Raw genomic sequence first — 105391 nt, 5'->3', positions numbered from 1 at the left:
GTGAACTGAGACAATGTCTTTGTGTTTCAAAGGCACCACTTTTGGCCAAAGTTATTGCCAATTTAAGCACATTTGCATATTCCTCTTAAAGCTGAAATATGTTGCATTCCTGGGTCAACAATTTCCCCATTTTCTGCCATATTTTATAAATATTTTAAATTTAACGATATTATTTTTCTTGTTGGGTTGGGTCAGATTTTTTTCCACCCCAAACTCAAACCCAACAGAATTCGTCGGCTTCAGGTCTCGTGCCCATCCCTACCAACGACAGCAGCAGGGTGATTGAGCGTACGATAAATATAATTATTTATTTATTATAAATATAAAATGTGTTAGTGATAATTATTCTTCATTATCATACAAGTGAAGATAATGTAATGTTCACTTGGTGTGTTTGACATCAACGGAGATAAGTTGATTAGTTGAGATCCTTTCATGGTTGTTGATCAAACCACCAATATTTCAATCTTATGTTTAATTTGTAGATATCCTTTTTGAACCTAATTTCCACCTACACCACTTCCACTTTAATAATTAATATATTCGAATAAAGAACGACTGTCTCCGATCATCCCCTTGATCCATCCCTCTTTATGTATATCTAAATATAATGAATATAGCATGCTTAATACCTCAATAAATTCTTGTATTGTTTAACTAAGTACATGGCACAATGATGAAAAAAAGGGTAAAAAAAACAAATGGTCCCCCAACTATGAGACACTACTTTGGTTAGTCTTCCAACTATTAAAAGTTACAAAACGGGCCACTGACAATAGGATGTTGCTTTGTTGAGTCCTTCAACTATCAAAAGTTACAAAATGGTCACTCGATTATTTGTTATGTTCCAAACTCGTCCTTTTCTGTTATGAAATCAACAACGGTTGGAGGTGAAAGTTAATTTGTTATCTCAGACAACATATTGACATCCAGCTCAGAATGTTGTTAATTTTTAATAGAAAATGACGAATTCAGAACATAATGAATAGCTGAGTTACCATTTTGTAATTTTTGATAGTCGGGGGCCTCGATAAAACAACAACCTATAGTCGGGGACCGTTTTTATACTCTACCCTAAAAGTTATTGAAATAAAATTTAAATTGACATTAAGTCTTGAGTTTAATTTTGGACATCCTCTCTCTCTCTCTTTCTAGAGAACTTAATGTAATATTTTAATAAATTTCAAGGTCACTAATGCGCTATGGTTGACTAATTAAATACTGTTATCAAGTCTTTTTAAGCATAAACTTTTTATGATATGATAAAAGTTGGTGCATGTCTCTTGTTAACCCATTAGTGGATACTTTAAGCATATTGTTAATTTGTAAACCCCAAATTTATTTTGATGCCAAAAATGTTCTTATCTTAGCTATTTTTTATTATTTTCAATTCGGTTTTAAATTAATCAACGACATCGTTAACTCGAACTAAATTCAATACGATTTAATCGAATTTGGATCCGACACGATTTGATTCGATCATAAAATCTCGACAATCCAAACATACTAAACCAGAAAACGGCCTCGTTCTAAATGACCGAAATACAGGAGTCAAACCAAACAACAGTCGGAATATTCTGAACCTTGATGACTCTTGGGTAGAATGATAATATGAAATAACATGAAACTAAGATGATCTATCTCGAAAATAGGCTATCAGACTGTTAACCCTAATTTATATCGATTCGACTTGACTTGAAATCGAACAATCTCCCTCTTATTCATAGCATCTTGTTTATTCTTATGGCATATATAAAACAAGCAAGTTAGGGTAAGAAGGGAAAGATTCTTGCAAGGCATCAATGTTAGAAAAAGGCTAAAAACATGTTTCACGTCCACTTCCCCTTCATTGCATCAGATTCCGAGTATGACTTATTACTTAACCAATCAAATACAGAATAATAAATAAATAAAGACTTTTTATTATTTTAATCTCACGACAAAACCAAAAACATAATAAAATAAAACAAATCTTATATTGTTTGTTGCGATCCCATCCCATCACTTTAACAGCAATATCTTCTCATCCCACGTTGTTCTGCTTCATTTATTGGTGGGTTTCTCGTATTTTATAGAAGCCGTTTATTTTATAGAAAAATAGAGGATATTCGAATTACGATAAAGGCTTACGACACAACTGTAAACTAAATACATAAGAAATATGTTTTTTTTTTAAACACGATGAAACTAATTACTGAGGACAGAAGAATCATTAAAATGAGAACAGAAGCAATGCCTCTTATTTCTGATACGTTCAAGGTGAAGGAAATTTGGGATGAGATTAGAACAAAAGGGCAGAAAGTCCCTTGGCATAAACTTATTTGGTTCCCGATGCATATTCCGAAGCATAGTTTAATCGTTTGGATGGCTCTTCACAATAGATTGCCTACCAGAGACCGTCTGCAAAATATGGGAATTAACACAGATTCTTTATGTGTTAACTGCAGAAACTCTCAAGAGACCCGGAACCACTTATTTTATGAGTGTTCACTTGTTGTCTGCTTATGGAATTCAGTTTTGAACCATAGTGGATTAAACTCTTCAAATTTGTCATGAGATGAAATGGTTGACAGAGCAAGCACATCATGGAAAGGAAAATCACTTATCACCTGCATTTTGAAGATAGCGTGGTCTTCTTTCATCTATTTTTTATGGCAGGAAAGAAATCAAAGAATTTTCCAAGCTCGATCTAGAACTGTTGAACAATTGTTTACTGAAATTTCTGATGCTGTTCGATTCTATCTTAGGGGGAAAAGCTTCAATCGGCTAGATAGCACTAATCTTTTCCTTTGTAATGCTTGGGGTTTATAGTTTTACCAATCATTGTTTTTGTATAGGTTGTGCACTGATTTTGTATAGGCTGTGCAGATTTATTTTGTTTGGTTGATTGGTTTGTAGCATAACTTTGCTATTTTGAGTAATAATATCTTAATTATCCAAAAAAATTTAATTACTTGAGATCACAAGGATCATACAAGGAAAATATTAAAAAACCTAACCAAATAAACTCGGAGAAAAGATAGATATGAATATATTTGACCGCATCGAAAAATGAACCATAAAAGGGGATGAAGCTATTAAAAGGTCACACACAAATCACAAATAAGGATTAAGCTACGTGAAAATATTATCCACGGAAACAAATCGCGTATCTAAATTCAATATGAGTTCAAAGCAGAGAAGATCAACATGATAACACATGAATCATTATCTTGATCAGCCGTGGCGATGTCAATTGTCAAATCCAACATTAAAAAAATGATAAACGAAAATAACAACCAAACTACCGTAAACGTGTCATAAAGACAAAGAAAAGTGTGACTAAAGCCAAAAAAAATGTGTCATAAAGTTAAAGTTATTAAAAATAAAAAATTCAATAAAACTATAAAGCAAAGGAAAATAATGAATATCGACGGTTGGCGATCAACAACAAGACTGATGCCACCGTCAATTACAAAGATAAAGAAAAAAAAAGACTAACCTAAAACATCGACACAAAACTAGCAACTAAGATCGCATAAGTATTATACAATGAAAGATTAAAAAACCTTACCAAAACTCAAATAAGGTTAGATACAATATATTTGATTTGATCGGTAAACGAAACACAAAAGGAGATCAAGCTATTGAAAGATCACCGATAAAACCACAAATCAGAGTTGAACGACGTAAAAAACTATCTACGAACGCGAATCAAATATCCAAATTAGGGAAGATCAGCATTATAACAGATAAGTGTCATCTATTTTGATCAGTTGTGGCGATGTCGAATTAATCTTTAAAAAAGATAAATAAAAAACAATGGTCAAACGACCGAAAACGTACTAAAAACAGAGAAAATATGTCATAAAAATATATAAAAATGTGGCATAAAGGCAAATTCACTGAAAATTAAAAATAAGAGAAAAATAAAATATAATATATAAAAATAAAAAGATAATAAAAAATATCGATGATCGACAACTAACATTAGTATTAATACAATCGACAAAGCGGAAAAGAAGAAGTATGAATGGCACACATCACATATAAGAAATGAGGTTTATTAAATGTGTAAAATAATTAGTTGTTGGAATTAAATTAAAGGTAAAGTACATAAATGGTCATTTAATTGTATGATATTTTTTATTAAATCCTATAACTATTAAAAGTTATAAAATGGTCCTTCGACTATAGGGAGTTGTTTTGTTCAGTCCCTTGATTATTAAAAGTAACAAAATGGTCACCCAACTATTCATTATATTCCAAACTTTTCTTTTTTCGTTAAAAATTTGACGATTGTCTGAGTTGTACGTTAACCTATTGTTTGAGATATGATAAAATCTAATCTCATAATCTCACACGGCTATCATATATTATTCAGCATGTTAATATCTAACTCTGATGACTGTTAATTTTTTAATGGAAAAGAATTTAATTTTTTTAATGGAAAATAATTAGTTTGAAACATAATGCATAGGGACTCAACAAAATAATTTCCTATAATCGGAGGATTATTTTATAATTTTTATACTGTACCTTAAATTAATGGATTTAGAAGTAATTAAAATAAGGAGGAGCACATGGACACAACTACACAAGTACGTGTAAAGTATTAAGGAGGGATCAAGCAGACAGCAATCTTAAATTCTGATTGCCTTGTTCTCAGGTAGACACACAAACACAATACAAGCTGATATGTAGTATTATTTTTATAAAATAATTAATTATATTTTTATATTCATATTATTTTTTATAATTTATTATTTATTTATGTTATATTTTTAATAAATAATATAGGTAAGTTTCCTCTGAATTCTCATCCATGATTACCAATAACTGTTTTATAATTGTCATTATTATGACAGGCCAAAATACAAAATCATTATTGTTTTGAAATTTTATAAACTTAAAAGGACCCAAAGCACAAAATAACCATTTATGGAAGTCAAGGTCATTGTCTATAGGATGAGAAATTGATCGAGTCAAGTAAAAAATATTTGAGTTAATCGAATTTATAGTTATTATTTTATTACTTGAATTTTATTAAGTGTTTTTAGAGTCGAGTCAAATTTATAAAATTTAAATTAAATTGAGTATATTTTTTCAAGTGTTTATATTTAAATATAATTATTTATAATATTATAATACTAATTTATTATAATTTAAACGACTCAAAAAATCATATTATATATATATATATTATTTTTCACGCGTATAAGTATAATTTGTAATATTATTTAATAAATTAAGTATCATTTAAAACTTTATGATACATTTATAAAATGAGTAAAGTACATAAAAAGTCCCCAAACTTTTAAGATGTTTGCATTTTGGTCACTAGACTTTTTAAAACTTACAATACAATCATTGAACTTTTAGTTTATTTTAAAAAAGGTTCCTGATGTTACCTCCCATTAATTTTATCTGGCGTGGCACGTTCCCTTCCGTTAACTCTTCTTCTTAAAGGAAGGGGACTAACGTGCTTGTAGGAAGAATGCAGTAAACAGATCATCCCTCGTGACATAAAGCCACAAAATATACTATCGGATGAGTCACCCACCGCGAAAATATTCGATTTTGGGTTGACAAAGCTTCTGATGAACAACAGGACACGAATGCAGACCAACATAAAAGGGACAAAAGGCTTCGAAGTTGGGGAATCCAACTTGAAAATGGTTCGACAAAGGGGTTTTCTTAGTATTTGTTGCTTACGCTCGGCTATCATGAAATAAATGGGAGTGAGGAGGTGAAGGTCCGGAAGAGAAGATGGAGACTAAGTGGCCTCAAATATGCAGGCAATTCTTATGGACTGTGACAAAGGAGAAGTTTCTAACCAACGAAGAGAGATGCAGATGCGATATTACAGATGATTCGGTTAGTGTTTTATGTGGATGTTGTAATGAAATAGTGTTCACACGAATCATGATTACCGAATTACGAGTTCGATATAAAGGAAGATTAGTTGCTAATATTAGAAATGAGTTTAATATAACCTTTAATGATATAATGAAGCAAATGTTAAACTGAGATTTTCTTAATGAAAATTAAAGTTCCATGTAACGTAGCCTATAACATGATTATGAAAACTAACATGACATGATGTTAGAAGTTCAGTAATTATACCGAAAGTTTTAAAAGTTAGATGATCAAAATACAAACGTCCTAAAAGTTTGGAAACTATTTATGTACTTTACCATTATAAAATTATTTTTAAAGGAATTGATTTTGAAGAGTAAGTATCAACGAAAGTATAAAGGAATTATAAAAACGAGGGAAAATAGAATTTGCAAAATTTTCAAAGGATTAAATTGAATAAAATATTCTAAAGTAGAAGGAGCATGTAATTTAAGTTCAATTAGAAATAAGCTTATAGGTAAATAATTAAATTATTCAATTAAAGATCAAAACAACGTTGTTTTAATTTTCGGTTACTCGAACTTTACATGTTCAAACTACGTTTCTTGTCTTGTTATTTCTACTAATATTCATCTTCATCTTCATCTTCATTTCTTGATCCGAAAAATCTCCTTACAACAGCTGCAAAAGCACCCAGAAACAAGAAGAAGACGAGCGTGTCGAATCCGCCTCCGACACCGACGGCAACACTTGGGCCAGGAGCAAAGAAGGAGAACGGCGACCAGCCCCAGCCACCGTAGAACGGAACACCGTAACCATATCCATAGCCTCCGACTAGAGGTGGGGCAACCGGTGGATTAATGTAAATGTTGGTCCTGAAGTGAACAAACATTAGCTTAAGTGTCCAACATTCACAAGCATATTTAAACAACTTAATATCTGTAACTCTTTTTGTCACAACTTAATCACACTCTTTCTAACTAATGCCGATTGGATTCGGGTTTGAGTGTCGTATACGAATATGTATTCGAGTATAGTTAATAATGTAAAGGGTAATTTACGTATTTAGTACCTAGACTATCAATTTTAGTCTGAGCATGGTCAATAATGTAAAAGACAATAAAATCAAGCATGCACAGTGGCATCAAACAGAATCAACATAACTGAATAGCTCAAACCGATGAATTTACCTGGAATTGCTATTGGCTCTCGGTGCTGAGCGAGGAACCGACGAACGGAACGCTTGACCGCCGACTCGACCGCCGGTTTTGGCGGCGGAAGCGTCGCCCACCGAGCCGAGACTCAATGCTCCAGCAGCCAATGTCACTATTGCTAGCGTTGCTAACTGTTTCTCATTTCTGCTGTAAAGAAAAACAATCCTCAGTCTCATAACACAAAAAAAAAATTATTTGAAATTAACATATTAAAAACGACCCCAAACCCTAAATTAACAGCAAGAAACAAAGTAAAAGGAAGAAGAAAGGAGTTAGAGGCCATGGAAACGAAGTGGTACCAGGGGGAATCTTTGTGGTCATCGGAGTGGAATCTGCAGGAGACGAAAGCAGGTGAGCTGGGAAGCTTAGTTCTGGGTTTGTGAGTGAACGTGAAAGCGTTGGTAAGGAAGGTTTGATGCGAATATGGAGACGATGATGCTAAGGACATGTTTGGTTGGTTGCCGAGAAAATTCTGGGGTTCAGTTTCTGGTGAATTCTGGGAAATATAATCACTTGATTTTTGTAACTTCTCGAAGCTTACCTTTTTGGATGAAGCGAGTGTTGCTTAGATTTTTGTTCATTCTTTGATATCGAGATTGCCACGTGTTCGAATTTTTGTGGCTGTACGTGTCAAAATTCTATATTTATCTGAAATCGCCTAATTTTATCTAATTTTAAATTATCAAAACGTGGCTAATTTATACAAATAATATTTTTTTATTATTCAAGTAAATAACATTAAAATAAGTTTATTTAAAAATATAATACTACATAAAGTTAAAGAATACACACTTCATATAAGCACCGTTTCTTAAAATACATGAAATAACTTACCAAAAGTGATTAAAAAAATTATTATTATCTTTAAAAATTACGAGTTTAAATATCAATGATTACAAGAGTGATCGAACATTCGTTATCAAATGGTTGAGAGTATTCAGAACATATATTATTTTTTATATATAAAATAAATGAAATTCAAAGATCTCCAATTTTAAGCTATTAAGAAACTTTAAATTTTAAACAAAAAAATTATATTCTTAAACTTTAAACGCAAATTACAATAATTACTTTATATATTTACGAATAATTACAATAATATAATAATCTTATCCGACCTGACCTAAAAAATATAATTTTACTTTATATATTTACGAATAATTACACCAATACATCTCTATATATTATTTTCTTTCAATTAAATTTCTTTTTTTATTGAATAAAAATAATACTTTTTAATAAATAATTATTTTAATTTGACTCAGGTTCAAATTTTATCTCAAAAAATAGGTCGGGTTCGGATCAAGTGGAAAGGATATATTTTTCGAATCGAGTCCAAATCGGGTAAAATATTTAAAATTTTCATGTCGGATCGAGTGGATCGAAAATCCAACCCGACCCAACCCATGCCCATCCCTAAACTAAACCGTAAAAGGATGGAGTTTGTATTAATTCTTGTAATTTGAACATGCAATTTTAAGAAAAATGAAAATGAAATAAAAGATTTATAAGTAAATTTTAACCGATTTTTAAAAACCAGACATTCGAATTCAAATATTAAAAAGTGCAAATATTCAAATATCCTTGGGGCCTAATATTTAACCACAGACATGCTTAGACTGTTTCGGTAACAACTAAATTACATCCTCCCTTGTCCCTTCACCATCTTCTGTAAATGTCATTGAATCACCGGCCTTCGGTTTTTCCTGTAACTGGTAACGGTTTCCTAAACCGTGTAATGCTGCTGGATTGTATCGATGTCGAGCCCCTTCAGCTTCACCACTGACTCGACATGCCCTTTGAGTGTGTGTAGCTCTCGAAGCCTGTAAAACAGACGTCAGGAATTCGTAATCGTCATTGCTTGTCATGATAGTGTGAATATTAGGCGTGACAATTTAATGACTTATCGTTTACCTAGCAACCTCGGCTCGTCTCTTGGCCTGCTCCGCGATCTCCGATAACTCACGATAGCTGTTCTTCTCATTGAACAGATTCGACGTGTCCGGAGGTTGAAGTCCATGCAGTGTTCTTTGAGCAAGTGCCCATTGAGCCTCCCTTTCTTCTTTGCCGTAATCTTTCTTCGTGGTGAAAGCAGTCTGTAGCAGAGGCCGGATTAGTAAACACGAGAACAAATCATCGATGTGCATAAACCGAGATATGTGTGTGTACCTTGTTTTCGAGCAGGTTGAGCCAAGCTTTTCCACTTAAGATGTATCGGATAGCAAACTTCATTATATCCAATGGAATGTAGAAAACTACACTGTAAAGCCATATGACACCAGCCCATCCCCAACCGATTCCTTTAATCCTTGCGAATTCCCAGTTAGCATATACGGCAATGAATGTTGCAACCTAATCGACACAGAAACTGTTAATTCGATGTTTTACGACTCGAAAACGAGTGTTCGGGGTAAAGGTATATGTACTTACTAGCTGTGCAATAAGGAAGGCAGAGACCAATAGCATCCCGGGTCGCTCGACGAATGACCAGCTACGTGATCGGGTCACAAAGATCAAAGCCTGGCTCACAATGCTTACTTGCAAGTATAAAGCGCCCATCATCTCATGCTCCGAGCCCCTCAGAGACCTAACACCGAATGTGTCCTGCATGCATCGATACAAACTGTTACAAGACAAAATTCAAATCGAATATGAACTTGAAATCCTTTCAGAACTGCGTACCGAGAAGAAATCAGTATCATGCATAACCCAGAAGAATATGACAGTCATCAATGCCAAGTAGCCTCCAAGCACGATTCCGGTAGCGAAAATTTCTCTCAGTTTCCAGCTATCAGGCAAGGGAGATGGCTTGACTCGGTCCTTCGAGATCGTCATGATAGTTCCTGGAGAAATATTCGATTCAATCATTGTCAATACTAGATTCGAGCCGATAAAGCATGGAACAAACAGAAGAATCATGTGCAACTTATGTAATAAATCCACTTACCGTCGTTTAGAATGGCAATGATCAGAACCATGAATGGTGAAAAATCAAACTTCCAGATGAGAGCAATAAACAGAAATCCAAACTACAAAATCAGAAACAAAAGATCGGATAAACAAATCGATAAAAGTAGGCTAATGTAATCTATAATCAATTCGTATAAAATCTTTTGATCATGTACCAACCACAATACGGATTGTGATAGAAACTGCATAGATCTGTAAAAATAAAAAAATAAAAGATACAAAAGCGTCATGCATTGCAAATTATAATGTATAAATCTTCAGAAGTTTTAGAGAGAAGAGATCAATTTACAGTATAGTTCTTCATCCTCTGGAAAATAGCTCTGCTAGTTAACACAGCACTAACAATAACACTCAGCCCGGGTTCTGTGAGAACAATGTCGGAAGCACTTCGTGCAGCATCGGTAGCATCCGCTACAGCAATCCCGATATCTGCCTTCTTTAAAGCAGGAGCATCGTTGACACCATCTCCTGTCATTCCACAAATGTGCTTCCTCTCCTGCAACTTCTTCACAATTTCATATTTGTGCTCTGCAAGGGTAGTATAGTAAGAAAGTGTAACTCTAATCGAGACACCGAAACACAAAAGAGGAGGTCTCGGAACAAGTAGCCAGGATGCCGAGGCCAGTTACCTGGAAAAACACCGGCAAACCCATCGGCCTTCTCGATCAACTCTTCCACAGGAAGAGAAGCTATGTTTGCATCCTTGTCTTGACCTAGCAAAGAAGCAGATGGATACATGTTGGTTCCCATTCCAAGTCTGCGGCCAGTCTCCTTTGCAATTGCGAGTTGATCACCTGGACAGAAGAACGAAAACATAAGTACAAAATTGCCGCAATGAACATTTCATGAACCCCTTTAAAGGATTCAGTTTACCAGTTATCATCTTGACATTCACACCGAGATGAAGAGCTTGCCGAATGGTTTCAGCACTGTCATGCCTTGGAGGATCAAACAGAGACAACAATCCAACAAATTGCCATGGAGTACCTGCACCTTCTTTCATTTTTTCCGGTACTTGCTGGAAAGTTTAGGAAAATTGCCAAGGGGACTTTTCAATATTGAAACAGGATAAATAGTTATTAGAACAACGTGATTTTTGGATAATAAACCTGTCTGGAAACGCCTAATGAACGAAGCCCACGCTCGGCAAACTTGTCAATGATAAAATGAACCTTCCTTTTGAAATCTTCTTTTGCGTTGCAAAGGGCCAAGATCTGTTGGCATATGCAATACGATTAAATGACACGGAAACTAAGTAAAGTATTAATGCAATGTTTATACCGACGGAAAACAAGATTACCTGCTCGGGAGCACCTTTGCTGGCTCGATGCCAGTTGCCATTGGAATCGATGTAAGTTAAAGCAGTTCTCTTATCCACAGGATTGAAAGGCAAGAAATGCACCTCTGTAATACCAGCTCTTGCCTGCACGTACAAAAAATCAAACATAAATAATTCCACACGGTTATAGAATCAAAATAGAGAAGAAACTGTCACGTACCTCTTTAGGGTCAGCAAGCATTCCGACAATGGCAGCATCAATGGCATCTTGATTTTCAGTTCTAGAGGCCCTAGCAGCAAGCAACATGACATGCTCCTTATCAGCATCCTTTACAAACACCTCGATCAAGTTTTTATCGACACTCAGCTTGTTTAGTGTCAATGTTCCAGTCTTATCACTACAAAGGACATCCATACCAGCCATTTCTTCAATGGCAGTCATACGCTTGGTTATGGCACCCTGCTGAGACAGTCTATGGGATCCTATGGCCATGGTCACTGACAAAACAGTCGGCATAGCAATTGGAATACCACCAATCAAGAGAACCAAGAGATTGTCAATTCCATCCCTGTACTTGCGGTGTTGAATTGGATACATGACTATGATCTCGACCAACATACCAACAGCAATTGAACAAATACAGAAGTTTCCAATAGCAGTGAGCACCTTTTGAAAGTGGCCTACTTGGTTTGTGCTGTCCACAAGATGTGCAGCCTTCCCAAAGAAAGTATGCACACCAGTAGCGATAACAACAGCTTCAATTTCACCCTGTTTGCAAGTTGAACCCGAGAAGACTTCATCCCCAGGATTCTTTGTCACAGGAAGTGATTCTCCAGTTAAGGCAGATTGATCAACCTTTAACGGATCACCTTCAAGAAGACGGGCATCGGCCGGGATGATATCTCCCAATTTAATGCTAATGATGTCTCCTGGAACCAGAATTGATGCTTCTTGCTCACTCCATTTGTCATCCCTTAGCACCTTCATTTCAAAGCCATATAAATTCAACTTCAATTTCATCATATTCAAAACAAAAACAAATATTAACTCCTAGAATCCTAATCATTACCAACTAGTGGAACTTATTCCGAAGATCCAAATCCGACACATTTAACCGTATTTATTTCAAAGAAAATGTTCTATAATTACCTTCGTTTTGGGGGCAAGACCAGCCATAAGAGCAGCTGCTGCATTACCAGCATTGTTTTCTTCAATGAAACTGATTGTAGAGTTGATGACCAGCAAACAGACAATACCAACGAAATCTTGCCAATCCGGCGGCTTGCCATCTCCATTAGCCAAAGCAATGGCCATGATTGCAGCAGCTTCCATGACCCATGACAGGGGATTCCACATGAATCCCAAGAACTTGAGGAACTTGCTCTCCTGTTCATTTTAATAGTATAATATAAAGTTATTATGATTGTGGACGTAATAAATGTTACCGAATATCAAACATTAAAATCCATATAAAGCTACCTTTTTCTCTTCTAGTTTGTTGGGGCCGAAAATCTGAAGCCTGTTGGCTCCCTCTTCTGAACTCAGTCCTTCTCTGGAACATTTCAGCTGCCCGAACACTTCCTCGATAGGGATTTTTTCCTATAAACAGAGTAATTTCAATGACATTTAGATATGCAATTGTTCATTGGTACTCCTATTTAATATGTTTTTAGTCTTATATGGTATATATTTCCTATTTCTAACGTTTATTCTGAATAAATAATTTGGAAAAAAATATTCTACATCAAATCATCGTCATAATAAAAAAAATCAGTTTTTTAAGCTTTATACAAAAATCACTTTCCCCATATCATTTTTCCACTTTAATGAAAGAGAAAATATATATTTTTTTTTAAAAATCTAAAGAGAGAAAAGGGCAAGGAAATAAAGTACCTTAAAATTCACAAAATAGCAAAACAAACATATCGCTTTCAAATGAAAACAAAAACAGAAACACTTTGTTCAGCACAAGGAAAAGATCTGTCACTGTCATTTCATCCTTTCGATTCTCACGTTTTAAATCAGTTTTTCAGAGATTACTTGAGGTGGACTTGTTTGGCTAGAGAGAAAATTAGGAAGAAAAGTAGATATCATTTCAATCATTATTTGGTTAGATCTACTCGTACCTTTACTTTCTATAAACTCACCAATCAATTGAAACATAAATTAGACAAATATCTCACTAATTTCAGAATTATTAAAAATAATTGAGAACAAAAAAAAGGATGAAGTTGTATTTTTTAATATATCCAATACTAAATGGTCAAAAAGGACTTCTCCGGATTAAACGTACATAGCACATGCGACGGTTAATTTTATTTGACTTTATTTTCTCTCTTTTTTCGAGGAAATTCGTTTATTATTTGACCTTACCCTTTCAGGTTTCTATATAAAAAAATTATATTTTTATATCTAATAATTTTAAGTAACATGCAATCATAGCGTCTCTATGTCATGTTAAAAACATTAAAATAAATAAAAATAATTTAAATATAACATGAATATATAAATAAATTATATAATATACTTTTATTAGCAAATAATAAGTTGATACCTAATGAATACCGAGTTTGAAGTATAAACTATGGATAATAACATTCAATAATTAAATTGTTGAATTATCAAAAAGAATTTAAGTGAACTGAAAATATAAGTGTTGAAAATTTTTCAAGTACATGATTATACGTTAAATTTGAATTAAATTATTAATAATATATTTATTTATTCACATCATTAAATAACGAACTAAAGCGACCCGTGACTATCACGTATAGTAAGAAAGCTTCACATTTATTTATTTTCCTTATTTATCAGTATATCAAAATCAAAAAAATTTCTCGGGAAAGTGACAATGAAAAATCCGTTAATCTCCGTTTCAGATCTCACTAAGAGAAGGAATGCACGTTGACAAAACAAAGACGACGATTCATTCCAGCAGTCGATGAAAGAATCATACGAAAACATGCAAGATTAAAAGATATAGAAAGCAAAAAGAATTTTACCAGATCAACAGTCTCGTTCCTGATCTCTTCGAGACTGATAGCTTTATCGCTCGCCATGTTCCGATTTCCACCACCGTCGACGGCGGCTCAGGAAAAGAGTACTCGAACTCTAACAATGTAAAAAGGAAAAAGTAGAAACGAGAGAAGAGAGGAATCAAAATCTCCTTCAATTGTGAAATAGACGAAGAGAAAGTGAATGCGATTAAATGAGAGTTTCAGATTCCCGAGAACCAAACAGAAGCAAAAAGAGAGGTTTTGTGTGTGTGCTTCTGCTCTACGTAAGGCTGAACGGCTAAGCTTTTTATATAGAGAAGCTGAGCTGAGACTTTGTGTAATTAGAATTAAAATACTGAGATTTTTTAATAAAAGCCTTCCCTATTTAAACGTGGTGTAATTATATTAAAACTGTTATATACTGATTTATTTACATTTAAAGTAATTTTATGATATTATAATAGATTGGTATATGATTTATCGAATGGTTAATTCGAATTAAATATTACATAGATTCATTTATAAAGGTAATACTCTCAATCCGGTCCATTCCATTTACAATTTCAAAATTCTATGTTCTTGTTAAAGGGATCTAGTATCTCGCCATATTCATTTACATGAGTTAAGTCAGATTGAGTTTTTAGTATATTCAAATCCAACCAGAGTATAACACTCCTCCCCCACATTACCTGACCTGATGCAAGTTTAGGAAAACTCTATTTGAGCTTAAACTTGATCTTAATTTTAAGGATAAAAACTCGTATATGCATCTAATCCGACCCTAAAGATATATATATATATATATAATCATTTTTATTAGATAAAATATAGTCCTAGTTAAAAAAAATCAATAACGATATATAGACTTGATAGACTTAACCCAAATCCAATTACCTGAATTGATTTACCTAACCCAATACATTATATTAATTCAAACATGATGATCAAATTTGACCCGAAACTCGAACCATATCCGACCTCAAATTTAGCTAACCCAATATAGATCCATGTCCAATTTGAGATGAATCGAAACAACCTGAACCGGAATTAACCTGAATCGAAAGCAACTTGAACTGAAAATAACTCGAGCTGAAAGCAATCCGAACTGAATTTAACCTGATCCAAAAGTAACCCAAACCAAAACTAATCCGAACCGAAAATCTATATATACTTTATTAGACTCATAACCAAATTTAGCCTAAATGATAAGATTAACAAACAAGAAGACATGTTTTTACAAGAATATATCAATAATTTTATATATAATAGATTAGACTCATAACCAATTCAATTTGAATTGACCTGGTTCAAAGGTTGACCCAAATAAAAAATCAACAGATCTGATTTGACCCGACCCAAAATCTAATTGATCTGATATTAACCCGATCAAAAAATCAGCCGATATGATATTAATCTGAACCGGAAAACAACCGATCTGATAGTCACCCTTGACCCATCAAAAAATTGACCTGATTCACTATCGACTTTACCCGATTTACTATACACCCGAATTAAATTCGAACCAAACTTGATCTGCCTCGAATAAAATTAAATCGGATATAATCTAGACCCAAAATGATCCGACCAAACTCGATCCGAATGGCGCATTTGTCACCTCTAATGATATATTATAGTAATTTCTTTAAATATAAATTTTAATTATATTATTATTCTTGGATTGAATCGAATAATTTTACTATAAACTCGAATCAGAACATGATTTAATCTAACTGTACCCTTTAAGAAAATATAAATTTTCAAAATATATTTATCATATAAAATCAAATTAGATTAAAATCTATCTATATTTAATTTGGCATAAAATTTATTAATAAAATCCAATATCGTATTTTAATTATTTTTCGTTATTGATATTTTTATTTAAACGGAATAATTACAAGTTTAGATTTATATAACATCTAAACATTAGAGCTTATTATATATATTTAAATATGTATAATATTTATATAATACAATAAGATTCGACCGACTCATATTAATACGGAATTGCTTTTTTTAATAGTATTAATATATAATTTTTTTTATTAATTTGGACTAAATATAAGACAATATTTGTTTAAAGATAACTCTCAACCATTTAATATTGAAGGTCACACCCTTGATCTTCCTGGTACTCGAATTCGAGACCTCAAAGAGTAACATAAATTTATTTACCGTTGAATTCGTTCGGTTCGTGATATTAATACGGAATTAAGTGTAAAATAATGGTATATTCATTATTCCTCCCAAATGTCAATTACAATGAAAAAAAGTTCAAATTATATAATATTATTCTAAGCAATACATTTATTATATAATTATTGAGGAGGTTCAATCATAGAACCAAATGATCTGACTTCATTTTGCTCATACAATTAGATGTGTTTATTTACAGTTCATTAATCTATCTATATTTATTTAATTTACTGCAGCAAAGTATTCTCCAGTGTTGCTTTTATTCATGGGTAAAGTACTCAAATGGTCCTCTGGCTGTATCATATAGTTCTGTCGAGTAATTTGATTATTAAAGTTACAAAACGATTATTCGACTATAAGACGTTGCTTTGTTGAGTCCCTTGACTATTAGAAGTTACAAAATGGTCATCTAACTATTCTTTATGTTCTAAACTCGTCTTTTTTTGTTAAAAATTGACGATAGTTTGAGTTGAATGTTAATTTGTTGTTTTGAGATATGATAGTTGTTTGAGATTATTGGATAAAACTTTATCATATCTCAGACATCATATTAACATCCAACTTAGATTGTTGTTATTTTTTAATGGAGAATGACGAATTTGGAACATAATGAATAGTCGAGTGACCATTTTGTAACTTTTGATAGTCGTGGGACATCTATCTAAATTATAAAATTATATTAAAAATCATAAAATTAGACAAATAACATGGGACATCTATATAAATATTCGTGTAAGTTGTTAAATACATGTGAATTTTTAATTTCAATAACAATAATAGGGTAAATTACATTACTGCTCATCAAATTATTATAGTTTTTTCTACTTTGGTCATTTGACTTTCTTTATAAAATCGTCATTAATTTTATGTTTTTCTATTTTGATCTTCGGTTAAAATATTAAGGTGATGTTGATAAGTATTTTTTATTTTCTTGCACTTTTTTTTCACATCACTATTATGATCTTATTTGAGAGTATTAATTTATTAAATATTGTGATAATATTGACATAGAAATTAAAAATTTTGAAAAATAAAAAAAATTATTATATCAACATCATCATTGATCTTTTAAAGATGATGACCAAAATAGAAAAAAAAAACATATTAGTGATGATTTTATCAGTGGAAAATTTAGTGACCATAACAGAAAAATGGTAATAAACTAGTGACCAATAGTATAATTTTTCATAAACCAACCCATGCTCATGGTCCTTATTAATAATTTATTTGTTGTGATACTAATTTATAAATAACATTTAAAAACATCGCATTAATTAAATTTTTAGCATACCGATGTGAAATACAATCTGGTCGGTTCCGAAGCATTCAGATTTAGTACAAGTTGGAAAGTTGGACCATTTTTAAAAAATATTTTTATTGTATATTTTAAATTATCTTAATGATTAAAAGAATACTCTATATTCTTAAAGGTTACGGATTTAAGTATTAACGATTGTAGTAGTATGATTAAACGTTAATCGTCTAATGATTGAGTGTGTTTAAAACAAATACTACTTTGTGATTAATTTAATTTGATAAAAAATTGATAAAAAGTCAACAGATGTTTGTGTACTATTAAAAACAACCAATGTAGTCAAAGGATCGTATTAAATTTATTTTATAAGTTGAGGGTAACATTAAGAAAAAAAAAATATGAATATTATATTGATTTTTTAGAAAAGTATAAAGATCTTTGATGTCTTTTTTATCAACAAAAATCTTCCTAATAATAAAATTAATAATATGGTAAAAAGTTGTAATATTTAATTTCTGAGGACAAATTTAAAAGATTAGTTTGTAATTGAAATTTAATATAGTTAAAATATTATTATATTTTATGGATGGTATAAAATTTAATATAATATGTAGGGATGGTAAATGGGTGGGGCAGATGCGGGTACTCTTTCCTCATCCTCGTACCCACATAATATTTTTATATTTATCACCTACTCATTATTTGTGACAGGTAAAATTTTTAAATACACACCCGTTCACGTGGGTACATTATCAAATATTCTCTCACACTCACTACTCAACTGGATATTCATCACTCATCTTGTTCTCTCTAGTACTAGTCCATACCCACGTGGAAGCAACCTAACAGATTACATAAACAATAAAATATAAAACAAACACAATATTTAAGAACTATAATAAAATAAACTAAGGATTAATCGAGTTTATATCCTAACATTTGATTAAATTACAATTTACCCTATAAAATCTTAAGATTTTATAGAATGTTGTCTGAAATTATACTTAAATTCATAATAATTCAAAATTTATATGGTAAGTAATAAGTGGACGGGTGGATTCATAGCTTGTAAGGTCTTAAACCCATCACCTACCCAGTACGCACGACGGATATGACTTTTTACATCCACACCCGTCTACTACCCACTAAACTTATATCCATCACCGCCCCAATTACAATAGGTATGGTGCGAAATCCACGAAATTGTACCCATTTGACACATCTAAATATGAGGTTATTAGCTACAGTCTTTAATCTATAGAGGAAAAAGATTAAAAAAAAAGGATAAAATTTAAACTTATATAGTTATATAATTATAATTTATCTCATCAAACACGACATATTTAATGTGCTCACTTACTCGCATTCTCTTACGTATTGCAATAATAATTAAATTAATTAAATTAAAATTTAATCAACAATAAAATTTATGTATAATAAAGTACTTTTAAAATAATATTTTCAATTACAATTGATAAATATTTGAATTACTCCTTTAATTTCCATACTTAACTATAATTTTCGTGTTAAAAAATGTTATGTCAATAAAATTAAATTCATGAAAATAATAATTCTCAAACAGCTTAAACTTTTAATTAGGAATAATAATATTCAATACTGTCTCAAGAAATGAGAATGAAGACTCGATCCCGACCAAAGTTAAATGTATATATCCATTCTCGTCTCACTTGACTCGAACTAAATTTTTTTTTAAATTTTATTTACTAATGTATATATATATTCAAGGCCCACCAAAGAAGTAAGAACCCAACACATTCAAATAAACCCAATCAAACAACAATCGGCCTTGTTTCCTTGGGTTCTATAAAGGCGAAACTACCTGACAAGTCCCTCTATTATAGGATCGATTTTAGTTAGCCCATTTACTTATTAAACAAATCGATTCAATCTTCTGTTATAACGATCGATTCAAATTAATCTCTTTATAATTAAATGGATCAGAGTGTATTTTAATTACAAATAATAAAATATTTGTAATAATAGAGGCATTAATCTGATCAAGGTGATAATATAGGGACTAATTTCAAATGATTGCTTCATTTTAATCGCCCATGCAGGATTGTCGTCATAGGTATGTGCTCCCGACCTGGCTTAGTAGGTTCTGCCTATCTATATAAAACTTCAATTTTCAGATTCATTCTAATTTTGATTTGATTTAAATGTTTGTATTACTACAAAAGAAATTATTTATAGGGTAAACTACGTCAATGGTCACTAATGTTTGGGTTAATATTCTTCAGCACTGATGTTTCAAAAGTCACAAATCGATCACTAACATTATGTTTGTTGCAAAATGGTCACTCGACGTTAACAACCGTTAACAGTCATTACTGTAGTAATGAAATGTTGAGTCAGATGGTTTAATATGTCACATCAACATTTTGTTATAGTAGTAATGATTGTTAATGGTTGTTAAAGTTGAGTGATCATTCTGTAACAAACGACAACGTTAGTGATTGATTTGTGATTTTTGAAACATCAATGGTGAAAAGGAACACTAAGCCAAACATTAGTGACCATTCGTATAGTTTACCCTTACTAATATTTAATTATATCCTTACATAAAAATTTGGACCAATTCTAGTAAACATCCTCAACTACCGCATAAGTTCTGAGTTGGTCCCTACACATCAGCCCCCATTTTAGTTGAATCCTCAATGCACAAGTATCAATCAAATATTTTCATTTTATTGTACAATTTAAAATTGTATCCAATTTAAAATTAAGTGTATACATATTAGGTTATTACATGGATAAGATAGCATGGGGGAATAAAATTGTACAATTTAAAATTGTATCCAATTTTAAAATATGTTTAGGACAAAGATTTATGCTTCAAATATTCAATCAAAAACTTTAAAATTTAAGAGGGGTGAACATATCGATTGATCACAATGGTAAAAAAAAATAATTTTTACTCTAGAGATTTGGATTCGAGGAACTGCATCCGTAGAGTGTGTGTTCGTTGTCAATAAATGTTTTATGTAACAAATAAGTATCTAAAGTATATCATTTTTTATTTAAGTACCTAAAGCATTTTTGGGTCAAAATAGGTACCTAAAGTATTCTTTAATTAATTTCACATACCAACTTTTTTAGAACTTAAATGAAAAAGTTTGAATAGTTTAGGTACCTATTTTGACATGAAATACTTTGGGTACCTATTTTGACCAAAAATATGACTTTAGGTATTTATTTTGACAAAAAAATACTTTAGGTACTTAAATGAAGAAGGGAGTATACTTTAGATACTTATTTGTGATATAAACCTCAATAGATTAGATACTACTTTGTAATAATTCCAGACTATTAAAAAATCAAGGATTAATTCAAAATTCGGGTCATATATTAGGGACTTTTGGGTGAGTAAACCCATCGGGTCAACCCGACCATGAAAGAGAAAAGCATGTGCAGATTTTTTTTGACACAAAGCAATAAAAGAAGGGGGTGGAGAGGAGTGCATAGAACTATCTGTGCAACCCATTTCTCTTTCTCTTTCTCTTTCTCTTTCACTCTGTCTTTCCTTCCCAGGCTTCCCCTTCTACTTTGGCCTTTAGCTTAAAAATTTTCACCAAAAAAACACGGCTCGCCACTCAAAATATATCTGAAACCCCCTCAGAACACCGCCAATTCTCTCTAATATCTTTCTCTTTCAGTTTCCCCTTTTATTCATCAGCTTCCATGGTTTTCCCCCCTGGCTTAAGCCCTTCTTAGAGACGTGTATAGATGGAGTGGGATAGTAATTCCGATCTGAGTGGGGACGAAGACGAGGGCTCCGTATTCAACGTGGGCGACCCACTTCCTTTCCCTGTCGAAAACTTGCTTCAGACGGCTCCTTGCGGCTTTGTCGTCACCGATGCCATCGAACCCGACCACCCCATCGTTTATGTCAACACTGTCTTCGAGATGGTTACTGGGTATCGCGCTGAGGAGGTTATTGGCCGCAATTGGTTAGTTCTTTTTATTGGCTTGGCTAGGTTGGTTTAGAATTGTTACTCGTTTTTGTTCCATTCATTTCTGGCGGTGTATTAATTGAGATTTGGAATGGTGTTTGGTTTATAGTTTTGTTTTCTGGGTTGTATATGAAATGGGAATCGATTAGAATGCGTTTGTGGTTTCTGGGTCATGGGATTTATTGGATGATGAAAACCCTTATATAATTTGTCTTTCTTTTTTGGTTAATTACCATCCTTTAAGGGGGATTTTAGTTATGCTCGAGATAGGAAGTGTTAATTTTCCTTCTGCAAAGAGAAAGCAAAATTTGTTTGCAGTTTAATGAATTTAGGTTTGGGAATCCCCTTTTGAAGCTTCCAAACTAGGGTTTTTTCGGTTAAGAAAAATGTTTCATGCGCTCAAACGTTTATGATGCTCCAATTCTTCATTTTGCTTCTAGTACCCATGTCCGAGATCCGTCTGTTACATATTCGGATATGGGTGTGGGGGATATACCACTCTAAATACGTGGGAAAACTTAAAAGAAAGTTGAACACACCCATGTGATCCTGTGGACTCACATTGGAATCAAGTCATGTACCGAAACATGGACACCATATTAAGTGTTTAGTGACGCCCCCTTATCATCTATCCCAAACTGACTTAAAATTAATGACGGTGGAATTGATTTCCTTAATAACTTATAATGTTTGAAGTGTTGCAAAGTAGATATTAACTAGGAAGTAATCTGCTGTGGGGGATTTCTGGCGTGAACTTTGAGTGTATACTTATCGGCCATAATTAACCGGGATGTTCTGTTGTCTTAGCAAGAAAGGGAATGGTTGAGGATTCACACGGCGTGATATATCACATTGCAAGGATTCCTTGAGGCTGTCTGAGTAAAGGATTGTCAACAGAATGAGATGTTGGTTTAGTTCTAGTAGAGCAAGCTGGCATTCGCTAGAAACAGATCTGCAACTTGATTGAATCAACTTTTTTATGGATGCCTGTGAGTTTTTTTTTTTTTTTTTGATAAGAATTGAAGGCCTCATTAAAAACCTCCTTCTTAATTAATGGAGCTTGAAAGAAAGCTCCTTAATCATTGGAAGGAGGAAAAGAGTGCCTTAAAGTTTCATTCATCAACTTAATTACATAAGATACAACCAGGACAGCACCCCTATCAAAACCAAAAAAACCAAACAGAGCCCTTAAACAACGAAAAACAGCAACACAAACTTAGACTTGACCTCCTAAGCTAGGTCCCCATCAACTGATGGTGAGTCCTGATTGTCAAACCGGCGAAATTAATACAAAATAAGAGCCTATATCAACTGATGCCTGTGAGTTCTTGTTTAGCTCGTTGGTAGGATGAGGGATTGGAATTGGAATGCTGGCAACATCTTGTTGATTTTATCTATATATGGTTTTTGAACTTCATCTCTTGATTGCGTTGGCCTTTCAAGCACCAAATTCATCCTACATGTTGATGATAAAGGTTACTGCTCAAGAGGGCATCTTTAGGTTTTATATTATATTTCCTGTTATTACTTTCTAAAGAAACTACCCTTTGACTTTATGGCATCCTTCTTTAAATAACCATTCCTGAATCATAACAATCAGAAAAGAATTGAAATGTTCAATGTTTCTGATATAAATTGTATTGACTACAGATTTGAGTTTTTACCCTATATACCATCATTTAGTACAATGATGAGATGAAGAAACATTTTTATGCTATTCTGTTTTCTTTGGCATTGTGGATGATATCTTCCTCGATATATTGAAGCTTATATGAAGGGAGATGGTAGAAAAATATGTCAATGGGACCATAGCTAATGGCTACATTGTTCTAACCGACTTATTACTGCTTAACTTATTAAGTTGATGCAGTACATTCTGGAAAATTCGGGATGCATGATGCATCATAATGTAATATGACTGAAGATTAATGGTAGTCATTGATGAGGCTGTTTTGTATGTGCGTTAAAACTATCATGGTAGTATCATATGAGACTCAAATTCATTCTTGCTTGAGGAATCATATTGATGTGGGTGAAACATATTTTTTTAAATTTTGTCAGCCTCTCTTTATGGACATAATGTGGATCTCGTACAAAAGCCTTCTGGTAAACAATAATTTAGCTCTGGTTTTGGGCTGTGAAAAAGAAATTGCTTGGGGCTTGATATTGAAAGCTTAGAATGGATGTAGTTTATATTCACTGCCACCCAGAAAATTTGAAGTAAAAAAATCACCTTTCTACTTATCAGCCTGGGAACAAATGATTTTCTGGAGAATTTTCATAAATATTTTGAAACAGAAAATCCTTAAGTTTAAAGTTATTTTGATATTGGGATGATGAGTTTTATAGATGCTGCACATCTCTTGACAAGGAGAACTTTCCCTTTTCTTGTTGAAGTTGTCAGCGAGTATCTGAGCCTATTATTATTGAATCTTTGTTTTGTTTTTGCATATCTTAGCTACTGTCGAGTTAAATATGCCTTTTAAAATTTGTTGGTTCTATGCTGAAATTGGATGGACTCAATGAACCAATCGACTTCTGATTAATTTCTACTTTCTTTGTTGATGCTGAGGTCTCTAAAGTTGCATATCTGTGTACATAAGTTATGCTCCTTACCGTTTCTTGTAGGAAGAGAAATAATATTTAATGTTCACCTTGTGACAAGTTCTGCGTTGTTCTGACATTTGTGTGTTTTTGTTTCAGCCGTTTCTTACAGTATAGAGGGCCATTTGCTAAAAGACGACATCCTTTGGTAGATTCCTCAGTAGTTTCAGAGATACGGAGATGCCTTGAGGAGGGCATTGAATTCCAAGGCGAGTTGTTGAACTTCAAAAAGGACGGGACTCCTTTGATGAACAAACTGCGCCTTACTCCTATACATGGAGATGATGCAATAATCACTCATGTTATTGGGATCCAGTTCTTCAATGAAGTGGACATTGATCTAGGTCCAGTGCCTGTATCTTCAATAAAGCAAGCTATGAAGTCATCTGACCGTTCTCATTCTGATTTTTCTGCTTTTCGACCTGTAGTGGTTGGGGACCGAAATGTGTATCGTGGGTTTTGCGGGATACTTCAATTGAGTGATGAGGTATTATCTCTCAAGATACTTTCACGACTGACTCCAAGAGATATTGCATCTGTTGGTTCCGTCTGTAGGCGACTAAATGACCTGACAAAGAATGATGACCTTTGGCGGATGGTCTGTCAAAATGCATGGGGTTGCGAAACTACACGTGTTTTAGAGACGGTTCCTGGTGCAGAAAGACTTGGGTGGGGTAGGCTGGCAAGGGAATTGACCACTCTTGAAGCAGCTGCATGGAGGAAGCTTACTGTTGGAGGGGCTGTTGAACCTTCAAGGTGCAACTTTAGTGCGTGTGCTGTCGGGAATCGAGTTGTACTTTTTGGTGGTGAAGGAGTAAATATGCAACCGATGAATGACACCTTTGTATTGGATCTAAATTCAAGTAACCCAGAGTGGCAACATGTCCAAGTGAGATCTCCTCCACCTGGTCGTTGGGGTCATACACTTTCTTGTGTGAATGGGTCTCATCTGGTTGTATTTGGTGGCTGTGGAAGGCAGGGCCTACTCAATGATGTTTTCGTGCTAGATTTGGATGCAAAGTCTCCGACCTGGCGAGAGATCTTGGGATTGGCCCCTCCACTTCCAAGATCATGGCACAGCTCCTGCACTCTTGATGGAACCAAGCTCATAGTTTCCGGTGGTTGTGCAGATTCAGGAGTACTTCTTAGTGACACTTTCCTGCTTGATCTTTCAATGGAGAAACCTGTATGGAGAGAGATACCAGTTGCATGGACCCCACCTTCTCGTCTGGGTCACACACTGTCGGTATATGGTGGTCGGAAAATATTGATGTTTGGAGGTCTAGCTAAGAGTGGCCCTCTCCGGTTTCGTTCTAGTGATGTCTTCACAATGGATTTAAGTGAGGAGGAACCGTGTTGGAGATGTGTAACTGGTAGTGGCATGCCTGGTGCTGGAAATCCAGGGGGAATAGCTCCTCCTCCGAGACTTGATCACGTTGCCGTGAGCCTTCCCGGTGGAAGAATTCTCATCTTTGGTGGGTCTGTCGCCGGTCTTCACTCTGCTTCCCAACTTTATATCCTGGACCCAACAGATGAAAAACCTACATGGAGGATATTGAATGTGCCCGGACTGCCACCTAGGTTTGCTTGGGGGCATAGTACTTGTGTTGTCGGCGGAACAAGGGCCATCGTACTCGGTGGTCAAACAGGCGAGGAGTGGATGCTAACCGAGCTCCATGAACTATCGCTTGCCAGTAATGTCTGATTACTTGCAGTCATGGCCAAAAGATGATTCTGCAGATGCATATAATCCATGTTATAAAAGAGTCGTCGCCTTTCAAAAAACAAGCGACTCCACAAGATGAGATTGAATTCTGAGAACAAACTGGATGGTGAACATCCTTGGAAAATAACAATCCTGACAAACATTCTTCTGGTCGTGTGAAACATGTTCATGTACCGAGGCTGTTCCGGTCCGGCCGGCTTGACAGGGGTAAAACTCGGAAACGAGTGGCTTGAAACATGTTTGGTTTTTTTGTAAGGTTTGGTATGAGCCTTCTAACAATGCTCACAATGGTTTATTATTGCTTCTTAGGAGGCTAGTATTCGATACAGACAAGCTGAAACAAGCTAGGTTCTTTATATATATATATATATATATATATAGGCTCTGTAATTAAGAAGAAAGGATGTTGTATGTTTGCAGTAAACTGTTGTTTTAATCTTTGATTTTGTACAGCCAGCATTGCTGATATATGAAAAAAGTGAACTAGATTCAAATTTCATAAATTCAAAAAAATTCAAATAAAATTAAGATTATAAAATAGTATTCATTAACTCGATTAACTTAATTTTTTTTTGACTCAAATCGATTTAATCGAGTCACGCTAAACTATTTATGTATAATGGGACTCAATTTTAAGTAGCAGAGATGTTAGTCCCTAATTAATAATGGGAAAATTTGATTTTTCAGATATTATAAAATGGAATGACTAAAACTGTAATTAAACTAACTAACTTAAACAGTGAAAGTACAATAATGAAAAGGCAATATTAAAAGCAGCCGCTGTTCTTCTCCACTTGGGTTTCGTGACATTGACACTCCGTTCTTCTCAGCTTTACTTTTCTCTTTATCTTCGAACACTTCCACTCTTCCTTTCTTTTCCTTTATCAAAATGCCGATCAAAAGGGATCCGTCGATTCCGCCGCCGACGATCGGCAAGATCGGTCCTTATACCGTCTTCATTACCCCTCCTTCCACCCCTTCTCCCGCTGAATCCCCTGTTTTTCAATCTCCCACCAAGGCTGCGCCGCCGGCGCCTTCTCCTCTCACTCCTCCTCCCGTACAACCGCCGCCCCAGCAGTTCGAAAAGTCTCTTCTTGCTTCTGAATCATATTCCAATGGCTCCTTTCTGGGTTTCTTCAAAGACGCTGCCTTTAAACTCCAAAACGGTATCTAATTTATTTATCGGAAAGAAGTATCTGGGTTTAAAATCATAAAAGAATAATTCATTTTCTCTCACCTGTTTTCAAGTTTAAAGCAGAATCTCACCTGTTTTCAAGTTTAAATCAGAATCGAGATACGGAAGCTTAAGAAACAGCTCAATTATGTTCACACTTGGTTCATTTTGTTAAACAATGAACAAAAGAAATCACTGGGTTCTTTTTTTGGCAGCTCATTCAAGCTTGGATGATCATTTAGCGCGCTGGTTTGGTTTAAATCAATCGAAGTATCAATGGGCATTGGATGATTATTATGAGAGCAAGGGGCTGGTAAGTGTTTATAGATATTCGTTTGATGATTCGTTTTCTCGGGAAAATTTTAGGTTTAAACTCGTTTGATGATGCTTTTTCTCGGGAAAATTGAAGTTCCCAGATCATAACTTTTAAGCTCCTTTTAGTTTGGTATTAGGCTACGTTTGGTGAAATCAAAGTACTGCTGAAGCTACTTGTGAAGTAGCTTATAAGCAATTACTACTTTTGTTATAAACAATGATATGTCTTACATTATAATATTGTCATGCACATAAAATTCGGCAGTTCGGAGTTCGGACTTATATCCATATCCGACATTACTACTCGAAGTGGCGTGGTTTTGAAGTACTACTACTACTCGAACTTGAATTAGTGTATGATTTTATATGATCAGCTTAATGTCTAAAGGTGATTAAGCATATCGAAATGCATGGCTTCCGGTTATACTTCGGAGATGCACCATGGAAGTAACATCGATGTTGTGACAGTAAAAACCGTTTGTGTTATTGTTTTTACTGTGTTAAGTTTGCTTCTCGTCATATCAGTTGCAGCTACACAATGCTTAGGATATTGACGCGGTTTAACATTTTACCGAAATAAATTCAACATTTTACATCATTTTTATCTCAGGAAAAGGAAGGTAAAGTGAAAGATATATCGAGCAAAATACAGAGTGTGTAGCATACTTGTCCTGGTAACAAAAAAAATTCCGACATCCCTGTTATATTCCTTTTCTAATGTCATCCTTTCTCGAATTTTAGTTAGTTATATATGTAGTGCGGATGTTCGAAGTTCTGATTACCCTGAATTTTTCTGTTTCTGCAGAAATTGCACCAAGGATGGTTGTTGCTTCGGAAAGACATCCGGATTTGTGAAGGGAACTTGGTTGAAGTCTCCAGATAGGATCGTATGCGCTTCTCTTCCTTGTGTTAAAGTAGCTAACTGAGCTTGTTTTTGTGTATTGGGGTCGGAACTAGTCAATCTCTAGCATAGGGATTGTTATATGGTGTGCAGGACATTCTGTCACGTGTTGTTATTTTATTGAAAGCATTGCCTCGCTGCCTAAGTTTCTCATTTGTGTTTACGGGCAATTGAGACGATAATCTTATCTTATGTTATTTGGACTGCCATGACTGGGAACACGAATAAGAACAAAACGGAGAACGGACAAACGTGAGTGGTCTCCGGTCACGTTTGTGGCGTTTCATATCAGAAACACCATTGGAATAACTTAAAGCCTCGGTGAAAGAGCCGATAAGTGCTACATGAAAGGATAAGAAAATTATGGGATTCTTTCATGATCTAACAACCACAAAAGCAGCTAATGGTGAAATGTAAAGTATCATTGACAGTCTACATGAAGAATGTAATGGATCTAAAGAATTATTGCTGACATCGACCTTAATGCAGTTTGTGCTCAGAAACGATCCATTCATGCAAAAGCCTACCGGTACAATGGATGATCCCTTGCTCGAGATACAATCGGAGAGCGTGTCCGCGAGCTGCTCTGCGAGAGATGGTGGATCTGTGATGAAGATATCAACAAAGACCTTCAGGATCCTCGCCTCCTGCGGGGTTGCTCTCAAGCTGTACCAGGTGAGGAATTTCTGCCTGAAGTTCTCGATATGTCCGTCACACTCTAACCATCTGATCACCTTCATGTAATGCTCGAAATCCATATCTGAGAGACCGTCTTCCATACATTCTTCATCTTTTCTCCGATTTTCTTCTTTGAGGTGCTTCGCCTTCCATCTTGAGGATCTTCTCCTTTCCCAGTCCCATTTTCGCGGTCCTTGCTACTGGTTTTTGATATCCCTCTTCTTCCTTTTCTGTTTTTAATTATTTCCATTCTGCGGGGAGTAATCGGCAATGCAGCTTCTGAGCAACCAACAAATGGAAAACATTCGGTACCAGTCTTTACCGGGACATCAGAGTCATTATCAGTGCTTGTCTCCTCAGTAATCCGGTCCTCTGACGTGTGCCTTTTCTCAACATTTAGTGAATCGGTATCAAGCACGGAACCAGCTATCTCCAACGTGTGTTACTCACCCAACGTCGGAACTGCTTCTGCCAGAATTCCATCTTCACCGAGGACAGTGCACTTGGTAGCACCTTTCAATTGATTCGTTGAAACAATGTGATCCGTATCCTTGGAATATATACTGTAATTCTCTGCCCTGTCATCATTTTGATCACTGTATGGAGTAATGTTACTAGTTTCATCCTCAACCGAAGATGGATTCGAAAGGCTGCTATAATTGGTTGCTGGGCTTTGACTTCTTTCCATCATCGGGCAGCCTGGGACTCCATTCCCACTGCAGCATGTCAAAATCGAAACTTCCCATGGACCGAACTCTTTTGTACCATTACATGCCACGACTTTGAAAAGATATTTTGTAGCCGGAGTCAGCCCCGCAACAACAAACCTTGTGTTTGGAACCAACATGGTACAAGTTGATTTAACTGGGTAATCCCGATCACAAGACTTGCGATTCCATAAGGTACAACCGATAATACTACTCTGTAAAGGTTCTTCAGAACCCACAATCACAGTAATGGAAGTTGGACAACATCTTCGAATTGTACTGTTGCTGGAGAAACTGAAAATGAACTCGCTGAAAAAGAATGAGTTGATACATAAATCAATAAAACGAAATCCCATAGAAAAATTGTTTCGACGATTGGAAATTGAAGAAAGATACAGAACTTCGGGTCCCGAAGAGAGCCTGTTGACGATACCCCTACCTATCTTCACGGGCACACCAGTCAATGGACCAACCTCAGCTTCAAGCTTCTTAACAGCTGCATCAACAATCTCAGAAAGGTTACGATATTTTCAGTCTTACTAAGAAGTTTTTGGCCTAAAGAGACGATAACAAAGAATGTCCACCCTCGTATCTTTTGCGGCCATCATTTGTTTTCTCCAGCACCTAAATGAATAAACGAACTCACTCATCAGACTGTATATCATCATTAATAGTAAACACAAGTATATATACACTAGGAGTGGGTAACTCTTGTGTCCGTATATATATAGGAGTATTTACCTGAGCAAATCATTTACTTTCCGACATGCTACACAACAAAAGCTCCCATCAAGAACAGCATGTCGTTTATCTTTTCCAATGCCGGACTTTTCATGTTTTAAAGCACACTCGAGATGACACGACATGCCACATGAATTTCCCGGGAAAGGAGGCTCCGAGCTGCAAAGTAACCATAGACTAGGATCCTCGTTGTCATCGAATTTATAACAGATGCAGCAGGAACACCTCTTGCAAAATATATCGTCTTGTCTCAAGGTAGCTTTGCAAGCCGAGTTTTTGCAATAAACAGCATTGATCGTATCATTGCCACCATTATCGATTCTGGGATCATTCACATTAATGGGCAGTCGGGAAGGATAATCAGCTTTCCTCTGCCTTATGGCTGTTCTCTGGCCGCCTGTGGGGTACGAGTGCAGTTCAGGATCTGTTACACCTTCATGATCACCTGAATTATTTTCAGCTACAATTTTCATTTTCGATAATTTTCAGCTCAGTCAAACCGGTACATTTCCTTTCCATCCCCATCTCCTCACATAGGACCTGTAAAATCTCTTGACGGCATCATGATTGTAGCATTTCAAATGCTCTACTTGCCCTTTCCGATAATTCATATACGAGTTCTCTCTTTTCATCCATGCTCAATTTACTACATTTTGTTGGATCGAGTGCAACTCCTAAAGCCAAAGGAACACAAAATCGCAAGTTAACAAGTAGAAGCATGAGAAAACCCAAGAGGAATGAGAGATCCTAATACTGATATCAACTTGGCAAAATGTAGGGAACGTTAAACAAGAAATCCTTCAATTTATTTATGCAAGCAAAAAGGAAAACGACATTAATACGAGAGGAAACAATTAAAACCGAAATATCAACAATATACTTGAGGCGTATCTTTATCCGAGTCCGACTAGGAAATGACATTCACCATTCATCCCATGCACTTGACATGCAACAACGACAAAACCATAAAGATTGCCAAATTACAAACAATTAGAAAGAAGAGAATAAAACTCCAGAATTTGCCCGTTACGGAGCCGCTGTTACCGACCAATTATGAAAGTCATCCAAGAACGTCTAATGAGCTTTATTAATCAAAGTAAAATGGGAAAACTCATAATTGACTTGCATTAACCAAGGATGTTCCGAGCTACACTGAACTCCAAGGATTGTTACACTTCAGATCACAATTCAACAAAAATGGACATTAGAAAAGAACACATCATTGCCAGTTCCAGTAAGGGATTGAACACAATGCCATTCGACTTTTAAAAACTCTGGTCATTCATATGTATACGGCCATATCGAAGATTACCGTGTCGGACACAGCCATATCCGACACACACCAAGTTCGATTCATTGGAATAATAATGGATGCACAGAAAAGGCACTGCTAGCATCATCCATGATGACAGCAAACAACAACTGGATTCATCCACCAGTTCAACACAACGAATTTGTTCGAAAATTATTTATCGGAACGACGAATAAGGTTGAAAGGCAAGACGATCCCAGAAATCTACCAAGTACAAATGGTTCAGCTGAGAACTTTGTTTAAACTGAAACCCAAAACTCCAGCATGCAAAAGATATAACCTTTAAGACCTTCAACAAACTATAAAATCGGAAGCAAAACAAAACATTGAATCGCATATTACATATCACTCGGAAAAATCAAAATCCAAACAAGGAAAAATAATACCTTCAAAAGAGGAATCCATGGCAGTGGAGCACTCAAACCCAGATTCTATGTCACTCAAGAAAGTCCAAATAAAAAGAAAGAAAGTACCTTCCAGAGAGGAATCCATTGCAAACAGGAGAGCCCTCAACGCAAAACCCACATTACCATCAGAATCCCAACCTTTTGAAGTCTGGAAAAGAGGCAGAAACTTTCAATTAAAAAAAACTATAATTAGAACCAAAAGCAGTAGCAAAAGTCATAGAGGATCAGTGAACTTCTACCAAGAAAAGAGGCTTGAAATTCAGCAGCCACAGCAGAAGAATCCATGACTGGAAAACTTTGGTGTTGGTTGAGTTTAAAGGCCACTCTTTTATCTGTTCATTCAACCTTCTTTTATACTTATTAATAATATTTCCGCAAAAATTAAAGGAATAAAAAATGGAAACAGATATTATATTTTATAATATATTCTTATACTATAATACTATTTCATGGGTTTTATATTTTAGTGATTTATTATTAGAGAAAACTATATAGATACAAGTGTGAACGGATGAGGGTAGTTTGATAATTAAGGGTATGGCGCGGTGTAGGGTCGCGTCTTATCTGTGATTCTCAAGAGTTATGTTTCTCTTGAATGATATTTTAACACGTTCATTTGATATGAATACAATGACAGTTTCGTCTTCTCGAATTTCTCTATCATAATAAACAATAGTCGAAAGTCGCGTCATTCTTAGAGTTTAAAAGTGCAACAATATTATATCTGCAAAAAAACAACTGAAATAAACCTAATTAAATAAATAATATATTATCAAAAATATAACAGAATACATTTTTTATACATAAACGTAAATAATTTAAATAATATAATTTTATATTATTACCTGCACCGTAAAAATATTTCGACGAATGCTCCCACTTTCTAATTCTACAAACATAAAAATTAATTGAAAACAATTAGTATAATATTTTTTTTTTCAAATAATCATATATAACTATAAAATAAATATTATAACAAAATTACCTTATAACAAAAGATCGAGCAAACTTCTGATTCAAATATAAGATGATTGTCGGATGTTATTTACTTATTCAAAGGATTGTTGGTGAGAGAGTTTACGGGAGACGACTATTTATAGCCGAGAGAGAATGCCTTAAAGCTGAGCAGTTTGGGAAAATAATGCAAGGCGCGGTCCTTGCACCGCGCCTTGCATTATGCATGTTTGATAATTGAATAGCGCGACCCATGCCCCGCGTTATATCTTACGTGGCGTAAGGCGCGGCCCCTGCCCCGCGCCATACACACGTGTATACATGTCAGTATAAGGCCCGCCTTACCCCACGTGGTGTCAAATCAGCGTATAGCGCGCTGTAGGGGGTGCCTTACTGCAAAGGGTGTTAGATCGAGAAATATAGTATGACCGATGCCTGATCGGGAATATTAAATTAAAAAAATGATTTTTTGAGAAAAATGCCTGAACTTTTAATTTTATTAATATAACACTGAACTTTGATTTTTATTTCAATTATATTACTGGACCGTTAAATAATTAACAACTAAATCAAAACGATACTATTTTGATGAGATGTCAATGTCGGTATCCGTGAGGCATGTCATAAATGATAATTTAACGATTCAATGGTATAATTAAAAATTATAACGTTAAATAAAAATTAAAGTTTAACGTTATAATTGAGAAAATTAAAAATTTAATAGTATAAATGATATAACATCTTAAAGTTCAGCGGTATCTATATAGTTTTCCCTTATTATTATTATTATTATTATTATTTTCCATTCTTTATTTATGGGGAGATTCGAGGAGCGGAAGTCATATAAAGCATAAGAAAATAAAGGAAATGTATATTAAATAAAATTGATAATAAATAAATTTATATCTAAAACACCGATGATATCAAATTTTATATATTAATTATTTCGATTTGCAAACTCCTCGTATTATAATAATATTTTAATATTTTCATAATATTTCTATTATTTTTGTACCTTATCGTACTTTATATTATATTTCAGTTATCCAGAAGTCAAACATAAAACAGTAAAATTAGTCATATCTTCAATCAACATAATATTCGTGTATTTGTCTTGTATTAACATATTTAATTACGTTACAATTATATTTAAGGTATTTTATAATTATAAATGAATTGTTGTTATTTTTTTGAGTTAATTATCTTATTTATACATAAATTATACCGATTCTCAGTTTTATATATAAAGTTTAAAAATTTTTGATCTATATAATATTTTCTGCCGTTAACGGATTCATCTACTTTTGTCACAGAAAGTGACGTGAAACCTTATAATCATGACATGTAATACATTAAAAAACATTTTTTAATTTTTTTTAGATAAATTACACTATTCATCACTCAACTATTTTCTCACTCTTATTTTAGTCACTAAAGATATTTTGTTTTTAATCTCAAAGTTGCTTGTATGGTTCATTCTTGCAACAGCAACTTCACCAGTGGCAATCTCAGATCTTCAAATCAATTGACCTTTAGGATCACTGAGTACGAGTCCTCGATCGGCTGTTAACTCGATCTTTGTTCTCGTTGGAGCAGGTTTATCTCCATTCGCATACCAAACTATGGTACGACTTTGTACTTTATAATACCAAATAGCGAAATCAGTGGAAGGAGAAACCCACGGTTTTGCATCCCGACTCCCGAGAAGCTTCGATGGAGTTGCCGACCCCGATTTCACTGGCACCACTTTGAGGCGCAGTAACAATAGGTAGGAGCAGCAATAGGTAAGCTGAAAGTAAAGGATGTAAAACTGAAGCCATGGATGAATTTGTTATGAGTTAGAGGAGGCTGAGATGCTTTGAAATAGAGCTTACTACATGGTAAGAAACTAAGACCACTGATTCCTAATGTTGAATCGTTCAACACTTGAATTTTCCTTGCAGCATTAAACACGATAGGATGAGAGGAGCAATCAAGCACATAAAGTTTTGAAAAGTCTACAAAGGACCACCATTTTATCAGAAATTAGCGCTTCCTTCGCCTAGGCCAAGTAATAGAGAAGCAATGTTGGATGATATTTGAGTTTTTTTTGATAATGGCTTTTTAGAGAAGACACATGGAGCAACTTTTTGATAATATATTGGAATTGGGGGTGAAAGCTAAGCTTCGTAAGATTAAGAGTGGATGGGAAACTGGAGCTTGAAAACTTAGTTATGTTATCAAATTTGGCATGCATGGGCACTGAGTTGGAGCAGTACCCATGAGGAAAAACACCAACACAACTCAGTGTAATTCGGTAAAACCTGTTGTGGCTGGATAATAATTAAATTAAAAAAATTCAACTTTAGTGACTAAAATAAGAGTGAGAAAGTAATTGAATGATGAATGATGTAATTTACCTAAAAAAATAAAAACATGTTTTTAAAAGTATTTCTGGTCGGTTTGTTATAAGTCAGAGGGTTTCACATCATCTTTCGTGATGGAAATGGGTATACCCATTAACGACAGAAAACATTATATAGTTAATCGATAATTTTTAAACTTTATATATGAAACTGAGAATCGAGTATAGATCACGTATGAATGAGGTAATTAACCCTTTTCTGAAGGTCTTGGGTCAGAGTATTAAGAATTTCATTGCTAGGGTGTGATTGTTAGATGTTAGGGGTGTTCACTAATTGATTTTTTCTTTTAACCGTTAACCGAACATTTAATCTAACCGAACTAAATTCGATTAATTGGTTGATTAACCAAGTTAACCGAAATAAAGGGGTTTTAACTAAATGATGAATACCCTGTTCAATATCAAATGATTAATATTTATTTTTAAAATGATGTATTGTATTTATCTCAGATTAATAAAAAATATATTTTATACTTAAAGTTATATATTCATCAAGTAATTTCAGTATTAAAAAGATTTTTTTTAAAGACTTTAGATTCAAACTATAATATCTATAGGATGTGTACATATTGTGAATGATTAAAAAATTCAAAATAAATATTATTTTATAATTATATTTAATCTACTAAAAATAATATTCATTAATTAAATAATATTTATTAAAACTAAAATAATATTAATCTTCCAACATTAACATATTTATTCTGCATGAAAAAAACAATCTACAAGATTTTATCTTTTAAAATTTTCATGAAAAATAAAATATAAATTAATAAAAAATTTAATCCTTTCTCTTAATAAATAATTGATCAATGAAATAGCATACATGATTTTTTAATATTTATTTACATTTTTTTGTATAGTTTATTTTTATCAATCCACATAAAATTACATTTAAAAAAACCACTAAAAGAAAATAATACCTATTTATTTTGCTTATTAATCTAGTAATTTTTAATATTTTAAAGACGTTTATATTAGTGGATTATATGATTTATCCATTTTCAAATTGCTTAGAAAATCAAAATGACATAACAATAATAATTAAATAATAAGTAAATAAAGTATTTATACTTTATATTATTTTACATTTCACATATATATTTATTTTAAGTAGTACAAAAATAAGGGATGGCACGAGACGGGGTAGGCTGGATTTTTTACTGTCTTGCCCTAATCTGAAATTATATTACTTAAACTCGATCTCATCTTGTCCCGATAAATTGTAATACTTGTCTCGTCCGTTCTACCCCGAATCTCAATTTTTTTAAAAAAAAGATCGTCCCTATAAAATTAGATCAGATCGAGAACCATCAGATTCGAGTTTTTTGACCATCAAAATTTAATTATAGCTTTTAATATTTTTCCCTCCAAATTGTCTCAAATATATACAAGGTTATGAATTCCCTCCAAATCCCTCAAAGAAAACATTTTTCGCTCTTTCAATGGCGAACTTCGAAGCTCCGTCATTCTCTCTCGGGTTCGATCTCGATCTCGACGCCGATTCGGAGCCCCGTTTACTGGACGACGACCATCCGGGACCCATCTTAGTCCTTGATCCTTCTGCGACTTTCAACACCCTCGAAGACAATGCTGAAGAGCTCGAGTCTCAACAAGTTATGGATTCGGATCCGGATACTGGACCCGACCCTCCCCGCGTCTTAAAGCGGTTGCGGCGGGCTGATTTTGGATGGGATATTGATTGATTTAAAGTTCTTCTCCTTTACTTCGTTTGAATCTAAATTTACTGGGTTTCATATTTGTTTTAAATATATTACGTGTTCTATTGTTAGTGAGAAATTTGAGGTCTAATAGGGTTTATTTTTGGAAGGGAAAGTGGAAATTTTAGTTATTGGAGGTAAAATAGATGTACAGTAAAATTAAAAGATTGAAGTAAAAGGAAGGTTAAAAAATATTTCTTAGTTGTAATTGGGTTTTGAGTATAGTGATTCTACTAATATTCTGAGATTGATTATGGTGGAATGATTGATATTTGTCAAGGAATGGAGAGAATAAAGATTTCCCTAAAATTGACCAGGTGTTTATGTCAATATATGTGATGTGAAAGAGCATTTCGGCTGGATCATTAATAGCGAAGTTGATCAAACTCCAATCATGTTCTTAGCAACTTAAACTCGGTTCATCTGAAAATGAGAATTAGATAATGTTTAAGCTACTACCTTGACTAGGATGTAGTCTATAGAACTGTAGGTACAAGTGTAGTCGAGTAATTTTAAAGCTATGTTACTTGGCTAAGGTTGATTGTTGTATACGTATACATGTCCAATATGGACATGCTCAAGCCTTTAAAGTTTTTTGATATATTTTTAAGATTATACCCCTATATTCATGTCTTAATGTGCATCAGAAATGGTATTTTAGGGGGGGGGGAAAGAGCTCAAATAACATAGTTTTGAAGCATGCATTTTCATTGTTTATTTCAGGTTCCGATATTTGTTTAAAATCAGTAATTTGTGCATGTGTTCCCTGCTTCTGTAAACTGATTGTTGATGATGTGGATTCTTTGTTAGCAGGCATGGATTCTTCAATAAAGTATCATTCTGTGTGTAGCAGTTCCAAGGTCCCATTGAAGAGTCTCGGGCTTTTAACTACTCCATCATCCATCCAATCTACTACAAGGAACAAGGAAGAAGAATCGGTTGCCCCAGCTTCAGCAAATTTAAAGGAAAGACGTGATGGGTTGACATTTCCAAAGTTAACTATCAGTCCTATTCGAAGATTTCAGTTACTTGACTCTGATTCTGATGACCCCTCAGACCACGAGGATACAGGCAAAGACATCCTTTAGTATACCTCAGAATGAAGATTTCTGGAAAGATTTCTCTCTAATGGATAGTTCGGGTTGACATTTCCAAAGTTAAACTATCAGTCCTATTCGAAGATTTCAGTTACTTGACTCTGATTCTGATGACCCCTCAGACCACGAGGATACAGGCAAAGACATCCTTTAGTATACCTCAGAATGAAGATTTCTGGAAAGATTTCTCTCTAATGGATAGTTCTCGTATTCAAACACCTGCATTTGATGAGGTATGTAAAGAATATTTTCAATCTTTTGAATGATAAGAATGTTTCTCAGAAATGTGGGAAAGATACGAGTGCTTCCCAGAAATACGTGAGCCAAAAGGTGGAGCAACTCCAGGATTTAAATGACCCCTTGCCTCCAGCACATCGCTACTTTTTCCATGCCGATCCAAAGATCCAGAAATTAGTCCGTAGCTGCTTACCCTTCTTTACCCCCTTGAGCATGGTCAACAACGGACAACATCAACAATCTAATGTCTCAGTTATGGATTTTACGTGAGTAGCTTTTATATGTATCGGTTTTTCTGCATCAAACTTCACTTTGTTTACTTTGCTTTATATAAAATCACTGCAGGAGTCAATTCAGAAAAGGAGAATCATCAAAACAGAGAGGAGCTCAAAAAGCCAGTGGCAACAACGGCTCAACAAATAGAAGAAACAAATCAAAGAAACCAAATGCTGAAAATGATGCATTTGAAGGATGGGTAATTCCGCAAAGCAGCGGAGCTATTCCAAAGAATGCTGGGAAGAGAAGAGTTCATGCTAGTGGCAGTCAATCTGCTGGCCACTGGTATACATCTCCCGAGGGGAGGAAGGTATGCTGAAACGCTTACCACTTCATCTTCTATCGCACTTTTTCTAACACATCAACGCATAATTATAAATGTGCAGCCCATGCACTTAAAAATACCAGTCATTTTCAATTATGTTTAGGAAATTTGCTACAATTTTCTTTTCTGTTGTAAAAATTATGAATGAATTTGCTGCAATATTTTGGTTTTGATAAACGTAAATCATATTATAATCTTCTCTTATGCTGCAGGTTTATGTTACCAGGACCGGTCAGGAATTGTGGGGTCAAATGGCATATAGGCATTATCGGAAGGTAACATATCGAAACGGTTTTTCTTTTCTGAAATTTAAGCCACTAGCCTGCCCTTAGCTGAACTCTACCATCAAGTAGGCCAAGGTCTATTAAGGCTTTTGAATATTGATTTTAATGTTAAAGAAATATTGACTATAAGTGAATTATTAACAAAGCTATATATATTTGACGTAATTGTATAGTCTTAAACTAGTTTTTATTGGTTAAATCGTTTTTTTTTTCTTATTTAGTTAATGAGCGGTTTCATATAGTATATTGGACTGGTTATACAGCTGATTCTTGGTCCAATGAGATGATTCGATTTATTTAACAAACATCGGTATCCTACTTAAGTCCATTTTTGTTGGTAACAGGAGAGTGGAGGTGGCTTTAGAAAGTCGAAAAAGAAAAGCAACACAAAGAAGAAGAAAGGATGAAGATTTTTTGTGGTGTAAATTTTGTAACATACTAGCATGATTCAATTGTGTTTTGCTTGCTTTCTTGTTTGTCCCTTCAACGATATGGTGATGCGGTCCTTTGTTTTACTTTCTCAACAATTTAATTCAATTAGGAAAGACTAAAATGATAATGGTATTTTTTTATGTAGTACAATGTTAATGAATTTTAAAATTATTTAAATCAATTTCTTTGTTACTCTAAAATAAAATGTAACAAAAGTGTTAACTTTGTTTCTTTTCTTTTTGAAAAATAAGTCCAACTCACCTACAGATAGACTTAGCTGTATTAATTGGTTGATTTCTTTTGGGGTCCCCTGAATTTGTTGACTGAAGGGGGTTATAAGCATATATGAAATTTAAATCTGTACTTTCACATTAACGTTCCTTTGGTTCTTACATGTGTTTGTTTCTTGAGAAAAAAATGGGAAGCATTTGCCTGATATTGGCGTTAATGTTGCATCTTTCATGCAGTTTCACTGTACCTCCATCCTCTCATCTCTGTCTCCCACACCAGAGGGGCTATTCTGCTACAATTTAAAAACTCCATTTCTCAAAACGGTTACTGTGGTGATGATTACCCCAAGACAGTGTCATGGAACAAAATAATAGATTGTTGTTCCTGGGAGGGAGTCAAATGTGAATAGCTGACCGGTCATGTAATTGGCATCGATCTTAGTCACAGTTGCCTCTCTTTGCAAACAACAGCCTCTTCCGCCTTGGCAGCCTTCAGTATCTTGACCTGAGCTCCAACTACCTCTATGGCTCTCCTCTGGAAAACACCAGCAGCCTGCTTCACTTTCATGGACTCCGACGACTCAACCTTGCCTCTAACGATTTCTATGGCACCGTATCATCGGATTTGTTAAGTCAGTTGGTGAGTTTAACCCATCTTAATCTCTCTAGTAATGGTTTCTTTGGTCGAATCCCTAATCAAATCAGTCTCCTGTTGAGTTTAGTTTCACTCGATCTTTCCTATTCATCCGCGGATTTCAAATCATTTTTGGGAACCTTACCGGATTAACCTCCTTGAGAATTTCTCGCTGCAATTTGAGTGGTCCACTTCCAATAACCATGTTCAACCTCCCAAAAATTACCACTCTGGATTTGTCACATAATCACTTGGAAGCTCCCTTTCCAAATCATGATAGTGGTTGGCAATTTATTCTCCCATCTCTTCTAGATTTAGACCTCAGTCATAGCACTAGCAGGTTCCTTGGATCGAATTCAGATGACTACTTCTGTCTAACGTATCGATTTAAGCTCGAATGACTTTCATGGTCTACTACCCCATTCAAGTTTTGATCTTGTCAACCTTAGTGAACTTTATTTGTCATCAAACAACTTGAGTGGTGTCATTGACCCGGGTATGCTTTCGAAACTCTCGAATCTTGAAGTTCTTGAACTTTCGAATAATAGTACCAGTATCTTTGGCTAATTGTACTAAACTGACAATTTTACATGTAGGAAACAACACGTTAACTGATAGCTTTCCTCATTGGTTAGCTTCACTTCCAAGTCTGCAAGTTCTTATCTTGAGACATAATAGATTTCATGGATCATGCCTCGTTCCATATCTTCAACTAGTTTCTCCAGGTTGCAGATACTTGATATCTCTGAGAATGAGTTCTCCGGCACCTTGCCGAAGACACTCTTCGGAAATTTGAGAGCCATGACAGAGAGACATTCACACTCACCACCCGTTAACTTTGGCGGCATTGACTATGATGTTGAGTATTACTACACTTCTTTGAATGTAACAACGAAAAGATTGGAGCTTGAATTGACGAAGACCTTAGACATTTTCGTATCTATGGACCTGTCAAACAACAAATTCTCTGGACGAATTCCCGAGGAAGTCGGACGACTTATTTCCCTGCAAATGATCAACTTCTCTCACAACAACTTCACCGGTTCTATTCCGTCATCGTTCGGAAATATGTTGGCACTTGAGTCATTAGATCTTTCATCAAACAATCTTGGTGGCAGCATTCCTTCTCAAATGAAGAATTTGAGGTTTCTTGAAGTGTTGAACCTTTCCCACAACAATCTTGTTGGACAAATTCCCCATGAGAAGCAATTTGATACCTTTGATAATGATTCCTACAGCAGTAACTTGGGATTGTGTGGCTTACCATTGTCCAAGTCATGCGTCGACCACAGGGAGGCCGAACCACCCGCACCATTGGTGGTGGAACACGAGGGTTCTAAAGAGTTGTCTTTTTGGCAAGTTGCAATGATGGGGTACGGAAGCGGAGTCGTACTAGGATTGAGCTTAGGTTACATTGTGTTCACAACCGGAAGACCATGGTGGCTTGTTCGAATCATCGAGAGAGATTTACAATACAAATTCACAAAGTGGATCCGAAGAAACAAACCAAGAAGAAACTAGCTACGGTTCCAACATCTTGTCCAGGTGAGTTCTTAACAAGTATTTCGAAAGTTTCATCTTCATAATCTAATATCTCAGTTATAACACGTATTTTATTTTGAACTGAATTCGATACGAAGATCATGCTTGTTGAGTTTCCTCGGAGGCAATATGAATAAACCAGGGTGGTAGTGTTAATTTAGTCAAATGTCAAATTCTAGCTATTATTTATCTTGTTGATTTCAATTTCAATGCCAACTATTGCTAAAACTCGAGAATTTTCTTGAAAATTTGCTTCGAATATAAAACTTCGAGGGTTCAGAGACGCTACCAACGTGTTAAGTAATGCTACATTCCGTTAATCTAATTCAGTAGACGAAATGAAAATAGACGGGACAAAGTCAAAATAGATTGTAGAACCAAATTGAGAGTTTCACTAGTATGGGAGACAAAATAGGCATCAAGCAGATAAAGTAATACACTAGTCTTTGAGAACTGTTACTCTGATACCTGCATATCATTCCTCCTGTATATATATCTAACAAAAAAAGCCTAAAACTTGTATTGGAAAACTCCATTAAATCACGACAGACTCTTGTCTTGCAATGTCAAAACTAGATTATGATCAATGTTCTAGCATAAGTGTGATGTGTGAACTGTAAACTTGTCGATGTTTCTTACGCATTCAATCTTATTCTCGATGGTCCTAGTCGTTGTTGTCGACATCCCGATGAGGAGCCTTCTGTGTTACGATTTGCTTGCATTTCCTGATATCCCATTAAACAGATTATTATAATTGTTCCAACAAGTCGGACTCGAATCGGAATCAGACCAAGAATAATTACATGTTTAGATCCTCTGTCATGCTCTGAATCTCACTTGACCATAAGAGTGGGTCAGTGTTCTTAGGTAAAGAGTCTTGTTGCTGAGTTTTCTCGGTCAGCCATTGCTCGGCTTTGTAGCACTCATTCATTATCTGAAAAACCGAGACTCACCGTAATGAGTTCGAGCTTGAGTAAGTTTTGCATTTATAATGTGTAAACCAGTAATTAACTTACCGCTTCTCTATCCTCTTTTGGCAAAGATTTTGTCGACATTTGTAAATCAGCAATGCACTTGAGTAGATCTCTTGAAGCCTGTGTTCTTGCCTCTTCGTCTTTATATCGAATCTCAACAGGATCCACTAACTATAACAAAGAAAAATAGCAGAGTGAGGGAAGATGATGTTAGCCACAACGGAGTAAACCTTTACGATTAAATAAAGAAACATCTATAACCTTCTTAAGAAATTCTAATTTGGAAGTGTAAGCGCCTTCGGTTTCATCCTCCCCTTCATTGTAAAGCCACTCCTCTGTCTCCTGTAGGCTCCTGGAAATGTCTTCTCTCTCATTTTCAGATGCAAAACCCCGATACGTGTTGAAAAGCTTCACATAAATATTATTAGACAGATATCAGTATGTCGAGAAAAAAAATAGATAATGCCTATTATTTAGATCGACCCTTTTTACCTTATTCCGCATTCCATAGACGTAAGCCTCCAAGGCATTTTTTCTCTCTTTCGTTTGTTCCATAGTCCGGTCCTGTTGTGCCAACTTAAGTTCTTTATCTTGAGCTTCCATCAGCTCAACCTTTGTCATTGTACCGTTTATGTTCTCGCAAACTGGTATATCAAGCCTCTCGGTTGTTTTATCATTCGTTTTACCATCAGCCTGCATCGAGAGAGAAAAAAGCACGAATAGACTCAGAAGTTAGAACCTACACAGTTTTTTCCACCATCAATATCGAGAAGAGAGATTGATTTATCTACATGCTCATCGAAAGCATGACATGAAACTACATGATAAAACAGCGTGAATTATTAACGTATCAAAACCCTAAACAATAAAGATGACACATAAAGAACAGTATCTAATGATGATACAAACTTACTGAAGCATTTGAGGTACCATTTTCACTGCCATTCATTATGTGTCGGGCATCCTCTGTGCTCATCCCGGAATTATCTACGTGCTCCTTGATCAGCCAAAAGCAAAATTTCTCAGAAACTATATATCAATAAGATGTTCAAAGAAAATGTTGAATCCTACTTACAATAGCCGACACAACAGTGATGATTCCATGAAGGTTTAATTGAACTTTGACTTTAACCCTTGCCTTTTCAGTATTGGAGCTTTGGAAAGGGCCAATCTGTAAAACCAAATGATGATCAATCCGTAAACTGGTCAATTCCATCGAAAACAAGAAATATTCGATAAAGGTTAGACATACAGTGAAGGAACTTATTTTCAAGGGTATGCTGAAAGGGAGTTCGTTTGGATTGGCATAGAAGGCTTCCAAATGGAACTTACTACTTCTCTGTAATTGCAGAACTTTAGCACTAGGAATCGTCTGGCCTCTCGGGAACATCACATTATTTGTGCCTTGCAAAATCTGGGTTTCATCCAAAGATAATTCTATGGAGAATGGAATACAATCTTGAACCTCATAATCTCTAACACGAAATATGGGACTAAGCATTGCACATTGGAGAGCACATCCTCGTGCCACACACTCACCTGCATTTATGGTCCGACAGGGTTCTCTTCTAAATAAAGAAGCTAACTGTCTTGTTATAGCTGGTATCCTGGACCCCGATCCCACTAGCTCAACAGCATGGATTTTCCCCACAGTTAACCCTGCATCAGCTATACCTTTAGCACAAGGAATGTTGATCCTCTCCAGCAAACCCGAAGCCAACTTCTCAAATTCCTCCCTCTTAATGAAACCTTTGACATCCTTTTCATCCATCAGACACTCAATATTTAGAGGCGCCTCCGCATTTGCACTCAAAACCTTCTTCAGTTTCTCACATGCTGCCCTTAACCTGATTGAAGCCCGGATGTTAGAGCATACATCTATGTTATACTGCTCTTTGAAACATGCCGCAAAATATCCAAACAATATCTCATCAAAGTCCCTTCCACCTAGGCTGCTATCAAAAGCATGGGACAGTATCCTCATTTGCCCAGCCTCAAACGACACAACCGAGACCTGGGTATCGCAGTGGCCAATATCCACAAAGGCAACATATGTCGGACTAGCAATGGAGAAATCTGTTTTGTAAATCCCATAACCAAGTGCAGTTGCAGTACAGTCATGCATCAATCTCAGAGGCTTCAACCCGGCAATTGCAGCAGCATCCAAGTAGGCACGTCTTTGCAAGTCGGTAAAGTACGAAGGAATCCCGATAACACAATCCAAAACAGGAAGTCCCAGATTGGTCTCCGTCATATATTTCAAATGTGCAAACAGCATCGCCATAATCTGCAACGGAGTAAATTGATGCATCTCTTCTAAATACTTCAAGTGAATCAAAATGCCACCATCTTGACCCTCTGATGTTTCAAATGGTAACACTCTTAGCTCAATCTGAACATCGGGTTCCTGAAACTTCCTACCAATCAACCTTTTCACTTGGGATACTGTAGTTTTCGGGTGCATCATGGCAGAAGCCGCTGCGGAAGAGCCAAGGAATCTCTGCTTCTCTCCAAAGCATACCAAAGCCGGGGTTTCACGTTTCGATTCATCATTCAGCAACACGTCTACACCTCTTTGCTTTACAGCAGCAATTACACACTTCTCATTTCCAATATCAAAACCTACAACACTCATTTTAACAAACTAAAAACAACAATTTTATCCAAAATCCTTAAAAGGAAGAATCAAAGCTGGATCCAATTAAACTCTACAGTGAAACTGCATCAAAATTCTCAAAATTTCCTCCTTCAACCTCAAAGCACCGCCGGCAGAAGCTACAAAGAAGAAAACAAACATTAGAGAATGAACAATTTATGTAATTTCTATAAAAACCAAAAATCACAGCTTTTGTTGCACAACAAAGCTTCAATGACCCAATCTTCTATTTCCCAATTTAATCATAAACCAAAAAAAATCCATTCTTAAACAAAATTAAACTTAAATAAATCCATACCCCATTAAAGAGAATTCAAACAAAAAAATCCCAAGTTTGAAGCTTTTTTCCATCCTTCTGGCCAGGAAACAACAAGCCTCAGTGACCCAATTCTCCATTATCGTTAAAATGTATATCTTCAACAAAATTAAACGGGGTGGGGGGGGGGGAAATCAAACCAAGCAAAGTTTTTTTTTTCAAAAACAAAGGTCTCGGCTTTAAGTAAAGGGGAACGATAATTTACCTGGCGGATGACTAATGCGTTGATAGGAATGACAAAAGAAATTCCAATCGGTCAAAGAGGAAGTGCAGAATCAGATGGACTACAGAGAAAATCTGCTATTTGCTCGCTTAGTTTTAAGCCAAATAAAAATAGCCGCTTTTCAGAAGTCAATATAAATTTTTTACTATTAAAAAATTACAAAATATCCTTTAATTATAATAAATTGTTTTGCTAAATCCTTCTATTATTAAAAATTATAAAATCATCACCTAATTATTCAACATATTCTAAACTGGTTTTTTGTTAAAAAAATGACGACTTTTTAAATTAGTCGTTAACATGATGATTGATATAAGATAGTTTCAAGATCCTAATATCAGATTTTATCATATTACGATAAACAAATTAACTTTCAACCCAGAATAACGTTTATTTTAGTAGAAAAAGGACAAATTTAGAACATAATAAATATTCGAGAGATTATTTTGTAACTTCCAATAGTGGATGACTAAACAAAGTAACACTCTAAAATTAAAGGGTCATTATAACTTTTAATAATTAAGAGAACTAATAAATCGTTACCCTAATATACATTTCTCTTATCATTGGAATTATACAAACTACACCGAAGGCGAAGTAAAATCAGTCGGATAAAAAATTTAATTCATTAGATCATTTTTAATTTTTTTGGATCTACGATAAATATTATAATATAAAAAAAACTCATTACATTAATGTGTTAAGTTCCAATAAAATATATTTTTATTTGATTTTATTACATCTGGAGAAGAAGATTAACTTGGAAAAGACAACATATAAAAAATGGGTAAATTAACATTTTATCTCTAAATTATTTTGGGTTTACAAAAAGACCCATGATTTATAATTTATCTAGAGTTTAAGAGTTCAAATAAAAATTAATTTTTTTACTAACGTACCAAATCATCCAAATCACGACAACTAACGTTCAGGGACCACATCTTAATTAAAACAAAATGAAAATGATCATATATTATATTTTTTGAATCGAGTGACCATACATTTAAAAAATGAAATAAAATGACCATTTGTAGGGTTTACACTAAAATTTAATGATTCAAACTTATTATAAAATAATGTAAATATCGAAGGACGACGATGATATATTACAGAATTAAAATTAGGGTAAACTACGTGAATATTCACTAATTTTTTAATTAGTGTTTTTTTCACAACTAATGTTTAAAAAGTCACAAATTGGTCATTAACGTTATTGTTTGTTACAAAATGATCCCTCAATGTTAACAACCGTTAACAATTGTTACTGACATGACACGTTAAACCAGCTGACTTAGCATGACCGGACCATTATCTTCTTCTTCTTTCTACAATGGATGTAGACTGTAATGACGCATAACGTGCAAGAGCGTTCGCCGCACCATTCGTCGATCATCGAACATGTTAGAATTCGTATTTGAGGATGGCAACCAAGAGAGCACAAGCTTCAGCAAGGAGGAATCCAAGCACAAAAAGGTCATTACCTGGATATACGCATTGGTGGCGGACGATATTGAGGGATTCACTTTCAATCACCACGGTCGTAGGAGCAAAGATGACAGTCAGGCGAACACCACTGCAGAGAGCTTGGGTTTCAATCATCCCAACATCGCATGGAACCTGCTCGGGTTGCACCAGCTGAGCATTACCGACAAGAATAGACCCACTACAATTCTTTGCAGTCACACCAATGGTTGGTAAACCAGACCCATTAACATCGCACGGAACCTGCACGGTTGCACCTTTCACGTTGATTTTGATCGTTCCCGACCTAGATGCTGACCATCGATAAACCGACCGCGTTCCTATAGAAAAAACAAGTAGGTGCCAACATGGAAAAAGCTTCCCTTCATGTAAAAATAAGCTTCTGTAACTTTAAATGTATCTTACTCAACAATCTCCCTTTCATTTTCTTCTGCAATAATGAAGAAGAAGAAGAATGGCTTTGGACTCTGCACCAAATAGGTAGCTTCTGTTCGTGCAGTTTAAAACATTTTTTCCTTTTGTATTCCATTGGATGGATACTGTTTGTTTATTTGTTTTTCTTCTTAGCTGACAAGATTTATATTTTCTCAGTTGTTGATGTGGTCAGAAAGGATAGTCATCTTGATTTCTATAAGGATACAAGAAACTTAGCTAGATTGTCTGATATTCTCGTTGTTTATGCTTGGGTCGATCCTACAATTGGTTATTGTCAAGGTTTTAGCCTTTTTGCTATTTATTTGGTGCAAAGCTGTGAAAGATCCAACTTTAGGTTTAAGTTTCAAACGTCCAATGCTAACTGTTTTGCTTGGATTTTGATCTTAGGTATTAGTGACGTGGTGTCTCCTTTTGTTGTGCTCTTTGAGGATAATGTAGGTGCATTTTGGTGCTTTGAGATGCTCATTAGAAGAATGGTAATTTAAACTTGCATCACTTTTAAGAAAAAGAAGATAACGGTGTATCAAACATGCTGAGCTTGTTTAATGTGACACGTCAATATTCTATTATTATAGAAACAATTTGTTAACGATTATTCACATCGAGTGATTATTTTATAACAAACGATAACGTTAGTGACCATTAATTTTGTTAAATTCTATATAACTAATATAAGATAAAGAAAGCAAATGATCTTCTCCGCCGATTATAGGATATTATTTTAATAAATCATTTAATTATTAAAAGTTATAAAATGATAATTTGATTATAAAATGTTACTTTAAAGATTTCATTTACTATAACTAATTATAAAATCATCTACCTATTCATTAGGTTTCAATCTCATTTTTTCTGTTGAAAATATTGATGATTGCATAATTGATTATTAACATAACAATTGAGATATAATAATCATTTAAAATTAAATTTTATCACATCAACGTCAACAAATTAACATTTAACTCAAAATATCATCTATTTTTAACAAAAAAATAACGAGTTTAGATCATAATTGATAATCGAGTGACCATTTTATAACTTTTAATAATCAAGTCTCAACAAAATAACTTTCAATAACTAAAGGACTATTTTATAATTTTTAATAATCGATATACCTCATAGAGTAATACCCTATACCCGAGACCGTTTGCGTTCTTTACCCATTAATGTAATATATATAGGTTCGAGTTTTCGAGAGGGTAGTGTGTGTCCTGGGGTTCGACTGAAGGTCAAGCTCGTGAAGCTGTCCTGACATAATTGAGCCTAGAGATTTTCAATCATATTGTAACACAAAATAATTAAAACACGATATAAAAAATATTATAAAATACCAATCCGTACAACTAGTATAATATAAATATCTCTAGAGATATATATTATATATAAAAAAAAGAACTCCATTAGCAGCGTATCACAGTTGAACTGAGAAGAGGAGGTTTACGAATGTGAAAGAACCCAAGAAAAGAGAAGCCAAAACAACCACCACGAATTCTACAACAGATGAAAAACTCACAAACCTTCAAACATGTCAGATCAAACCAACACAGCCTACAAGTGCCCCGGCCGAATGATGGTTAAAGCGACTGCAGCTCACTACGAAAGTACAAAGAAAACAAAATAAATCAGGCACAATTTGTTTATGATGTCAAAGAAATGGTAATAAATCACTTGTTGAATGAACGGCAAATGCTGTACAAGTCACTTTTACCTGCTGCGGTTGTTGATAAGCCCCTGGCTGCTGGCAATTACCATATCCGGGATAGCCTCCATAGTACATGTTGGGATCCTGGGGAGGAGGTGCATATCCATATGCTTCATATCCTTGAGGATATCCATAATATCCACCATTCCACTGAGCTTGATCTGGTTGAGCCTGAAAACCGAGTGGGTTCCCATCTTAGTTTGTAGAAATATGGGTAGTCTGGTTTTAATTACGAAAGAACTACAATTTAAATACAAAACCTGTTTGTTCGAAGGACTTCGGCCCCATGAAAGTCGAACATTCCTTCCTCCAAAACTGGTACCATTTAGAACTTGCAAAGCTTGCTCTGCACTAGCCCTGAAGAACATGTTGTCGAATATCTTAATACCATGCAATAACACATCACATGCTGAAATCCATTAAAGTACTCAACATTTACCTGTTAGCATATTGAACAAAACCACAATTCTTGTTAGCAGGAATTTTTACATGAACAACTTCACCAAGTTGGCTAAATATTTGTTTTAATTGGTCTTCTGAAACACTGGGATCCAAACCACCAACAAATATCTGGCATTTAAGGATGTAAGGTTTCAGTTGGCCATAACATGAAATAATGTAGATTAAAATTTAAATAAAATCTACTCACGGTGGTATTATTTGGATCATTCTCGCCAGTATTTCCTTGAACATTCTGGTAAGTAGCTGCAAATCACACACACGTTTAAACTACCATAGCATGGGATGATAATAATAGATCATGAAATAAAGTGCAAAGGCATGCAAGTGCATCCCTGAATTACATTTTCATATTGCTATAATGAAGCAAAACTGAGTCACGGGGAAAAAGAATCATCTAAAGAACATATTTCATTTTAACTCTGAAAGCTCCAAGCCTGATTACAGATATCATGCAATGAAGTGTTAGCATCATTGCTTCTGTAAACTCAAATTAGACATTTTTGGAAATAATAATAATGCATTCAAATAAGGAACAACTAAAGTTTCTCTTAAGCAGTTCAAAGTTCAAACTAATTCCCTCCATGGCATGGAAAAGAACAAAAATCCAACCCACCAGATCCTTTGGGTTACATGAACATCGAGACTTGTTATCACCAGGCGAAGAAAAAAGTATAAATTAGAAAAATTCAATAATCGCTGAAAAATAATATGTTAATCACATTAAACTCAAGGAACAACTAAAGTTTCTCTTATAGCCTTCGGGTGAAAGGGGATGAGAAAATGAAATCAGAAAGCTATCTTTTCTCCTTAATTGAGAAGAAGTACTTCTCTCTTCTTTATTCTCCCATAACTTCAACAATATCTTTCAACAAAGCTTTAACTTTCTCTGCATGCCATTCAGGTCTATTTGTAGCAAAATAATGGCAAGATGAAGCACATATCAGGGACCAAAGAAAATTGACTAAACTTGAAATAATTACAACCTCATATGAAAAGTGGAAAATAAATTGGCTTCAAGAGGCAATTAGTATTGTTTCATTAGCATCTGAGCCACTATTTAGGCTTAGGTAACATAGAAGGATGGCTCAATCACTTCCATTGAGGTTAAATCCAGTAACTGAATAAAGGACTTCAACTACAACTTCTCGGCTTCTTTCTGGACTCAATTTGTCCTCAAGTGCAACAGAACAATAGAATGAGGACAAATTGGTTACTAAAATTTTAAAAACCAGCCCCCATTGAAATACAAAAGAATAAAACTTGTGCCAAAGTTCCTTACATAATGGTGCATGATAACATGCATGGGAACTTTAAAAGACACAAAAAGGACTGTGTAACCATATGTTAAGTACTGAAAGGTAACTGATCCATTACGAAAGAAGTTTAAGGACATGTAAAAAAAAGTAAAACAAGAGATAAAGGAAACATGTTGGGAAACTGAAACAAATAGAACTTGACTGGAAACTTAATAAGGAACTGGAAAATTAATTTGCGAACGAAGGACAAATACTGCCAGGAGAAAAATGAGGCTTACGACATAAACAAAGTAACTGACCTAAAATGAGGCCACGCATTAAAGTGGAATCATTTCAGTTGATATCACTTCCAGGCCCCCCAAAATGAGAGCCTCTGGGTGTCCTGCTTTAAGACAACATGAGTTTTATATAAGTTTTTGTCTGTTCTAATATAATTAGATGTACCCAACTTTACAAAGGTAAACTGGAATGAAACGAATTTCTGTAAATTCCGCCAATCTTCAAGAGCATAACTTAAAGTACTCGAATTATAACAAAAATGAGACAACTGCACCTTAAAAAATTAAAGGTTGCAAGAAAAAGTTAACCAACTACCATTCAACTTGGCATGTCAAAGTACTCTAGCATAATTGTGGTCAACAAAACCTATACACAACAAGCAAATTCATATGGAATTCAAGATGAATACAGAACATTAATAAACCACAGGGGAGTACCTTCCTGATACTGCTGACCAGTGACAGGCTTTTTATTAGAAGCTGGTCCAATCCGCATTGCCCTCGTTGAACAATACATCCCATTCATTTCGGTCATGGCACGAATCTGTTCAGCTTCATCACCAAACCTCACAAATCCATAACCTTTTGAACGTCCTGTAGTCCTATCAGTAACCACTTTCGCACCCTTAACAGAATGGTAAACAGATTTAAAAGTCTCTTGTAACACATAATCCGAAACATCTGAAGCTAAATCCCCAACAAAGATTGTGTAGTCATGACCCTCATCTTGCCTCTTTTCCCCGGATCCAAGAGATGCCCAATTCAACCTGAAATTCTGCTCGGCACTTGGCATTGGTACACCGTTATATGACTGCAAAATCCTCTCAGCTGCAGCTCGAGACACAAACTCAATAAATCCATATCCTTCAGGTAAATCCGTTTGCTTATTCCTAATCACCTTAGCCGAAACCATCTAAAAAACAAAAGATTAAGTTCTGTTGAATTGTAACTTTTACTATATAGTTTTTGCTTTCCTAAAAGCAAAAGAAAGAAATTCATTCAATTACAGAAAGGAATAATATTTGAATTATTAAAAACTAAAAACATTAACTTCAAAGAATAATATTAGACTATAGCATGCGCCATCCTAAACAACAATGGTTTTAATTCTTTTCCATTTACTTGGGACTTCTTTAATTTTAATAATAAAACGAAAAAATCAGTTACCTCTCCAGTTTGAGCAAAGATACTGATGAGATAATTCTCATCCATCCACGGCTGAAGATCGCCGATCCAGAGAGATCGAATCTCGCCGGAGCCGGCAGTATCAGAAACGGTGGAGTACTGCTGCATCTGAGTTGGCGGAGGAACGGGCTGAGGAGTCCAACCAGAATGTGGAGGAACCGGTTGTTGTTGAGGCATCATCATCCACGACTGCGACTGCGGATGTTGCTGGTACTGATGGGTTTGAGACTGGTCAGCTGCCATAGACTGCAGCGGAGCCGCACCTCCAGCTCGTGGTCGTTGCATCATGTTCGATAAAACAAAGAGATGTTATTTGGGAGATTTCGAAGAGAGGAAACCCTAGATTAATTTTAGCTCGGCAATCGAAGTTTTATAAAGAGGGTCGGTCGCTCTAAAAGTAGTCGATTCTCTTTTATTTTTGAGTAAATTATATAAATAATTCCTTATTTAAGTATTTTAATTATTAAAAAGTTATAAAATGATTATTTTATTATATAATATTATTTTATTAAATTTTTTATTATTAAAATTTATAAAATAATCATCCAATTATTTATATATTCTAAAATTATTTTTATTAAAAAATTAATGGTTGCCTAAGTTAGATGTTAACATGTTAATTGAGATATAATAAAATTATATTTTAATGATATCTATTAGGACCGTCTTTACGCTGATTTAACGACATAATGTTTTAAGCACTAACTCGACTGCGTAATTTATATGGAGAGTCAATCAAAAAAATATAATTTAAGAGATCAAAATTTATCATATCTCAATCAACATATTAACGTCCAGTTTAGACATCTTCCAATTTTTCAACAAAAATGATGAGTTGGAATCATATAAATTATCGGTGACTATTTTATAATTTTAATAGTCGAATGATTAAATAAAATATCTTATACTCGATGATCATTTTGCATTTTATTCTTATTTTAGGAGACACGTGGATAATGGGAATTGAATTAGAATTCGAAGGAAAATAAAATGATATTATTGGCAATTTTATCTGAATAGCACCCAAAAAATAAAAATTAAAAACATCATTCTAGCACCGATACAAACTGAACAAAGTTAGATTAATTTAAATTTAATAGATGATTTAAACACTTATATTATATTAAGCCTAAAAAATAAAGAGAGTTAAAAGTTTAGACGAAAAGACAGAGAAACAAGAGGAGAAGACTAATAAAATACACGCCTAAAACAGCGTTTAATTCCAATTTGTCTGTGAGCAGATAGATCATGGCTGCCACAACCACCAGCACCACCACGCACCTAAGATACCCTTGATCAGCTCGGCCCCCAAAATTAAGTTTCTTTTATATATATATTATTTTCCTTAAAGGAAAATATAAGACTTTTTGGTTCTTTGAAGAACTTGACTTGGCACCCTCCATTTTCTGAACCTTCTTTCACTTCCATTGATTTTTCTTTCTAGGTATTTGATCTTATCTTCAAAGGTTCTATCTTTTGGTGGTGGTGGTGCAGCAAAATAGAGAAAAATCCATTTTTATTGCAAAAAGATGAATAATATTTTTTTTTCTTGGTAAATGTGGGGAGCTCCTGGAGAACCTGCTGATTCTTATTACGCAGTCCGGCCTGAATGCACTGATGTTCCTAGAACCAGATTTAAGATCAAGGTTTGTACTTCTTGGTTGAAAAGCTGGATCTTTTTTGAAAGAACATAAAGCTTTCCTTTTGCTTTATTATTGGCTCTAATTTGATTGGATTTTAGCTTAGTTGAATTTATTCCATAGGGGATCTGATCTTGAATTTATACATATGTAAAATGGTGCTCTCAAATGTTTTAGGCAATGAGCTTGATGTAGATTGTGGTTTCTTATCTTGATCAATTCACTGTCTAGCTCTTCAGAAGAAAAAAAATGGAGTATACCCATGTTGGATATACATTCGTATCTTACATTCAACCGAGTCAAGAGTATAGTTGAGAAGAAATTCGATCCAACCTTTCCTCGGTTCGATTCGATCATCATTGACCGTATGGATTTTTTTAAGCTGAAACGGATAATAATAGAGATGAAAATGGAAATTTGACTTGCAGAATAGACGTAAGTGTATTGATCGATATCGGTGTTCATGCTGAAGTGCTTTGGCTGACTAGAAGAATGTATTTAGAAAAGTTGATTGTATCTAAATATGAATGGATTTTTATAAAATTATATCATTAATTGTAGAATTTAATAAACATGTCTAATTTTGGAGCCTTTTCCAGCTGATTTTGCTAATTCAAAGTCTAGTCAAACTCGTGGGCACATACCAGTGTTGACTACCGATACTCTGAGTCCACGTGACTTAATCGAAGTCAATTCTTCCCTTTGCTGACATTTCGGCTTCCATTTTGAAGAAGGATGTGTTTTCTTTTCTATCTTTGTTGATTTTGTGAATGAAGTTGAGTTCCGCAGTAATTGTATAAGAGATGGTGCTTTGATTCAATAAAGATGTTTTTCTTGTTTATTTGCTTTTGCAGCCCGGTAAAACTCATGGCAAGCTGCATTCTCTCAGGATGGACATCTGGATATCGGAAAAACTCTACGTCGAATCCAACGTGGGGTAAGTGGATATTCATGTTCGAAACATTTTTTGTTCCTGGTGTTAGATTTCATTTAATTCAGTTATCAATGTGTGTATGTGTGCGCATCTATTACACAGCAATACAACTGAACTGCATATTCCGACTTGTATTATTTCTAAATTTTATGTAGAAGAGCATATTCAGATATCCAGTTGTGTAAGGCTATGCTTTTGTCATATATATATATGCTTATTTGTTTTAGTTTCTATTTATTGTTAATATTATTATTTGGTTGGCAAATACAGGGGATCCATCCATCAATTAGGGGAGTTTCTCCTTGGCTGTTACGATCCCGAGAGTACATTTGACGAAAGGGATCAAATACGGCAGCATCGAAGGTAATCCATTGTCAAGAGGCCATGTTCTGAGTGTTGTTTTCTCACTTCTGTACCTCAGGGTGCAATACGCTAGATGGAAGAACAAATGTGGTGAAATCTTTCCTGGTCAGCCCATTCAAGATCCTTTAGTTCCTTTAAATAAAATTAAGTTAAAAAGATGAATTAAAAAAATAAAAGATGAATTGAAAAAAAAAAAGAGTAATTAATGGACTAAATAAAAATATAAAATTTGTAATTAAAAATAAAATTGAAAGTACGATAATTTAAAAGTATGAGCATATTATTTAAATTTGATAGAAAAATAAATTGAAAATGATGAAAGAATTGAAGAAATAATAAAATTAGAGATTAAATCATAAAATTATCAAAAAAAAATACCTTAAAATTATATAACATCACTGAAATGGTGATAGAATATAACATCACTAGGACACGTGGTAGGATGGCAATTAAATCGACAAAAATACCTACCCGCCATTTGTATCCGAAGCGAACAATTAAAACATGAAAACTAGAGCGTTCAGGAGGAGGGAAAAAAATCAGTGAAAACTTTTGCCGCTTATTTTGCGTATATATAGAGGAGTGCGTGAAGAAGTCATCCAATGGGAAGAGAGTACGAAGATCGTGAATGATGACCGTAGGATGGCAATTAAATCGACAGTCTGGATCTGAAAAACGAACAAGGCTTCCGTCTCTTTATTATTAGGATAAATTACAAATTTCATCACTTAATTTTCTTTTTTACTTTCATTATATCACTCAAATTTAAAAATTTTAATTAATTTATTAAACTTTTGCTTTATTTTTATTTTGGTCACTCTATCGTTAATACTTAACGATATTATGATCGAACCTTTTATAAAAAACAATACTATGAATTGACCCCAATTTTTTTTGTGCGCGTTAAATATCATGATTTCAAATTCTTTTTAATTTCTTGATGAGAAAATATCTTCTTTTAAATCTCAATGGCATGAAGATGGAGAAAGAGAAAACGGACAATATATCTTTATTCTATGTTGATGGAGTAGTGGATATTATAGATCATTGTTGTTTATGATTTCTAGCGTTTTGAATTTAGGATTGAATTTTACGGGTTTTCAAATAATTTAGGTAAACTCTAAAAAAATATAGTGATATGAGTCAATAAGAGAGCTCATTAATATATTGAGTAGTCCAAAACACGCTAAAATTATTTTCTTTTTATATTAAGGGGTTGTTTGTTTACTTCAGAATGATTAAGTGATAAATGATTCGATGGCCTAAATAATTTAGATGCTCTGTATGAATTAGTTATGAATGTGACGTGTTGTTTGATAATGGCTCTGAATCATTCAGAATTACTTTAATGTTGAATCATTCAGCACAGTCTTCATTCAGAGGTGAGAAACAAACACGCTGAATGCTGAACGATTCAGCAATCAGCACTGAATGGTTCCATTTAGAGCCAAACAAACAGCCCATAAGTCTACTTGATTATTTTGTTTGTTTTATATGATAATTATTTAGTTGTTATTGTTATATGTATGTATAAAGATGTTAAAACAATTAATTTGATCGAATAATTAAATTAAATTATTTTAAATTAAATTATTTAAAATTAAATTAATTTAAAAAATTAATCATTAATCAAATTAAAAAATTTAAAATTCAATAATTAATTAAATAAATTTTGATTAATAAAATATAATTTTGAATTAATCAACAAATTATTATTATTTTTTCATTATGTAGAAAGAGAATTTTTGCTTCTAATCGGTATTTGATCCTATAACCTAAAGGAGAGAGAATATATCAACCAATAACTTTTATTCAATTACTAAAAAAAACTGTTGACAATCGAAATTCATTATAAGTTTGACTTATATACATTTTACATATGGGTGCGGACTTAATCCTAAACCTAAAGGTTCTATACTATTTAATTAAGACTTCGCACTTAAACCATATAAATAGAGAAGTAAATATATTTGGTCGGTTGAATAAATTGCTCATCTTTATTCCCTTAAATCATAGATTTTAGATTCATTGGGAGTATCCTTCTTCTTTTTTTCCTCTAGATAGAATTAACAATCTATCTTTTATTAAAGGTCATAATAGATTATGACCAGTGAACGCCGAGATGACGTTCACTCAAATCATTCCCTCTTCAATAGGGAGCCGTCAACATCTCTTCTATGGATGCGTTAGGTGATGGCATTTTTAGAGATTCTGATGGGACCTGGCTTTTGGGTTATTTTCGTAGCGTTGACCGATCCTGTGGGTTCTCTTCGACGGATTGAATATTGTCGGGAACCATGGATTCAGACGAATTACTATCAAAATGGACAGTAGTGAAGTCATTTTCTTCACTCCTGCTCCATCCTGTGAATTGACTCTTACACGTTGATTCCGATCACGTCAACAACAGTGGAGCATCAGTTTTATTTACATAAACAGAGAAGCCAACAACGTTGCTGATGTACCGGTCACTACCCTTGCTTACTCGCCTGCTGAAGCCCAATGACTCCTCCAGCTCGATATGAAAAATTAGAAGAAGAAAAAACTCTATTCGCTGTATGGGGATGGAGCTTTGAACCACCTCGAGTTCTGCTTTATTATTGTACGCTCGACGAGACATGGAGGAGTTGTAACGTTTTTATAGAATTAAATATCACATACTATCAAGTGATATTTTCATAGATTTATTATTGAGAAAACAATTAATAATATTTAAGAAAAAAACTGCTAACACTTGATGGTTAAAATTGATAACTAATTTGATTTATCGATTCAAGTGTGCTATTCAATTTCTCGATTTTGGTTTAATTTAATTTCTCAATTCCAAAGGTTCAATTGGGTACAATAAAAAGTTCAAGTGACTTAATTGATATTTTTGAAAGTTTGATGGCTTCATACACCTTTAAACCAAAACAAATGTGGCAAGCGTAGTAATAACTACCCAACAAAGCATCAAAAATTGAAAGAAAACAAAAACTGTGAATTTGTATTAAGGAAAAAAAATCATAGCATGGGGATTAAAATGTATGGAAGTGCAATGTTATTGGCCACCTCTATAAAAGACCCAAAGGAGTACCTAAAGTGTCCCAAGTGAAATTCAGCCATTGATCCTCTCAAAGAAGTACAAGTAACCCATGTCCTTGGGTGGATTGATTGAAGCACCAACCTTATCATCGTTGAATATCACCCACCTACCATCTTTCAGGATGTGAGCGACATAATGGCCGCACTGAGTCGAGGTTCCGATGTGACTCACTATCCCGAAAAGCCGGTATCCTTGCATTAACCAAACATTGCAGGGTAAGAAGTCTAGCGTGAAAAACAACAAACAAACAAGACAAGTTGAGATTCGAAAAAAGATGACTCACTTCCTCCTCCGTCGGGCAGTCCTGCATCAACCGGAGTAGGCGTGCTGTTGCTTGCGGTATCCGTACCCATAGATGATGCAGAAGCATAGGCATTGGGATTGCTAAATATCCAATCTGTTGCTTTTTCAATGTCGCCACCCTGTAAGAACGTTAATTTTCCGAGCATAAGAAAACAGATGTGGAAAAAGTTCCAAACCCGTAAAAGACATGAAATGCTGCGTAGATTTTACCGATGCCTTCAATGCCATTCGAGCAATCTCTTCTTGAAAACCAAATGAGACCAAAGTATCAACGGCTGACTGGTCGATAGACGCCTCAGCACCTTTCGCACTATGGGAGATAGGAGCATCGATATCTGAAAAGATAGATCAATGATTACCACTTGGATATGATGCTATCTGATCCTTTGCAGAAAGGTTCAAAATTATGCTTATAATGCCAAATTCCGAATACCTGGATCATCCATATGAGAAAGCAACCAGTTCATGGCCTCTTCCACACCAGCATTAGAAGTGTTTATGGCAGCTTTCTGACAATGAAGCTGGTTAAACCCCATTGAGGCAAGCTGGGCAACAATTGCATCATCGGCAACAGGCTGACTTGATTCCACCTCACCCTCAGGAACTATATGCAGTAGAAATAATAGATGCCAATAAAAAAAATTACAAATCAATAATTCTCTTTTACATCATCTTCTCAATTCAATTATCATTCACGGAATCCATTAATTCACATACCAGCCTCTGGCAACAGTTCTTCTCCAGGTTGAAGGCCTTTGCTGCGCATATGGCTTATATCTATGATGTCGGGAACATCTATGTAGACATCTGAACGAACAATACACATGATGAATATCGATTCAAAGTAACATGCAATGTAAGTAGTAGCAACATCACATCAACGTACCAAGCTTTTTAGGAACCCAGCCTGCCTCCATGACAAACTTCCTCATGTGCAATACCAAATAATCGGGGAATGAAGTTAAACCAGCAGTCCTGTTGTGTAAAATACAAAAGAGAAGCAATAAGCCTCCAAACACTATACAGTGCTATCAAAAGAATACTCTAAGGTTGCTAGTCAGCAGCCATTGATTAAACACCATCAGTTAACTATAGTGTTGCGGGCGGCCAAGGATTTTGGCGGTCTTGTAATGTTATTGTACTTGGTTCTTATACAATAAAATTTCTAAGGCACTCTTTTCCTCCTTCCAATGTTCATTAAGTCCTTGTTGCTTGACGGATATGAAGGGGGTTTTTAATGAGGCCTTCCTTATTATAAAAAAAACTATATTGTTATCCTTTCTTTAATGGGAACTATATGCTTATCTCAGACCCTTCTTCAATAGTATACATTACCTAAGGGCTGACAACCCCATTAAAGAGCACAAATCTTACTTGAGAGCTGTTGTCTTAGCCTTCAATGCAGAGCTATAGAAATCGCGTATCTCCTCAGGAGCTGCAAAGTTTGCTAAGCATGCTTCTAGAGGTACCCTTGGACGAACAATTTCATCGTTGGATCTGTAAAACAAGGTAACATAAGAAAAAGGTCCAAAGAAGGCTAAAAGTACCATATAAGATCATTGGAACTTACACATCCTTCCCCTCTGACATCTTTTCAGCTTTGATTTTGTTAAAAGCCTCCAGCTCTTCTGAATGCTCAGAGAAAAAGGCATTAGAATTTAACTTTTTAAACAGAAGAACAGAGATATGAACAAAACATACAGACACACACACAAACATATATATATATATAGAAACCAAAACTTACGTTTATTAGTAGCTTCGTGCAGTGGAATATTCAAAGAGAGAATGTAGTCAAGCCTTTTATTATAAGCAACCTTCCCAGATGAACACAAGATACGATCTTCAACACCAAACTTGAAACTCCTTGAGGGATCCAGTTCAGGTTTTGCAGCATTAGAACGTTCAACTTGGTCAAGAAAATGAAGGAAGAACTCCAAGGCATCCTACAGACAATTCAAGTGTCCATATAAGTAACTGATGGATACATATAGGGTAGATTATGAGCCCCAAGACACATCCTACTGTGCAATGAGAGGATTAACACACACAGGCCCTATTGCAATGACAAATACTGTCAGCTAGTCACATTGCCATATCTATCCTTATAACTTTTACATCATTTTCTTTATGGAATCTAAAAGAACCATTTTGTGATTACTGGAAATGTCGCAAATTCAGGTTAATGCTAGAAACCAAATAATTATTCCATGGTACAACTAGTAGAGTTGGCATACCTGTTGTCTCATGGTAGAAAACTCAGGATGACTGGCTGCAATAACTGCTTTGAACATGCGAGGAGGAATCCCTTCTTGTTTCTGATATTTTCAGAAGGTTAACAAATGAAAAAAGGTTAACAGAACTGTCAGGATTGTTCAAACATATCATGTAGGAATGATAATAAAATTACTGATGATTTGAGACACAGATTCTATGGCTAAACACCTAAATTTCTGGTTGCGCATATACTTGTACCACAATATACTTGGCAAATCCATTATATCATCTAAGAAGTAAGAATCTCCTAGATCAAAATACATAATGGGAAGCTTACAGCATCTTTTACTGAAGGTGTAGCAGTTCCATCTCTCTGGATGATTAAAAAAATCAATTAATTCATTAATCAGGGTAAAAAACAACTTTGCTAAGAAAAACAGATTGATATGGCAACTGTACCTCTGATGCTGGAAGAGAATATTTCCCAGAAAGCAAACCATGTGCCAGTTTTGTTCTGCCACACAACCAAAACGGTTACATGATCATTGGAGTAGAGAAGAGGCAAAAGTATCAAACTACTTACTAAATGCATAGCAGAACAGAGCAGGAAGGGAAAATACCAAATCAATAAGTTCAACAACAACAAACATCAGAATAAGAAGAGAATCTTTGTGCGTCACTGCGTTGTATATAAAATAACATAAAGGATCACCACACGATCTTTGTCAAGAAAGACAGCAACAAAACATCATCATAACAACCAATATTGTAGGAACTATTTTAACACACAACATATTGAAATAAGGAATTAGTAACCAGAATAAGAAACTTACAATTGCATGTTGAGGTCTACAGTTGGATCAGCTGGAGCTGTCTCAAAAGCCATTTTTAAGTTTTGGTTCATATAATATCTGAGACCACAATATGAGGAAAGAGAGAGGAGGCAAGAGAAGCAAATAAGCATGAGAACTTCCAATTAAGCTTTGTGAACACCCCAATTTTACCCCAATTTGAAAACCCTAAAATTTAGAAAATTTTCTTTTAATCCCTAACTTTAGTTTAGGATCAAATTGAATCTGTTGGGAATTATGAGGGCTTAAATGTAAATTTCGGTGACTATTTTTGCAATAGGAGTGAAACTTTAGGCCATTTTCGAAAACCCTAAAGAGTACAAGGATTTGTGATGTAATTTGCCCAATTTCTTTTATGTTCAAACCCTTGGCTCTATTTCACGATTCAGCGGATTGTTTTTTTTTTCTTTATTTCTTTTCACTTGCGCCGTTCATCTCTCTCCTCCTCTCATCTCCTTGCCGCATCGCCGCCTCCGTAGCAAATCAAGGTCACCGGTAATAGCCTTCTTCGACCGCAACCCTTCATTCTTCGTCCTTCCTTTGTCACACATTTCCGTTCAAGATTTGGAGACTTTGACTCGGAATCGGAATTATCGCCTCCTCCGCCCTTACCGACTCACTTTGAACCAACACAGGAGTTGATTCAGTTCGACCCTTCGATAGAGCTGACCGTAGGAATAGTAGATCGTCGTTAGAGTTATTGTACCGAGGCATCTCTGCTCAATGCTAAATTCTTTGTGTTGTTTTGATTGTTCGACTTATTTGTTGTTAACATGAGAGTATGACTGATTTGTGATTGTTAATTATCTTGTATTTATTTGAAAAATGTTACGTGAAATGCGTTGATATGTCGGATTCAAAATTTATGAGATGCATTTGAATTATTTGTATATGTAGCCATTACGTTCGAATCATATCAGAATTCAAATATGTGTTATTCGGATATATGTTATTCCAATATGTGTTATTCGGATGTGTTAGTCGGATCGGATCGGACATCGCATATGTATGTCATTTGCATGTCATATTAGGACGAATTTTGATAAGAGAAATTCAGTGCATTCACTCGACGGGTTGATTGTCACTTTTGGATTCAGAGGTCTCTGCCTTGTGGCAGACCCCACTTGTTATGGTGTGGTTTGATTATAGATAGTCTGGTTCTAGGAAACCCTCTCTTCGACTGGTGGATAGGAATATGGGTGGGTGCATGAGCATTTGCATAATATTCAAATATTTGATTATCACTATATGATTCAGACTATGATTAATGTTGATTGATTCAGAATATGCAATGACTTGTGTTTGTTTGCACTTTAGAGATATACTAAGTTTATTAGCTTACACCCCTTAGTTCCTCTCTTTCAGTATGATTTCTATTCTACTTTTCCTTTATCAAACATTTATTTATTTTCAGAATTATTTTTATTATTTGTAATTGGGACTTCGGACATTATAATTAATTCTGAATATTTATCATTTATATCTGATTTTTCTCGGACATTTGTTTTCAATAAAATTTTAAAGTAGGAATTTGAGGAATAATTCTATAATACTAATTACTAATTTTTAAGTTTTAAATCGAGCATGGTTTTCGTAAGGGACAAGTTTCTTCGTGACTCTAGATTCGACCTAATTTCTTCTAGGTCGGGTTTAGGGGTTACACTTTGCTAAAACTAAAATCAAAATTTAAAGTGTATTCACGATATTAGCTTTATAACTTACCGTCTACAAAATGACTGCGTTGAAAACACAACTTGCATGGTTGCTGCCATGTAGCAGCTGCATGAGAACAAATTTTGTTAATCAGAAACATCAAATTATTATTTTGTTACCAGTATCCTTCGCCCTATTCACAATCAACATTACCTGTTTCCAAGATTCACAAGACCTGTATAACCTGGTCCAAAAATTGGTTCCACATCCTGCCCACTTTCTTGAATTCTATTCCAATCAAAGTTGGTATTCTGGTCAAGCTCCCTTTCAGCAGTTGTCATTTCAGTCTAGAAACAGATAGAGATTATAATATCTAATCAGACGGCACTAAATCATTTATAAACACTTCAATCTCCTTATTTTTTCTGGTAAGCTTTGAAACTTACATTCTACAGTAATGATATCACTTGTTTACAAGTCAAGCTATTGTCTGTCATGATTTATACAGAATATTGTTGTACTTAAATGTTTTGTTTTATGGAAACTCCAACTGCAATAAACATTACAGACCTTAAGGCCGACGCAATTCATTTTTAGCATGGTTATCAAAACCGGACAGGACCGGCCGATTCAACCGGTTGAACCGTGAACCAGTGGCCTGTCCGGTCCGGTTACCTCACAAAACCGGTATGGCAATGAAACGGCTGAAAACCGGTAAAACCGAGGTGAATCTGCAAAACCGGTTTGAACCTGCAAAACCGGTTTGAACAGCCGGTTCACTTTTTTTCTTTTAAAAAAAAATTAAATCAAACGACGTCGTTTGTTCAACGAGCCGAGTCAAATTCAAGTATTGCTGAGCTCGACTCGAACTCGAAAACTTTAAAAGTAAGCTCAACTCAACTCAAAAACTCACGAGCTAAAAATTATCAAGTTCAACTCGAACTCGAAATATAATATTAAAACTTGAACTCGAAAAGGCTCGAACTCAAAAAAAAATTAGAAGTTCGATTGAAGCCTAAAATTTGAGCTCAATTGAAGCGAAAGAATAGTTCGCTCTGTGCTCACCAAAAGGCTCCATGATTTTGAATATCAAATTACTTCTATTATTTATAGAAGTAAGTTTGGATGCTCTTCTATGTTTCTTAGCCATGTGGGATTGTTTTGTTCTCATATTTTTACTCTTTAAACTTTTGGGATGCTCTTCTATGTTTCTTAGCCATGTGAGATTGTTTTTTTTTTAAAATTAAACCAAATGACATCATTTATTATGATTTTTTTAAGCCCCAATTTTATTTTTTTGATTATAGTTATATAATTATATTTATTATTTAATATGTTTTACCTTAAATATTATGTTGTAGTTGATTTGAATCATTTTGTTTCACTTGATTTTATGGTTTTTAATTTATATATGTTATGACTTGTGATATTTTTATACCTTTTAATATTGTAAACTTAAAAAAAGTGTTACATTTATATTAATATTGCTTTGAATATTATGTAAAATTAAAAAAAATATTATTTTATATAAAATCCGGTTCAACCGCGGTTGAACCAGTACCTTCACCGGTTCAATGTCCGGTCCGGTTTTAAAAACATTGATTTTTAGCAAATGTCATCATTCAAATGTAATAACTACATTGAAAAGTTTATATGCACTAACATATCACAAAATGGGCATCAAACTTAAGGATTCGGAACCACTTCCAGAATGCAAGAACAAAAATGAAATTGGTAGGGATAATAAACACAAAAGTAAAATTGCATAACAAAATTGCCAATGCAACTATAGCATCACTATCTATGTGTGTTTTAAGGACAACACTAAGCAGCAAATAATTAATCAAAAGAAAAAACTAACCTTTTGCAATGATGAGAAATCAATACCAAAATAAGCCAAATGCTCTGCTAGATGTGGGTCTATAACGCTATCATCCTCTGGGTAAGAGAAAACATCTGCAATGCCAGAATAAGTTACCCAAGGTAAGTTCTGACAAATGTCAAAACCAAAGCTCAAAAGAAAAATAATCACCAAACTGTATTTCAGACTTTCAGTGCCAAAAACCACATTTTCAATACAAAGATATCTAGGGTTGAAATTTCATCAGTATCTGAGAGCAGAGAGAGTTTATAACAATTCTGGACTGACGGAAAATTACTAAAATGACACCAGAAACAAAAATATATATAGACGTGAAATACAACTATAAGGAAGCATTACCTGCAGCTTCAAGATCAGAAGTAATTGTCCCAAGCTTTACAGCTAGAGGATAGCCAGTCTCCCTGTAGTGCTCAACGGCATGGTTGTTACCACCAGTTCCATCCCAATTTTTCCTCCCACAGAGGATCATTCCATCAGTAAGATTTAACCATAGATTATCTGTTTTATCACACTTGGCACATTTCCAACCAGATGGGGGAACAACAACATTGCCAATTTGCTGCAACTCCATTGCATATGTACTTTTTTGCTTCTTATCAGCTGTCCAGGCTGCAACTTGTTCTTTCCGTTCAGCACCCTCAGCCAGTAAAATAGAATCAACTGCCAACCTTACCTACAGTATTCGCAAGGGATAAACAAGCCTGATTCTCCTCCGAGATGAAGAATTTCTACATTTAATTTGAAATTCTATAAAAATAGAAATTGAGACAATTCATACCTTCTCAGGCAACTCCACAGATGGAAAAGGAAGTGTTACATAGCTAGGCAAAATGACTATGTTGTGAGTTTCTTCATATTCTGGCTCATTGTTGTCAAATCCACCATCAATACCTATAAATCAAATTGCATAGATTAATCAATTTCACTAAAGGTAGTACTAAGCAATAGAATCCTTCAGAAAACATTTTAACTTCTCAAACTTTGGCTTGTACCAATTTGTAGTTTCACAAGGGTTCAACAAGCAATAGCTCTAATTTTATAAACATGCTAGTACATGGATAAAATTGTTTCTTTTTCATTAGCAGCTGCAAGCACCACTTATGCTTTAACACATAATCAAAGAAATTAAAGATACTGGCCTCAGAAGTGCATTATTTAATGGTCTCAACTCAGAAGTATCGGACATGATTATGGATTTCAAATAGGCATTTTCAATGTTTCCCTTATATTTGGAGCCGCAGAAGAGGGAAAGTTTCTTCAGAGAATGTTTGGACGGCGTTCGTTGATCACCTCAGTAAACGAGTGTCTCGACGAGAGTTAAGGGAGTTGTTTTCATCTCACGGTCCGGTAGTCAGAGTGTTCATTCCCAGAGAAACAAGGAATCCGAAATACAAATTCTTTACTTTTGCTTTTGTGCATTTTGGCAATGAGGAAAGTCTAAAAAGGGCGATAGCCAAACTGAATGGTTCGATGATTGATGGTTGGAGGATTTCAGTGGGTACTGCAAGATACAAGGATGCTAGGGTGAGGTCAGTCGGGAACAATACTTCCATGATGTTGCCTTCAAGGTCGAACACAGAAGATCATTCAAGGTCCAAAGAGAAAGGTGTTATTAACAGGAGTGTAAGAGATACAAGATCTTACAAGGAGGCCTTACTGTCTGATAGATTGAAGAGCAATGCATCGGACCATAGGGATCGGTAGATCGATGGTTTCAACAGGAGGAAAGGTATAAAAAATAGTTGGGAAATGCATATTCCGTCAGAGAGCTCCAGTTGGGTGAAGAGATCATTAACGGGGATCATCAAACATTCTTTTGAGTTCGAATTAGTCCAGAAGGCCTTAGTTAATGAAGGTTTTGATGTCCAGATTTCCATATGGGGTTATGTCTGGAATTCTTGTGTTATTATATTTAAGTCGACGGAAGAAATGATGGATGCATGGCTAGAGAAAAAGGATGAGTTATTTTTCTGGTTTGATAGATTGGCACTTTTATTGAACGATGATGGTGTTCCAATGGCTTTTTGCCTCGTACATCTGTTTGGGGTTCCATTGTTATGTTGGCAAAATTCTTTTTTGGAACGGGTAGTAGGAAAGTGGGGATTGGTGGAAGAGATTCATGAAGATACAGTCAACAGAACAGACCTATCGATGGTGAAGATTTTGGTTAGGGTGGCCAGCCCTTATGATGTCCCTGAGGAGATAACTATTGGATCCTATGGAAGGTCGTTCAAAGTCAAGATTAAGCTGGGTTCGGTGCTTGAGTATTCTTCAGTTTCCTTTAACAAGTCGCCGGTGGGAGGCTCCGATGAGAGAAAAGTTGGAGAGAAACTTTCTGGAGACAGTCTGTCAGATAGCATGGAAAGTGCTGAACGTTCAGAAGAAAACAGCAGACAAAAGGTAGATATTTGGTTTGACCAAGGAACTAACACGGGTTTGTTTGGAGTTGGTGAGGAATTTCAACTCCCAACGATTAACAAAGTTGGGAAAGGCATTAATGGTGTGAAGTCAGCGTGTCAGGATCTTGGGAATAACAATTATGGTGAATACGCGGGTTTGGGATGCAGATTTTCAAATTTTTCGGCTGATGGGTCTGTAGCCCAATCATCAGATAATGGGCCACTTGGTTCTCCACCTCTTAAAATTATTCCAGCTGGGCCTCTTGTTAAGCTGGATAAATTTGGGAAAATGGACCAGAAGCAGTTTCTGGTTGAATCTGCAAACTTAGAGGAAGATAACAATGGAGGTCTGCCACTTTCTGGTTTGAGAAAGTGTTCTAGAGGATTGGAATCAAATTTAGAGGAAAAGCCGATTGACTACATTCTATGTTCTGGAAGTAAGATTTCCAGGGGAAGAATGCTTGAGCGATCCAACTCTCCATTGTCTACAAAGAGTGAACCGTTGGAAAAGAGAAGAAGTATTAGCTTCAAAAGGGTCTATAAGAGATCCAGGGAGAGAAGACATTGGTTAGAGAAAGATGAAATTGTTGTTCCTCGAGAAGAGGAATCTCTAGAGAGCCCAAATGGGAAGATTGTGGATACTAATTCAGTTCTGCTGGTCAGTGCAGTTGCAGAACCTAATTTGGAAGGCTGTATGGGGCTTACTTTGGAAAGGCATGTTGTTGATAACAGTTTGGAAAGTATGGGTGAAGGGTGGCACTTACAAGGAGATAGTTATTCTTTCAACTCTAAGTCTTCTAATAGAAGAGCCAAAAGATTGTTGACCAGACTTGCTTTGGACCAAGTTAGCATTGAAACAGTTTCTTCTTCAGATTTTGCTGTTCTTTTGGAGGAAGCTCTAGCTACTTGGGAAATTAGTAATAGATTGGGTGTGTCTTTCAAGGGTGGGAAATCAGCCTTTTTGGAGAAAATAATAAAGTTGGAGGAGGAGTTGAGGCTGGTCTGATTTTCGGTGCTTATTGGGTTTTCTATTACTTATTGGAATCATGATGAAGTTTCAATTAGCCATTATTACGTGGAACGTTAGGGGCTTGGGAAGGAAGGAAAAACACAGAGCTGTTCAAAATCTAGTTTTAAAGAGACGTCCTATTTTTCTTCTATTGCAAGAAACTAAAGTGGAGAAGGTTCAGAGACAATTTTTAAGGAGAAGTGGTTTGAATACTCTTCAAGGCTTTGCAGAATCTCCAGCAGTGGGTTCTGCTGGAGGGCTATTGAGTTGCTGGGATGAGTGCTCTTTTGAAGTTGACAATCTTATTATAAACAGGAGGTTTATTGCAGTTTTTGGAAAGTTTCGAACTTCACAGTTTAGGTGTGGTTTTATTAATGTTTATGGGCCTAGTATTGAAGAAGAGAAAGCAAGCTTCTTTGAAGAGTTAGCTGTTTTTATTTGTGGACTGAATATCCCTTTATGTGTGGGAGGTGATTTTAATGTGCATCTCTCTGAAGAGGAAAAGGTGGGGAGAGCTCCAAACAGAAGTTCAATAAGGATTTTCAGCCAGTTTCTGCAACAAACAGGGTTAATCGATTTACCTTTACATGGGGGCAGATTCACGTGGTGTAACAACCAGGATTTACCCACCTATGTTAGACTGGACAGGTTCCTCGTTGATGTTCATTTCCTAGAAGCATTTCCTGATGTTACACAATACTTGCTGCCAAGGTCAGTGTCAGATCATAATGATGTTTTTCTGGAGAATGAGGGGGTCAGTTGGGGGAAGAAACCCTTCAAACTCTTTAATTATTTGATGGAAGAGGACGGTTTCCAGAACTTAGTAGAGTCTACTGTTAAAGAATGCAAGTCTGATCAGAGGAAAGCAGGAATTCTATCTATCCTGAAATCTACTAAACTGTCGATCAAACAATGGGTGGGGAAGAGAGACCATTTTCCTTCTGTAGAGATTACAGATTTAGAAAAGAGGATTCATTTGGAAGAGGTAAACCAGCAGCAGAGGCAAGGTACATATGGTTGGGACAGAGGATCAGATTTGAACAATATGAGATCAGAATTATGGAGGTTGTATAAGATTGAAGAACAGATATGGTTTCAAAAGTCGAGAGCTAGATGGGTGGAAGAAGGGGACCGCAATACAAGATTTTTTCATACTTGTGCGTTGATTAGGAGAAAGAGGAATTCCATGTATGCTTTGAATGTCAATGGAGGGATAACCCAAGATCCATCTGTCATCAAAGCTTGTGTCAAAGACCATTTTTTTGGAATTTACAACTCTAGTTCTACTTTGGAAGTAGAAGATATGAAGATGAATTTTTCAAAAATTTCAGTGGAGCAAAGTAATATTCTGGAAAAAGAATTCACGGAGGAAGAAATATGGGAGACTCTACAATCATGTGATAGCAACAAAGCTCCCGGCCCGGATGGTTTTAATATGGGCTTCTTCAAGAAATTTTGGGTTGTTCTTAAGGTTGATATTCTGAAATTCTTTCATAACTTTTATTTAGGGAAAGATTGGGAACATGGAGTAAATCATACTTTCATTACTCTTATCCCCAAGGTGGCCAATATTGGTGGATTAGATGACTATAGACCTATAAGCCTTGTAGGAGGTTTGTACAAGATCCTCTCAAAATGTCTTTCGAGGAGATTAAGGAATTGCATTTCCGATGTAATAAGCCCTATGCAGTTTGCTTTCATTCCAGGTCGTCAAATTCTGGATTGTTCTCTTATAGCCAATGAGGGGATTGATTTCTGGAGGAAAAAGGGACTTAAAGGTTGTGTGTTTAAAGTGGATTTTAGAAGGGCTTACGACACTGTGGATTGGTCTATTCTTTTTAAGGTTATGGAGAAAATGGGTTTCGGTTCTAAATGGAGAAGTTGGATAAAACAATGTGTTACTACTGCTTCTATTTCAGTATTGATAAATGGGGTACCTTCTCAGGAATTTCCTATGGCTAGGGGTCTCCGCCAGGGCTGTTCTCTTTCGCCCTTGCTTTTTAACTTAGTTGGGGAACTCCTAAATGTTTTGCTCTTAAAGGCTGTCTCTGATGGACTGTTTTCTGGTCTGCATATTGGGAGGAATGAGACTGCTTTCAACTTATCTCATCTGCAATTTGCAGACGACCTAATTATTTTCTGTGGGGCTTCGAAAATGGAAATTTCAAATGTTAAAAGGGTCTTAAGAGTGTTTGAAGTTGTGTCTGGTCTGCAGTTGAATCTTAAGAAAAGCAAGCTATTTGGTGTTAATACGGCTACAGAGGAGGTGGAGGAGTGGGCGTCGTCTATTGGCTGTGCAATGGGGAAATTTCCTTCTGACTACCTAGGTTTGCCTCTTGGTGCAACACGGAATTCAACCGCTCTTTGGGATCCAGTTGTTTCAAAATTTAACAACAAACTAGCAGGTTGGAAAGCTGCCACCCTTTCCTTGGCAGGGAGACTAGTTTTGATTAAATCGGTTCTCTGTTCTCTTCCTACTTACTACTTGTCTATATTCAAAATTCCATCATCCGTAACTTCTAAACTCAACTCAATCATGTCTAAGTTCTTATGGGGAGGAGGAGCGGAGAAAAATAAGATTCATTGGGTTAGTTGGCTTAACGTGTGTAAGCCAAAGGAGGCTGGTGGTTTAGGAGTGTTAAATATTAGCAATATGAACAGGGCACTATTGGGGAAATGGTCTTGGAGATTTGCAAATGACAAGGATGCTGTTTGGAGGAGAATGATCTGTTCAAAATACAATATTGATCCTTTTTCTTTATTGTTCAATCGCAAAATCCCAGCTCAAGCTTCTTGGATTTGGAGCTCGGTGGTGAATTCTTATTTTAAAGAAGACTTTTGGTTGCTATTTTCGCAGCATGTTCAGACTAGAAGTTGGGAATGGTCAATTTATTCAGTTTTGGCAGGACAAATGGGCAATGGACTGTCCTCTTAAGGTTTCTTTTCCGAGGTTGTTCGCAATCTCTACAAACCAGCTTGGAAAACTGATTGAATTTGGCGAGTTCAGCTCTTTGGGATGGATCTGGAATATTCAGTTGAGGAGAAGCTTAGCCGATTGGGAATTTGAACAGTGGGCTAACCTGATGGCTATCATTTCTAATTTTTATCTGTCTAAAGAGGCAATCGATGGTCTGATTTGGAAAGGAAACGGAATTGGTGTCTATTCTGCTAATTCATGTGTGAAGACTTGTTCTTTGGCTCAGAAGGAGGATTATGTTTGGAAGAAATTTGTGTGGAAAGGTCTGGTGCCACCAAGAGTTGAGGTATTCATGTGGCAGGTAGTTCTTCAAAAACTGCCAGTGAGGTCTGAACTGGTTAAGAGAGGGGTTACGGGTATAACAGATCTTTCTTGTCCTTTATGTAATTTGGAGGTTGAATCTTCTTCTCACTTATTTTTCTCGTGTTCAGTTGTGTGGTCACTTTGGAACAAATTTGTGCAGTATTGGAGTCTTTTTGTGGTTTTTCATACAAATGCGCAGAAGTTTCTTCAAGCTTGGGAAGATCTTAATCCTAGGTCTGCCATTTGGAAGTTCATTCCTGCCGTTGTTATTTGGACTGTTTGGAAGGTAAGAAATGATATTGTTTTGATAGAGGGAAGTTTGACCATCTTAATCTATTTTTCTTAGCAAGAGTACGACTTGCATCTTGGTTCTCAGCTAAGTTTGCAGATTCTGGTATTTCAATGGATTCTCTAATCGGGGACCCGTCTCTTGGGGATTCATGCTTCCCTCTCAACAAATCGATGGTTACTACAGTTCCTTGGTCCCCCCCTCCTAAGGGCTTTGTAAAATTGAATGTGGATGCTGCTACAAATTCGGATTGGAACAGCAGTGGAGTTGCGGGTATTCTAAGAGATGAGGAAGGTCTTATTCTAGGATCTTTTAAGGAGGCCACGGGTCCAGGTCCACCTATTATGATGGAGCTAAGGGCTATTCAGAAGGGCTTAATTTTCTTTGATTCAGTGAAAGGAGGTATTAATGGTCGTTTATTGTTAGAATCAGACTGCAAATTGGCCGTGGATTGGGTTAAGAATGGAACTTTCTGCCCTCAGATTTTTGTCAGTCTTGTAAGGAACATAACTATCAAGCTAAAAGAAGTTGAGGGTGTTATTAGATGGGTTGCTAGGGCAGCCAATATTGAGGCTGATGGGATGGCTAAATCTGCCATTGGCTAATTCCAGTGTATCTTAGGGGTATTTTATTTTGGGTTTTTTCAAATTGTTGTAAGGGGCTTCTTCTTGTTGTAATCTTAGGTATTATCATTAATGAAGTTTAAGGCACTCTTTTCCTCCTTCCTCTGATGAAGGAACTCATTATAAGTTCCTTAATCAAGAAGGGGGTTTTTAATGAGGCCTACAATTCCTATCAAAAAAAATGTCTATACATTGAGATCACGAAAATATAACCTACACTACTGCAAAAATTAAGTGCAAAACAAGATAGGAACCCTTCTCAGTTCCAGAGTTATCAGGGGCATGCAATATGAACTCAAGGTGCTAGAGCCGTTATAGTTGCTTAAGGCACACAAAAAAGGGCTTGCTGGAGAAAAGGAACAGTATGTATATTCTGACCCGCCAACATGAACAATAACAATACCACATAGTGTTCACAAGAAGCAAGCAATAACAGTGAAAAAAAACAAATTAATCATAAGTACAAGAATATTGTAAAAGTACCAATAGCCAAAAGTGCGGGTTTCTTCAATGGCCTATCTTCTGAAACCAACTTTTGTGTTTGCTTAATATGCAGATACACAGGATTTCCAGTCTTCTCGTAATTCCAAGCCACATGATCTTTCCCGAATGCAAGAAACGTATTCATATCAACAAACAATCCTCCTTCTGACCTCTGCAAAAATTAAACCTCATTTGAGAGTTAGTGAAACAAATTTTGAACAAACAGAACCTAAAAATAATACTAATAACAAAAAGAAATGGAAAAAATACTGAGTCAAGGAATCTGAGCTTTAACTAACTTTATGGAAGCCAAACAACAAATAAGCAAAACAAAGTCGAAACAATCAAAATTCAAAACAGATATCGTATCATCAGAGTGTTCTTAGTTAAAACTAGTTACAAAAGACACGTGATCTTTCCGAAATGCTAGAAAAGTATTGATAACAACAAACAATTGTCCTTCTGACCTCCCAAAATCCAACATCATTTGAGAGCTATTGAAAAAAAAATCGAACAAGCAGAACCTAAAAATAATACTAATAACAAAAAGAAATGGAAAAATCTTGAGTCAAGAATCTGAGCTTTAACTAACTTTCTCGGGAGCCAAACAACAAATAAACAAAAACAAGTCGAAACAATCAAAAGTCAAAACAAGTATCGTATCAACAGAGTGTTAGTCAAAACTAGTTACAAGAAATCCAGTAGTTCCTCAAGAAACGAACAGATAACAATCGAGAAATTTATATATAAAAAATAAACGAAAGGAAGAGTACCGGAGAATCGAAAGAGAGGCAGCATTCTTGCTTGTAAATGCGATTGGTAGGTTCGGGGATCCGAACCCTAGAGAGATTGGATCGGAGCAGCTCCATAGGGTTTATCTCCGCCATTTCCTTCCGGATTGATTTAGGTTATAAAGAGAGGGAAAGAATAAGGCTTTTTCCCTAATTTTAAGCAAATGCAGAGGCTGTTCTTTTTCTCCGAAAGATTGATTTCTTTTTTCCTGAGAATTTCTTCTTTAATCGAGAGAGATAAAGAGGATGAGTGTGCTTTTGAAGCAAGGCTCTTCGCTGAATCCCTCCAAACCTCTTTAGCCAAGTAAAAAATGACAATTAAACAAAGGGTAAAATATGCATTTAATATCAAAACTATCAGTTTTGATCCATTTTAGTATCTAAATTTTCATTTTTTTTTAAATCATATTCATCGTTTAGTTTTTATTTCATTTTAGTATCCGTTATTAAAAACCTAACACGTTTAGTACTTAAACTATCAGTTTTGGTTCGTTTTAGTACCTAAACTTTCATTTTTTTAATTTAACATTAAATTTTTTAACATGTGTACTAAAATGAAACAAAAACTAAATTTTATTATGATTTTTTTTAAAAAATAAAAGTTTAGATATTAAAATAGGTCAAAATTGATAGTTAGATACTAAACGATAATTTTCCCTTAGAAATCAGAATATGACATTAAAAAATAACTAAATTTGGCTTCCGACCCGACTGGTTTCATAGGATTGAGTTTTTCTTAAAAAAATTGAGGAGGATGAATCGGATCAAATTCGAGTTTAAATTTAAAATAAAAAATGTAACTTCATCTGATTTGACCAAAAATAATAATATAATTATTATTTTTCTTCACCAACAGTTAAAAATAAACAAAATTGATGATATAATAAAAATTTTATTTTTATTCAATTGTGATGTGGTATTAGTTTATGGTGACACGTCAATATTTTTTTGTAATGATAGATGATCAAAACGTAATCAAAATGTAAAGTTAAATATGACTGTGAGAAAAAATAGCTAAGGTGGTGTTTGTTTTCACTGTGCAAGCTCTTCAAACCACTTATGTATGCGTCGCGCAGACCACGTGTAGACATTAGGCTTCGCAAACTGTTTGTTTTTTAGAAGACAGAAGCTCTTCAAACGACTGCTCGAACTCTTCTTGGTGCAGACTTTGTTTTATGTCTTCAAAGGTCTTCAAACCTCTTCAAGAACAATTATAAAATATAGTTATTTATTAAAATAATTTTAAATAATTTAATAAGGTTATTTATTTTAAAAAAAATTATTATAAAAAAATTTATTTTAAAAAATTATTATAAAATAATTTATTATAAAATATGGATTGATTTATTTTAAAATAATTTATTTTAAATAATTTATTAGTATGGATTGATTTAATTTAAAATATGAATTGATTTATTTTAAATAATTTATTAGTATGGATTGATTTAATTTAAAATATGAATTGATTTATTTTAAATAATTTATTAGTATGGATTAATTTATTTTAAATAATTTATTAGTATAGATTGATTTATTTTAAAATATGGATTGATTTATTATTGTAGTTGTATGGATTGATTTATTTTAAATAATTTATTAGTATGAATTGATTTATTTTAAAATATGGATTGATTTATTTTAAATAATTTATTAGTATGGATTGATTTATTTTAAAATATGAATTGATTTATTTTAAATAATTTATTAGTATGGATTGATTTATTTTAAAATATGGATTGATTTATTATTGTAGTTGTATGGATTGATTTATTTTAAATAATTTATTAATATGGATTGATTTATTTTAAATAATTTATTAGTATGGATTGATTTATTTTAAATAATTTATTAGTATGGATTGATTTATTTTAAATAATTTATTTGTATGGATTGATTTATTTTAAAATATGGATTGATTTATTATTGTAATTGTATGGATTGATTTATTTTAAATAATTTATTAGTATGAATTGATTTATTTTAAAATATAGACTGATTTATTTTAAATAATTTATTATTGTAGTTGTATGGATTATTTAAATTTCAGTATTGTAAAACTAAAATTATTTAAATCTCAGTATTGCAAAATTCTTTTAAGTTTAAAAAATCAGTTTATTTATATTTCAGTTCATTTTAGCAGTCTGCAGACGTTAAAAAACAAACAGTCTTCTTCTTGCAGACTTTTGGTCCACCTCTTCTGCTGCAGATGCCTGCAGATGTGGTCCGTAGACTGCAGACCTTTTACCTCTGCAAAAACAAACACCACCTAAGTGACTAAATAGAACTATGAGAATAGTTGTATGACTAAATACATGCCTATTTTTTCATCGCTTAAAGTACCAAATTAAAAAAATGTACAATACAGAAACCAAATATGCAATTAACCCTACAAACGAAACCCTCAAACAATCACCGCATGTCACTTGGATCTTATTCAAACGCGATCACTGTCTCTGCCTGCAGCGTTCTCAGCCACGTGTACGACTCCATGCGCCTCACTTCCGGCGCCTCGCCCACTACCTGCACGGCTGAAACCAAAATTATTCCCTGCCTGCGACGGTGCTTGCTCCAGCTTCGTTTGCAACCATGTCGAGGTCAATTGCCTTCTAGAACTTTCTCTTTTATTAAGATTTTCAAAAGAACTCGAGTTTTCAATTCTATTTCTTTTAGTTTCATCTTCAACAATAGTGTAAATGATAGTGTCAAAGCATATTAAGAAAGCTTTTATTTATTGGAAAATGTCACATGTAGAAGTAGAGTTAATTTTATTGTTTTCAGTTTGGTTGTTCTTTCATCTTGTTGAACTGGAACATGAGCAGATTAAAAGCTTGAGGGACATGAGCAGATTAAAAGTTCCCTGGCTCACATTGGAACACATGCACTTCTAAAAATGCTTTTGGTATTATCTGCTTGTCCATTCTTTCTATCATTTTTATTTTTTTCATTTCTTCTTCTAATGGCGGTTAAACCATTTAGCATCGCATTAGATCGTTTGTACTGTTTCTTCTACCCTGTACTCCGGTACTTGGTTTCCTATTTTGTATCTGAAAATTGTACGTGTAAGTCATGCTATGATTTAGAGAGTGGATTTAAACTTAGGGGATTCCTTTCTTCCTCTCCAGATAGATAATTTTGTTCATGCGGACATGCATCCTGGATATATTCTTGTCTGTATAAAAGAGATTGGATTTAAACTTCGGGGATTCCTTTCTTCCTATGAACTCTTTTCCGAGTACAAAACATATTTGGTCACCATGCAATAATTTTTTTTTTCGAAAATAATTTTCTTTTTACAAATCATCAGGCAACTGAAAGTACTGGGAACCAAAGATTTGTTGATAAATGTTTTGAACAAAGACGACAATGGAACACTTGCTGCTGTTGAAACCGTCCCAAAGGGGGAAAGTGACCGTGACCGAGAGCGTCTTCTTGGCCGATATGTCGTCCACGATGCAGAGCTTTTCGAGTTTCCGCACGACAAAGTCGTTGTAAAGCACTTTCCCTTTGTTCTCGCCGGAAAGGCACTCGTTCGCCAATCCGCTCTCGTACAACGCCACCATCACATTGTCGACGTTGTTGTCTACCTTGTACCTCAATGCTCCGATTAGGGTTACTTCCAAGGTCTCTGATGTTGGCCTCTTAAAATTTGCCTGTTGGCACATTGCATGCATGCATGCACCAAGTCACTTGATTTTCTTAACATAAAAAGCAGCGTTACACAATTTGGGGCTATTTAAAACTCTTAAAATTTTTTGAGGCTTAAATGATTTTTTTTTTTAAAATTTGAAGGGTTTAATTCAAAAAAATTTAAAAGGGGTCAAACTATATTTAAAAACAATTAAGACTTAATGAGAACTCTTAAAAATTGTAAGAGGGACTTATTAAAAATATTCATAAAAAATTGAAACATAATAAAATTTCTGAAAATTTTAAAGGGACCAAATCAAAATTTTAAATTTTTGGAAGGACTAAATGTTAATTTTCCAAATTTTTGTGGGTACAATCAGGTATTTGCTCGACAAAGTCCAGATAAAATTATAAACTTCCGGTGGGTTAATACTACAAATTATGTATTAAAAGGATTTAAACTGAATAATTAACTTTTAGGATGGACAAAAAATGCAAGCTTTCCATTTAATCAATTGACTAAAAGGACTTCAATTAAATTATTAATTTCTCAGAGGGGCTTAATATACAACTTTTTTTCATTTAATCAAGAGGCGCTTAAATCGTTCACCAGTTAGATTGATAGATAGGCTGACAGAAGGAACTAATTGATAAAATATTAGTAATTTGAGGATGATAGATGTAGTTTACCCCTACGAAAATATCACAAAAAGTGGGAAAATTACGAAGTAAACCTTGAATTTTGGAGCAGGGAACCTGGGAGCATTAGCAATGGTGGACAACAAAGCATCTTCTTCATCAGCCGGACAATGAGCCCTGCCCTGAACCACGATCTGAGGCGTAAACGCTCCGTCGAGTTTCAACGCCTTGACGTACGCCTTCTGCCGGACGTTCCACTTGGTCGAGGCGTAAGGGTCTTTCCATCCCGTGTGATCGACATGGTAAGACAACGCCACCACCGGCGCATCCAGCAGGTAATCCCCCCTCACCAGCCTCGACAACAAAAGCTCCGCCGCCGGCGCCTTCGAACATCCCTGGGAAGAGAACAGCTCCACGAGTACCGGCGAAGGTACCGGTGCATCGACGATTGCCGCGTTTCCTTTTCCGTTGATCGATCCGGTACACTTGCCTAAACAGTTGAAGAGACGACGCACCATTTTCGACCGACGTTGATGGTGGCGGTAGTCGTCTCTTTCTCGCTCTCCCGGGGATGGTTTAGCGCCGGCCAATCATTCCACAACAAAAAGGGAAAGAGATTCGACAATCAACACAGATTGTTTATTTTGGTAACTTCAATGTGTGGTCGGGAGGGAAATATGGCGAGGAAGATGGTAACTTCTTTTTTCTTTTTAAATTAGTCCTTATACTTTTGAATATTTCAATTTCGTCCTCAAACTATGACTCTCATTCCGAATATGTCCTCAAAATTTCGAACATTCTAGTTTCATCTAAACTGTGACTCTCATTCTAGATTAGTATCAAAACTATTGATTTCAATTTCATCTCAGCCTATCAATATATGCCAATCATATCCCATGTAAATAAAACCATATATTATTATATGTTGAAAAAATATAAAATCTAGGTTAAGTTATGGTTAAAGAATCTCTTTCTAGTTGCTCTGGAACAATTAGGAAGATTCAAAAGTATTGGGATTAATTTAGAATGATGGTCATAATTTGAAGAGTGAAATTGAAATTTCAAAAATTCAAGGACTAATTTAGAATGAGTTCTAGTTTATAGATGAAATTGAAATGTTCAAAAGTTCAATGACTAATTTAGAATGAGAGTCATGTTTTGGGATGAAATTAGAATATTCAAAAGTATAAGAATTAATTTAGTAACATAAAATGTGTAAGGATAAATTATATATTTGGTAATTGTACTTTTTTGTCTCTCATATTTCACTCATTATAGTTTAAATCTTTTTAATTTTCTCATTAAACTTAATGCATTGTGTTTTTTGGTCACTCGGCCGTTAAATAATTATTGACATTAAAATGAGATGTTATATAGATACAAAACGACATCGTTTTGGTAAAAAATGTTTTTTAAAACAACTTCATTTTTAACACCGTTAACTATTTAACGGCAGAGTGGCCAAAATAGGAGAGATAATAAAATTCAGTAACAAAAAAAAACTAATGTATTAAATTCAATGAGAAAATTAAAATTTTAAAATTCACTTAACAAAATAAAAAAGAGAGTAAAGTTTGACGATAAAATTATTAATTAAGTCAACAATGGTGAAACGTTGCAACTTAAATGTGATTTTCCACTCATCTATGGTACGAAATGAATATATATTATGAATGTAAATTTTCGGGAAAATAACATAATGTATAATGTAATAAAAGAAAAACCTTAGGGTCGTTTGTTTGAAGGAAAACAATTTACAGAAAATGTTTTTTTTCATTTTCCTATGTTATCTGATTGTCATCTATCTTCCCCGAGGATTTACGATTTGCGAAAACACAGCACTGGAGGCGGCGTCTTCGGCATCATCGTCGGTGCCAAAATTTCCGTCATCGATCATACTTACACTGTTATCGAATGGCTCGAGCGGGGTCAACTGAATGGTCGGGATATGGTTTGTGCTGTTATCATCAGGTTCCATTAGTGCTGATGAGGACTCCTCCAGCTGAAGGGCGTATTCGAGGTTCCATAAAACATCTCCCATTGATGGCCTTGACGATGCCGTACTCGGCAAGGCACTTCTCAGCCGTCTCTCTGTACTTCTTAAGAGAAGCTGGATTTACTTTCCTGGCCAGATTCGAGTCCATGATTTGATCCAACATGCCTTTCTTCTGCCAGTTCATTACCCATTCCGCTATGCTAACTTGTTCTCGGGGGAGAACCAGATTTAAAGCCGGCCTAGTGCATAGAACTTCCATCAGGACCACTCCGAATGAGTAAACATCCAACTTTTCGGTGAGTTGCTTCCTTCTGAAATATTCAGGGTCAAGGTAACCAAAGCTACCCTTAACAGCAGTACTCACATGTGTTTGATCTAAAGCCGGACCGGTTTTGGAGAGACCGAAATATGCTACTTTGGCTACGAAATTCTCGTCCAATAGGATGTTCGTCGTCTTCACGTCTTGGTGAATAATGCTTTCTGTTGCACTGGTGTGGAGATAATGAAGTCCCTAGCAGCCCCGATGCATATTTCGAGTCGTTGCTTCCATGACAGAGGAGGTAGATCTCTTCTATAGAGATGACTTCTAAGGGGTCCATTAGCCATATATTCATAAACAAGAATCATTTCAGATCTTTCGTCACAGTGGCCTATAAGAGAGGCGAGGTGCCGGTTCCGGAGCTTCGATAACATTTCGATTTCGGTGCGGAATTCGGCAATGCCTTGTTCAGATCTGGGGTTACCTCTTTTGACAGCAACTTTAATCTCATCTTCAAGTGTTCCTTTATAGACCCTTCCGAAACCACCAACTCTAAGAAGTAGGCTTTCATCGAATTTTTTTGTAGCATCGAGGATTTCTTGGAAGGAGAAGAACCGGCCGAGGTTGGAGGAAGCCAACGAGATGCAGCTCGCCGTTCCACTCCTCTGCGATATTGTCGATTTTTTTGTCATAGTCAGAGAGTTCCCGTGTAAAGGTAATGGCAACCACGAATGTCCTTGTTGAGTAGTTTCCGACCTGCGATACGCCATGCAACAATAGCAGAATCCGACTAATGCCGCTGCAACCACAAATCCTACAACAGAACCGATGATTATCCCGAGAATGAGATTCTTAAATCTTAACCGAAGAAAGACCATCAAGGCTTCCAGCATCATTGATGAGCTTCATAATCTCCAATCCGTTAATCGTTCCATTAGTGATATCTGCCATCGAGTTGGGACCAGTGATAAACGTTAACGTGTCTGATTCGACCGAAAACTTAGGGATAAAGTCCTTATAATAAGGCACATTTAGATCACCAGTCAACGTAGAGAGATCAAGACTTGCAACAGCAATATCATCATTTATGTACATATTGAAAACCAAACTGTTGAGAGATTGAGTCAAGATATCGCAAAAATGTGTCCGAACCAAGTACCTGAAGTTCGGATCGACGGGGAAGACCCAAGTTATGTTGAAGTTCATGCTAGCTACATTTGCATATCCCATGGCTTCTGCAGTGGCATAGACCAAATTCGGTGTTGTTTCCGGTCTAACCGAAGCCGCGTACTTGATAGAAGCCGGATTGGCAGAAACATCCAGAGAAGAACTGTTAACATGGAGATATTTCAAATCATTCTCCCATATTCTCCCCAATGTATCATTCTCAGCAGTGATCAATGGTCCTCCCATATTCAACCGATAAACAGTCTCCATAGAGAACTCCGAAAGTCCGCTAATATGAGCAGATGGATTCGGTCACCGAATCCGGGATCGAAACTACTTCGATTCCGTTAATGAACGAAACCGAATTGTTCGAAGCGGTGAAGGTTAGTGTCAAGGTATCCATCATCGATCTGAATTATTTTTTTTATTATTTAATATAAAATAATTTAAAATATACAATAAAAACAAAAGGTGATCGAACACCATCATCGGGATTGTGGTCGTTCGGTCTCAAATTTTTGAGTCGCTTTGTCTCGACACCGTGAGTCTGAATCTGACCTCCATTTTGTCGAAACTTGCTCCGAAATCCACGAATTGGATATTGAAAGTGACGAACCCGAAACATTTTTGTCGAGATTCACATATTTTGAGATATTTTTCGATGAAATAACCATCAAATCATACTCAGGGATTGAGACAAACCTACCTATAAAATTTACAACCAAACGGTCACCGTCTACGACGGTCTACGACGGCATCTGACCACCTTCTGTTTTTATTTTATATTTTTAATTATTTTATATTAAATAATAATAAAAATATCATATCATATGAAAATAATAATAAAATAATGTACGACTATTAAAATAGTTATAATTCGAAAATTCAACGAGTAAATTAGAAAAAATAAAAGTATGATGAGTAAAATAAGAGAGAAAATAGTTTAATGAGGAATACTGTAATTTACCCAAAAATAAACACATTTATATATTTCAATGTATCCTAAGTTGCCTGGGAATTTATTACTTCCACCAAAGAAATAGAAAAAACCCTATCTTTCTCAGTAAATTTTTTTATTATGATATGCTATTAGGGATAAATATGAGATTCAAATCGACAAATTTCGATTTGATTCGATTTGATATTAAAGTATAATTTCTTTTATATTTTCATATATAATTGTAATAATATTTTTGTATATGTTTATTTTTTTAATTAGATTTATATTTTTCAACTAAAAATTATATTTGTGTTAGGTGAGATGCGAGTAGGGGTTTTACCCTAAAATAAAATCGTATTTAACGTTGTGTGAAATTCCCTTAAATCTAGATCGAGTCAATTAAAAAAATATAATACTCGAATCAAATTCGAATAGATCGAATTTTGATCTAATCTAACACATATTCATACCTAGGTACAATCTATTTTATAAAATTATAAATTAAAAATATATATTTTTCGTGTAAAATAATTAAATTCAATTAAATTTTGTATTCGTACTATTATATATAATTAAGGTTTATATATTTGTTAACATAATAAAGTTTATGTCAATACTTATTGATTTTTTCTATTTAACATTTTCTAATAAATTTATATATATTTTTGGATGGCAAAACTGGTGGAATAATGCAACGGAAAAAAAATCATGGAATAATGCAGTCCATGAATTATTTTCTCATTTGGGGTGATTGCTACAGTGATTCACGAGGTCGTCAGCTGCTCCGAACGACCAACATAGATCGTCATGTGCTCCGAACAACCTCCATAGGTCGCACAGTACGTCTTCGGCTAAAAGCCTAATTACCGATTTAGGTAATCGTTGTTGCTTAGGGAAATTTAGATAATCGTCGTTCAGAGCACATGACGACCAACGTAGGTCGTTTGAAAGATATGACGACCTATGAAAAATTATAGCATTCACCTCAGATAGACAAATAATCTTTCGAATGCATTATCTGAGCAATTTTTTTCCGTTGCATTATTCCACATATTTTGTCATTTTTGGATATCTTATTTATTTGATTGGAAAATTAGGGGGGAAATTAGAAATATTAAAGTGGAAAAAATGGTTTTAATAATAAATTTGATTGGAAGAGGATGGCTGAAGGGGTGGGACCAAACGATCAAGGGGGCCCATTTTACTCGGCTTTGGAAGAGCCAGTGAAAAGGTGTCGACGGCGGTTAAAGTTAACGGTCTTTTAAATGAGTGCAATTGTAGGGGCCGTATGGCGCGTTGAGTTCATTCTGTTGATGCACTATAATAAAAGAACCGTTAATTTATAATGTAAATTTAATTAAATTATGTGACAATATTTAAATAATATGATATGTGCACGAATCAAATATTTCAGATTCAAGACACCAAAGATAATAATGTATACGATGAACATTAATTATCAAATAATTACAAATATTTAAAATGAATATTATGTGTAAAAATTATATCGTTCCTTACTGAACTATACTCTCTCTCCTATTTTTCTTATCCAGTTTTAATTTGATCAATTTGTTCACTCGAGATTTTTTCTCTAACAACCGATGATGTGATTTTTATTATTTAATATAAAATAATTTAAAAAACAAAATAAAAAACATAAGGTGACCATGCCATCGCTAGCCATCGTCGATTGCCGTAGATAATGGTCGTTCGATCATAAAATGGGATAGGTCGCTTCGCCTCTACACTTTAAGTCTGAATTTGACCTCCATTTTATTAGAACTTCCTCCGAAGTCCACGAATTTGGGATTGAAAGTGAGAAAACCGAAACGTTTCAGTCTAAATTCACGGGTTTTAGGACATTATTCGATGAAAACAACCACTATATTCAAACTCAGGGGATCGAGACAAACCAACCTAAGAAATTTGGGACCGAACGACTACCATCTACGGTAGGCGACAGTGGTCAGAATGAAAATGAAGAAGAGAAGGAAAAAGGATAAATTACACCATGAGCTATTGCCTTTACTCTCTCCTATTTTACTCACCAAAACAACATCGTTTTGGAGTATATTTGAGTTTTTTAAAATGATTTCATTTTAATGCTTGTGCCACATCATAACACGTAAAATAATTAACGTCGGAGTGAGCAAAATGATTCTATATGTAAAGTTTAGTGAGCAAATTGATCAAATCAAAGGTTGAGTGAATAAATAGGAGAAAAAGTTCAGTGAGTAACGATGAAATTTACCCAAAATTAAAATTAACGTCAAAAGGAGCCGTTAAAATCCGCCGCAGTGGCGCACATGGCCTCCATCAGTAACGTCCTTGTTTCTAAATTAACAACTATATTGTGTTTTATTTATTTATTTTTATTATTTTTATGTGTTGCTAATGAGATATAATGAGTAGGAGTGTTCTTTTTCGGTAAGATTTAATATTTTTTAATGGTTATAAGATTTAATTATGAGATACTTTAAACGAATGATAAAAAAATTTAGTCATTTAATTATAATGTGAATTTATTTTTATGCTTCGAACTTAATACTCATTTATATATTATTAATTAAAATATTAATTTACTTTTTAAAAAATAAAAAATAATTAAATTATTTATATAATTTTAGTTGTTTCATTTGTCAACAAAAAAAATGAAGAAGAAATTTTTATGTTTTATAATTTTTTTGAAATAAACGAGTCCATGGGTTCAAGTTCAGGCTCGGGTTAGGCCCAACTTGATCCACCTAAGCTTCCCATTTTTTTTGGATAAGTCAGTATATTATTATCCAGAATAGTAAAAATGCTACAGAATACATACAGGGTCCAAAACAGAACAATACATACAAATAAATCAGCAATCAACTATTCTCCAATGGTTACAAAGAGAAATATTCACATCAACACTTTTAAAAAACCTACCCCTAAGTTGTAAACTAATTACATCTTTGACAATCTTTAATAATTCACTAGCAGACCTAGAGCGACCTTGGAACATTCGTTTGTTCTGTTCCTCCCAGAGTAAGTAAACCAGAGCATTAAGAAGCAGCTTCATGATCGTTGTTAGCATTGATTTACCCCTCCATGTTGAGCGTGCCCTCTCCACAAAGGCATCCCACGAGCAGACTGTGAACTGCAAACCAAAAAGAGTAAAAGCATATTCCCACATAAGGGTAACAGTAAGGCATTTTAAAAAGAGATGTTCTATAGTTTCCAGTTCAGTATTGCAAAAAACACATAAGCAATCATTAATAAGTCCCATTCGATGAAGCCTTTCCTTGGTGGGGAGTTTATCTATAAAAGTCATCAAAGTTATCAAACTATGTTTAGGGATATAAAGGGGAAACCATATTAGTTTTTGCCATGTGACTTTAGGCCTTATCACCCGAATAGAGTCTCAGATTGAACTAGCTTTGATGATACCTGAGGAAAAGAGATGGTGCACTTCTAGTCTCAATTTCATAAGTTTCTTAAGACTCCAACTTCCCATTTTTTTATTTTAAAAATAATATATATATATATATATATATTTTATATTTAAATTTAAATAAAAAAAATATTTATCTTATTTAAATTATATTCAAGCTTGATCGGATAAACCAAGTAATCTATAAAGTTTTATTTGTGTTTATCCTATAAACATTATGTTGTTAATATATATATATATATATATATAAATAAATATATAGACACACGCACAAACACACGTTAACCTATATATATACACGCACGCACACGATAATTCTCATAAATATTTTTGTAACTGCCCCAACTCATTAAATAATATTATAAACTAAACCAAGTAATCTTATTTATGATCTAATATTACTTGGAGTAATGTAAGATTATTCTAATCAAATGTTTCATTGGTATTTATATATAAATTTATTATTTTAAACACATACTATATAAAAATTTATCTATTTTATTCTTTAAATATAAAACATTAAAATCCTAAACTCTAATGGATAAAGTACATAAATGGTCCATTGACTATAGAATATTACTTTATTAAGTCCCCAATTATCAACTGACTATAAGGAGTTGCTTTCTTGAGCCTTTCGACTATTACGAGTTACAAAATGGTCACCTAACTATTTATCATATTCCAGACTATTCATTTTTCATTAAAAATTTGACGGCGATCTAAGATGTACATTAACATGCTTACTGAGATATGATAAAATTTGATCTTATAATCTCAACAACTATCGTATCTCAATAAGCATGTTAACGTCTAACTCAATGACCATTAATTTATAAAAACGGAAGATGATGAGTTTGTAATAGAATGAATTGTCGAATGATCATTTTATAACTTTTAATAATCAATAAACTTAACAAATAAACTCCTTATATTTAAGAAACCATTTTATAATTATAATAATAATAATTATTATTATATGTATATATATATATTTGCTGTAATCACAATTAGAATAAACGATTTTGTTGTGGTCAGAGATTATTTTCATTTTATAATTGAAATTGTTTAAAAATTATTAATTGAACTTATTTTTGCATGTGATCTGGACCCCATATTGGAGGAAAGTAAAAGCATAAATATTAATAACGCTAATTCCTCCTTGATGCGCGTATGGAAATTTGTGATGTAGGGCCCCACATCTTGATTTTGACCTTAAAAATTAAAGGGTAAACTACTTCAAATACCACTTATATTTATACTCGGGCTCGTTTATATTACCAATATTTTCATTTTATCAATTTTAACACTGACGTTTATGTTTAACTACAATTATATCACTTCGTCGTTAATTCCTTTAACGTCACGATGATATGACAACTATGTGTCGTGACGGTGATGATGTGACTCTTATTAAAATAACGTCGTTTTGATGCAACTGTTTTTATGTTCAGAAAACCTTAAACCCTAAATAAATAATTACTTTAATAATTAAAATTATAATTAAGATGAACTACAATCTTATCATTCAACTTTGATCAGATTTATGGTGTGATGATTAAACTTCATAAATTTTTAAATTGATCATTTAATTTTGACACTAGTCTAGTTTTTATCATTTCACTGTTAATTATTTAACTGTATTATGATCAGATATTTATTGTTTAAAAAACTATGAGAGAAATCTCAAAGCTTTATTTTGAATTTGTGAAAAATACTATTAAAAGCTTAATTCTCAAATGTTTAATCTAATTTTTTGAATTTCCTATAATTTTATGACTTTGAAGCATATTCTTACAAATCCCAATAACGAGATGACGGAGAAGTTGAGGGCGAGCAATATATTCTAATTTCATGGTGATTGGATGATAGAAATTGTAGATCAAAGTCGTTTTTCTCTGATTTTAGGTTGAAATTTCACGAGTTTCAAAAAGATATTTTTTAAAAATTAAACTGAGAGGTGGTAGAGGATGATGGGGGTGAATTCATTGATGTTTGGTGTGGTTGGAGAGACGATGAAATGAGAAAAAAATAAAAAAAATGCTATGACTTCCATGTTAGCAAAAAGAAGTTATGTTATCTTGTTGTTTCTGATTTAACGTTCGAGTGACAAAATTTAAAATAATTCAAAAGTTGAATGAACAAACTGAATAATGTTTAGTGACTAAAACAAAAATATGATCAAAGTGAAGTGATGGAAACATAGTTTACCCTTATAATTAAGAAAACTATAATAATAATGTTAGGAATATTAAACACACATTTTGTCGGTACAAGAAGTTTCCTACTAGATTTGAGGAATTGAAAATAATTGTTATATATATATATAACAATATTATTAGACTCATTTTATTAAGTACCTCTACCATTAAAAGTTATAAAATAGTCCTTTAATTATAGAGTGTTATTTTGTTGAGTTATTTGACTATTAAAAATTATAAAATGGTCACTCAATTATTCATTATATTTTAAACTCGTCTTTTTTCAGGGATTAAATTTCAAAAGTTGAGAGTAAAAGGGACTGGAGGCTGAATTAAGCCCTTTATAAAATATAGAAGTGATTAGTGGGATCTCTCCCGCTGTTATGCTGTAGATCCATGTGCATCAGCATTGCCAGTTGCCACCGCTTCATTAAATTTTTGGCCTACAGAGAAGCTCTCAAAACTCCAATTTAACTCTCTCCATGAATTAAAGAGCAGAAATATCGATGTTTTTTAAAGAAATTTTTGTCAATTCCACTTCGGGTTTCCCAAAGTTCATTGAGAATCTGTTCTTTTTGCCGGAAAAAAGTGATCTGATATAACTGTATTCACTTCAATCCATCTATCTTCTCGTCCTGTTTGTTCTAGTCTCCCAAAAAAGTGCCAAAAGATTGAACATTTATTACGAAGGGTGTTCAAACTTAAGACAGAGAAGAAGCCGTTGGCATTTGAGGGGCAAAGAGCTGTTGGAAACATTAACTCTGTCTTTAAAGTTCTGGTTTCCTTAATTTGTACGAGTGAGTTTGATTTCTTCAGTAGCTGGATCAAATCCCATTTCTGCATAAAAGAAAAGGCCGGGAAAACGCCACCCGGTACCTCGCTTTTGGTGTTCTCCTAAGCTTCGTGGCTCAAAGCAAGGTTCAACCTTGATTTATGCCAAAGCTTGGGTTTTGTTGTCCAAAAACTTCTGTTTAGTGTATTTTGGGTGTTTTAGGTTGAAATGGGAAGTACCTTTTTCATCCTTGTTGTTGATTCAAGTGTTCATATGGTATGTAGTTTAAGAGAGTGTTGAAGATTTGGAGGGAACAAATTGCAATTTCTTTGAAGTCAAATATGCTGGTTTTAGTGTTAATATGATGCAAGATCAGTTAGTTGCTCTTGAAGATTTAGTGGGATAGGTTAATGAGATAGGGTTTTGGTGGTGGGAAAAGGGCTTTGAAGGGTTCATTAGGATTGTTTAAAAATGGTGGAAGATGAAAAAGAAATGAGATCATTGGCATTGACGCCAACATGGTCTGTTGCTACTGTTTTGACAATCTTTGTTGTGGTATCTTTGATCGTTGAGCGCTCGATTCACCGCTTAAGCAAGGTGAGAAGCCAGTTTTTAGCTTCCAATTGTTGATGTCTTTATCATGTTTGTAGCTTTTTGTTGAATGAGATTATGCAATTATGAGTTTTTGGATAGAAATTCAATAAACTCTCATGTGCCAGGTCTATATCTAACAATGAGATTCTGTTTAAATTGAATTTGAGCATTTCCCCCCGTTTAATTTGACTACTAAATGTGTTGTTGGTTGCTAAAAATTGGTTTTAAGTGGCAAGTTATGAAGTCTTGAAAAGCTTTGTTGTAGTTTCTTCGATTCTGAATTTCCGAGTTCACTGCAAAAGCAATGTGATTTGTATTGCTCATCTTGTCTACAAACACTTCCGGCTCTCACGTTTCGGTATCTACTATCTAGCACGCTCAGATTAGTTTTGAGTTGAATTTGAGTACCTTTTTAAGAGATTACTACTATTGGTAATTTATAACTTTCAAGAGATTATGTGGGTAAGAGCAGGTTCGAATTCGTTGAATATGATATGATCATAGTATGTCATCCGATCGATTCTTTAAACTCTTGGTAATGAGATTATGTCCATGGACTGATGAACATATTTCTTTTGGTAATGAGATTCTTAGTATGCTTAAAAAAGTCTTACGACCGACTTCTACTAATTTGTTTCAGTGGTTAAGGAAAACTAATCGGAAACCTCTGCTTGCCGCAGTGGAGAAGATGAAAGAAGGTATTTTCGTATATTTTTACTTGCAGCCAATGATATTTTCTGATTTGGTGTTTGAATAACAAATTTTTCACAAATTAACTTTAGTTTCCTTTCTTTTTGTCTGTCATATTTATGTTGCTACTTTCGGACTTCGACTGCAGAGTTAATGCTGCTTGGTTTCATATCGCTCCTTCTAATAGCAACCTCGAGTATAATAGCCAATATTTGCATCCCGTCAAAGTTCTACAATAGTACCTTTGCACCATGCACCAGGTCCGAGATCGATGAAGAACTTGAAGATGATCCTTCCAAGGAGCGTAAGCTTTTGATGGCTTCTGATTTTCGCTTATTTAGGAGAATGTTGAATGGCATGAACCGGAATACCTGCAAAGAGGCATGTAACTAATCCGTATATTGACTCCACATTCTCTTATATCCATTTAATTTATTCTTTTGTTGGCCTTTTCATTCTTTTTGTCTTGCGTATGTGATCTAACATCTTGAAACTGTTCTGTTCTTCAGGGTCATGAGCCTTTTGTTTCGTACGAAGGTCTCGAACAGTTGCATCGCTTCATTTTTGTCATGGCAATCACACATGTATCATACAGTTGCTTAACAATGTTACTTGCAATTGTGAAGGTTAGGCCCTTGAATGTAAAAAAAAAGTACTATGTACCATGCAGTTGATTCATTTTAGTCATGTCACGTATTTCTACGTTATGTTGCCCGGGCTCTTCATTTTTGTCATGCACATAATTAAAACTTAACTGTTTTATGTTAATATTATTTCCTTACGTATTGATATCGTAACTGTTTGGTAGATTCATAGTTGGAGAGCTTGGGAGGATGAAGCTCGTATGGATCGACACGAGATACTAAATGGTAAGCTAAACTGTATATTATTGATAGGTTCGGATAGTACTGTTCTTTATTGATCATTTATGTTGATATAAAGTTCCTGATGGAGAACCAATGCTGTGAATGTTGTTCTGTCTCTTCATTTTTCTTCTACCCATGTTTGGCACCTGTTTTTGATACAATTTCGGACATGGATATGGGGATGTGATCCTCTACCGTGTTAGACACATACCGATATTCGACACTCACTCTGCGTGTGATTTAAAAGGGCGCCATTAGCGTATAGTTGCATTTATTAAATTTGTAAGAATGGATTTTGATGTTTTCATACATGTGATCAGCTGTTGTCGAAGTTATTAAAAAGATTCCTTTTCGATTTTTTATCAGAAAAAGCAAGAGAGTCGATAATGCGAAGACAAGCAACTTTTGTCATAAGCCACACATCGAACCCTTGGACCAAAAACAGTCTTCTTATCTGGGTGGTAGGTGCCGAACATTTCTTCTTGCTTTGTTTACTTTGAAATTCGGATTCAGTAATTTCATTGCTATGCATTTTGTTGTAATTATGTGCATAATTGCCTTCAATTCTTATTTTCAACTGGCAGAAATGTTTCTTCCAGCAATTCGGGTATTCGGTTGTTCGTGCTGACTATCTCACTCTCCGTAAAGGCTTCATCATGGTATGTGTTACTTACAGTCTTACAAACATACTAATTTATACTACCGAGAACTCGGTTCATATTGTTCTTCAGCTTTCTTTTCTTCTTGTATGATGAGCAAACTTATATGTAAAAAGGTTCTCTCGATACTAAATTGCCCTTATCACTTATGAACATGTATGCCTTTTGTTTTTCATATTCATGGCAGAATCACAATCTGACGTCAAAGTACGATTTTCATAGCTATATGATTCGTTCCATGGAGGAAGAATTTCAACGGATTGTTGGTGTTAGGCAAGTAATGTTTTCATAAAGAACTTTCTCATTGTTTTCTCTGTCAAAGTCTCCCAAAAGTCTGTTATAACTTGTTCGGGTTGTCCTATCTATCGGTTTTTACTTTTATTGTGTGTTAAGGCCACCACATAGCGGAATGCGTATTCGGTTTCCATATTTTCACACTTGTATTTATATTGCAGCGGTCCACTCTGGGGATTTGTTGTTGCCTTTATGCTGTTCAATGTGAAAGGTACAGTACATTGTAAACTGAGATTGAATTATTATGCTTCGTAAGCATGTTTTCATGTTGTTACCTCCCGAGCAATCCACATTTTCGGGTTGTTTAAAGCGGAAACGAGTCCGTAGGAATAACAGTTCTCATCTCGTTGCGTGTTGCGTATCTGAACTTTCGAGTATAGGAATTGTAGTTCTGATCTTGTTGCCTACCTGAATTTTCAAGTAGTGTGTGCTAACTCACTGGACTCATAATTCATTGGCTACTTTCCTTTCTTACAGGGTCTAATCTATATTTCTGGATAGCAATCATTCCCATTGCAGTAAGTCTTCTGTCTTTTCTTGTCGGTATTATTTTCGGCCTTTGCGTTTATGTTACTTGGACCCGAGTTTGAGTGTCGGACATGAATATATGCCCAACACTAGAAAAGCCGAAACAGTGTTAGTACGGAACGCCTAGCTAGGGTGATTTCAGTTACCTAATCTTTTTGTGTGATTCTTATTTCGTATGTTCGTAATCTTGTGTGCAGCTTGTTCTCCTCGTGGGTGCAAAGCTACAGCATGTCATCGCAACTTTGGTGCTGGAAACGGCTAATCTTACTGGCTCTTTTAGCCGACCGAAGCTGAGGCCTCGGGACGAACTTTTCTGGTTTAAGAAGCCGGAATGGTTGCTATCCCTTATCCATTTCATCCTATTCCAGGTTGTTGTTTAATGCAATGCAATCAAGTAAAAGATTTTGTATTATTCACAACGTGCCTTTCATCTGACTAATGTTCTCGTCTCATTTCTCCGCAGAATGCATTCGAACTGGCTTCGTTTTTTTGGTTCTGGGTATTTCTCTTCTACGACTTGATCATTATCTAATAACAATCTCGATTATGCTTTTGAGTTGAACATCAATCTCGACTTCGGTATTATAGTCTCCTTAATTACTTACCGTCTTTTGATATCATTGCAGTGGCAGTTTGGTTATGATTCATGCTTCATCCATAACCATACGCTTGTTTACATACGACTTGTTTTGGGGTACGGACATGTTTCTATCGAATCTCGATTTTGTTTTACGGCTTTCATCGATCATGTGTCCTTACTTGATTCTGGTTACCTCGTAGGTTCGCCGGGCAATTTATCTGTAGCTACATCACTCTTCCACTCTATGCTTTGGTCACTCAGGTATTTGATTTGTTCATTAACATCGCTTTCACTCAGAGAAAACAATCGAAGCAAATTTGAACATTAAGAAATCACCTGTTTATAGAGGATTAGTTGCCAAAATCGCCATCTACGTCTCCGGAAAAGTTCTATCGAGCATGTGCTCATGCTTAGGGGAGAAGCTACATATCCCCACACCCCCTACACAGACACATACCACTCCATCTTTCAGTGTTACTCGGGCTCGGATACGAGTGTCTGTTATAAGTATGTATACATTGGGGATGTGATCGTATCCGACCTTTTTAACTGCTTAAAAACAGTTTCTTGTAGTAAATTTTACGGTTCAATGTCTGAATCGAAATGGTGAACATTTTAACCGATGATTTTGCGTGCTGCATCTACTGAAACTGTCCTTACAGATGGGAACAAACTATAAGGCAGCACTAATTCCGCAAAGGATACGGGAGACGATCCACGGATGGGGTAAGGCGGCAAGGAGAAAGAGGAGGCTCGGACGTTTCACCGACGATTCAACCATACATACGGACACGAGTACGGTAATGTCGCTAGAGGAAGATGACCACGAGCTGATCGATATTCACGAAGACAGCAACGGCACATACACCGAGGTAGAGTTGCAACCGCCACCGAATGTTGCCGCATCAACCCCTTCCCCGGTGTTCGCTAATGAAACTTCTAGCCGGGTCGGTACACCTCTACTTAGACCGTCGTCTTCTATTTCCGCGACGACCATCTCTAGTTTACGGAAGGAAGATTACCAAAGATCATCTTCCATGCCTGTTAGAGGATAATGACACAAAACTACGACAGATGTGTTGTAACGATTTTAGGTATAGGGTTAAAAGACAATAACAAAATAATAATTCCTAGGATATACTATCATAGTTTATGTTATTCGGACTTTTCATTTTTCGTCGCCTTTTATGTTCGTGTTCGACATATATTTAGATACGTGTATAAATATATGAACCACTCGATATTATAAAAATAATCATTTATTATAAAATCGTTATTGGCCATTATAAACGAATAATATTTTATAATCGTTTGAGAAGTTTAGTGATCATATTATATAGTTTCTAAAATTTTGGTTACTACAAAAGTTATTTTTATCATAGTTTGGTGACTATTTGTGTATTTAACTTTTTAAACATGTTAATATAAGGCTTAATATCGAAATAAGTGCTTAAGTTATACATCTTTTTCCGAATAGATGTCTAAATTATTTTTTGACTCATCCCGATGACTAACGTTGTGAACGTTATCACTTTAAGTGTCTAAGTTGTCAACTGTGTTGATTTCTCTCGTTATGTATTATCTCAAATTTTGAATAGTGACTAAAATGTAAGTTTTGAAAGCTTAAGAGTTAAAGTATAAACTTGTAAAAGTTGAGGGACAAAAAATATACCTTTTAAAAGATATATATTTTAGCCCGTAAATGAATAATTTGACCTAAAACTAGAATTTTCATGGGAGTCAAATTTTCGGTATGATATTTGTTTTAAAAGTTATAAAACGATACCTAAAACCAATGATTATCAGTATGCATACTAACAACCAATATGTTAGGCCTAAACCAAATATAACAAGACCCACCATTGCTTAGAACCCCCAAACTTACAAATAATGATATAACCAAATGTAGAAACTAAACAATCTGCTGCTTTATCCTTTTCCTTTAGAAACATGTGACAAAATCACCAACATTTCAAGTCAACAACATAGCATATATAGTGCACCTATGTTACTCGTACTCGAGTGTTACCATGTATTTCGATAGTCTTTCGAAAGTTATATCTCTATATCCGTATCCAAATACGGGACATGATTACATGATATCCATTAGTTTTAATTTCTCTTATAATTTAGAAATTTTCTTTAAATATTATATTGATAATTTGTTTTCGCCTTGCCTAGGATTTTAAAATTCCATCCTTGATATAAAGGATTTTAAAATTCCATCCTTGATATAAAATCATGCGTTCTTCCATGGATATCCTATACTAACACCCAAAGCCATAGATGGATGATTCTCTTCTTCAGGTCATTAATCAATTAGTAAACAATCTATCAGTTTATGAATCAAACTATGAACTTCAATAAAATGGGGATGGGGTTGCTTACTTTATCATCACAAACCGATACGTGTTATTACATTGCGAGTGTGTCAGTAGTTTCATCGACGACAGGTATCAGATTCTGCTGCCCACCTGAAGTCCCACTACTGCATTTAATCGAACAGATAATAAACTCATAATGAAAAACAAAAAACGGAATGGAAAACAAACCAAAAACAAAGAAAGCCATGCCTCACAGAGAACCCGGTGAGGGGATGAGCTAAAAGAATATCCGAAGATGCCTCCCCATTGGCGATTCGATCAATATAGGGCTTGAGATCTTCATAAGCAACAACGGGTACGTTCTTTCTGAAGAGTCGCTTGTCGTTTTGGCCGTGGAGGAACCGGCTTAAATACTCCGTTCCCGCGTTTTTAGTAAGGATTTCACCCAACAACTGGCCCTGGATTCGCCGGGCATTTGTGGACAACTCTTCCAGCATCCTCAACCCGGATTCATAATCATTTGTCTCCATCAATCAAATCTGCAACTGATTTCTGCTCCGAGAACGAGAAGAACTTGGAAGCTCTTGCTGATGATCTTTTTCTCTGTCTACCGATCGCCATTTCCATCTTCGCCGCCGTTAAAGATCATCATTAACGAGATCATCTGGACAGCAATATTGATTTGTATATGGATATAATTTTATTATTGATACGATTTATATTATATTTGTATTATATATATCAAATATGTGTATTGCGGGTAAACTACACAAATGAGTCATTAATGTATGAATAATTTTTTGTTTTTCTCATTCAAATTTTAAAAGTAACAAATCAGTCACTATTATTATTGATTCGTAACAAATCGATCACTAACATTATTGATTCTAACAAATCCATCACTGACGTTATCGATTTATAACGAATTGATCACTCTCTATTAACAGTCGTTATTGCAATAACAGAATATTAACATGACACGTTAAATCAACTGATTTAACACATTTGATCATATCATACACCCTTTACTTCTTTTTCTTTTCAAAGCAGCCATAATCTCAAATCAAGATCTGAAATTTTTTAATTGGTCCATAAACATTTATGTAACCGTCCAATCATTCCATTAAGCCAATACATTTAAGGACGTGCATCCTTCAAACAACCAACCTCGTCGCTTCCTTGTTCCCTCCTCCTTTCACCACTGCTTCGTAGTCTTCATCCTCCTCTCCTCTGCCACCATCGAATCCAAACTGCAAATTACTCTCTAGAGTCCTCTCATATATAAGAAGAAGAGTCAAACGATCAGTCAAAGTTGTCCCGTATAATCAAATATGTTAAGTCAGCCGATTTAACACGTCACGACAGATTTTGTTACTGTAGTAATGTTTGTTAATAAAAAGTGATCAATTCGATATAAATCGATAATATTAATGACTGATTTGTTGTTTTTAAAATTTTAATAGAAAATAAAAATCTACTCAAACATTAGTGATTGTCTATATAATTTATCCTATTTTTAATACAAAATTCTAGAAATTTTAATTTTGATCCTTATATATAGAATTATTTTAATAGTAAAACATAATATTATTTTTTCAAATATCGAATAATTATATTTTATCTTATATCAATAAAAAAAGTTAATTAAATAATACATTTGATATTATTAAAAATTATAATATTTTCACCGAACATATTGATTTAATGAACTTTATTAAAATTCTTGAAGAATAATTTAAAAATACCATCCTCTTCTTCTATTAGCAAGCATTTGGAGCAAGCTTAGCTGATGATCGTATCGACTCAGACATGCAGCGCGTCAGCACAAACGGCTTCTGATCAGCCACAGTTGCAGGCACTAATCGCATCCATAACCAGCGGTGGATCAGCCGCCAAAGACCAAGAAGAAGACGCCACCGCCGCAGGAGGCGGATCTACACCGTCCCTTTGCTTGACCGACAGTCGATCATTCGCCAAAGAGCTAGAAGGCTCCGGCGCCGGCGGCTGTAACAAAACCGGAGGCTCATCTACACCCTCCTTTTGCTTGACCAATGGCTGCTTGTTGATGAAATCCCCTCTACACACCCATGTCTCCTTGGATACCTCCATTGAAAGCTTCGGCTCACACATCATCAACATTAAACAATCGGGCAATGGATTCTGCCTATTTCCACTCTGCTTCGACTCATTTCCCGGGTCGGGTCCCATGGCTTCCGTGTTTGAATTTGAACCCTCTTCTTCTTCATGTACCCTCTCAGGAGCATCAGATGAAGCTTGGGTTAAAGTATCTTCCTTTATTTCTGCAATTTCTCGAGTTTCCCAACAAATCTGGTCGGCAAAAGCAGCCATTTTTAGAAGAACAGATCTGCATCTAGTCAACAACAAAGCATCCATCGGTGGGGAAGAAGACGAAACACAAACCCTAGCTCGATCTTTACCAGATCTCCCTCCTGTCTTGTCTTCTTTGTTGTTGGCCATACAAGAAGAAGACCTGGTACAAGGCAAAAGGCAATAGACATACTCAGCACCAAATGCCCTCAATGCTTCACAGATAGTCATCGGCAAATGTACCCATCTCCTGCAATCACCTCCATAGTTAGATCTGCTGCAATCTCTCAGCATGCTCCCTTGTTTCTTGCTCTTGTTGACCCTGACTTGACCTATGCAAGTAACCTTAGGGGAAGACGGCTCAGGGTTCTCAAAACCAGGGCCTTTCTTCTTGCCATTGGAGAACATCGGTGAAGTTTTCTGTTCACCATTTTTCAAGCTACTGTTGTTTCTCACCATTATCCTCCTGCTGAAATAATGGCCTGAAGTGAAACAAATGAAGAGGTCTCTTATACTGCTTCCATGGGGTCTCTCTGGATCCATTTAACTTCTTTTGGGGTGTATTTATGACATCGCCATTGGATTACAACGAAGAAGAAATCTCCATAAAAGGAAAGAAAAATCCAAGTTTGGATTTCTTTTCTTTGTTGATAGTCAATGGGATGATGTAAGGAGAAAAAAAAAGAGGGTTTTTTTTTGTTTGATTGGTGTGGGGCTGGAAAGATTTACTACGAGGAGGATTAATGAAAGAGAGAGAAGAAAGCTTGTGAAGGTGTAATAATGGCGAAAAGTTTATGAAATAAAGTTGTCTTTAGGGAAAATATTTTTATTTGTTGCTTCAGATTCCATGGGACCATGGCCATGGGTGTTGCTGTGTTTTTCCTTTTTAAGAGCTCACCATGAGGTGGGCTGAGACTTGACGTTGAATTCTTACTTAGTAAATTGAGTAGTCATAGTACAATTTAGGCTCAATATCAGAATAAATGTCTAAACTATACTATTTTTCTCAAACATAATTTAAATTATTTTTTTATTCATTTTAGCGTCTAACGTTACAAACGTTATTATTTTAGATATATAAGTCGTCAACAACGTTATTTTTCTTCATTAAGTGACATGTGTCACAATTTGAAGATTTTGAAATTTTTTTTTAAAAATTATTTATAAAAAACCCTAATTTTTCTTAAATTATAAAAAAACCCAAAATCCTTAAAATCTTCAAATTCTAACATTAACCTACCACTGTCACTCTTTTCGGCCACGACCATTGTCGTCGACATATTCCTTGTCATTCTCCTAGTCATATGACGTCGTAGTTACCGCGATTGGCTATCGGAATCGCGTGGGATTACGAATTTCATCTTAGGCGCTACCTATAAAATGTCGATTCATTGTCAATCGATCATGATTTCATAGGGGTTTTGGTCGTCGAGGGGAGGGGATGTCGGGTGGAGCTTCGTCGACAATAAAGGGTGGTGGTCGACGTGGATTTAAGGGTTCAAATGAAGGTTTTTAAAGTTTTGAGGTTATTTCAAAAATTTTATGTTTTCTTTTTAAAAAATATTTTTTAATTTTTTAATTTTAAATAAAATTTTTAAGATTATCAGATTTATAACGTTTGTAACGTTAGACACCGAAATTAATCAAAATTACTTTAGACATCTATACGAGAAAAGAGATATATTTTGGAAACATATTTTAATATTAAGCCTATAATTTACCATAAACTATCAATTTAACCATTAACTTATTGTTGTATTTATGTTTTGTTCAGATAATTATTTTTTTTTTCAAAATCAAAGTTAATATTACATTTTGTTTCTATTTTTGTCCCTCTTCGTTCATCCTCAAAATTTAAAGACTTGTTGTGTGAATGCCTCTTTTTATTTTAGTTTCATCTCTGATCATCCTTGCATCCTTTATAGATCCCACCACTGTTTTCACACCATTCCTTCGTCATTTGACGATTTCCCCAAACTCCTATCGTAGTTTTGCTCACTGCTATAATTGTAACATCTCCATCAATCTACCATCACAACCACTCTTATGCAAAACACAAACCTTTCGGACTCTTACCTTTTCACCGTTCTTATTAATTTTCTTTCTTCATATCTATCGCTCTCAAAGTTGCTTGATATTTGTTGACTCCAACTTCCAGTCGTTCGTCGAAAACCTAATTTTCAAAATTGACACTAGGGGTGCGACTGAGTCCAGTGGTTGTCAGGCGTGAACAACATTATTAGGAGTCGATGAGGAGTGTGGAGCACAACGATTCGATGGCTATCAGAATTTGAGTAGAGATTTTGAGATTTTATATTGAATCAAATTGAAGGATTTCCAATTGGGGATTTTTTTTTGAAATATTTCAAATTAGGACTATTGTGATATAACGTGTAGGTTTTACATCACTACTTTCGTTAAGTCAGCTGTGAGTGACTAAAACATAAATAAATATAGCAGTAAACATGCTTTCGAAGAAAATAATAGTTGAATCACCAAACATAAAAGAAATAATATGTGAGTGACTAAATATGTAATTTACCTTGTAATTTAAGTACCGAAATAATTAAGCTGATTAGAAGTAAGATGCCATCCTTTACGTGTAACCAAAAAATATATATCCTCCACCCCATCCTCGACTCGATCCAAATTTTTAAAATATAAATTTGACTTAATACGACCCGTTATAAAATAACTTAATTAAAATTAATAATAGAGACATGGGATATTATAACAGTTATCCATAAATCTATTTAAAGAAATTATACTATTATCTTCGAATTAGGTCCGATCGAAGTTTTTTCACCCTCCACACGAACCCAATCTAACCCAAACCCAATCATACAAGGGGAACTTTAAGGCACAAGAAATATGATCTCTGATTTCAAACATCTTGTAGCTTTACACCTGAGGTTTAACTTAATCTGTTCATATAATCCGGATGTGACATCGAATAGCCTCCGAAATTCGAATCTCAATATCTGTAGCGCTATTTGTATTTTCAAATTCGAATCTCAATATCCGTAGTAACGCTATTCGCATTTTCAAACTCGGACGTCTTTTGTACCGAGAAGAATAACGTTTATAGCTTCAAATTGAGATCAACTTGTCTTCCTACTTCTCCACCTTTACAATTGGTCATATATATTGTTGTTGCTCTGTCAATTTGCACCATTGCTGGTGGTAAGAAGCTGTAATAAGGTCGATACAGCTGGTTTACTCCGCCGACTCCCCGCCGGACAATCAGTTCTTCGAAGCTTGCCTTTAACACATTCACAAGATTTACGTATGAGCTAATGAAGAAGAAGCAAATGATCGAATAAGATCGAGGGGAAAACAGAGATGGTGTCATTTGTTGTTTAAGCTAACCTGATAAGCTAATGATTCGAGGTAGGGCAATTCACACTTGTCATAGGGTAAGACGGATGAAGGGTGCTTGAATTTCGAGCTCGAACACACCGGTTCAGTTGTTGGAGGGGCTAATGTGAGAAAATCTCCATCAAAGACCCCATTTTGTTTGATGCTTTTCTTGGATTTTGATTCCATATTTGAAGTTGAACATGAAGGTCCTTCCCTGGAGAATGATGCAAGATGAAACATAGAAACAGGGAGAAAACTTAGAGAAAGGGAAGTTGGGATTTGAATCATAAACCTCAATCGAACCTGAAACTCAGGGTGCCAGGTTCGAAATTGAACGTGCTACAGTTGCTACACGAAGCTGTTTCAACTTGTCCATTAATGGAATGAACAATGGGAGGATATTTGCTGAAGATAGGTGGACCTGGGGCATTGTCTAGAGAAAAGGGATATGATCTCTTCATGCCAACCACCTACACGTTGTGACCAAATTTACATAACATCAAAGGTCTAAAAGGGAAAGAATGAAGCATTCCTGAACTCAAAAGTTAGCTTAATCTGCTCATGCAGACACTTTCTAAATGTGGTAGTCGAAAAATTCAAAGTTCGAATCGTAACATAAGTCCTTCCCCTATTGGAAAAGTTTAACAAGATAGTCGAAGAATAGGGGAATAGATTCCGGATGCTAAATACAAATCCCGAGCCTATTCTACCTTTCGAGGATGAGTTTATCATAGGATCAGTTCATGCCAACCACCAAATTCACACACTAAAGAGAGAATAAAGCATTCCTAAGTGAACTCGAAACTCAACTCAAATGGTTCATGCAGAAATCTTTAAAAACCGGTATCTAATAAATTCGAAGTTTGAATCCTAGCATAAATCCTTCCCCTATTAGATAAGTTTAACAGAGTAGTCTAAGAATAAGAGATGCTAAATGCGAATCTCGGGCCTATTCGATGCTACATTCAGATTCATTTGGCATTAAATTCAGACTATAAACATCAAGAATTTCATAACTAACAGAATAGTTGTAAATGGAAAGAATTGAAGGGAAATTGAGCACTGATATATACCTTATCATCTTCAGGCAATAAAGGTGTACAATTTCCATAATAGTTTTGGTTTGAAGGGGGCTCCATTTGAAAATTCAGCACAGATGTTGATGAAGTTCTTGATGATAAATTCATCTGCATTAATTAAATTCAAACCCCAATCTTTTATCTATCAACAATGGCAGAAACCAACCAATTACAACAACACAAAGCCAACAATCTCACCACTGAAGAAGTTGTTTGCTGAAATGTCTGTTGTGCAGCCCTTTGCATCAAACCCGGCAAAGGCCAAATCGGTTCGAATTCGTAAGGCAAACTCAAATTAGTCCTGGAAGCCAAACCAGGATCCAATCCAGAACACTCCTTTTCGATGTTGTTATACTCGAATTCACAAGAGCCCCACAATTTATTTTGACCATTATGAACAACACTGCCATTGCAGGTCCATGGAACAGTGTCTGCAGCAGAAAAAGGCGGTCCGAACATAGGATCCGGGACAGGCAAAGGTAAACACGATGCCGATGCCGGTACCGATGATTTACGAGTAGGGCTCGGCAGTGACATGACAACAGGGGATTGTGAAGAAGGCAAGATTGAAGCATCTTTCTTTTGTTGTTCTTCAATCCTAATCTTCTCAAGTTGAGCCACACCAAGCCCTCTTTGAGGGACCTTCTTAGGCCTTTGTTTCATTGAAAATCTACCAAAAATTTTGTTTCCAATTCCACCACCGTTACTATTACTATTACTAATATGCTCTTCTTGAGCCATTGTTTTCACTAGCTTCCATATATGGTTTAAACAAACACACACACTTAAATTTTCCCAAGAAATTTATGGAATCAAAGGAAAGCCCAATAATGAATGAAGCATTTAAAGGAACACCCAGAGCTCAAAAACACTTGTTGAAGAGAGATTTAGATAGATTTTTTTAAAATCAAAACAATATATATATATTATCAAGGATAATAAAAGAGGGAAATCTAGAGAAAATATACACAAAAAAGAAACCCCAAATCTCGTAGATTATGGGAGTCAAGAGAACAAACCCTTAAGCTTAGCCAAGTTTTAAGCTGAGATAGTGAGAAAGAAAAGTGGAAAAATAAGAGGAGATCACTATATCCGAGAGGTTTCAGATTTTCTCTAAAAAGCCTCGTTTGTCTCAGATGAAAAGTACAGAAATTATATGCGAAAAAAGCTGTGAATTTGATTGTTGTTTTTCGTGAAATTCAAAACCATGCAGATGCACATCTTTAGTTTACTGTAAATATACATTTTCTCTCTGGTTTCTCGCCCAAATCCTCGGTCCAACTCTTCCTCTTTCCATTCCTGGGTCTCCTACACCCTCTCTTTCAGCTTTGTTTCTTTTATTTTTCTCGGGAAAATTACCTTCTCTAAATTTTAAATTCAAACTTCAGTTTTTTACTTGTTCGAATGGATTATTGTAAATATTTAGGTAAAGTACACAAATGTTTACCTGTCTACGGGTATTTTTTTATTAAGTTACTTAACTATTAAAAGTTATAAAATGGTTCTCTGATTATAGAGTGTCACTTTGTTAAGTCCTTCGACTACTAAAAATTATAAAATAGTTACCCGACTATTCATTATGTTCCAAACTCGTCTTTTTCCGTTAAAAAATTGACGATTGTCTAAGTTGGACATTAACGTTAAGCTCATAATACCTTTAGTTTTTTAACGAAAAAGATGAGCTTGGGATATAATGAATAGTCGGTGACCATTTTATAACTTTTAATAATCTAGGAACTCAACAAAGCAACACTCTATAGTTGAAAAACCATTTTATAACTTTTAATAGTCAAAGGACTTAATAAATCAATATACTATAGTTGAGGGACCATTTGTGCACTTTACCGAAATATTTATTATCAAAATGATACT

General features: G+C 34.8%; 14 protein-coding genes and 2 pseudogenes across 15 annotated transcripts; 7 read left to right on the top strand and 9 right to left on the bottom strand.

Moving 5' to 3' along the window:
- Positions 1 to 6352: 6352 nt before the first annotated feature.
- On the bottom strand, positions 6353 to 7578 carry LOC120172572. The gene is made up of 3 exons (XM_039180002.1): positions 7352 to 7578; positions 7029 to 7199; positions 6353 to 6713 (listed from the first exon to the last, which is right to left on the bottom strand). The coding sequence occupies exons 1-3, from the start codon at positions 7498 to 7500 to the stop codon at positions 6461 to 6463; spliced, it is 573 nt and encodes a 190-aa protein (XP_039035933.1). The 5' UTR covers positions 7501 to 7578; the 3' UTR covers positions 6353 to 6460.
- A 1188-nt stretch (positions 7579 to 8766) lies between these two features.
- Positions 8767 to 14536, bottom strand: LOC120172566 (plasma membrane ATPase 4-like). The gene is made up of 17 exons (XM_039179996.1): positions 14436 to 14536; positions 14305 to 14397; positions 12782 to 12901; positions 12452 to 12688; positions 11522 to 12283; positions 11323 to 11445; positions 11132 to 11236; positions 10896 to 11040; positions 10652 to 10816; positions 10312 to 10550; positions 10182 to 10214; positions 10000 to 10081; positions 9735 to 9895; positions 9483 to 9656; positions 9222 to 9404; positions 8967 to 9148; positions 8767 to 8875 (listed from the first exon to the last, which is right to left on the bottom strand). Exons 2-17 carry the CDS (start codon positions 14359 to 14361, stop codon positions 8779 to 8781), a joined length of 2865 nt encoding a protein of 954 aa, XP_039035927.1. The 5' UTR covers positions 14362 to 14397; positions 14436 to 14536; the 3' UTR covers positions 8767 to 8778.
- A 6750-nt stretch (positions 14537 to 21286) lies between these two features.
- On the top strand, positions 21287 to 26447 carry LOC120172569 (adagio protein 1-like). Its single transcript, XM_039180000.1, has 2 exons — positions 21287 to 21720; positions 24427 to 26447. Exons 1-2 carry the CDS (start codon positions 21497 to 21499, stop codon positions 26030 to 26032), a joined length of 1830 nt encoding a protein of 609 aa, XP_039035931.1. The 5' UTR covers positions 21287 to 21496; the 3' UTR covers positions 26033 to 26447.
- A 382-nt stretch (positions 26448 to 26829) lies between these two features.
- Positions 26830 to 28584, top strand: LOC120172573 (YLP motif-containing protein 1-like). Its single transcript, XM_039180003.1, has 5 exons — positions 26830 to 26896; positions 26930 to 27219; positions 27443 to 27540; positions 28153 to 28216; positions 28348 to 28584. Exons 2-4 carry the CDS (start codon positions 26943 to 26945, stop codon positions 28201 to 28203), a joined length of 426 nt encoding a protein of 141 aa, XP_039035934.1. The 5' UTR covers positions 26830 to 26896; positions 26930 to 26942; the 3' UTR covers positions 28204 to 28216; positions 28348 to 28584.
- Positions 28585 to 28784: 200 nt separating this feature from the next.
- On the bottom strand, positions 28785 to 32641 carry LOC120172567 (annotated as a pseudogene).
- A 5541-nt stretch (positions 32642 to 38182) lies between these two features.
- On the top strand, positions 38183 to 39993 carry LOC120172555. Its single transcript, XM_039179986.1, has 5 exons — positions 38183 to 38438; positions 38667 to 38967; positions 39047 to 39287; positions 39515 to 39577; positions 39931 to 39993. The coding sequence occupies exons 1-5, from the start codon at positions 38183 to 38185 to the stop codon at positions 39991 to 39993; spliced, it is 924 nt and encodes a 307-aa protein (XP_039035917.1).
- A 1579-nt stretch (positions 39994 to 41572) lies between these two features.
- LOC120172554 (receptor-like protein 9DC3) lies at positions 41573 to 42403 on the top strand. Its single transcript, XM_039179985.1, has one exon. The coding sequence runs from the start codon at positions 41573 to 41575 to the stop codon at positions 42401 to 42403; it is 831 nt and encodes a 276-aa protein (XP_039035916.1).
- Positions 42404 to 42944: 541 nt separating this feature from the next.
- LOC120172568 (heat shock 70 kDa protein 16-like) lies at positions 42945 to 46717 on the bottom strand. 2 transcript variants are annotated; one of them, XM_039179998.1, is made up of 9 exons: positions 46576 to 46717; positions 44651 to 46173; positions 44474 to 44569; positions 44312 to 44395; positions 43891 to 44091; positions 43660 to 43806; positions 43441 to 43569; positions 43228 to 43358; positions 42945 to 43149 (listed from the first exon to the last, which is right to left on the bottom strand). In XM_039179998.1, the coding sequence occupies exons 2-9, from the start codon at positions 46031 to 46033 to the stop codon at positions 43089 to 43091; spliced, it is 2232 nt and encodes a 743-aa protein (XP_039035929.1). In that variant the 5' UTR covers positions 46034 to 46173; positions 46576 to 46717; the 3' UTR covers positions 42945 to 43088. The 2 variants fall into 2 exon arrangements, with proteins under 2 accessions (XP_039035929.1, XP_039035928.1); XM_039179997.1 differs by having other exon boundaries at positions 44474 to 46173.
- A 3275-nt stretch (positions 46718 to 49992) lies between these two features.
- Positions 49993 to 53746, bottom strand: LOC120172561 (polyadenylate-binding protein RBP45C-like). The gene is made up of 7 exons (XM_039179991.1): positions 53376 to 53746; positions 52647 to 53121; positions 50862 to 50917; positions 50652 to 50782; positions 50473 to 50569; positions 50219 to 50383; positions 49993 to 50103 (listed from the first exon to the last, which is right to left on the bottom strand). Exons 1-7 carry the CDS (start codon positions 53679 to 53681, stop codon positions 50101 to 50103), a joined length of 1233 nt encoding a protein of 410 aa, XP_039035922.1. The 5' UTR covers positions 53682 to 53746; the 3' UTR covers positions 49993 to 50100.
- Positions 53747 to 54791: 1045 nt separating this feature from the next.
- Positions 54792 to 58664, top strand: LOC120172553. The gene is made up of 5 exons (XM_039179984.1): positions 54792 to 55039; positions 55888 to 55970; positions 56238 to 56330; positions 56389 to 56435; positions 58576 to 58664. The coding sequence occupies exons 1-5, from the start codon at positions 54950 to 54952 to the stop codon at positions 58662 to 58664; spliced, it is 402 nt and encodes a 133-aa protein (XP_039035915.1). The 5' UTR covers positions 54792 to 54949.
- A 627-nt stretch (positions 58665 to 59291) lies between these two features.
- Positions 59292 to 75494, bottom strand: LOC120172562 (ubiquitin carboxyl-terminal hydrolase 14-like). Its single transcript, XM_039179992.1, has 20 exons — positions 75178 to 75494; positions 74405 to 74576; positions 67100 to 67212; positions 66661 to 66994; positions 66301 to 66395; positions 64653 to 64786; positions 64509 to 64565; positions 62769 to 62846; positions 62395 to 62449; positions 62273 to 62308; positions 61956 to 62036; positions 61466 to 61664; positions 61289 to 61346; positions 61093 to 61215; positions 60605 to 60693; positions 60436 to 60525; positions 60152 to 60322; positions 59929 to 60053; positions 59699 to 59837; positions 59292 to 59606 (listed from the first exon to the last, which is right to left on the bottom strand). Exons 1-20 carry the CDS (start codon positions 75289 to 75291, stop codon positions 59428 to 59430), a joined length of 2442 nt encoding a protein of 813 aa, XP_039035923.1. The 5' UTR covers positions 75292 to 75494; the 3' UTR covers positions 59292 to 59427.
- On the top strand, positions 73083 to 74103 carry LOC120172563. Its single transcript, XM_039179993.1, has 2 exons — positions 73083 to 73295; positions 73386 to 74103. The coding sequence occupies exon 2, from the start codon at positions 73412 to 73414 to the stop codon at positions 73901 to 73903; it is 492 nt and encodes a 163-aa protein (XP_039035924.1). The 5' UTR covers positions 73083 to 73295; positions 73386 to 73411; the 3' UTR covers positions 73904 to 74103.
- A 2990-nt stretch (positions 75495 to 78484) lies between the features above and the next one.
- Positions 78485 to 80077, bottom strand: LOC120172549. The gene is made up of 2 exons (XM_039179982.1): positions 79557 to 80077; positions 78485 to 78845 (listed from the first exon to the last, which is right to left on the bottom strand). The coding sequence occupies exons 1-2, from the start codon at positions 79977 to 79979 to the stop codon at positions 78486 to 78488; spliced, it is 783 nt and encodes a 260-aa protein (XP_039035913.1). The 5' UTR covers positions 79980 to 80077; the 3' UTR covers position 78485.
- Positions 80078 to 81254: 1177 nt separating this feature from the next.
- On the bottom strand, positions 81255 to 83286 carry LOC120172552 (annotated as a pseudogene).
- Positions 83287 to 89884: 6598 nt separating this feature from the next.
- On the top strand, positions 89885 to 95607 carry LOC120172546 (MLO-like protein 11). The gene is made up of 15 exons (XM_039179978.1): positions 89885 to 90814; positions 91452 to 91509; positions 91650 to 91882; positions 92011 to 92127; positions 92310 to 92370; positions 92734 to 92828; positions 92952 to 93026; positions 93214 to 93299; positions 93482 to 93531; positions 93798 to 93838; positions 94046 to 94216; positions 94312 to 94347; positions 94475 to 94542; positions 94629 to 94689; positions 95091 to 95607. The coding sequence occupies exons 1-15, from the start codon at positions 90689 to 90691 to the stop codon at positions 95481 to 95483; spliced, it is 1671 nt and encodes a 556-aa protein (XP_039035909.1). The 5' UTR covers positions 89885 to 90688; the 3' UTR covers positions 95484 to 95607.
- A 6355-nt stretch (positions 95608 to 101962) lies between these two features.
- Positions 101963 to 104385, bottom strand: LOC120172550. The gene is made up of 5 exons (XM_039179983.1): positions 103718 to 104385; positions 103514 to 103627; positions 102744 to 102910; positions 102450 to 102654; positions 101963 to 102342 (listed from the first exon to the last, which is right to left on the bottom strand). Exons 1-5 carry the CDS (start codon positions 104258 to 104260, stop codon positions 102163 to 102165), a joined length of 1209 nt encoding a protein of 402 aa, XP_039035914.1. The 5' UTR covers positions 104261 to 104385; the 3' UTR covers positions 101963 to 102162.
- Positions 104386 to 105391: the final 1006 nt, after the last annotated feature.

This window comes from Hibiscus syriacus, unplaced genomic scaffold (genome assembly GCF_006381635.1).
Source record: "Hibiscus syriacus cultivar Baekdansim isolate YM2019G1 unplaced genomic scaffold, ASM638163v2 tig00111852_pilon, whole genome shotgun sequence".
In the NCBI taxonomy this organism is placed as follows: Eukaryota; Viridiplantae; Streptophyta; class Magnoliopsida; order Malvales; family Malvaceae; genus Hibiscus; species Hibiscus syriacus.
This window is presented reverse-complemented; position numbering and strand designations above follow the sequence as displayed.

What these genes read in the sequence shown, in the direction of transcription:
- LOC120172572 (XM_039180002.1), bottom strand. Translation starts at nt 7,500, where the DNA reads ATGTCCTTAGCATCATCGTCTCCATATTCGCATCAAACCTTCCTTACC. An exon ending in GACCACAAAGATTCCCCCTG is followed by an intron (nt 7,200 to 7,351) that starts GTACCACTTCGT and finishes TTTTCTTTACAG; the next exon opens with CAGAAATGAGAAACAGTTAG. An exon ending in AGAGCCAATAGCAATTCCAG is followed by an intron (nt 6,714 to 7,028) that starts GTAAATTCATCG and finishes TGTTCACTTCAG; the next exon opens with GACCAACATTTACATTAATC.
- LOC120172566 (XM_039179996.1), bottom strand. Translation starts at nt 14,361, where the DNA reads ATGGCGAGCGATAAAGCTATCAGTCTCGAAGAGATCAGGAACGAGACT. An exon ending in GGAACGAGACTGTTGATCTG is followed by an intron (nt 12,902 to 14,304) that starts GTAAAATTCTTT and finishes CTCTGTTTATAG; the next exon opens with GAAAAAATCCCTATCGAGGA. An exon ending in TCAACCTGCTCGAAAACAAG is followed by an intron (nt 9,149 to 9,221) that starts GTACACACACAT and finishes CCTCTGCTACAG; the next exon opens with ACTGCTTTCACCACGAAGAA.
- LOC120172569 (XM_039180000.1), top strand. Translation starts at nt 21,497, where the DNA reads ATGGAGTGGGATAGTAATTCCGATCTGAGTGGGGACGAAGACGAGGGC. An exon ending in GAGGTTATTGGCCGCAATTG is followed by an intron (nt 21,721 to 24,426) that starts GTTAGTTCTTTT and finishes TTTTTGTTTCAG; the next exon opens with CCGTTTCTTACAGTATAGAG.
- LOC120172573 (XM_039180003.1), top strand. Translation starts at nt 26,943, where the DNA reads ATGCCGATCAAAAGGGATCCGTCGATTCCGCCGCCGACGATCGGCAAG. An exon ending in TGCCTTTAAACTCCAAAACG is followed by an intron (nt 27,220 to 27,442) that starts GTATCTAATTTA and finishes TTTTTTTGGCAG; the next exon opens with CTCATTCAAGCTTGGATGAT. An exon ending in ATTATGAGAGCAAGGGGCTG is followed by an intron (nt 27,541 to 28,152) that starts GTAAGTGTTTAT and finishes TTTTTATCTCAG; the next exon opens with GAAAAGGAAGGTAAAGTGAA.
- LOC120172555 (XM_039179986.1), top strand. Translation starts at nt 38,183, where the DNA reads ATGGATTCTTCAATAAAGTATCATTCTGTGTGTAGCAGTTCCAAGGTC. An exon ending in CTCAGACCACGAGGATACAG is followed by an intron (nt 38,439 to 38,666) that starts GCAAAGACATCC and finishes TCTAATGGATAG; the next exon opens with TTCTCGTATTCAAACACCTG. An exon ending in CATATAGGCATTATCGGAAG is followed by an intron (nt 39,578 to 39,930) that starts GTAACATATCGA and finishes TGTTGGTAACAG; the next exon opens with GAGAGTGGAGGTGGCTTTAG.
- LOC120172554 (XM_039179985.1), top strand. Translation starts at nt 41,573, where the DNA reads ATGCCTCGTTCCATATCTTCAACTAGTTTCTCCAGGTTGCAGATACTT.
- LOC120172568 (XM_039179997.1), bottom strand. Translation starts at nt 46,033, where the DNA reads ATGAGTGTTGTAGGTTTTGATATTGGAAATGAGAAGTGTGTAATTGCT. An exon ending in TCTATGGAATGCGGAATAAG is followed by an intron (nt 43,807 to 43,890) that starts GTAAAAAGGGTC and finishes ATTTATGTGAAG; the next exon opens with CTTTTCAACACGTATCGGGG. An exon ending in AATTAGAATTTCTTAAGAAG is followed by an intron (nt 43,570 to 43,659) that starts GTTATAGATGTT and finishes TCTTTGTTATAG; the next exon opens with TTAGTGGATCCTGTTGAGAT.
- LOC120172561 (XM_039179991.1), bottom strand. Translation starts at nt 53,681, where the DNA reads ATGATGCAACGACCACGAGCTGGAGGTGCGGCTCCGCTGCAGTCTATG. An exon ending in TGGTCAGCAGTATCAGGAAG is followed by an intron (nt 50,918 to 52,646) that starts GTACTCCCCTGT and finishes TGTGATTTGCAG; the next exon opens with CTACTTACCAGAATGTTCAA. An exon ending in GAAGTCCTTCGAACAAACAG is followed by an intron (nt 50,384 to 50,472) that starts GTTTTGTATTTA and finishes CTCGGTTTTCAG; the next exon opens with GCTCAACCAGATCAAGCTCA.
- LOC120172553 (XM_039179984.1), top strand. Translation starts at nt 54,950, where the DNA reads ATGTGGGGAGCTCCTGGAGAACCTGCTGATTCTTATTACGCAGTCCGG. An exon ending in CAAATACGGCAGCATCGAAG is followed by an intron (nt 56,331 to 56,388) that starts GTAATCCATTGT and finishes TCTGTACCTCAG; the next exon opens with GGTGCAATACGCTAGATGGA. An exon ending in ATGTGGTGAAATCTTTCCTG is followed by an intron (nt 56,436 to 58,575) that starts GTCAGCCCATTC and finishes TTATTTTCGTAG; the next exon opens with CGTTGACCGATCCTGTGGGT.
- LOC120172563 (XM_039179993.1), top strand. Translation starts at nt 73,412, where the DNA reads ATGGATTCTCTAATCGGGGACCCGTCTCTTGGGGATTCATGCTTCCCT.
- LOC120172562 (XM_039179992.1), bottom strand. Translation starts at nt 75,291, where the DNA reads ATGGCGGAGATAAACCCTATGGAGCTGCTCCGATCCAATCTCTCTAGG. An exon ending in CTTGTGAATCTTGGAAACAG is followed by an intron (nt 64,566 to 64,652) that starts GTAATGTTGATT and finishes GTTCTCATGCAG; the next exon opens with CTGCTACATGGCAGCAACCA. An exon ending in CTGGGTTCCTAAAAAGCTTG is followed by an intron (nt 60,526 to 60,604) that starts GTACGTTGATGT and finishes TTGTTCGTTCAG; the next exon opens with ATGTCTACATAGATGTTCCC.
- LOC120172549 (XM_039179982.1), bottom strand. Translation starts at nt 79,979, where the DNA reads ATGGTGCGTCGTCTCTTCAACTGTTTAGGCAAGTGTACCGGATCGATC. An exon ending in TCCCTGCTCCAAAATTCAAG is followed by an intron (nt 78,846 to 79,556) that starts GTTTACTTCGTA and finishes ATGTGCCAACAG; the next exon opens with GCAAATTTTAAGAGGCCAAC.
- LOC120172546 (XM_039179978.1), top strand. Translation starts at nt 90,689, where the DNA reads ATGGTGGAAGATGAAAAAGAAATGAGATCATTGGCATTGACGCCAACA. An exon ending in ACCGGAATACCTGCAAAGAG is followed by an intron (nt 91,883 to 92,010) that starts GCATGTAACTAA and finishes TCTGTTCTTCAG; the next exon opens with GGTCATGAGCCTTTTGTTTC. An exon ending in TCGACACGAGATACTAAATG is followed by an intron (nt 92,371 to 92,733) that starts GTAAGCTAAACT and finishes ATTTTTTATCAG; the next exon opens with AAAAAGCAAGAGAGTCGATA.
- LOC120172550 (XM_039179983.1), bottom strand. Translation starts at nt 104,260, where the DNA reads ATGGCTCAAGAAGAGCATATTAGTAATAGTAATAGTAACGGTGGTGGA. An exon ending in TATTGCCTGAAGATGATAAG is followed by an intron (nt 102,911 to 103,513) that starts GTATATATCAGT and finishes CACAACGTGTAG; the next exon opens with GTGGTTGGCATGAAGAGATC. An exon ending in TCGAATCATTAGCTTATCAG is followed by an intron (nt 102,343 to 102,449) that starts GTTAGCTTAAAC and finishes AATGTGTTAAAG; the next exon opens with GCAAGCTTCGAAGAACTGAT.